At 43.7% G+C, this 144,179-nt stretch overlaps 1 protein-coding gene and 2 long non-coding RNA genes across 10 annotated transcripts; all 3 read right to left on the bottom strand.

The window, feature by feature from the left end:
- Positions 1–27,369: 27,369 nt before the first annotated feature.
- LOC147006281 (uncharacterized) lies at positions 27,370–77,913 on the bottom strand. Its single transcript, XR_015046609.1, has 3 exons — positions 77,739–77,913; positions 32,900–33,477; positions 27,370–28,031 (listed from the first exon to the last, which is right to left on the bottom strand). It is a non-coding gene; the product is annotated as an uncharacterized LOC147006281 (long non-coding RNA).
- A 9,329-nt stretch (positions 77,914–87,242) lies between these two features.
- Positions 87,243–89,733, bottom strand: LOC110304109 (uncharacterized). The gene is made up of 3 exons (XR_002379015.3): positions 89,278–89,733; positions 88,191–88,466; positions 87,243–88,032 (listed from the first exon to the last, which is right to left on the bottom strand). It is a non-coding gene; the product is annotated as an uncharacterized LOC110304109 (long non-coding RNA).
- A 7,954-nt stretch (positions 89,734–97,687) lies between these two features.
- On the bottom strand, positions 97,688–105,976 carry Zbtb18 (zinc finger and BTB domain containing 18). Of its 8 annotated transcripts, none has more exons than XM_085843300.1 (4): positions 105,875–105,939; positions 104,371–104,478; positions 103,641–103,724; positions 97,688–101,358 (listed from the first exon to the last, which is right to left on the bottom strand). In XM_085843300.1, exons 3-4 carry the CDS (start codon positions 103,651–103,653, stop codon positions 99,776–99,778), a joined length of 1,596 nt encoding a protein of 531 aa, XP_085699426.1. In that variant the 5' UTR covers positions 103,654–103,724; positions 104,371–104,478; positions 105,875–105,939; the 3' UTR covers positions 97,688–99,775. The 8 variants fall into 8 exon arrangements, with proteins under 8 accessions (XP_085699426.1, XP_085699429.1, XP_029334861.2 ...); XM_085843303.1 differs by lacking the exon at positions 105,875–105,939 and adding an exon at positions 105,126–105,482; XM_029479001.2 differs by lacking the exon at positions 104,371–104,478 and having other exon boundaries at positions 105,875–105,945.
- Positions 105,977–144,179: the final 38,203 nt, after the last annotated feature.

Here is a 144,179-nt window from a genome sequence, read left to right as displayed (position 1 = left end):
AAACTGCACCTCCCCCCTGGACCTCCACCCATTGCTAGAAGCCATCAACTGTGAAGAGCTTTACTTTAGCATCTTTATCACAGTGTTAAAGGACTCTTCAATAGCTTCCTGTCTGAACTGTTTCTTTTTTTGTGTGTGTGGGGAGGGAATTGAGGGTTTTTCGCAGAAGCCTTCAATGTCCATCATTCCCAGCTATGAATCTGTAATCATGGATACCACTGAAAAGGAAGCTTCCTTGCCCATAGCAGCCATCGGCAGCTTGGATCCTGGGCCTCCACATGGTCTCCACTGTTGATGTCTGTGGTCTGTGCTGCCTCCAGAGGCCATGTTGATGCCCGTAATCTGTGCTGCAGCCAGAAATCATGTCGGTGTCCATGGTCCAAGCTGCCACTGGAGGATCTTCACATTCTTGTCTTCTGAGCTCCTATGGAACAGTTCACTCAGCTCTCAACACTCAATGGTTTTTCTAACCCAAAGTTTCAAAGTCTTTTAACAGTCCTCTCCCAAAACAACATGGTCTGGTCTGTCAGAGTAACACCCCACTCTCTTGGTACCTACTTGTCATAGTTAGGGTTTCTATCACTGCAATAAAGCACCAAGACCAAAGCAACTTTGGTTTGGGAGGAAAGGGTTTGTTTGGCTTACACTTCCATATCACTGTTCATCATAAAAGGAAGTCAGCACAGAAACTCAAACAGCAACCTGGAGGCAAGAGCTGATGCAGAGGCCATGGAGGGTGCCGCTGACTGGCTTGTTTCCCATGACTTGCTCAACCTACTTCCTTATGCCAAACAGGGCTGGCAACACACACACACAATGGGTTGGACTTTTCCACATCAATCACTAATTAAGAAAATTCCTTAAAGGCTTGCCTACAACCTGATCTTATGAAGGCATTTTTTTTTTAAGTTGAGGCTCCCTACTTTCAGATGACTCTAGCTTGTATTGAGTTGACATAATATTATCCAGCACTCTCTCTCTCCCTCCCCCTCTACATATATATATATATATATATATACATATATATGTATGTATATATATATATATATATGCATATAGGCATACATACATACATACATACATACACACACACACATATACTGGGTAGTCACAAACAATTCACTTAAGCTCTGGGGCTACAGTTTTTCTCATTTGTAAAATAGGAATAATTATGGTCTAGGGTACGGGGGTTGGACTGCGTTGGTTTTAGATAGGGGATTACCTATGAAATAATTTTCTGCAAAGCCAATGTCTTAAGTCAGCTACCATGTATTCTTACCTGCTCTCCCTTTATCTTATGTAGAAAGGTGTAGAAGTCTTCTAGAGTGGGCAAGCACTTCCATTTTAGAAGCTATAAGTAGGAAGGGGTGGATCACAGGAGGGTTGGTGGAGAATCTGAGATCCCAGGAAACTCTTGATTCTGTGTGTGCAACTTTCAAAGAATACAAAGGGAAACAATATCTCTGTGAACTGCATTAACCAAAGATTGAAATGAACCATGCATTTGTAACATTTTAAATGCTGTGATAATGTAGTGCCTGCGAGCTATCTGACTAGACAGCTTCGTTAACACTTTTGTCACACATTCAGCATGGTGAGTAGTTTGGAGTTTTGAAAGGTATCTTGAGTCCACTTTAGACTTCATAGGGAGATCCTATATTAGGAAAAATTAATGCAAATTATAGAGTCTTATTACTAGGGATTCTGACTTAAGCCTTATATTAAAAAAGGCTTCTCAAATCCGTTTGCTAGGTTTATGATCCTTTAGTTAAACTAACTAACTAACTAGCCAACCAACCAACCAACCAACCAACCAACCTGTTTGTCAGAAACTTCTGACTCCTAGTCTGAGAGTAAATGTTGTCTCTCAAGCTCATTGCCAGTCTTATGGTGATGTTGTATAACTGCAAAAAGTTACCACAAGACAATCTTGTTTCTTAAACCACAATTACCATAATATTGTGGCCCGGTGTTTTTGTCCTCTGATGAGTTCATGGCCCACAGGGTAAGAATCCACTGAACATCTGACCTGCCGATAACCCCTTCCTTCTAAAAGTAAGCAGTCTCATTAAGGGTTCACTGAAACGTTCCTGTTACTTCACATGAGACAGTATGGATGGGCTCAGGGTTTGTATAAATTAAGTATTCCATGAAGGTGCATTAAGACATTCAAGTAACTATTAAGAGTAGGATGGAATCTGAAATCAAGATGGCTGTGTCTGTTCCGAGACTTGTGTATTTCAGCGCTTCCTTTCAGTAACAGGAAGTAAGTGGGTTTCTAGACCGCTAGGGTGCACGAGTGATTCCTGAATTCTTCATACCTTCAATTTGGTGGTTGAGGGAGCTATGCTGCCTAGTCCAGATCAAACTGTCTACATGAAGGATGAGGGAGCTTGACTACTGGGTAGTATCCACTAAGTGTGAGAGTTCTAGAAAGTTCAGCATACATAGAGGATATACTAACTCAGGGCAAGATGTAAACTACACCCCATGACCGTCCCCAATTGCTTTGTGCAAAAGCAAACAAAAGTTAGAATTTGTGATGTTGCCTGGCTCCCCGCATGCTCGGCTAAAGGAGAAAGGAGGCCTATTTACCATTTTCTCAGAAGTGTGAGCTTTCCAAAGATATGGCAATCACTTTACTTTCACATATATATATCTTGGTTTAGTCATACTGAAGAGGAGTTGGTTTTGAAATGTCAAAGCGCTGGCCTCCGGCAAGTGGGCGCAGTTCCATTCCTACCAGCAGAGTGTGGAAGCAGGCTTAGAGAGGAGGCGGGGGCATGGAGCTGGATCTCTACCTGTGGGCTCGCCCTCTACTGAGTGGCGCTATGCATGCTTTGCAATGTAAGCAAAGCCCAGAACACCCACCCAGTCAGCCTGCTGTGTCTGCCTTGATCTTGGAGTCAGCTTCTGGAGTTTGCTTCCTCCATATGATGGTTTCCACCGTGTTCCATGGGGGCGAGTGCACAGTTCAAAACGCTGTACAATGTGGCCTCAGCATGGTGAGCCAGAAGCACGTGACAGACGTGTCAAAAGAGACAGCTAGCCCTCCCTTCATGCCTACGCAGGAGACTTGAATGGCAGCCTAGGCAATCCTTGAGACATTCCAAGCCTGTGACTTTTAATCCCTGCTGTGCTGCGTGTGACCCTCAAAAACCCCCTTAGTGTTTCATTCTGTGTTGGTCTCCACATCTGCAGGCATGGAGGCCTAGTCGCACAGCTGGTAAAGATTAGCAGCGTGTTACTGTTGAACTGACGGATGAGAGGTACTCTGCTGCCTTCTCCTTAGAGAATGGGGAGGTTTCTACGACATGAATCCGTTTAGTGCTTTGGTTAGACCCTTCACTCTCAATCCCTTGCTCATTCCTAAATCAAATCCCACCTATTCCTCCACTCATAACCATGTCTGCCAGCTTTTCAGCAGTCCCCATTGGACAGCAGGGGTGGGCAGAAACCACAGCAATTGAGAGACTGAAGTGTGAAGAAAATGGAGAGGTTGGCCAAACTGGATGTGGTGGCCCATGCCTCTAATCTCAGCATTTGGGAGTCTGAGGTAGATCATGAGTTTGAGGCCAACCTGGGCTACATATCTAGGCTATATCTTAAAAGAACAAAAGCAAAAATGAGGACGTTGGCACTGGAAAATAAGCATGTACCAAGTAAGAGAGGTTCAGTATATGTCTTAGGGACTCCGTGGGACTCAGACAGAGAGACCTAGGCTCACACGCCCCAAGAAGCTGGAACATAGTTGTTCTCTCCCTCAGCCAATGGAGGGAGCACAGGTTATCTGAGATGAGGCCCATATGGCACCCTGATAGCCATTAAAATTAATGTCATGTCCAGTCTATCACATGGTGTCATGGACACCTGTTTGTTTCCCTCTCTGAGTTTCCAGTGACTCAGGAGCAGGGGTCCTACATCCCAGGGCATTTAAGGAGGAAATGTGTGCAGGTCACTTGGCTCAGTGATCAGCATATAATTCTAACTGGTCAGGGTTTAGGAAACATAGTATTTTTTTTTTAACCTAACACTGGTGAGCCTTTGAAGTTTGTGCCTGGCCTGCCAAGGTGTTTTGACATCCTTAAGCCTACAAAGTAAAGAATGATAAGAAAAAAACAATCATATTTTGTGTAAAACTCCAGGTAATATTGTGGCTAAATATCCAGAGTAGTGATTTCCCATTATTATAGACTGGGAGGTAACTCGCAGGTAGGCTCTCATAACTCTCCTTGTGTCACCATGTGTTTGAAACAGCCCAGAGACTTTGTTCTCAGCCAAGTGAAACTGAAACGCTTTTACTTGCAGATGAATGTTGTTCTTCTCCATCCATCCGCTAATGTTTCACTGAACCACTTAGATCTTCCCCTCTTTGCTGTAGGTCAAAGAGAGTTGGATATTGACGTCATAATAACAGAAGGGACTTGCACAGATATTTATCCCATTGACATAAAGGGAGGGATTGATTGTCTACAACCAACGCTTTTAACGGCCACTTTCTTAGATGAGAACAGGAGTTCAATAGTTCCCATTCTGACTCCTGAAGGTTATGATCAAAATGAACTACACTGCTAGTTCTTCAAAGGCGTGTACGTGTATGTGCGTGTACGTGTATGTATGTGTGTGTTCTTGTGTCATATGAAAGATATCACTCGTTGGACACTGCCCATCATTGTTTGCTGTTTGTCTATTTGCACATACTTCTGCCTTCCCCAGTGCTGCTGGGATCACAAACATGAGCCACCGGTCAGGGCTTTTTAAAATTTGGGTTCTGTGGGTCAAACTCAGCAAGCACGTTTTCAAGTGAGTTACCTCTACAGCTATTTTGTTGTTGTGATTTAAAAAAAAAAAAAAAAAAAAAAAAAGAACCCAGATGAGTTCATTATACGCCAGACATTGTTCTAAGCACTTTTAGAGCCATTGACTTGCATTAGCCGCTTGGTTCTAATTTTAGTATCTGTGTTGCTGAAGTGAGCATTAGCCTCTTAATTCCAACGAGATAGGTACAATTAGTGTTCATGTTTTGCAAACAAGGAAAGTGAGGCATAGGGGTTAAGAAAGCTTCCATGGACTCACACAGCTCTGCCACAGAGGAACACTAAAGAACAGTTGAAAATGGCACAGTTTTTCTCTTGAATTTTTGTATGTATTTATTTATTGTGCATGTGAATGTGTTTGAGCATGTCGGTGCCACAGGGACCATGTGTGTGTGGGGGGGTTGAGGACCACTTTCAGGAGAGGACTCTCTCTTCTAACTCTGCAAACTCTGGCTCCCAGGCTAACTTACCTGTGCTTTTACCCACTAAGCCACCTTGTTGGTTCTTCACAGAACTTCTTGACTTAATAGTCTTTTTTATTGTTGTTGTTGTTAATAGTCTGGAACATTATTATACACAGCTTTTATTACTAGTATCTGAAGCTGCTGCTGCCTTAGGAATATTCATGTATATAAATGTCTTAGTTATGGTTTCTGTTGCCAGGATAAAGGCCATGATCAAAAGCAACTGGGAGAGAAAATGTGCATTTCATCTTACAGTTATTGTCTATGATGAAGGGAAGTCAGGGCAGGAGGAACCTGGAGGCAGGAGCTGATGCAGTGGTCATGGAAGGGTGCTGCTTACTGGCTTGCTCTCCATGGCTTGCTCAGCCTGCTTTCTTATACCATCCAGGACCTCCTGCTAGAAATGGCACTGAGTGGGTCCTTCCACATCAATTCTAAACCCAGAAAGTACCCTACAGACTTGCCTACTGGCCAATCTGACAGAACATTTTCTTAATTGAGTTTCCCTCTTCCCAAATGACCCTAAAGTGTATCTGGTTGACAAACAGCATCAGCAAAAACAAAACAAAACACCAAACAGACCAACCAAACAGAAACTCAAAACACCTAACCAGAACAGTAAGTAAATAAATAATAATCTCAATGCCTTGTGTAACTAAGCCTGAAACACCTCATAGCAGGATTTCACATTTATTCATTCACCTTCTCCATCCTTGGAGAGTGTTTTGAGGGTGATCTAGGGGTTCACCACACATTTACTCAGCTGACTGGACATCGTACAGTCACTGGTTTCTGTTTGCACTTCTCTCTCTCTCTCTCTCTCTCTCTCTCTCTCTCTCTCTCTGTGTGTGTGTGTGTGTGCTACTGAGCATTTAAATGAGTTCTTTTAGATATATTCCCATTTGCATTTAATATAGACAAAAATTAGCGTACAGAAGGTTGCGATTTAGCCTGTGCTGCACTCATAATGAACAGCCATAATAGCACAGAAGAACATTTTTCAACTATCTGTACAGGTAGCAAATGCTGCAGTCATAACTTAAGAGACAAGAAAGCAGTCAGTCATCAGAATGCTTTCTGTGGCTCCAACTAAAACTCTAGTCTATGGCACAATAAAGAGTGTCTTAAGTCCTGGTCAATGAGCTTTCCAAAGAAAAAATTGGCTCCATTTAACAAGACAGTAATTTCTGAACAGTGTAATTGAGGCAACGGGAAGGCTATTCTCTTGGCAGGATGCTGAGTGTGTAGTGGTGAGTGGTGGCTGTTGGTTGCAGAGCAGACAGAGTCAGACACATTGGCCACTGCTGTCAACTTAATTGGTAGTGTAGATCCTGCCTCTCAGACTTCAACCCAGCATTTGGTGTTAAAGCAAGTATCAGTAATCCTCGGTCTCTTTGGTTGAGTGTGTAACTCCTCTGACATGGTGGCTTTCTTGCTCCTGGATATTCATTTCTTCTACCCATAACGAGCACCTGGTAGTGTGTAGACTGGATACGGCACAGTGTGACTCTCAAAAGGGAGAGAGAGGGGCTTGAGGCTGTCTACTGAACAAGATTTCCTTTCTATACCTCCAAACAGCTTTCCTTCATGGATAATTTGAGGTTTTCTTTTGAAGAGACATGAATAACCACTCCCTAATATGCTAATGGTAGAATCTTAGGGTTCGAACCTTGGCTTCAACCTCTGGCTTGTGGCATTTAAAGTTACATTTCCTAAAATGTTGAGAGTTGTGGAATTTTTGTTGTTGTTGGTTTGCTTTCTGGTTTCTTTAATTTTTTTTTCCTTTTATTGAAAATATTTTTCCATATAATGTATCCTGATTACAGTTTCCCCTCCCTCTTCTCCCAGTTCCTCTCTACCTCTCCTCCAATCCATATTCACCCCCTTTCTTGTCTCATTAGAAAACAATATCCCTTCTAAGGGATAATAATAAAATAAAATATAATATAATAAGACAGAACAAAAAACAATGGGATAAAGTACAACAAACAGGAGGAAAAATGCCCAAGAAAAGGCGCCAGAAATGATACAGATGGAGAGACCCACTTGTTCACACACTTGGGAGTCCCATAAAAATACTAAATGGAAAGCCATAATATATATATATAGAGAGAACATATAGAATGAAAAAGAAAAGAGAGGACAGGACTAAATAAGTAAATAAAATGAACATTTTAAAGCCCTGAAAGGACAGGAGGAGACAAGAAACTTCCAAAAAGCCGTTGAATTTGTTTTCTGTCGGCCATTTACTGCTGGGCACGCAGCCAACCCTTAAGGGTAGTTTGTTTCCCCAGTGAAACCCTTGGAGAAAACTAAATTTTCATTTGAAAGTGGTTATCAATTGCAAATTGCTTTGGAGTTATGGACTGGGGCTTGTGTCTACTTCTTTAAGCTCTAGGTTCCCAGCTGTTACCGAAATGTGCAGGCCCTGTGCATGCAGCCTCAGTGTCTGAGTCACATGAGCTTTGATCATGTTGATTTAGAGGGCCTTGTTTCCTTGCCTGACTGAGGAGTGGTGGTCTCTGCATTTGTTCTCATCTGCTGCAGAAGGAAGCTTTCCCAATGATGATTGGGCAAGGAACTGATCTATGTCTAGCAGAATTGTCATTAGGAGTCATTTTATCATGTTCTTTAGGTTTCTGGGCTATCTAATCTTAGGATCGTGGACATCCAATCTGTATCAGATATGGGTTCCATCTCATCAGGCAAATCAGGTATTGGTTGGTTACTCCTGAAACCTTTGTGCTACTATTGAACTTACACATCTTGCAGAAAAAAGACACTATGTAGATCTTAGTTTGTAACTGGGTTAAGTGTTTACATTTACTCTTTGGTAGAATTTATCCTTTGGTAGTGTACCTTCCTGTGCCAAAGATGCTAGCCAGTATGGGTAAGGGTTCTAAGTCAAGCCCTAGCTTGACTTCTCCATGTTCAATGAGTGATTCAGGTGTTATCTTCATCAGCAGGGCTTTGACATCAGTTTATGGAGAGCAACCTATAATCTTGGCACCAGTCTGGGTTGTTTGGGGAAGAGGTCCCAGGGATCCCTTTAGTCTGGTTGCTTTTTAATGCAGTCATTGACAAAATTGGGTGTTTCCACTAGGGTCGTCCCACAGTGGAGGCTGTCCCCATGAGATGCTGAGTAAGTCTGGCCAATTCCAAGAGATTCTGGACTCATTTATCTGATTCTCCCAGTTCCTTGGCTTTTACCTGATGTTCTCCACTAGCATCATAATTATGGATCACAGAGGCTGAGATGACATCTGAAATCCCCTCTTGAATATAGTATCTATAAGCCAGGACTGGAGATCTATAAGCTCAGGGTAGAGACTTACATAGACAGAAAGATTGGAACAGGGCATGGGTGTGAGAATGGGAACTGGGAGAGGGGAGGAACCACAGGAGCTAGTAGAGGTATCTGAGACAGATGTAACATCACCACCACCTTGCCCGCATGGAGTCCTCCCACCCAGAGATAATGAGAGAGTATAAAATAAAGATGTGTGGATGGACCCTTCCTTTTGTTAAAGATTGGAACCTTCTTTTCTGACATTGGAAAGGCATTTGAGGGTCAAAACACTCCCTGGGTGAAGAGCTTCTTTTCTAGTTAGCTTCAGCAGCCAACTTGAGCCAGACCTGAGTTATCTGAGAGGGTCTCAATTTAGGAGATTTCGTGAGTCAGATTGGCTTGTGAACATGACTGTGGTGCATTCTCTTGATCCTAATAGATGTGGGAGGGCCAAGATCACTATAGGTGGTGGCATCTCTGGGCAGGTGGGACAGGGAAGTGTAAGAAACATATCTGAACATGAAGCTGAGAGCAAGTTAGTAGGTAGCATCCCTCCATGGTTTCTGTTTTAAGTTCTTGCTCTGCTGGAGTTCATGCTCCAGCTTCCCTCAGTGAGTGACTGTAAGATGAAATAAAGTCTTTTCTCTCCAAATTTCTTTTGATTGCGGTGCTTATCAGTTATAGAGAAGCTGACTAGGGCATCCTCCGAAGACTTGCTATTTTATAACCATCACCCCATAATCATTAGCTCCAGAAATGGCCCTTCTTCTTAGGCAGAAAACAGAGTTTGTTTATCTCTGAAGTTGGCCCCTGGGATGTCAGCAGACTAGCTTCAAAGAAAACTGACAAGAGCACTGTGGCATAGGCTCATAAACTTAAATGCTTTGTCCCAGCCTGTTGGTACTGTTTGGGGAGGTTATTGAACTATTAGGAGGTGGAGCCTTGCTGGAGGGTATGAATCACTGGGGGTAGGCTTTGAGAATTTATAGCCTCAACCCACTTCCAGTTCAGTCTGTCTGCTTTCTACGTGCTCTGGAAGATGTGATCTCTCAGCTTCCTGCTCTGGACACCTGCTCCCACCATTATGAATTCTCTCCCTCTGACACTGCAAGGTAAAGTAAACTCTTCTTTCTATAAGTTGCTTTGGTCACGGCGACTGAAAAGTGACTGATACAGAGGCTTGTGGACACTCTTTAGTATAGGGAACACACACACACACACACACACACACACACACACACACACACACACACACTGGGTATAGAGCTAGCCTCACCAACCTCTCTGTAAACCAAGGCATGAAACTTTGAAGCCTAAAATTCTTTCAAGGACACGTCAGTATCCTCTAGCCACCTGCAAACACAGTTCCACACTGCCCTCCAGGAAGAAGTACCATCAGGTGCTGCTTCATCATTTTAGTGTTGTCAGCCTCTATGTTCTCAAATTTAATGGCTCCTCACTAAGATGCACGTCTTTATTTACATAGCAACTGATGAGGGTAATTTGCTTCAAATAGAAGTTATGACTTATAGGACCATCTATGTGCTTAAAGCTCTCTAGAAATGTCATAATTAAGCTGTTACAAGAATGTCAGCTGGCAAACTGTCTTATATGCATGACATGAGTCATGTGTATTCAACTTTAAAATGTTTTAAGTATTAGCATATGTAAGTGATTTCTCCAATGGTCACTCCCTTGAACATATAGCACTATGGTTTAGGGTTTGACTGTTCCCCAAGGGCCCATGTGCTGTAATGTGCTTGGTCCTTAACTTGGTGTTTATGGAAGGTGATGGAGTATTTAAGGGTCAGGGCCTGGTGTGGGAGTGAGGAGGCTTTAAATCATTGATATATGGTCTCTAAGAATGTGGAACCCTGCTCTCTCTCTCTCTCTCTCTCTCTCTCTCTCTCTCTCTCTCTCTCTCTCTCTCTCTCTCTCCTCTGCCATGATGTGTTATGTGTACCCAAAACAATGGGTATCAACCAATCACAGACTGAAATCTCTGAAACCATGAGCCAAAATATACATTTCCACTGTGTAAGTTGATTCTCTTAGATGTTTTCTTATTATAGAAAGCTTGGCTTTCACTTGATATATTCCACTAGCATCATAAGGTGTTATCCTTATGATGCTATCTCATTATCCATTACTGTTCAATACCCCACCCACAGTCATTCACCTCTTATTATGATCTGCCCTGGGCTTGGGAGATCAACACATTTAAAGTCCTCAGCTCTTGTTAGTCAGTCCCAAGGCTTCCATCCCCTGGAAGGCTTCCTCAGTAACATACCTGGCAGTTGGCGCTGATTGTCAACATGTTTTATTCTGAAGCTGGTATACTTGAGGCTTCTCTGAGACTGAAGGAACACTCCCGCCTAGAACTGGTAGGTTCCTTCATATAAGGACTCTCAGATGCAAGCCAACCATTTAGAGTCCTTACTGTAAGGTTGTTAGGTTCTCTCAGACTGGACCACTGTCTATCCACCATCATCACCATAGAAGCAGGTACTGGACAACTAAAATAGCCTTTATTTTCTAGAGCTACTTAAATGACACAAATAAGCCAAAGCTAAGATTCTAAGTCCAAGCCTCCAATGATGCATCTAGAAGAAACCATGTTAAATGTCTTTTCTCCATCCCTGTCCCCTTGATTCCTGATCCATGCTGATGCACCCTTGTGTGACCCCCATGGTGTGGCATGCCTTCTGTTTCTGGACATCTGTAAGCAGAAACCTGTCCTTCTTTCCCAAAGTCTTTTCTGTGTTTGAGCATCACACTTCATGTAGTTTAAAGTTAGGACCTCAAGTCTCCAGTCTCTACCTACATGGAACATCTTTGTGCCTGCTGGGCTTTGTCACATCATGGCAGCTGGCTTCCCAGGATATTTATCCCAGAAGAGAGCTAGAGAGATGCTGTATGGCCCTTCTCACTGATCCTTGGAAGCCACAGAGAATGAGTAGTCACTGTGAAGTCCAGGCTGATGAGTGCCAGGAGGCCCCATGCACAGCTGTAGTCTCCTTCTCGTTGGTAGAATTTAGTCAGTAAGGCAAACCCACACTTGAAGGGAAGGCTGTTAGACCATGTCTCGAAGGAAAAGTGATAAAGGAACTGGAGCCATGATCCACTCGTGGGTCTCCAGCAAGCTACTTTATGAACAATTCTGCTCAATGCCAACACCCCATTGCCCATAGCTATTTTTTGCCACTTTCCCTTCACTATTTCATGGTGGCAATCTGCATATTCAAAATTTGTTATTTCTTTCAATATTTTATGGCTCCTGCATAGTAATCTTTAACGCCTCAAATTTCTGGGTTAAATTGTTCAAAATATTTTAAATTCGAATTTGAAAATTAAGTTTGTCTTCTTGTCAAGTCATTTCCTTAACACAAATTTGAGGAATAATATACATCCAAAGAACTGAATTGTGGTCCAAAATTAAAAGTAAAAATAGACATTCAAAAGCCAATCTATTAAAATGTAAAAATTAGGCTCTGTGAATGTGGAAAGTTGTTACTAGGATTTTAGCTACAGCACTACTTAGATGACAGGAATTTATACTTTTTGTGATTTAAATGTTAGTTTGATTTTCATTAATTTAAGAAGAGAATGTATTGAAGAAAATGGTAGATGGGGTGGGTATTCAGTCTCCTAACCGATGTACAGCAATTAGTTCAAAGTTTTTGCTAACCATTTTTAAAATAGAAGAAGAGGGAGGAAGAGAGGGTAGAGGAGGGAAGGAGATGGGGAGGGAGGGGAAAAGGGAGGAAGGAAGAGAGAGAGATTTAGTTTCACTGGCAAATATGAACAGCAAAGTTGAGCCCTCTACATACCAACTTCATAAAGGCATTTTGAATGGGCTAACGTCAGCATCAGGGAAGGGCAAACCTTGGCAATACAGAAAAGAATTAATCAACTCTTTAGACGTAAACAAAATTAAATAAGGGTTCTGTCTTGGAATGGAGGAGGAGTATGTAGGCATAACTGTCAAGTTGAATAATAAAATCAAAGCAATCAGGGAAGAGCAGAGTAAAGCCCAGAGAAACAGGAAATACTCTTGAAGGCAGGATGCTTGAGGAATAATCCCCCAGCCCCTCCCTCTTTTATAGACAGGCTCCATGCATGGAAACCTTGCAAGAGGCAGGGTAGAGAAGCAGTAACTGGGACTCAAAGGGTAATCTTTGGATCTACAGGTTCTGAAGTTTCCATCCATTGGGGGATTTTTCAGTTCCTTGTGGAAGTCATGGCTTTGTACCATGATGAAGTCAAACAGTTACAGAGGGATTCACACCAAGTGTGATAAACAGAAGACTCCTAGATATTCAGTCCTCCTGTCTTTAGAAAGAACTTTGTAGCATCAGCCAAGCACTCACTATCTTAAAAGTTGCAGGACTGCATGAAGAGCAGGTATCAGGGACAAACTTGCCCAAGTCACTCCTGTGGCCTGCATCATTGGCTCTTTGCTGAAACAATCTGTCCCATCTGCCTTTCTTTGTCAGGGACTCTCTCTTTGCTGTCATTTATAAAATGAAACATCTTTATTTTCTCCTATTTTCTGACCGTCATTTACACTGTGCTAATTTCCTTGCTGGGATCACAGCTATTTAAATTTTAGGGCCCCTTGATGCTTATTATATAACTTATGGGGCACTCTGACCCTAGAATCTTGTTCTATTCCATTCACAATAACAATCACCAATTGTAAGGTTTTTCTCCTTGAATTAGACACTGGCATCTGTCCCCAGTTTTAAGATGCTATAAATTACAGTATAATTCAGAGTGTAAATGGCACATTCCTTTTGGTGTGTGTTAGAAATATTCATTGTATGTGTGTCTTATTTCTTGTATTACTTTAAGTTCTTAAAGGAGAGGACTGTTTCTTACTTAAAATTTCATCTTTTGAAGTGTTTAATCAAGAACCCCCAGAAACCGTCATCAACTGTGCACTAATATGTATGTTTTGTGTCCCTCATATCTAGTATAATCTTCTTTTGTACTCTTGCATATTTCTATATGAGACTGTGTTTCACACAGGTTTTTATATTCAGCAACGGACATTTAAGATGCATGCAAAGATGTTTTTTGAATGAGGCGTTGGTTGAGTAAAGACTGGTTGACTAGGTGGTTGGGTAGGTGGATGGACAGATGGAAGGGGAGGTGACTGATTGGTGGATGCATGGTTGGATAAGCAGGTGAGTGGATAGGTCAGTGAATGGATGAGCACCAACTCTTAATATTAACCAAATTCTTTTTCAAAATAAGCTTGGATTTACACAAGTCTACTCTTCCTGCCTTCCTTTTAGGATATCTTTAACTAATTAGATATCTGAAATTAACTTGTAAAAGTTATGAATTGTTCAGAAGTGTTTTCATTTACAAGCAATTCAGGAGGCTGTGCAACAGGGATGTGCTATGAGACCCTGACCCAGAGCTCTCTTGCATCCCACACAGGGCCCTGTCACACACTGCAGGTCTCTCTAAGAGAACCACTGAAGTCTACTTCTCAGTTTGTTGTTTTCCTAACAGCAGCAGAACACTCTCCAAAGAGCTGCTTTAAGGAAAAAAATTAATCTGAGGAGCAGTAGGGAGGGGAAGAAGAAGAAGCCCAGAAAGGAGAACCCAGCTGCCTGCTACCATCTTGGCCATGCTGTGGCAGTGGCCAGAGTCTCAGTTTCCCCATCAGGAAAATAAGGGCCATGGGCTGATTTGTTTCAGGAGTTCCTTCCCTCTCTAAAGTGTCCTGATTCTAGGTGTGCCAAAACAGAGATTCTATCATTTCATGTACAAGTTCTGCACAGGAAGCCAGAAGCCTGTGTCCCCTGCCTCATTGCTTGTGGGATACTAGGCCAAAGTCTCACATTAATCTCAGGAACTCTGTTTGAAATCCTTATGAAAGTGTGGACAAGTTGTGTATGGGCCAGGATGTGGGGAGGGGCAAGCAAGAGAGCAAGTACCTTGTAGTATTTGAAGCTGAAAACCAACAATAGTCATTTTCATAGCAACTGTACTCTGGTTACACAACTTATCATTTCTAACTCTAGGCCATTCGTAAGACATGAAATTGGGTCACTTGGTAATTTTAAAGCCTTTATACTATTTTAAATTCAAATGTTTCTAAAACATACTTTTCCTGATTTCTGGGTTATTTGTTTGGTTTCTCTTGTTTTTGTTTTTAACTGAAGGACTGTGAGGTGGGAGTATAGCTCAGGGGAGATTACATGTGTCTTAGTTAGGGTCTCTAGTGTTGTGATTAAACACCATGACCAGAATTAACTTGGGGAGGCAAGGGTTTGTTTCATCTTACCTTCCAAATCACATTCCATCCTTGAAGAACGTCAAGGCAAGAACTCAAGGCAGAAACCTGTAGACACAAACTGAGCCAGAGGCCATGGAAGAGTGCTCTTACTGGCTTGCTTCTGGTAGCTTGTTAAGTTTGTTTTCTCATGCACCTCAGGATTTCTTGCTTAGGGGGAGAGCCACTCACATGGATCTGGGTCTTCCCATATCAATCATTAATCAAGAAAATACCTCCCACAGGCATGTCTACAGCCCAATCTTAAGGAGGCATTTTCTTCATTGAGGCTCCATTCTCTCTGATAACTGTAGATTATGTCAAGTTGATAAAATCTATATCCAGTTCAACATGATAACCCTTCATGAGGCCTTGGGTTCTCTCCACATCTGTAAAGGAATCCTTGCGCCTGTGTAACACCTACTACTTTTCTCTTCTTCCCTTTCCTTCTCTCCTTCCTCCTCTTCCCCTTCCTTCTCCTCCCCTTCCTCATCATCTTCCCCCTCCACTTCCTCTTCCCCTTCCTTCTCTTCTCCTTCTTCTCTTTCTCTTTTTCTAATCTCAAGCTTTCAAAGAGATGTGTGCATTTTGTTGCAGTTGTCTTCTTTGATTTTGAACCATCATAAAGTATGAGCAAAGGAAAGGTGATCAACAGATTTGGGAAGAGGAAAAACATCATTAAAGTTGCTTTTCGGGGGGAGCTCACATGCACAGAATAGGAATTGTGTCATTCGCCTGGGAAAGAGAGTAGCAGAGAGACAGATGTTTCTCTCATTATTTTTGTTCCCAGTCACCCTTGCTGTTGCACATGTCACCACATAAGAGGGCAACCAGCACAGAGCAGGACAGCAGTGTGTCACCTGTTCTTGTGGCTTCCCCAGCACAGGAAGCAGAGCTTGAGTTGCTTGAGTCTTAGAGACATAGATTTAGTGTACATATATCACACAATCATTTGTTCCCAACCTCATGAAGCAGCACTGGACTATTCCCTGCCCACCTAGCATCTTATTGAGTGGCTCTTGGTGGGTGGACATTTGGTAAGAGACTGAAAACAAAACCACCCCCCAAAGTGGGTGTTTTTCTCCTTCTAGTTTACCTTAATACACATGCAATAAAGTTATGTGTTTTCACTGCATATAAGTACCTTTGGACCTGGTAAGAAGTTTCCAAAGCTTCTCTCTGTCTCTGTCCCTGTCCCTGTCCCTGTCCCTGTCCCTGTCCCTGTCCCTGTCCCTGTCCCTGTCCCTGTCCCTGTCTCTGTCTCTGTCTCTCTCTCTTGCTTTGTCTCTCTCTCTCTTTCTCTCTCTTTCTGTATGTGTGTGTGTTATGCAGGCATTGTATTGTATGACATATATGTCTGCATGTTTGTGATGATGTGCACACGCATACGTATATTCATGAAGGGCAAAGGGCAACACTGAGTGTCTTCCTTCATTATTCTTCACCTTAGTTTTTTAGGGAGGGTCTCTCACTGGCCCTAGAGTTCACTAGTTAAGTTAGGCTGCCTGGCTAATGATCTCTGTGAATCCACCGATCTCCAAGCATTCCAGCTCTGAGGTGATAGACCCTGAGCACTGTGCCCAGCTTCAAGTGGGTGCTAGGGACCTGAACTCAGTCCTTGTGCATTCAACATTTTCCCAATTGAGCCCTCTCTCCAGTCATCTAGCTCTCTTGTTCAGAGAATGTATCTTTCCTGGGTTAACTCAGAGTCGCCCTTGCAAACACGCAGAGCTCCCAGAAGTTCAGGAAATGCTGCATTCTTGTCTGTGTTGGGCAGGATTTCCTGCAAAGGGTCAAGAAAACATACTTTCCCAATGGTCTTTGTTTAAATTACAGAAAGTCCTTGTCTCCAATTGGAGAAGCTGTTAGTCACTGCCATGGCAACAAAGGAAGATGGGCAGACCACTCCTTGGCACTGTTCACAAACCCTTCTCAGCTAAAGCAAGGGAGAGACCTATGTGTTTCTGAATCTGCCCCATGGCTTGCCACACTTCCCCAGTTTACCTCATTGGTAAAACAGGACAACTGGAACCTGAAGACATGAAAAGACATGAACTGACATGCTGGAGGTCTAGTCTGGTCATGAGTGTTCCTGCTCAAAACATCCTCACCATCTGTCTCCTTGTGAATGATGGAAAGGAGTACCTGCATCCAGCAAAAGCATTGGGCAGAGTCAGAAATTGCCCCTTAAATCTCAGAGTGACAGTCTCAATGTCTTGCACATCATAAATTCCTAAATGGGTTAGTAAGGGAAAGCTATTAGGTGGATAACTGGTCTAGAATGTGGGATGCCTGCTTCAGGGTCTAACACTAATCTGGCAACAATGAAAGTAACAATTGGAGCAATGAGCAGAGGATCTTGGATGTGACTCTAAAGATCTGTAGAGCCCAAGTTCTGTCCTCAACAACTAGAAGTGGCTAGGCTCCTGGCTGCAGGTGTCTGTGAGTGTATGATTGTTAGGCCTTCCTGTAGGCCCTTTAAGGAGCTTGTCCTATGGTGACATCATAGGGTTTGTTTGTGGCTATTTGGAGGTGGAAGTCCACAGTAAATACCCAGGGCCATTTTCCCGGTCAATGTTTTCCAGAACGGCCCCATTAGGAAGCTGCTTTTCAAAGCTTTCTTTCCCTGTGTCCTCAGAACAACCCATTTGCTGTGTAGCTGAGTGCAGAGTGAAGGTCAATGCCAACCAAAATACCAGGGATGAAGAAGGCTTCTAACAAGGTTAAAAGCAAAGGTAAGTGATATGGAAAAATATACTCAGAAAAGTGGATTGCCACTGGCCTGACTTTTAGAAAGAGTTAATAGTAGTCATCTCTTGAAAAGAAAAGAAAAAAAGGTGCAGCCAGTCATAGACATAAGAATCTTTGAATTGTGGTATGGTAGCTCAGAATTTTCTAGGCCAGGGAGGAAGGGAAACTTCTTCCCTATGGCCACTGATAGGATCCTTTGATCAAATCAATAGGATCTCCCATCACTCAGTGAAGTCACCAGAAAGAAGCTGTGTGGGTTGGTTACCTTGAAGGGAAACAGTATTTCAACTCCAGTCTGGAGTAACTACGTTAATATAATTAATATGGGGGCTTATGTTTTCATCCGTGCACTGTTTCAGAAATTCTGGTTGCTTTAGATATTAATAAATTGACACAGGAAAATTTCACGTGTGTGCATACACACACACACACATCTTCAGAATAACTTGAGTAGAAAATGGACTCTTCATTTCAGTCAAGTTCATTGTAAGGTCTTAAAGCCACATCCTTCTGGGCTCAGGTCAACTGAATGACCCAGGCACATCAAGTGGGGTGTATTTGATCCCAGACGCTGTTTCAGAGTCCATTCTCTTCTGCCAGGAAGTTAATTAGGGAATTCAGCTTTCAGTTTGGGTTTCTGAAGACACACAAAACGTATAAAAGACGGCTACCCACTTTATAAATGCCTAAAGATAACAGCAATGTGATTTACTTTACATAAATGTGAGACAGTTAAAGCTATGCAGCCAAAAGGCTGGATGGTAGTGACCATTCTTGGAAGGTGAGAGCTAGTGTTCTAAGAGACTTAGCTTATTGATCTGGGCACTGGTTACAACAGAATATTCAGTTGCAATCATGCTATTTTGTGCACACTGTTTGTTTACAAGTTACAGACCAATAACATTTAAGCTGATAAGTAATGCAGAACTAGGGTCAGAGGTACCCCCACATCAGGACATAGCCTGCTTTAGGAAGTGAAGTTTATGCCGGGTTGAGATTGATGGGAGCCCCGTGAATCAGTGGTGCCCACTCATTCCTGAAACCTAGAACAATTCTTGGCACATACCAGGCTCTCAATAAACAGTTGTCAAGAAAGTGAATGGATTGATGAGTTAAATATGCACATTTTCCAAACAAAGGATTCAATAACACAGTTGTGTGGATCAGACAGCCGGGTGACGCTTCCATCTTACCGTGTCCTGAACTTACCTCTCCGGAGCCATGTTATAGTAAGTCAGCCTGTGCTGCGATGAACTTGTCCAGGGCTTTTAAAGCCTCATGATGTGTATATGCAGATATGTCTGTGGGCATGTCTTAGATCTCAAACATCCTCAAAGGCTATGTGTTAGATGTTCAGTCACCAGGCTAGTGGGAGGTAGCAGGCCTTTAAGAGCTGTGACCTAATGAAAAGAAGTTAGTTAGCCCATTGGAGCTAGCTCCCAATGGAATTGTGGGACCACAGATCCATGTGCTCATTGGTTTCCTTTACAGCCATAGTAAACTAAGTAGTTTTGCTTCACTACCCACTCTTGACATGAGGTTCTGTATCACCAGGCACCAAAGTAACAGAGCTAACTGATCATGGACTGAGACCTCCAAAACCAAGATAATATAAATCTTTCCTTCTTTAAATTGATGACCCCAGGTAGTCACAGTGGCAGGGAAGTTAGCTGATGCATCTACACACCTGCCAGTACCCATGGTCTCTCAAATTGGATCTGTTTTTGTTTGGTGGATTCTATAAAGACTATAAAGAAATGAGGCAGAGTCTCAATTATTTCTTCAAATAGTTACAACCTCAGTTTGTTCAAGTGTGAACTGTTCAAGGGCATCTCCCATCTTTACAAGGACCTAACACAGAGGTTGACATGTGGTTGATGATCAGTGAATGTTGGATGAATGAATGAGTTCAAGACAGTCATTGTGTGGCTTATTCTACCAAAGAAATCTTGCTGCATTTACTTGGTGTTTTTGGACACTGCAGTAAAGTTCTAATCTGCTTTTTCAGGGTTAAGGACACAGAGGAAGAACACCGCCTGACAGGTTGAGTCTGCACTTCCAAAGGCTTATGCTTTTGACAAGGTCATCGTAAGTCTAGGCCTGGTCTTTATAGGTCAAGAGAACAGGTTTTGTTATATTAGTTCATGTGGGAATGATGATCTACGGAAAATGTCTTATAAGGATTGAGTGGCACACCCACGTACACACTTTTGATCACTTAGAAGCAGGTGATACTTGCCTACTTCCCAGATCTGTCTTCAGCCTGCTATTTTCACTCCAACCTCCACCATCAGGCTGACCCACATCTTACAAAGTATCTACCTCTGGCCCCAGGGTCTCCAACACTTCCAAGAGCGTGCAGGGTGAGCTCATCAGCTTCTGGAGGAACATGAGCATGGGTCTGGACAGCAGCCAGGTCAAGGGCCAGGCATGAACCAGAGGCTGCTGTGCGCCTTGGAACCAGAGGTGAACTCCAATATCTAGGCCATGCACATTCAGAAGGAGAAGATTGAAACCCTCAACAGGAGGTTCACCTCCTTCACCCTCAAGGTGTGCTTCTTTCAGCAGCAGAACCAGGTACTAGAAAGCAAATTGGGGCCTCCTGCAGCGCATAAAGTGGTGTGAGCTTGAAGTAGTATAAATAACAAATGTAAAAGCTACATCCGTAGTCTGAGGTGGCAGTTGGGCTCCTTGGGCCAGAGGAAGCTGTAGATGGAGATGGAGCTTGGCAACATGCTGGCCTGGTAGAAAACTCCAAGAAGAAGCAGAAAGATGCCATCAACCAGACAGGGATGGAGAATGAATTTGTCTCCCTCGTGAAAGATGAGGATAATGCTTACACAAACAAAATGGAGCTGGAAGCTGACCTGGAAACACAAATGAGGTCAACTTCCTCGGGCAGATCCATGAAGGCGAGATCCGTGTGCGGTGAGATCTGTGTGCTGCAGTCTTAGACCTTGGAGATCCATGTGTTCTTGGACATGGCCGTGGTTCTGCTCACAGGCAACAACTGCTACCTGAACATGGATGGCATTGTGGTCAAAGACCATGCCCGGTGTGAGATCCTAAGTCCCTGGGCTGAGGAGGAGAGCACGTATTGGGTCAAATATGAGCATTGCTGGCTGGGAAGCACAGTGAAGAGTTCTCCAAGATGAAGCATAAGCCACTTATAGACAGAGATCAAGGCCTCCAAAGGCCATGTCTAAAGGTTTCCATTACTGATGCTAAACAGTGTGTAGGGATCTGTTCTTTATGACAAGGCAATCTGACCGAGCTAGAGGCTACCCTGTAACAGGTCAAGCATGTCATTGCCCAGAAGCTATCTGAATACTGCAATCATCAAGCTGGTTACAGACACTGAGACCACTACCCACAGAGAGCTGCTGGAGGCCAAGAGAATTGATAGAGTCTCGGAAGGAGAACTTGGAATTCCACATGGGGCCTCAGGAGCCCTGGCTTCAGTGATGGTGTGAGTTCCTTCCAATCTGGCTTCAGTTCTGCTGAAAGCTCAGTCACACCATGGCCACAGTTATGAAGAAGACCAAGAATAACATCAACTTTCCAATCTCTGATAGCCTCTCCAATCCTTTGATAGCCTGTGATATATAAGGAATTCCATATTAGCTTGGGCTAGTGAGACCCTGTCTCAAACAAACAAACAAACAAACAAACAAACAAACAAAAAACCAAGAGAATCTTTTAAGGATGTTCATTTTATTTTGTCTATTTTTGTTTGTGAATGTGTAATGGGTGTGTATGTGTGTACCTTTGTGTCTCCCACAGCACAGGTGTGAAGGTTGGAGGAGAACTTCACATCTGTCCTGGGTATCTTTGCTGGCTTTTTTTTTTTCCTGAATATGATAGTCCAGATAGCCCCAGAGTGTCTGGGGACTCTCCTCTCTCCATCTCGTACTTCCCCATAGGAGGGCTTGGATTTCAGATTTCTCTCTCCATGCCCACCTTTCTCTATGGATTCTGGGGATCCCGGGTCATGCTCTCAATGCTTGGACAGTACACCTTTTACCTACTGAGCCATCCATCCCAGGACAAATGTGATATTTAAAGACACGTGTTGGCTTAAAATGAGAACAGTACATCAATTCCTTCCTTTTTTTAAATTTCTAATTACATTTTTCTGGAAGAATTAGCATGAGGTTGTTGACTGATGAATATAGTCAGAGTAGAGGGAGCTAGATGATCATGAATATGCATTTAAATTTTATCAGCACCTTCTGTGTATAAAACAATGTGATACAACCTAGATAGCTTCTGACCTCTGGGATTCATGGTTATTTTTGTGAAATTTATATTAAAGTTTTTAATGTTACAGATGAATTAATCAAGGTACAGAAGGGAATCACTGATAATCCTAACTTCACTGATAGGGATGAACACACAAGTAGCTGGTGCTTGATTAGATCAATGTATAAGTATTTTAGTCCTATGGAATTGGAACTCAGGCACTCTGGGTCCAAGTCCCTCAGTCTGCAGGTTCGATGTGATAGCTGTGCTTTATGGGCAACATAAAGATTTACTCAACAGGTTAGTTTTATAAAGTTGTAATAGCTTTATCTAGGAGTCTTCCCTGCACTTTGGTAGAAATACACAGACAAGTTGATTTCCCCATGCATACACTCGTCCATTTTGTCAATAAACTTTAATAACCATATACTATGGAGCTGGTGCTGCTTGTTAAGTACTCTGAGATTTAGATAGATAGCAAGCAAAGCAGAATGAGGAATTTCTACCTTACATGGTTATTATGAGAAGCTACCAATACTGATAGGGACACAGGAGTTCAGTTTAGGGGAGAAAGGATAAGAAAGCAAATGACTGCTGCAGAATTGCATGGGAATTCATGGTGGGCCTTAGAAAAATATCATTTTTTTTTTAAAATCACTTTTTGGTTAACTTTAATAATTATTTTCCTTCTAAAATGGCTTTCAGGGGCTCAGGAAATGTCTCAGTTGGTAAAGTGCTTGTTATTATGCAAGTGTGAGTTTCTGAGTTCCCTACATAAGGAGTCTGGGCATGGAAGTGGCCATCTGTAACTACTGTGTACTGAGGGTAGGAGGTAGGAGGAAGAGGCAGGAGGATCTCTGAGGCTCACTGGCTGGCAAGCCTGTAGAGACCTAAAGAACAAAGTAGAGATTGATGGAAGAACTTGTGTACACGCCCACACAAACACATGCACATGTGCACCCCGTGCGCACACATATAACACCTACAACCAGAGATAAAAAATAACAGTAGTGTCATTTCACTTCAAATGTGTGCAGGTGGCAAGGGATGCAGTTCTGTATGGTCATGGAAGGGAAACACAATCAACACTACCATGACTTGGCAAAAGATTCCTTCCCTGCAGACAGCGGTGAAGGGAAACGCAGCTTGTCATCTCCTTTCTCTGCAGGCCTTTACTCATCTGAGAAACGGTCACAAAAAGAACCTAAGACATCTGTGTCTTTGTCTCTGTGTTCACAAGCACCATCGGCTACAAAGCTCCAGCGTTGCTGTGTGGCCCAGACCCTCCCAGTAGAAACACAAAGCCAGCAAAACCAGTCATCTCAGCATGTCAGGCAAGGTAGATATGTTTGGTTGGAACGTTACCAAAACACAGCTTTGCTTCAACACACACACACAAACTTTGTTTTTGTACATCTCTCAAAGCTGCTTATACTATTCCTCAGGAAAGGAATCCACACACAATGTTGAAACCACATGTCTTGGAAAGGAGTCAAAAGATTTATAGCTCGGAGTGGAGAAGTATTAAAATAGCATCTCTATCAACTGTAGCCATCCACTGTAGGATCACAAGTGCTCTTTCAGTCCATGGGTGAAGGCCATGCAGCGGTTGGCTAACAAGCCATTTTCCTTAAAGATAATTGTGGACACCTTCCAATGAATCCAGGCTTTGTTTTCTATCCACGCACACTGATACTATCAGAAACTCATACTTCATAAATTCCTTTTGGAAACCTCAAAGGCCATGGTCATCTCCAAAACCATAGTAGACTTTGCTAATCAGACATTTGGCATATGTATGAAACCTAAGTACACACTGGTGTATGAAGTCCACGCTACATTTGGCTTTTATGTGTCTGGTTTATTTTCTTGGTAAATAAAGCGGTATAGTATACCACCATACTCTATCACCCTTGACACCAGTGTGCGCTCACCTCTGAGACTTAACCAACAATTTTGAAATCATGTCTATCACTGCCTAACATCTGTTAATTTCATCAGCGTCGGAGCCTTGAATTGTCCATGAACCAGTTAAGAGATATTTTATTAAGGGCACAAAAGAGAGTATGACATTCTTTCTTCACTCACATAAATATAATGACTTTCAACATGGCAAGTTTAAAGTGTTCATTTGCACTTCAGACAGAAAGCTTTTGGGGATGGGGAGATGCCTCAGTTGGTAAAGTGGTTGCCATGGAAGCTTGAGGGCCAGAGTTCAATCTTCAGGACCCAAGTAAAAAGCTGGGCATAGTGGGACCAGCTTGTTATACCAGTGTTGGGGAGGTAGAGACAGCTGGATCCTTGGGACCCATTGGCTAGCCAGTCTAGCCTACTTAGTGAGTTCTAGGTCCTTAAGAAACCCTGTCTCAATAAAATGTGGACACCGTTTGAGGAGTTTCACCTGAAGTTGTTTTTTGAGCTCCACAGGCATGCTCACATACGTGCACATGCACTCATACATGAACATGTATACAAACACAAATACATTCACAGTCACAACAGAAAACACTTTGTTGTCATTTGCAAGAGGCACTGATTTAAAAAAGAACGGCTTTCCCCAGAACTTGGCATTATGCTAAGCACAGCTTCTACTGTGACAAAACACCTGGGACCTTCAGCTTAATAGGAAGAAAGGTCTATTTCAATTCATAGTTTTAGAGGTTTGGGTACTGACGCTAGCAGAAAATGCCTACTTCATAAATTCCTTCTGGCATCCCCCAAATCAGTCTCTACTAGTCAGATATCTGACATGGGCACAATATTTTATGCTATTTTAACAATGTCAGTCTTTCCATTAAAAGTCTAATTGCCATGATCATGGGTGGTGTCACTCTGAGGAAGAGGAAGGTCAACTGAGTAAGTGTTCTTCTTAGTAGGTTGAAGTTAAAAGTGACAAACCTGATTTAAATCTTTGAAGGAAAGCAATCTCTTGCATGGTTGGCAACAGCTGAACTTCTACTATCCCTATATATTCATTTCATAGATATTTAATTTAGCAAATAGTCATATTCATTTATGTTGATCTATATGATTTTCCATTTCTTTCTTTTGAATTTTTTTGCATGTTTGTGGGCATGTTCACATGGCTGTTGGTACACACGTATGTACATTGTATGTACGTACATGTGTGGGTATGCACACATGTGCAAATGTGTGTGGAGAGTAGAGACCAGCCTTAGTAGTGTCATTCCCTAGAAAAATTCCCACTTTTAAATATTTTTTACATTTATCTATTTATTTTGCGTGTGTATGTATGTGCATACATGCATGTGTCATGATGTGAATAAGGAAGGTCAGAGGAAATTTTGTAGGAATCAGTTCTCTTCATCCATTATGTGGATTCTAACAATTGAACTGAAGTCATCAGACTTGGCAGCAAGCACCCTTACCTACTGAGCTAGCTCGCTGACCTAATCCTTACCTTTTGAGACAGGGTATCCTGGTGTGCTTTCTGCTACTGTGGTAAGACACAAACAGAACCACCTGGGGAGGAAAAGGGCCTATTTCAGCTTCCAGTTTAGAGTCCATCATCAGAGGAAGCCAAGGCAGGAACTCAAGGCAGAAACCAAAATAGAAACCGCAGAGAAACATGATCACTGGCTTGCTTCCTCTGCTCATGCTCACCCCGTTCTCTTATAGAATCCAAGATTACCTGCTCAGGGGTAGCATTGCCCACTGTGGGCTGGGCCCACCCACATCATTAATCAAGACAATGTTCCACAGACATACCCACAGGCCGGTCTGATGGAGGCAATTCTTCAATAGTAGCTTCCTCTCCCCAGGTATATGAAGTTGACAACCAAGATTAGATTTCCCAGCTCACAACTCCCAAGTTTTCTATTTTCTTTCCACAAAACAGTCCAAACCATAAAAGCCATATGGTCAGGTTCTTCACAGCAACACCCCACTCCTACCAAAAGCAACTTACACGTGAAAAGTTTATCTGGGCTCATGGTTCTGGAGAGAGAGTTTATAAGTGGCAGGGGGCATGACAGCAGATGGCCACAGCAAGAAGGCTGAGGTCACATTTTCAACTCAAACTAGCAGTAGGGGAAAAATGTATGAACTCTCAAAGGCCACCTCCATCAAGGCCCCTCTTTCTAAAGTTCCCATGACCCCTGCAAACAGTTCTACCAATGGGGGACCAAATGTTGGAATAAATGTGTCCATTAGGGACATTTCTTATTCAAACCATCACACAAAGTCTCTCACTGCCCTAGAAGTAGCCAAATAGGCTAGGGTGGTTATCCACTGAGCTCCAGAGATCCACCTGTCTCAGCCACCTCTGACTGGGATTGCAAGTGTTTGCTGCCACACCCAGCTTTTTATGTGGGTGCTGGTATTCCGATTCATCATCGTATGCTTTAGAGATGCCCATCTCCCCCACCTTCCATTCCAATTGTACTCTATAAAGTCATATCCCCATTGGAGAGGAATACCACTTCTGAGATCCCAACACTGTATTGGAAAATAATCAGAGTTGCATGCCAAGGTGCTGGAGAAAAAAACAACAAGAGATAACTTTCTGGACCAGCCATACTACACAGCATCATGGGAATTTCCTGTTGAGGTTGCCAAATCAGCTTGACCCTCAGCTAGGGGTAGAGCCAGCCTAGAAAGAGTCACTGCAATTAAGTATTCAGTCAGGGTTTCAGAGATACAACTTTTAAAAGTAAAATACAAATTTTGTCTGGATTCGAGGTACTTTTATTCATCTTTATGTTCGACTGGAAGGGTTTTAGCTCTAGGCAGGTCTCACAGTTCACTTTCGTGTATTACTCAGCAGAGAACACCTGCTCTAACTCAGGACCATGAATTTATGATCCAGAACAATGGCTCTCCATCTTCCTGATGTGCAAGTCTTTAACACAGTGCAGTGGTTCTCAACCTTCCTAATGCTTTAATACAGTTCCTTATGTAGTGGTGACCCCACAACCATAAAATTATTTTGTTGCTGCTTCATATTTGTAATTTCACTACTGTTATGAATCTTAATGTAAATATCTGCTATGCAGGATATCTTATATGTAAACCTCCCCCCAAAAGGGGTTTCTACCCACAGGTTGAAATCTGCTGACCTAGGGGGATCTTCCCCACTCTTGCCTTCTTTGATGAAAGAAATAGAAATAAACAGGAAAATTTCCCACATATTTAAAAGAGGGTTTTTGAACAACACTAAAGATATTGATCTTGTTGTCTAGTTTGTTGTGAGATATCAATACACTGACCAAAAAAATGGAGGTACTAAAATCCATATTTTTATATTACCTTTAGCTAAGTTACTAAATGTGAGAGAATATTATCATACTCTTTAACTTCTAAAGAAAGCCAAAAGTTAATAATAAAAACATGAAGTAGAATACTTTTTTTTTAGACAAGGTTATGTTTTGCAGCCTAGAACCTCCTACTTCATCTTTTTATTGCTTGAAAGTAGAACTGAGGGGCACTTGGAGAGCAAAGACAGAAGTGCTAAGCGGTCAGTTTCATTTACTCTTTGATGCTGCACCTTCATTTCTCCACAGCCATTTTCTTCTCTGTGTTGCTTTTAATTTTGGAGAATTTTCCCATCATCTGTGTGTCCTAGAGTCAGTTACTAATTCCAAATAGAATTCTCAGATATGAGAAATAAACAGGAGCCCAAGTAGGCATCTCTTACTGTTTCCATCACAAATGACCATGGACTTAGCCACTTAAAACACATTTCTTATCTTACTGCTGGAGCCTGGGGTGGGTCTCGAAGGGCTAAGTTCTCGGTATCCAGAGGGCTTCAGTTCTTCCCGGAGTCCTTGGGGGAGAGTTGCTCTCCTGGCCCTTATGGTTTCATCCCTTGCTCCTGAGACCCTTCCCTCATTTTCAAAGCCACAAAGTTGAGTCGGGACCTTCTCATGTCACGTGGCTCTCTTGCTCTTCCTCAGTTCTAAAAACTCTCGTGACTATTCTAATGGGCCACCTTGAGAATTCGGGATCATTTGTCCATTACAAGATACTTAGTGACATCTACAGAGTCTCTCTGTCATGTGTTGGCAGGAGTTTAGGATGCAGACAGATGTTGGTTCTGTTCCTTGGGTTCTGAGGCCTGGGATAGTAGAAAACTTAGCCAGCAGATGTGGGTCCTTAGTTTGATCCCCATTGTCCCCAAACAGCAACAATGTTCTTCAGGATATAGTGAATTCTTCCTGCTGAAAAAATGGTGTTTTGTCAGTTACAGGAAGCAAATGAATTTCTCTAAAACTATACCCAGAATATTGAGTAGGCAGACATGGCAAAGAACAGTGGAAGTACCTACCTCCCTGGGTATGACCTTCCTGATGACCTGACTATTAAAAGGACAGGGGGAATCCACAGCCAGTGAGCTAGCTCAGTCAAGCTGGGACCATGTGTTTCCCGGAGTCCCAACCAACTGCTATTTTAAGGCTCCATGAGGTATTCAGCATTGGTCCTCTAAGAGTTACTGTTACATTTGGAAGCTTTACTTTTAAGCTTTATTTTTAAGAATATTTGATCCTTAGGGAAGAAATGTATGTCCTAAATTTGCTACACTTGAAAGGAACCAAAAGGGCAGCCAAGATTTCTTTCCATTTGACATTATTCTAGTTTCTCCTCCCAAGAGGCAGACACTTCATGGGTCCGAATTTTGGATTTTGTTAACCATTTTCTCGACGATGATCGATGGTTTGGGATTTCAGCAAGCCATACGTTTTAAAGTCCTGCTTTAAAAACAAAACAAAATAAAACAAAGGAACAAAAAGCCCCCTAAAACTTGTAATACATTTTCTTACCCAAATCTTTCCTTTCTCCCTCCCACTTTTCTCTCCTTTCTTCCCCTCCTTCCTTCTTTCCTTTTCTTTTGGGGGTGGGGTGCAGTTATGAGGGCTTAACCCTAGGGCATTGTGCTTGTTAGGCGCCCACTCTGTCACTGAGCAGTACCCCCAGCCTGAACGTCCTTTTTTTCCTATTTTTCATAATTTAGGACTGGTATTATGTGTAATTAGAATGGTGGCAATACTCAGACAGAGTAGGTTGGGCTCCATAATTTAATACCTTCGTGAGATCCACCCTGTTTTGATAAGAGGGAAAACTATAAGCAAACAGAAAGGCTACCATTAGAAAGGGTATGCGGTTAATTGATCAGAAGTTTCTGCTAAACGAGGCATTCCATGTGTAGATTTAATACGCCTGGAAATGCTACCTGGCAATCCAAACTTAAAATGAGAGCAAACAGTGTCCTTCTGGGCTCCTTAGATAGGAGTCAAGACTACAGTGAGTGACGGAAGATTGATTTCTCTGCTGGGCAAATGGCACAGAATCCCCTTTGATGGTAGACCTATCGCCAACACCGAAAGAGGCTCCGTGTCCTCCAACTCTGCCCTTGATCATGGATACATTCAAAGTCACCGTAAGGATAAGTGTAGGACATGTGCAGCCCACATTTTCCTTCCTGCTAAAGCATCTTGGACAAACGCACAGGTGGTTTTAGTTACTCAATATGTATGTCTAATTGCTCAGATGTTACCTGCGGGAGAGGGAGAGCGCATAATCTTTTGTAAAGTCTCTCGTCCCCCCTCCTGAAAGCTGCCTGCACCTTCTTCAGCACAAGCCCCCTTTTCTGCATGCAAAGGCTGAAGCCTGCCTCGTTCCTGTCTCACCCTTTGCCATGCAAGTCTCAAGAAGCTAGGGCTGACAAGCACAGCCTCGAAGCGGTTGGGGGAGGGTCTGCCACCAGCTGTTGCTAATAAAACAACTGCAGCCCCTGCCTCAGTAGCTTCCTCTGACTTCACATCCCTGTGGTGTTGGCAGTAATTGGGAGGGGAGTTAAGGGAGCATTCTTTTCTCCAGGGAGACAGTAAGAATATTAATATTAATGTGATTTCTGTTCCCTCAGATGGGAAAGGATAGAATAAAATGTTTTAAGGGAGGCTGATCAATCATTCCAATTCTGGCAAGAAAATGATGCCTTTGCGTTTAAGAAAAAAAAAAAAAACATCTGGGTAGAATCAGGGGTGGTTTAAAAAAGCGGGGGAGGGTGGCAACCCCAAATTCACTTCTATGATAGAGTATGCATTTGCTCCTTCTGAGACCCTTGGCCCCGTGGGGGAGGAAGGTAAAACTTTGAAATGCATCCCTGGAAAATTCAGCACTTGGATTTCAGTACTCCTTCTGTGTCCTAGGGCTTCACTGAATTATTACCAAAGTCCATGAGGGTGTCTGGGGTGGTCGGTCGGTTATTGGATACGAAGGACAGAGTGAATGAGCCATGGCCTTTCTGACCTTGTGAACCCACATCTGCCCAACGAAGCACTATTCTGATTTCTGGGCAGCTTGGAAACAAGTGTCTGAGAGCACAAGCCCTTCAGGGCCACAACGAGGACAGGGAGCCCCGCCTTTCAGAGTCTGGGTGGTTGCCACTGGCCTGCGATCTGGGCAGCAGTGAGGCCACACAAAAGACTTCGGAGGTGGGCAGATAGACATGGGTTTCTCAAGACTTGAAAGGTTTCAAGGTTTTGTTCCTGGAAGTACAAGTGGAGCCTTGTGTGGGAGACAAAGATGTGTGGGCTTGGGGAGGGGGTAGGGACAGTCTGGCCCTTTCAGTGTCCCCTTGCTCAATAGTGACGGGCCCAGCATGGAGACATTTGTGACCTCCGTCCCCCTTGCCAGATGCCAGACGGCCATTAGTTAACCAGAGAAGCGACCTTTCCAGTGACATTCCGCCACCCGTTCACTCCCCCTGAGGAGGCTTTGGGAGTCCGAGCTGGAGAGCAGAGCAAGGTGCAGCTCAGTGGGGCACAATAAGCTCACAGAAAGAGTTTGGGAAAGCACAGGAAGGCAGAGGCACCAACTCTAAGGCAGACGGAGGAGGAGGCTGCATTCAAAGAAGCTTTCTGTCTAGTAGGAGTTTTAAAGAGCATCGTGAGAGCGAGCCCAAGGGGGATGTCTCATTTTCCTGAAGAGCGTTTGCATGCTCGCTGTCCATACCCCAGCCTTTATATTTTTGTGTGAGTCCCGGATTATCCGAACCCATAAGATCCTTTCTGCTACTTTTCTGCTACTTTCTGGGACTCAGCCTAGGCTTCTCCATCTCATTATCTGGCAGAGCAACCTGGGAGTCTCCCTCTCTCGTTCTCCTCAATTCTCTGCCTTCTTTCCTCTGTCTGTTATCCCCGAGTTGGTACTCTTTGATGTTCTATTAAGGAAAATTTAAAGCATCATTAACCACATTGAGAAGGCCTTGCACTGAGCGATCCTGTTGTTTAGAGAGACTTGTTTCCCAGTCAGAATGTCACCTCTGCACTGCCACTGAGGAGTCACCTGAGCTGTCCCTGCACATAAGAAATTTCTGATAAGTTTTCAACCTAGTGGGTGAGTAGAGTCTTACCATCCATTCACTATGATCACAGACCCCAAGAAGATACCATACAGTGCCCCACGACAGGAGACTGACCTCCTTTAAGTGGGCAGATAAGTACCTGCCACCTTTTATACTCTAACAAGATGACTGATTCGGTCACCATTGTTCCATCTCTGAACCACATGCAGGTGAGGCACTTCGAAACTTCTCCTGGGAACACGCATCCTTACACGTGGTTTCTAAAGAAACCCTATTCTACTCTTTAGTACATGATGTTATTGCTATGGAAACGACGATATTTTAAAGAAGAACACTGGAACTTTCCAAATACAGTATTTATTCTTCTGCTGCTAGCAAAATAATGTGTTTCGCCTAAGAACTTGTTAGGTGGCCTGCAGCTAAATATAAAGAGACAGATTCTCGTTGTGTATAAGTCTATGGGAAATTTTGGACCACCAGCTTTTCAGGATACATGTGAAAATAAACTCCCTGGAAAAAAATTCTAGACATAATTGGGGTCTTCAATGAGGCACTTAATATGTTAGATTTTCTTCTTGAGGTAGAGAAGTCATTCAGATGTGGACCCTGGGAACCCCCTCTGCAGGTTCCTTGCTGGTGATTCCACTTTCAGCATTAGCCTGTGATATCCACCAACAGCCCTGCCTTCCTAAATGATGTCGATTTGTTAGTTTGTATATTTGTGGTGCTGGGGACTGAGCCCAGGATCTGGCACACAATTGTTAAGTTCTCTGCCATTGAGCTACACCCCCAACCTCCTGGTCTTTAGAGTACAGCTCGGTATTAAATGATGTAGCTTGGGTCTTAAACACCCTTACCCTCTGTCAAGACCCTTATAGTGGAGCTCGGTCCTCAGCTGGGTACTTCTGGAGATAGTAGACATTTTAAGAGGTGGGGTTTGGCAGGATACAGTTAGATCAGGTGAAAGCATGCCTCCCAAGGGAATTGTAGGACCCTGGTGTTGGCCTCCTCCTTCTCTTGTTGGAGGTGTGTCCCCTCAACACACCAGCTCTACAGAGTTCTCCATTCTTTTTTTTCTTTTTTTCTTTTCTTTCTTTCTTTCTTTCTTTCTTTCTTTCTTTCTTTCTTTCTTTCTTTCTTTCTTTCTTTCTCTCTCTCTCTCTCTCTCTCTCTCTCTCTCTCTTTTTTTTTGTGGTTTTTCAAGACAGGGTTTCTCTGTATAGCTCTGACTGTCCTAGAACTCACTTTGTAGACCAGGCTGGCCTCGAACTCAGAAATCCGCCTGCCTCTGCCTCCCGAGTGCTGGGATTAAAGGCATGTGCCACCACACCCAGCTCTCCATTCTTTTTAAAGTTTGTTTTAATTTATTATGATTATTATGAGTGTGTGTGTGTGTGTATGTGTGTGTGTGTGTGAGAGAGAGAGAGAGAGACAGACAGACAGACAGACAGACAGAAGAGATTAGATGACAACTGTCAGGAGTTAGTTCTCTTTTTCTACCATTTCTTCCTGGGAATCAAACTCGGTTCCTCAGGCTTTGACTGCAAGCCCCTCCACTTGCTGAACCATCTCACCAGCCTGAGTTCCCTGTTTTATAGGACTGCCTTGAAGATTACATGAGAACACATACAGGAGACCTAGAGTAGGCCTTATTAAACACAAATTTCTTCTATTCCTTGTTAGTGTCGAATAAAGTTAAGCACCACACCCTTGTCCTCTTACCTACTTTCTCCAACTTGTTAAGACTCAAGGTTGTTCTTGAATACTCCGTGGCAGGAAGTGTTACGGATCCTGTTTCCATGGACATCATTCACTTTAACAGACATCTCTCTCACTAGTAGTTGAGCTCAGGTGTAAGAGTTCACTTGGCAAAAGCTGCCTGTTGTTCCCGACCTTGGAGTTTTCGATGCCTTTCATGGGAGCACCCCGAGGAGAGTCAGGAGCGGTGATACAAGCAAGTGTGTGACTTTTTACATGTTGGAACATTCTGAATTTTCAGATCAGAGAGGTTCACTCTAATAATAGAATGATTTAGACAATATTACACAGTACCCTGATGACGTAGCTGAGAGAATCACAGATCTTCTAAATTTCTGTAATCTCTCTACACTGCCTGAACAGTTGATTGTGTGGCTTCTGTGACCTTGTCTGTGGACCCACATCCATCACAGGGTGTCTCGCGTTGATCCCCGGAGTTTGCAACACTCAGAAGTCTAGAAGACCTCCATCATGAAAGAGGAGTTGGCTTATTCGTTTAAATTTGTTCATCTCCAGGACAGCCAGGGCTACACAGAGAAACCCTGTCTCGAAAAACAAATAACAAAAGAAACAAAAAAGAAAGAAAGAAAGAAAGAAAGAAAGAAAGAAAGAAAGAAAGAAAGAAAGAAAGAAATTTGTTCATCTTCTCTGAGTTAGATGATTTCCCCAAGTTTTGATTTCACTAAAGATATATTTACACTTACACAAGGGAATGAAAGGTTTACTCATGTACTTCCATGTTTACTAAAAAAAAATAGTTAAAATATTCTTATTTGCCATTTTAATTGGGACAGACATAATTAAATTCCCAGTACAATAAGCCTCAGCATAAATCATGCCTGTGTAATTCTCCAAAGCTTCGTTCAAGCCACCGCGAGGCTCATCAGCCTGCAGCCTGCCTGTGCTTCAGTGGACACATCGTCTTCTTCACTTGCATCACCTGCCTCTTCTTGGTTCTCTGTCCCTCATCTGATTAGGACACCATGCCCTTTCCTGCCCTAACACACTTTCAGGTCCTTTCTTTTAGTTCGCTTAAAGTTACACACGAGATCAAGAGTATGGTCATGCCAGGCATGGTGGTACATGCTTGTAATACCAATACTTGGAAGGATTGGAGTTTAAGGCCAGCCTCAGTTCCATGTAGAGTGTGAGCCCAGCCCAGGCTCCTTGAGAAACAAAGAGCACAGCTCAGGAAGACCAGCTAGCCAGAAAGCAACCTGCAAACAGGCAGGAAGTTGTGTCCCAACCTCCCAAAGACCTTGGAAGTTCACAGAAGCTTCTCCGCTTCAACTCTCTACTGTTTGCCTTCTCTCTTGCTGTGTCTACCTGGGGTACAGTTCTGCCCGTTTCTGTGCCTATAAATCCCACCTCTCTTTAAGACCCGAACTGAATGGATTTTTTTTTTCTTCCTGATAACCCAACCCAAGTAAGTTCTCATACGCAGGTAGCATCTATGCCAGCTTTCCAAAGGCATTTTAAGCACATGTATTTTATGGTGTACACAATAGGAGCTAAATCAGTATTGCATGAATGAGTACATTTTGGATGATGTTATCCAGAAAGCTTGAATTTGGTGGGGGGGGGGGGGTGAAATCTGAAGTTTTTGCCAGGTGTGGAGGCACATAGCCACAATCCCAGTCCTCAGCAGGCCACCCTAGGCTAGGAAAAAAAAATCCTGTTTTACACAGAGAGAGAGAGAAAAGGGAGAGGAAAGGAGGGGGTGTGTCATGGGGGGAGAAGTAAAAGGTAAAGAAGGAGGCAAATGGAAAGAGAAAGGGTGGGGGAGGGGAGGAGGAAGAAGACGGGAAGGGGATGATGTTGAAGCTAGAAGGGACATATTTGTTTTCAATTATGGGAACAGAACTCACAGCCTCACTCATGTCAGGCAAATGCATTTCCACAGAACTACAGCCCCAGTTCAGGTAAGTCAGTTCCTGTCAGCATTGTAGCTCCTGCAAGCCCAGCAAGTACTTTGCAACAGACCCTAGGACTGAAGATCTGTTCTCTCCCCCTCCCTCCCTCCCTCCCTTCCCTTCCCTTCCCTCCCCTCCCTTCCCCTCCCCTTCTTCCTTCCCTCCCTCTCTTCCTTCCTCTCCCCACTCCCCACCTCCCACCTCTACCCCACCCCCGTGTGTTTACATAGAGGAATATATGTGTGTACTCCTCCTCCTCCTCCTCCTCCTTCCCCTTCTTCTTCCCCTTCCTTTTCTTCTTTAGATAAGGTCTCTCACTAGTCTGGAACTCATTAATTCTGCAGGGGGGGGCAGTTCGAGATCTTCAGGGAACCTCCTATCTCTGCCTCCCCAGCACCAAGATTGTCAGCATGCATTCATTTCTGCATTTCTATGTGGGTTCTGTGGTGCTCTCAAGTTGTCACATTGCAAGGCCAGCTCTTCACTGTCACCCTGCCCCATTCTTCTCAGTGTGCTTCATTTCCATGTTTAGGATTTTGGCAAATGAACATATTTTTTTTAGATTCTAGTGTAAACATTGTTTGTTTTCAAATCCTAGCTGCCAAGTTCTGATTCTCAAGGTCAAAGGTAAACCTTTTTCCAGTCATAAGAAGTTAGTAGAGGTTTTCTTTGTGTTCCCAAAGGTCCATTCCAACAAACATCTCCCCAAGCCAGGGGACAAAAGTCTAGGCAATTAAGGAAAACTGGTTAAAGGCCTTCTCTTGTTTCCTTTGTGTAGGTTCACATGGGATGTAAATTCTCATCACATGGAATATAAATTCTCATATGCATCCAGTTGGAAACAGCTCAACTGAAGATGCAGGTACCCCTTTTGCTGTTTATGAGATATGCAGTCACTGATGCTTACCTAGGCTGAGTTTTAACTAGACAATGATAGGATGACATAGAAATCCTCAAACACCACAGTCATCTTCAGGTCAAAGGACAACCCCTTCATAATAAGTGACTTGAACTTGTTGAGGGATGTATGCTTTGTCATTTCATGACACACTGTGGTTCTCAATAGAGCTGGAGAAAAGAGTACCTCAAACCTGAAGACTCTACTATCCAGGAATGTTAGGAACTCTTGTGCACCTTAAAGAGGCTTAGTAGCCTCCCACAGATCACCACACTCAAACAAGGCAAGGGGGCATTAGCCTACAGCAGAATTTCCCAGTAGACCTCATGGGAACTGTAAGCGCGTAAAGGTAGACTCAAAAAATTTACAGAACGACATAGCACATTTCAGTGGCACAAGTTAAAGTTGGATGTCGTTGTGCTTCTGTACTGTCCTAGTTAGGTTTCTGTTACTGTGAGAGACACTGACCAGAACAGCGTGGAGAGGAAAGGGTTTATTTGGCTGACACTTTCCCATTACCAGCTACCACTGAGAGGAATCAGGAAAGGAATTCAAATAGAAACAGAGGAAGGAGTGAGTCCTTGAGGAAAAGCTTGCTCAGCTTGCTTTCTTACACAACCCATGACCTCCTTCCCAAGGGTTGGCACTGTCCACAGTGAACTGTGACTTCTTATGCCAGTCAGTAACTAAGAAAGTACTCTACAGACATGCCCATGAACCATGCTGATGGAGGCCATCCTCAAGTTGAGGTTCCCTCTTCCTGGGTGACCCAGTCTGATGGAGGCATCTCTTTACCTGAGGTTCCCTCTTCCCAGGTGACCTGGTTCGTGCCAAGGTAACAATAACCAGCACACTGCCTGTGTGAAGGAGCCACGGGACTGAATACAAAAGGCCAAAATATATTCCAACTGCTTAGTCAAATGAGCAGACTTTGTATCTAACGGGGACCTGCTTGCATCGCTGCGGGAGGGTTCCACATGGAAATGAGGAGTCAGCGACAGCGCTGGTTTGCAGCTACCTAACACAACTTGTCTCCCCAGAATGGATATTTTAATCTCTAATTTATTAAAAGATGAAATGTTGGAATGTTGGAGAGATTGAAATCATTTGTCAGATCACGAAGTCCTCAAAACATTTCTCAGCCTTAATAACACATCTGCTCTTAGAATGTGGTCTCTTGGTAATAGCTGTCTGAAAGTGTCTGAATTTAGGGATTATTTGAGACAACAGATTTCCTTCTATTTGGAATTGAATGAGGCATCTGCTCCCTCCCTGTTAGCTTTGTGCGATAGTCTCAAGGCATTCATAAAAGGCCAGATCATTTTGAACATCACAAGAAAGAAAGAAAAAAGACCCCTGTAGATGGTGCAGATTCAGGAAGAGGAGCTAAGAACCTGTAAAGGTAATGGTTAATGTTTAGAGATATTGTTTCCTGTAGTTTGTTCTATAATTTTGGAGTAGGGGGCTATGGTAGCTCATATTAAAGGAAGGACACAGTATTCCAAAACCAATAATTGAGGGAAATCTTTTGATAGAAATCTCAGTAGACATTCACGTTTCATCTCATTTGATTCAGCACAACCAACAGAGCTCAGTGGAAATGGGCCGCTTTGATCATTCCAAAGACCATATGCCAAATTAATGCCCAGCAGAAAAATGAGACTAAAGACAATGAAAAACCCCACATACAAATCATGCTCTTGAGCTCACTTCCCAGAGAGCATCTCCTAAAAGATGAACCATCACCAGCTTCCAGCCTATCAAAGAACAAACGCCAGGAGCACGCACAAAGGGGTGCAGGGCGGAGCCTGAGCACATTTAAAGGTGCCTAACCTATGAGCGAGAGTCTGGTGTCAGCCTGTCAACTGCAGGTACTTGTTCAAAATAATCGTTTGATGATCTGGGGGAATCGTTCAGTTGGTAAAGCACTTGCTGCCCACAAACATGGGGCCCTGCGTTGGATTTCCAAGCACGCATGTAAAAAGCTGTGTGCGGTAGCCATACGTCCAAACCCAAGATTGGGAAGATAAAGGCAGGCAAATCCCTGGAGTTCCCTGGCCAGACAGCCCAGTCAAGTCAGAAAGCTAACGTTCCCCCTGAGACACCCTGTTTCAAAGACAACTCTGAAGGAACAACACTCAAGGTTAGATTCAGGGAAAGAGGAGTTGAAGAGCTGCCAAGAAATCACAGTATGTGGCAGAGGATCTGAAGACCCAAGGCAAAAGGGTCCCCAAGGGGAGGGTGATCACTGGTGGCAAATATAAAAGAAGACCAGCAAGTATGGACACCCTGGAAAACAGAAGGCAATTAGGCAGGTGTTCCACCTCTGGTTATTCTAAAGCGACCAGTGCTGTCCTGTACGGGCAGTGATCAGCCAGCTGTACTGTCCTTAGGCAAGGCCTACTGTTACACTTCATTGTCATATTCATGTTTGCAAAGTGTTACCATCTGAGAGTCTATCTCATTACTGTGCATGCATTCATAGTTGTATATATCCGTGGTCTGATTTATAGGAAGAGAGGTTCTAACAAAGTTGCCGTCTGCAACATGACAAGATGGAAAATTTCAAAATCCAAAATGAATTTGCCGATTGATAAATATCCGTGTGTGTGTGTGTGTGTGTGTGTGTACTTATTTTTATGCCAGGGTTTGTGTGCATGCATATTCATGCAAAGGTCAGATGTCAATCTCAAAAGTTATTTCTTAGTGCTGCCTTCTTTGTTTTGTGAGACAGGGTGTCTCACTAGGATCTGAGGCTTGGGCTGGAAGATCCACAAACGCATCCAGCGCTGCTTGGCTCTAAATGTGGCCCTTTCCAGTCCTCCCTACGGCTGGAAAGTACCCCTGGCATTTAATGGGGAGCAGAGGGAGGAGGAGGCGGCGAGAGGTGCAAGAGCCGAAACTGTTCCATGGGAACACAGATGGATGCTCGCTCTGGCAAAACGCAAGCTGCACCACACTCCTGAGAAACAGTCTTGAGCCCCTTGCTTCCACTGGGGGTGAGGCTCCGACATAGTCACAAGGCAGCTCCTCACCCCACCCCAGACATCTGTCTTACCTCCTCCTTTAGTGTTCTGCTGACCCATCATGCCAGTTGCTGCCAAAGGACTCCTGACATCCACCCAGAAGCCTGGCAGCTGTCACCTTCTGCTTCTCTTCCTCTTTTATGTCCCCGAGTGCTTGGGCTCTGCTGTTCTGTGCACCTACAGTGTTCGGGCCTTGCTTCTCTGTCAGGGACAAAGCTGGTCCTCTGCAGACACCTCTGGTACCTTCTCTTTTGTCCTGGTGGGCTTTCCCCACGGAAAGGCTCCCTTTACAATATACCTGTCACCTAGTCCTGGGCATTTGCATGACAAATCCTGCCTACTGGTTGTCATTGTGACCTTCCTTCCATTCGGAATGCTCTCCCTATGGTTCCCCACTCCACAGCTCATTCCATTGATGGTGTTGTCTGTTGTGTTTTCTCCTTCAGTATTTTGGACACAAGGTCTCACCATCCCAAGGCTGGTTCCTAACTACAGTTGTCCTGATTCGACCCCCACCCACCAGCTGGCATCACAGACACCTAATCACCAGCGCAGGCATGCACTGGCTCCATTGCACTTCCTATGCTCTTGTTCCCACACAGACCCTGCTTTGTTGTGATGGAAGCCCAAGTCAGCCATGGTGAACAGGAGATGTGTCCTGGTGGGGCTGTCAGTGCCACGTCCAAGGATGGAGTCTGGTGGAGGGAGCACTATCAGTATAGAAGCTGTACTGGGGAGGGAAGGAGGAGCCAAAAGCAGGGTGATGACGGTTGAGGGGTACTGAGCCCAGGCCTTTGGACTTTTTGATACTGATATTTTGATGCTAAACATCTGACCAATGGTGTCCACACTTCTAGACGCCATCACCTATCATATCTGAAGCCATCACTGGGCATGAAAAGGCTATGCCTTCATGCTGCCAAGATGAACACGGGCCTCAGTTTACAACAATGGCTCCTGATAACTGCATTAGAACCTCGGAGGGGCTTTATAGTGATGGACATCCAGAGTCTATCAGTTGGCCTGTGTGTAGGCTTGTCCTCCTCAGGACTAACACACAATCAAGACTGAGCACCGTTCGACAAGCAGCAGCTGCCTATGCTTGCCTAGTTTCCCCATCTCTCACCCTGTGAAACTACCAAGGCCAAAAAGCACCATCCAAATCCAGAAGGGAAAAGCGTGGTCCTGACAGAGATGCTGCAGTATATAATCCCAGTGCTCAGAGTCTGAGGCAGGAGGATTTGCCAAAAGCTTGAGGTCAGCCTGGGCTACACAGTAAGTTCTGGACTAGCCTGGGCTACAATGTGATATCTTGTTTCAAAAACAACACCCACCGCACACACACACCATACAGAGACAGACATACAGAAGGAGAGAGAGAGACAGGTGAGGAAGGGAAGGAGGAAGGGAGAGAGAGAGAGACAGAAATGGAGAGAGAGACAGAGAGGAAATATAAGACCAAAATATTAACTTTTAAAGGGTAGGAACATTGCTTCTTATTCTTTTTTTATTTTACTTTTACTTATCTGGGTTGGGGAGGGGGTCTCGGTATGCAGCCCAGCCTACCCTGGAACTCTCCACACCCTTGCCTCTGTATTTACACAGCAGGGGTTAGCAGTATGAGCTGCCCCACCCCACCTCTCCACCCCACCCTACCCCTTGTTCCTAGCTACCTTCATCTTTCAGCATCCCCATCTCCCCGTCTCTAGACCTTCTGTCCCAACATAGCCCATCTCCCCAACAGGATTGTCTGAATTTGCATATTTTGTCAACATCTTCCCAGACACCTCTGCCACCAACTCCATAGTCTTTTCCTCCCACTCACAGACTCTAAGGGGAGCCTGGGGGGAAAGGAAAGATCAGAATACTAATTGTGTCTTCCTTAAACATTGTGGTTTTTAAGTCATTATTAATATTTTTTTAGTTGTAATTTGAAAAATACTGCACTCAGACAATCTTTTTCTCGATTCCTGAGTTTTTAGGTGCCCTCTCTCAGCTGTTCCTGCCTCCTCTGCTCCCTTCTCTGATTTCCCCTCCTGCCATTGTCTCCTTCAGACAGGTCCTGCTGGAGAAGCCCTGTGGAGCACACCCTTGAACCCCACTTTCAGCACCGACCTAACACTTGTCTGCTGTCCAGTGTCCTGTGGGGCTTTCCCCAGGATATCTGTTAAGGCATCAAGTTAAGGTATCAGGATGCAACAATAGCCTGCCAATGTTAGAGACTCAGAGAAACAATCCACACGTCTGCATGCCACCCCACCCTTAGCTTCAGTCTGGATGTAGTCAACTGCTTACCTACCTAGCATGGAAACGGTCTGCAAATAAACCTTAGCTACGCAAAGTTCCGGGAAGTACATGGATTGGAAAGTTCAAAAGGCATTAAATGGGTCAACGGTGGCTTGGTGGCTTGGAGGTTAGTCAGTGCAGCACCTGGCTTGTACTGGACATTCACCTTTACCGCCACCATTTGTAGCTGTGGAAGACCCTCTCTATTCACATGATCTGCTCCTTCTCAGTGAAAAAAGTGGGTTCTGTTCCCCCTCCCTTAGTGTGAGACACACAGCTATCAGATCACAAGGTTCAGTATTCCTGAAGCATGTGGCAGGATAAATTCTTTTCCTCTCCATAGAGGATGGATACATACCCCGCAGAAAGAGAAACAGATGTGACCCTGAGGGTGATCCTTCAGGGGCTGAGTGAGACCTGCTGATGCCGTCTGGAAATTGAGTGGGTCAGACATTTGGACCCTTGGACTTCAGGCTTCTGGAAGTTCTGGTCTCTGCTCCTCCCTGGCAGCACTGAACTGAGTTCTGGTGTCCAGAGAGTGGGCAGCTGGGAATCTGGGTCAAACCTGCTTCCTTTCTCCTCTGTGTGCCCTCTCTCCCTCACCTCCCTTCCAGCCACTTCCTTTTCCATTTCCACCCCAAACCCCCTCCTTACCCCTAAGATGAGCAACGGCCTTCATATCCCAAGAGTAAATGTAAAGCAAATTTTGTGGCAATAAATTATTCCTCTGTGTGTATGCCCTGCTACATAGGGTCTGTATGTACATTTTTGGGTGGAACAAGCACATACATTATACATAGGCTGGTCTGACATCTTCTAAATTACAATAATTTCTCTGAGATTTAGTCACTTTGAGCACTAAATGGGTCAATGAGAAACATATTTTTAGGACACCGTGGGTCTTGAATATTCCAGGAGCCCTTTGTTCAGGGCTGATCTCCAGTGAGATGTTCTCCAGAGCTGATGGAACCTCTAGAAGATGGGGCTCAGGAGGAAGTCCTTGGATGATTTAGGGTGGGTCCATGAAGGGAACTGTAGGATCCCAACCCATTCCTGTTTCTTCTAGTTCTCTCTTTATTTTTTGATCATCATGAAAGATGGACCACCTCTAAAATATGCACCCATTAGGATATACTGAGCAGCCACAGGTAGAAAACAACAGAACCAAGAAACCATAGACTAAAACTAAGACCCAAAATAACCTTTTCCTTCTTTTCCTTTGAAGCTGATTTTATCAGGCTGTTGTTGTTGTCACAGGGCAATTTGTTACAGTAGCCACAAGTAACTAATATACCCTCTTTTGTCTTCTACATACTTCTGGAGTTGTTTTGTTGTCTTCTTTGATTGAAACTCCTCCCTCCTTTATTTTTCTTTATGCATATTATTTATGTTTCTATAAAAGACATCCCATATGTGTTCTTGTAACATTTGAGCTCAGCAAACTGATGGTTCTCTAGCTAATGAGTATACATTTTCAACGGGACAAGATATAGTAGTCAGGAAACGCTGAGATCCACTCAACCACCCTGCTCAGACAGGATGATCACAGAGAAAAAGCAAAAGATCTGGAGGGATGGAGCAGCAGTGAAGAGCACGTGCTGTTTCTGCAGAGGACCCACCTTTGGTCCCCAGCACCCACATCAGACAGAACACAGTCACCTGTAACCCCAGCACCAGTGAGATCTCACTCGTCTGCTTCCCCTGGCACCTGCACTTATACACATGTGCATACATACACACACACAAAATTAAAAATACCTCAAATAATTTTTAAAAGAGGAGTTGGGATTCCCTAGGACCATGCTGGATGTTGGGGTGCAGAGGAGGCTCCCCATGGGTCACTGGTCTGCCGTATCTTCTAGCAAGGTCTCTTCTTGCCCATCAGCTCACTGAACGTACTGGCATCAATAGACTGGTTAGTACAAACATTTCATTTACTGAACAAAAGATCTCCTCTGTTAAAAAGTAACAGATGATCATTCTTCCACCATCAGTATCTGAAAAGCTCAGAAAGAAGTTTGAAAACCATTATCTACTTCTCTAAACAACGTCTTACATTTTCTGACCTCCAAATGACAATGTTTAAGAAATCCACAATGAAGCAGGGATACAGTTTGGCGGGCTCAAATGTTATAAGAACACATATGGAATGTATTTTATAGAAACATAAATAATGTACATAAAGAAAAATAAAGGGAGGGATGAAGGTTCAATGAAAAAAGACGACAAAACAGAAATATGAAGAAGACAGAAGAGGATGTATTAGTTACTTGTGGCTGCTGTAACAAATTGCCTGTTGGGTTAATGGCTTAAAGCTGCAGGAATATATAGAATAAGAATTCTTAGGCTGAGATTGGAATGTCAGCAGCTGTGCATATTCTCCAAAGGACTAAAGGACTCTGCCCAGGGTGCGCACTGACTTGTAGTGTCCTCCAGCTTGCCTTGGCAATCCACTGCACCATCCTCTGCCCTCCGTATTAGATCTCCCTCTGGCTCCTTTTATAAGGCTGTGTGTGATTACAGTTGGGGCCTGCCAGGATAATCCCATGTTCTTAATGTAATCATATTTTCAAAGTCTCTTTTCCCACATATGTAATCAACACGAGTTCCAGGGATTAAGACTGATGCTTCCATGAACCTTTGTCAGTCTACTGTAGGGGTGGAGACTCTGTGATAACAGCCACAGAGGACACATTTAGATACAGACATGAGGATCAAAGAAGAGATAGGCCTGTGTCTTAGGGGTAGAAAAATTAATTAATTAATTATTAATTTAAAAACTCAAGTTAGTTCTAAGTGCTTCCAGTTTCTCCAGGAGGGAGAACTGCTTTCACATTTAAAATGGCTGGCCACATTCCATTCACTGATAATTAATGACAAAGCTGAGTGAGTAGTTACTCTGTGTGTGTGTGTGTGTGTGTGTGTGTGTGTGTGTTGCTTAACACAAATCAGTATGTCAGGTTCTCAAAGAAATGGCAAAACAAGTAAAATCACTTATGGCATGTTTCTTTGTTCTTCAGGACATGCCTTCACATCACAGCCTCTAAGAGTGGACACTGTCACCGTGAGCTTCCCCCCCCCCCACACACACACACACACTGCTGCAAATCCACACCTCTTGTCTCTTTCTCTTTAGTCACCAGGTTACCCGGTGCCAACCATGACCCTTGGCACAGAGGAAACACTTAGTTGGTATTTGTTAAATGAATAATCATAGGCAGTGCTTTCCAGGACTTCGTGTGTCTGGCACTTTTGGGGTGCTTTATGTTTACCAAACCTCTTAGGGGAATGGGGAGGAGGGGAAGCAGAAAGAGAAGAGAAAATGAAAATAAGAGAAATATAGGAAGACAGTATGGGATGAACAACTGTCTGCTTTTTTATATAAAGGGGATAACAGAATAAAAGAAAGATGAAAACGTTGAAACCCTGATGCTTATTCAATACAAAGGTTTTGAATGAATTATGAAATGGGCCTAGGGTGTGAATAATGTCAGGTCACTTCAAGCATGGTACAGATTTGAAATTAGGTTTCCCTATACCTGTCATGCTGGTATATGAACAGAACAGGGTACAAAACAAGGACGCTCATGCCACAAGCTGTTGTAGATTTAGTATGGGTTGGTACAGTGCTCTGTAACTTAAATTTTTTTCAAACTCCTATTTTTAATGATGGTTCTTAAATGCTTTAACCTCCATTTTAGCCCACCACCCACCAGAGGGTGGGAAAGAAAGGATATGGGGGGAGTGGACCTGTTTAGAAAGGTTCTTGGGAGCAACTCCCGTCTGTGTTGTCTGGAAATCGGCAGTTCACAGGTCAGCAGCAGTAGCTCGATCCAATCACAGACATTTCACGGACACAACAGCAGTCCAGCAGTGGTGACACTACCTAGCAGAGACAGCCAGGCCTCAGCCTCAGCATGGGCAGGAGGAGAAATCGGAAGGAACTCCGGGAGAAGTTCTGGATTGTGCCTCTCTCAGCGAAGAGAAGGTCAGCGAAGACTTGAGACCCACAAGCATTGCACAGCTAGCTGTACTAGTGAACCAAGCTCTGCCTCCATCACTGTCCATCGAGTCCCATTTATACCCTCCAAACATCAGTTGTCTTCTCAGCACATCTGTCTCAGCTGACATCACTCTGCCAATTAGCCTGAGTCAAGAGAAGCGGCAAGAAACTGCAGCGCACCACCAGAAGTATTTTAGTGTGCTTCTCTATGGAGTCCTGACAAATGCAGCTTAAATACACAATGTAAGGCAGACCAATACATGCCTGTTGTTAGCAAATGTCCTTTCACATGCTTGGTTTAGCAGAATATTCTTTCATCAGCTCTTTGTCCCAGCAAAACACCATCCAACCGACTTTCCAAAGAACCCTTAAGTTTCCACCTCAATGCTCCACAGAGAAATGTGACGATCTCACGCTCCCATTGTAGAAGCAGAACACACCAGTTGAGGGGAAAATAGAAATCGCAGAGAACGTGACAAAGCAGAGAGATCAGGAGTTCTTTGACAATGATGACATGAATCAGCGACTAGAAATGTCAAAATTGGGTTTTTGTTTGTTTTGCTTTGCTTTTTACTTAAGTACCTATTGCACACCTCACCTTGGAGTAGCCATAGTAATAAAGAAAGAATGAAAGGCTTGGCCTATACTGTGCTTAACAGTGAGCATCTGCATCTCCTTTTCCTTTCAAGCATACTTTGCATGAGATCAGCAATGGGTGAGCAGCAAATTTAACACTGGACAATCTGCTTTAGGACAGAACAAACTGTAGATACTTGCATAGGAAGGGTATTAGCCAGATGAATTAGATAGAAACTGTGATAATATGATCTTTTTATAATAATAGTTAATAATAATAAAGTATCTTATATTAACACTACCTTTTTGTTGTCACACATATTTTTAGCAATTCCTTGAGAATTTCATACATTGCATACAACATATTTTGATCATGTCCAATCCTCCCCATAACTTCTCCCAGATTTACTGACCCCACCCCACCCCAGTATTATGGTATAACAACTGAACCCTTAGAGTGTTTGACTCCCCAAACAGGGGAGCAGAAGAGTGTCAGCATGCTGTCTTACACATGAATCTACAAAGGACTGAAGTGATCAATGGATTCACTGAAGGCCACGCCACTGATAAAAATCAGAGGTGAGACACAAATGCATGCTTACTGATAGTTAATCTAGAAGAGTTTTCATTTTTAACAAAGCCTCCCTTACAATAAATGGTAGGAGGTTCTGTGACTTATCATTCTAGAGATGCCTAAAGAAAGACATGGTAACTGTCAGAAAATGTTCATCTCATTGTCCTGAGATAAAGAGAAGAGAGTACTTGTTAGTGACTAGAAGCGCTAGGTGACAGCTATAGGCAGGTGAATTTTGGATGAACTAGGCTCTTGGGGGTGGGGGTGGGGGTGTTGGAGGGAAGAGGCTACTCTAGAGCTGTCACAGACAAAGATTGACTAGAAGATTAGTAAAATATTCAGGAATAAGATGAGATGCTTGTCCTGGCACGTCCATGAAACTCAATTCATTCAGTTATTCCAAGGTTAAACACATAATGATTGACCAAATGCTAAGCCAGGCATTGAGAGCGATGAGTAGATTCTTAAGATGTCTCAGGGATGGAAATCACCTCAGATGCCCTCCGCAACTTTAGAAATCATGAGTGTTTGACATTTTTATTTAAACAGATTTTGAAGACATTTGGGGAAACACAACTGGCATAGAAGCAGAGACCTTCACAACTGACAGATCAATTGTGCCCACCTAAATGCTGCCTTGCTTTCGATACTGAATGGACATACAAAAAGAAGGCATAGCTCTGAGAACCTCACGTTCACCTTCCCAAACTCAAAACAGATGATGTGATGGTGTGGTGGGTGTTTTCTTTCTCCTTCTTTCTGAGCAAAATCATTCCCTTTATTCTCATGCAATCTCGAATGTGAGCTGAAATTCTGAGAGAGGTCGGGTCAGTTCAGTCCCCATGCCTTTGAAAATTTGAAAAGGTAGCCACGTGCTCGTCAGAGGCCTCTCAATATTTGCATTTCTAAGCCCTATAAATTATAAGCATTTGTTTTATGGAACTTGGAAAGATTACTGTTTGTCTCAAATTACACGGGTTCTGCCGGCATCCCACCAGAACACAGAATGGTGGAGCATATGAGATAGAAACCTGACACACAGTTCTCTGCGATGTGTTAAACAGAGAGGAAAAAAAAGAGAGAGAGAATGTACTGCTGTATAAAAAGCTGGATAATCAGTCTCAGGCTGCAAATTAAAAGATTAAATTAGTCAGAGGAACAGAAATTGTGGGAAAGGTTCCCCCAATTCTGAATATCTGAGGGGGTGCAGGAGTAAGAGTCATGGAGACAATGAAGTGCAATCCAATGCTTTTAACCTGACCTTGAGACTACTTATTTGTTTTCATTTTTACTATTTATTTATTTAGTGGTGTGGATTAATTCTAAGGCCTTGTGCAGGCCAGGATAGTTCTTTACCACTGAATTACACCAAGCTATTGAGTTTATAATCTAGATTGACAATGGGTTTTATGCATAATGCATCTCTAATTCCCCTAATGTGTTGACGTATGTTTGGGGCATTGGGTAATTGTTGGATTTTTATTGTTTATTTTTTTTTAAATTATTTATTTATTTTTATTTTGTGTACCTTGGTGCTTTGCCTGCATGTATGTCTGTGTGAGGATATCGGATCCCCTATAACTGGAGGTACAGACAGTTGTGAGCTGCCAAGTGGGTGCTAGGAATTGAACCTCAGTCCTCTAGAGGAGCAGCCAGTGCTCTTAACTGCTGAGTCATCTCTCCAGCCCCTTTTGTTGTTAACTTAAAATATGAAATCATTGCAGTCCTGCCATGTAGCATAGTGTTTTCCATGACTGAAAATAAAGGGGGGAAAAAAGAAAATGCTGGCCTTTCCCGGGTACATTAGTTTCAAAACTAGAGCTTTACCACACAAGCAATCTCCAGCCTGCACTGTTTTCCCAGACCGTGCCACATTTGTAAATGTCAAAATAATGATCTCTCTAATAGCGCTAGGCCATGAGAACTTAAGAAGCCATCAAGTAGAAATGCTACAGGTCAGGCCTCTGAGCCCTATCACAGCTCGAACTTCTATAGACCGTGGACCTTGTTTTAACCTTATCAGAGGAGATAGCTCCAGACTCCCCTGTTTCCCCAAAGAACTCACACACAGCGAAACCACTAGCTAGAGCAGGTCCTGAATTCTTGATGAAATCGATATATATATATATATAAAACAGAGATCCTCTCTGATTAACAGCTAACTGCTTTAAGAAGTAAAGTCTAAAAAGCTTCCTTACTGCACAAACGTGATTCTTTTAGCATTCAAATCAGAAGTGAGTTCCCAATGTAAGTTCACGGGGGATTGAAAATTTCCTGTGGACCAGTGAGACGGCTCAGAGACAAAGGTGCTGGCTGCCAAGACCATGGTAACAACATACATATACAAGAGGATGCACACAAGCACACACATGCATACACACACACACACATTTTAAAGAACCTAAATTCAATATGGCCACGTCACATGTGGTGAGCAGAGGTACTGTTTTAGGTGTCAAAGGCCCCCATAGCTTCCATGCCTTTTCTGTGGATATGTGATCAGGAGACAGTTGCTTCCTATGGGGAAACTCATAACACCTCCCTCAGGACTGTTGTGATTACACCTGTAACCCCAGCAACCAGGAAATAGAGACAGGAGGATTGTGAGGATAATGCCAGCCTGAGTTACATACTAAAGTCCTGTTTGAAAAGAAGAAAAAGTTGAGAAAATTCAGTTTGACAGTGCAGAGAAAGCATTGAGTCCACTGTCTATGCCCAGCCGACCCTTGTAAATGTTACTCGATGCCCCATAGGTTTTAGACGCTGAGCTGTGATGGACTTGAGGAATACCATAGATGGTCCAAGATGGACACTGGTTTATGTGAAGCCTGGTTGACCTCACTGGGTGCCTGAATCACTTCCTGTAGTATAAAAGCTCTGACTGTGCCCTGGTGCCTTGGCAAGGTCACGTGGATAGAGGGCTCTGAGAGAAGAGCCACTTAGGACAGAGACATGCAAACTGCCATCCAAACTGCTGTGGAAAGAGCATGACTTCCAGGAGGAAAGGCTCAAGAAGGGGAGAGTGACGTGTATCAGGCTGCCTGACTTGCAGTTGGTTCTGATGTGATTGTACTCTGAGATGATCAACGGAGGCAAGTGGGCTGGGGCGAGTCCAGAGTCACGGGCAGCCTTTGTGCTGAGGAGCGCTCGCTCGTCCAACGCCCATTTCAGAAGGTTTCATGGTGTGCTCGGTTGGATCGAGCAGGAGCAGGAGTCGGGGAAGACGCTTCCCTGATATTTCTCTGCTTTCTGAACTGCTGCTAAGAAGCAGAGGATATTTTAAAAGGATTTCCTAAGTTATGTCACATAACGGGCTAAATGCTCTCAGCGAGCTAGGAAAGTACCTAGCTTCCCATAGCGCTGAGGTCTCTGCACAGTATCTTTTCAGCAGTTGTGATGGAGATGCCGCAAACACAGTACCGTGGCTACAGTCACGCATGTACACGTGCTAAGGGCTAGCATGCAAGCATCTGTCTGTCCTCCCTTTGTCCTTCCTTCCTTCTCTCCATCTCTGCACCTCGCCTACAGAGGACCTGCATCTTTTCCCTCCTGGATCCTTTATGGTTTCTCAAGCAGATCTGAAATTCACGCCCAGGACAAAAACTTGCCAATGCACAATACTGAATGAGGTATTCATGAAACAATGAGAAGGGAGCTTCCTCATTATATTTCCAAATACTATAATTCATGTGTATGAAAGTGTGCGCACGGCTAAGCAGAAAGCAGGGATCGTCTGTTGTAGCTGTGGAATCACAAAGAAAAGTTTTGCTTTTCAGAACCGCTCTCTGGGGCGGGGAGATGGTGTAGTTGGTGAGGTGCTTACTGCACAGACGTTAGGACCTGAGTTTGGATCCACAGCACCCACGAGATAAAGCCAGACATGGCTGTGTGTGCCCGCAGTCTCAGTGCTGGGAGGCTGGAGACAAAAAGATTCCTGGGGCCTGGGGGCTGGCTAGTGTAGCTGAATCTATGAGCTCCAGGTCCAGTGAGTGACTCTACCTTAAAAAATAAGGTATACAGTGATTGAAGATGATACCAGGGCAGACCTCTGGCCTCAGCGTGAACGTGCACACATGTATTTGTACACCCACACGCACATGTGCGCACACAAACACACATTCACACACACACACATACTCAGTGGTTTCTCAGAGTAAGCCTCACTCACTCCAGCATGTGCCAACCCAGTATACAGGATGCCAGGCACAGAGTGGATCAGAACAGGGGATGCTGGTTCTCTCCCTGTCATCTAGTTTTAAGATGGGGAGCCTGAGACATGGAGATGGTTAAGTGACTTGGGGATGATCCCCAGTTATTAATCAGCTAAAGCAGAAAGGGACATCGAGGGTTGTAGTTCACTGCCATTCCCCCATGCACACTACAATGCCATCTTCTCTCTTGACAGAAATGGAACCTGCATCAAAAATCTCCTGAGAGATGTCATGTGGAATATATATATATATATATATATATATATATATATATATATATATATATGATGCATTTTGATTCCACTTTGAGAAAAATGCTGCCAAGCTGCTCTCTGGGGAATGGAGCCTCGATGAGGAGAGGAAGGCTTCTGTGCTTGGAGATCACAATGAATAATCATTCCGTTCACACCTAGACTGCATCCCAAAGGCCACAGCCACCCAGGGGGGAATGATCACATGGAGGAGGGCATGTGAGCTGGCTAAGGAGGAAAGCCCCCAAGAAGAGCAGAGCAGTAGAGCAGTCAGGGACACTGGGGAGAGATGAGCAACAGGGAAAACTAGACATCGGGAAGCCTCATCAGCTGTAACTTAAATCAATATTATATTATTTTTGTACATGTGAAATGTCATATATAGCCATAGAGTCCCATGAAGAACAAGATAAATGCTGTTTGGCTACGCTGTTGGGGGAGGGGGTGTCTAGCACCTTTCTATGTGGGTGTGCTTTCTAAATTCAAGAAGCCATTGTGAAGTAAAGGCCAGCACAGGAGAAGACTCCTCTAGATGGGTTCAGGCCAAAATAAAAGCAAGAAGGAGGGAATAGACTTGAAATGTACATGGGACAAGCAGCAAGGGGTCTGTGCCCAACTCAGAGAGGAGAGGTGGTCAGTTTCATTAAGGCAGAGACATTCTGATCTCCCCAAGTTTAGTTTTTTCTTTTGTAAAACATTTAAAATAATAATGTACTTGATATTCAATTATTTATTGAGATAAAGCTCATTATGTTGTCCAGGCTGATCTCCATTGCTGGATTTAAGGGATCCCCTGCTTCTGCCTCCCCAGAAACTGTGAGTGCTGGCATGTGCTGCAATGCCCAGCCCTCTTTGTTCTGGACAAAAACCCTTAGTTTCCATCCGCCTCTTCCTCCTCCTCACCATCACTACCAGAGTCTAGATATTCTCTGCATACCAATGTTCCCAATAATATTCCAGGTGTCAGTGGATATTACATTATATTGTGTATTTCTTCAGCTATGGTAGGTGCTGAAGAAATATCCACTGGCTTGGGTGTCACCCAACACTTCCCCGAGGACTTGGTGTGCACAAACCCAGGAAGCTAAAGGTAGAGGGAAAAGAAATAAAAGCTAGCTCTCACTGAGGTGTGAGTCTCACACAGTCATCTCTAAATGCAGACAGCTGTCTGCCGTGGCCAGAAGCTACCCACCACAAATGCCTGCGTGTTCCTCCAGCTTCCAGAGAGTTCCAGACACTGGCCCAGCAGATGACATTTGCCCTGGAGCCCAAATTTCTAACAAATTTTTCATTTACTTTTTTTTTCATGAAAAGTATCTAAAAATATGTATTTACCAAACCATTTCTCTTCCCATAAAAAGATAGATTCAGCAGAAGGAGTATAATGTTCTCGGCCCATGCAAGTATTCAAGTTTCCACATGCCTTTGACAAAGCCAACACCAAAATGTGCCCCAGGTTTACACAAGCAACCCAAGAGCTACAGAGGGACCACACCCTCTTGTGAGGGGTTTTCCTAGGAAAGAGAGGAGAGAGGGGCATCACATTTTATTCACACGTAAGAGGGTTCTGGACATCCATTTCCTCTGCTTTGTTTCTTTTTCTTTTTTAAAGACATTTTTGGATTGAACACTTATCATTTTGAAATATGACATTTTCAACAGTACCACTGTTCTTATCAAATTGTGACAGTTGCTATAATTATTATTATTATCATTGTTATTATCATTATCATTATTATTAAAGCCTAAGGCTCTGTGCTTCCATGTTGTTCTCTCTGCAGCTTAATCATGAACAATCCTTGAAAACACTGCTCCATTTCACTGTTCATCTGAATTAAAGTGTTCAGAATTCAGTATCAATAAGCACCAAATGGCCTTTCTAAATACACCTAATTTACTGCATCCATTAGGTTTATGATAATAAATAAAACCTCTGCAATGCTTCACAATAGCAGTAACGCCTTTCAAACTACTCTGCACTTAATGGCCAATTTCAGAGCATTAAATGTTGTTAACAATCAATTGACTGGGTACCACTGTGCTTCTGTGTATAAATAACAAATTACATAGGTCACAGTGTTACCTTTGCAGGCTAGTTGTGGAATTTGTATCAATGTTCGGAAGAGTAATTGCTAGACGTTGCATTACAGTGTTTTATTAGAAATGAGAAAATTCTGACTCTCTGAAGGTACCAGGATCTCTCTCAGATACTCTTTCTAACTTTCTACCCCTCAGGATCAGGTAATTAAAAGGGTATTGATGCAGAGGGAAGTGGAGCACCACATGACTTGGCAAAGTGTTTCTGTAAAGTTCTGTCCTGTAGCTGTGGATACAAACTCAAGCTGATCATGTGCAGAATTCCAGCATGTCAGCCCACTACCCCTCGGCACAGCCAAATGTTTCGGCAGCTGCCCTTTTGTCCTGTTTCTTAAATAAACAAAGAACAGATACAAATTAATGACCTAAATTTATGGCAAAACACACTGCCTTCCCAGAGCAAACAGCCTTAAAAGAACAGATGCTAAACTAACGTTTCTTACCCACAGACCCCCAGAGATCATTCCGGAGAGCACTTCTAGTCCACAGAAGTGAGACTACTCATGTGTTAAAATGTAACGGTTTTGTGCAATGTCACGTTTACAAGCCAATTTCGCAAGCTCAGGGTGTGGCCAGGAAGGCACTCCTGGTTTGTTTGGTGGTCTGATACCCCTGTCCTATTTTAAGGGTCTCGGCAGCTTTATTTCAAGCTTGCAATTTTTTTTTGGCTTCCCCCCACCCCCAAGAAAGATCAAAAGGCCATTTTCTTCTAGGATAACATCATCAGGATGGTAGAAAACCTTTGTTTTAGCTTTTTCACTGTGGAATGAGAGCTTTAGAAGATGGGGCATTTCTATGGGACTTAGTACAGAATTTGTTTTCTGCATTCTTTTTTTTTTCTTACTGTCTATTTTCCTCAATGCCAGGCACACATCACAACTGCCCTCCCCTCGACAGGAACAATGAAAACCCAAGAGCTTCAAGGCTAACTTTGCATCCAGGGATGGAGCTAGGTCACCTCCAAGCAGACGTTAGAGTGAAAAGGTACAGCGAGCTCGTTGGCCACACGCCGTGCACTCTCTTTATCCCACACTGTACAACATTTCCAATCTTATTCAATAATTTAATATACATTTTCTTGTCAAGCTTCTTGGCAGCCGGCTATGCAGCTTGCAAGATGGACTGAGAATGCCACAGGTGGGCTGATTAGCGGGTGGCATTTCTGAATTCGAACAAGCTGTTAGCATTATGTCTGTTTGCTTTAGGTACAGATGTGAAATGATTTGACAGTAGATTTCAAAAGTGTGTGAGTACATTTTTTGTATGTCAAACTATGGAAATCTGTGTTATTTTTTAAAAATTTCACACATTGATAGTATGTATTGTATTTATTAATTTCAGAAAGTATATGCCGTTGGCATGGCATAAAAATTAAAAAGCACTATCCATAATGTCTAAAATGAACAGATTGGATAAGCATCCGCCCCCAGTTAATCAGAAAGTCTTATCTCGTGCTTCAGAAGAAGTCAGAGGTTGGAATATCATAGCCAGAAATGAGAATCTTTGCAAAGTTTGTTTTAATTGGTTTTACAAGTGTGATGGCGATTTAAAAAAAAAAAAGGAGAAAGAAAAGAAGTAAAAGGAATAACAACGACCACACAGAACAAATGGCGTGTGGAACATTCGCCAGTCACATTAAGTGACATCTGCCCTTGTCTAAAATTTCAAAGGTGATTTCAGGATTTATAAGGGAAAGTCTGTTTGACATATAAAAAAGAAAAAGTTAAAATAAATCTTAGGAATTTAAATTTCCACGTGTGCTCCGGCTACCAGATGAATGTGAAAGCTGAGATGCAGGAGCTGATGGGCAGCCTGGTGGTACCGGCAATCCCAGGTGACTGGCGGAGGGGTCAGTCACAGCAGTGGGGGAGTTCAAAGGGACGATTCATTACCGACACTGGTGGGCACAAGTCCACTTTGAAGCTACAAACGGTTAGGATGGCCCATTGTTGTCTGATGTGTCTGCTCCCTGAGTCCTTGGAGAATCCATTGTCAATACATTCGGCCTCATCTCTACCCACAGAAGAGTTCTGCAGAAGCAGTAAGTGGCAGAACACTGCCATCTTTCCCAGTGCCCGGGTCTCATGACAGTGCCTACAGGGGAGGCTTGAGCCTAGTAGAAATCTTTACTAATCTACTGATATATAGGCTTGTATGCACGGGAACTCAGGAAGCAGGGAGAATCCCAAAGAAACACACGCTTGAAGCCTAGCACATGTAGGGAGAAGAAGTGGAGAGCTCTGGGTAAAAGAGCCACTCACACTGTCACCTGCCATTACAGCTGGTACCAGGCAACAGGAGAGAGAGGTTCCCATTCTTCTCCATCATTACCATGGGTGTAAATAACACTAGGCAACCTTGAGGAATAAGCTAACATGCTCCAGTTTTACAGATGAAGACCCACGGCTTGGAGAGGGAACGTGTCAAGGCATTTTACAAACGGAGTTTGTTCGTCTCAGCAGATTTTGTGGTAGGCTGAAAAAGCCTGTTCCCCCAGGGATGGAAAAATGTGGGGAAAGCCATTTGCTTGTGGCTACACAGGTGGATGTTGAAGCTCCAAGTCTGACTTAAGATACATTTTTTTTGTTCTTGCCTCTCTTGCTTTCTCCCTAGCCCTCTTGCTCCTCCCCCTCTTCTCCTCTCTCTCCACATGGCCATGGTCAGCCTCTACTTCTCTACTCTTCTTTTTCTCTCTGCCTTTCTACAATAAACACCTTGAAACCATGAAAAAATACATATTTTTCAAGATCAGATCCGTTCAACTTTATTTCTCAGACATTCACTCTGTGTCACACAGCATTCTGAGAATGAGCATAGAAGAAACTAGAGCAGTACCTTGGCCTATAGCTTGGCCCATAGGAGCCTACTTTCTGGTAGGAGAGGCCAAATCATACATACATACATACATACATACATACATACATACATACATACATACAGTGCCTAGCATGGTAACAAGAGGAGAAAAAAAGGCTAAGGTGGAAAGGAGGTGACCAAAGGGGACAACAGAGGTGGAGTAGGCTGTGAAAGCAAAAGTCTCTTTGAAGGGAAATAAGCAGCCACCTTGGTCAGCTTGCACCAAAGGCACACAGCTAAACATGAAGTCTTGAGATGGAAATAGCCTGGTGAGATATCGAAACACTGGGTCAGCTTGACTGGTATAACAGGAGCTAGGAAACAATGGTCAAGAGGCCTTGTGAGGTGGAGCATGGGGCTCTGGGGCCAAGCTAGAGAGAAAGAAGGCACGCTCAGGTGTTATCATGGAAGCCCTGATATCATGACCACTCCTCATAAGCATGAGGCAAAACATCCCAAATTCTACACAACAGATCTACAAACAGCTTTGGGAGCCTGGCTCACTGAAAACTGGGTTCCATTATGTAACAAGCCAGAACTCACTGACATATCATGGATTCGAGTCCTGTGAATACAACACTGGAATACTGCTTCAATCCTGCTTTTCCTGGGTACTTGTCTCTATCTACCTCTTACCCGTGTGTGTATCCTTTCCATGCATTTGGAAGTCAGTAATTTGAAAATGTGATCATCTTAGCCCCTAGACCTTCATTAATACCGTTTTTCTGATCTTATAATTGGTTCCCAGTTATTTAAATACTTACAAGTTATACATTATGAAATAGTAATTAAAATAAGAAGTCACAAGGGAAGGGACATGTAATATAGAGTCCATATAGAAATCTTCAAGGACCCAACCCACATGCGGCTTTGTATTGTTACACCTTGACCTTCATACCATACTGTAGGCATCTAACAAAACCTGGTGAAAAGGTATTTTCATCATCAGAGGAAAACAGGCAGCTAAGAAAACTTTTCACATTTTACATTTTTGATATGACTGGAATGTGGGTTGTTTTCTTCATCAAAACCAACTTCTAAAAAATAGCACGTGGCTCCGTCCTGGATGTGTGGAGCTGGAATGTTCTCCTGGAAAAGCATCTTGGGAGGGGGGGATTGTTACACACAGAAACTGCCCCGGGTATTGTTCCCCAGTACAGGGCTTTGATGAAGCCCACACCATTCAGAGACACAGAGGAAGAAGTCAGGAACTGCAAACACTTCTTGACCCCCTCCATTTGTCCAGCTGCTGTGACCATGTCAGCCTCCCCACCGGAGCCCAGCTGTTCCACGCTGCCCTGTGTGTGCGCCTGGCATCCCTCATCGGCACCACTGGTTCTTATAACCTGCAAGTATTCCCTGAACTTGATACTTATCTTCTTTATCAGCCACATTCCAACTGTGTTCATGCATACACACGACCTTCAAAAACCCCAAATCAGGAAGGAAGTAAGTACCAGTCTACATTTATTTTCAGGACAAGAAAAAGAGTCTCCTTCAAAAAACGAAACAAAACACACACATGCAAAACAAAACAAAAACCAAAAACTTTCAAAAATAACAAACTCTGTTGCAATGTGTGCATCTCTGCTAGGAAGTGGATGCTGCTGGCTTGTCACGGCTAGGGCCAGCGCTTGAGTGATGCATGCAGGGAGATGATAGATTTGAGCTGATCCTTCTCCTCTCCCAGGTTGCCTGGTCCCCTCTGTGACCAATGGCAAGTATTTGTGAGACAGCTGGCTGGATGAGGGGTGAGGGAGGCTGTGTTTCTAACTCACCGGCCTCTGCACAGATCAAAGGCTCATTAGCATTTCACTCTCACCAAATCAACTTATTGGCTCAGATGATCTGTATTGCTTTAAACCTTTCGACAGCTGTAGAATTTGTCAACTAGGCAGGGTTAGGATCTGGATTTTGACACTTCAGTACACAACCCCTGCCCTACAAGTACCATTTCCATGGTAATTCTAGGGTTTTGTGTTTGGTTTTGTTTGTTTGGAAGGATAACTTTAAAAAAAATATTTCCCAAAATAATAAAATGTTAAGTTTGGGTTATAAATGTGATGTCTAGTCAGAAGAAAATTGAGGGAAAAAAATCTTCACCTCACACATCAATCAAATTATTCAAAGGGTGAACTCAGAATCTCTGGAAAGAAGCACAAGGCTGGGAATTACAGACAATGTTGCTTGTGCTTCTCGGGCTGTACAGTGTCACTGCTTGTGGGCTCATCTAGCATCATTAAAGTGGACAATATGGGAGCTATTGCCTTCTAATTCCCACTTCATTACTTTCCTCTCCTTTACTTGTGTATTTGTGTATTTATCGATTGATTTATGTTGGTTACAGGGTCTTATTATGGTGCCCAAACTGGTTTCGAACTCCTGTGTTCAAGCGATCCTCCTGCCTCAGCTCCAAGACAGCTGGGATAGATAGATCTGTGTCACCAGTCTGCTGGGAATTCAGTCCTGTCACCTGACTGCTATGGAAACACAATCTCCTTCCTGTGCCTCCCAGATAGAGAACGAATTACCAGAACCAGAGATACGTCCCTTGGATAAACTCTGGCATGATTTTTTTTTTAAACTCAGAGACTCTTTTAAAAATGCAAATGGTCTGGTTAGAAGGCCATGAGACTCACTTTTCCTAGAATGGACACTGAGGCAGAAGTGGGAACTTTCTGTTTTGTCTCTGTTTGACAGAGGCTCTCCAGTTCTCTGTGTCGGGTGCCCAAGTCTTTTGAAACAGGAAGCACATGGGCTGCTTTGCCTTTCTTTCTCCTTTTAAGAACCGACTAGTTCCCTTTTCTGGGGTGGCGTGGAAGGGAAGGAAAGTAGCAGCCTGCTTTCCACATGGGTTCCAGACGTGTATTTTGTGCATCCCAGTTTCCAGCAAGGCCACAGCATAATACTGACCATGAAGCTCACATTCCAGGAAGGGCTGAGAAGGCTGTGCCCTCCTCACTGTCAGGGACCCTTCTCTACCAGTCTGGTTCACTGAGAGTCTATCCTGAGACAGCCAGATGCTTAAGCTGGTGGCATCAAATAAAATAATGGAAACGGCCATTTCCCAAAATGAAATCATGAGAACTACATAAACATCTCTCTCTCTCTCTCAGCTTAAAATAAAAAAAAAAATTGTAAAAAACCCTCACGGTGCACGGCGAGCAAGCAAGAAACAGCTGTTGAGAGGACGGCATAATGGATAACGGCTCTGGTGAGCAGCTCGGAGAGGATGGCTCTGTGGTCCTAGGCAGGGGTGAGGATGCTCCTGGCAGGGAGAAGGGAGGACTCGAGGATAATCAATCAAGTCAGGAATGCCAACCATTGCGTTTGCAGTGAGGACTTGCTTCTCAGTGGGTTGCATTTTCCCACTCATAATTCTCTTCAGTGGAAAACACACACACACGAGAGAGAGAGAGAGAGAGAGAGAGAGAGAGAGAGAGAGAGAGAGAGAGAGAGAGAGAGACAGAGAGAACACGCTTTAAGGAAGGACCTTTTTGCTATTCTTTGCTAAGCATGTCGTCATTCATGCAAAGGCCCAGACACACTACCTTAGGATGCAGGATCTACATTAATGTAACTTAAAAATGACTTGAACCTATGGTCCCAGCTGCAGAGATAGCAGAGGTAGGAGGATTGCTTGAGCCCAAGAGTCAGAAACCTTGACAACATATCAAGAATCCATCTTCTCTGAGAAAAATAAAAGGGCTGGGTGATCAGTGTGGTGGTGCAGCAGGCTCTGGAGTAGAGCTCCGATCCTTAGTACTATGCCCCACCCAAAGGAGATGAAGGAGACACTTGAGTCAAAGATTTCAGTGTTTCCTGAGCCTGTGTGTTTCAGAGTATCCATCCTGAGATCTCTTTTATAATGACCCCTTGCATAGCATTTTTATATGGACTAATATGTCTACTATTTAATGTCTGTTCACTTTTTTAATAGTTTAAAACCTTTCACTGGTGTATCTATCAAGAGTCTAACTGTACTTATTTATACAAGGTTAAATTGTTCACAGATTAATCTGCCAGTACACGACTTAAATGATGTTAACGAAATGTGTCACCAAGCCTAGTTAGCAGCATGCCTTCACATCCAGATTGAGCATATTGTTAGCACTGGGTAGTTTTTTTTTTTTTTAATCCTATGCATTTTACTAAAAATAGTCTACCAAAAGAAAATCTGCTGTAATTTAATTGTGCTTTAAAAAAAAAATTCATCATCTGCCAGGAATTAGTTACATTAACATTAGAATTTGAAACTATGTAGTCAGCAAAAGGAAACTCCCCAGAAAAGAAATGTCACCTGTGTTGAAGAAGTAGCTGGATGGAAGAGGGTATGCTTGGCACCCAGCAGGACCCAGGGGTCTGCTCCCAGCACCAAAAACAGGGTGTGTGTGGGGGGGGCATGCCAAAATGCACTGGGGGGGGGGGCATTTACCTGTCTTTCCACCTTCATTTCAGTGGGAAACAGAGAATATCTAAGGGCAACCTGGAGCTGAGGTAGGTGGAGCAGAAAGCTTTGCTGGGCATATGAGATAGTCGCATCCTCTTGACCCATAGCTGCCCCAGGGCCGGCACAGTATGGCAGCATCCTCCCACCATGGGTACCCCACCATGGGCACATGTTTCTCCATTCAGTGTCTAAGGTGACAGAACTGTGCTTTCAAAAGCCATAAGACTTCCCCTATCTACAACACTCTGCCTCTCAGAGGTCAACCGACAGAAAATGCGGGGAACCTCAGCATACGAGCTTGTTTTAACTTATCAGCAAGTTTTGATGTGTGCTGTTTTCTCTTGCTCCCCGCCATGCTGAATCAGCGGCTCAGCAAGTATAGCCGCTCCGAATTGGGGGGGGGGGGGCTGGGGGACTGGGCCGGGGCTCCCTTTCTAAGGTGTTTGTGAAACATTTAGGAGAAAGGGGTGGGGAGACAAAAGGGATGAAGGCAGAATGGGTACAGAGGGAGAATAAAAAGGTCAAAACAATGAGCAAAAACAAAACAAACAAAAACCAACAACACAAACAAACAAACAAACAAAAGACTATATTACCTACTTGGGATGGATTCCTGGTTCTGTGGATTTTTTTTTAATGGGATCTTTTTTCAAATGTGAAGGAAACAGTTCTCTCTGTGAGGACCCACCAAAATGTCCTAGACAAGTGTGGAAGGAACTACAACAAAAATTTAAGGCTCACAAAAGTCAGAAGAAGAACAAGGATATCCCACAGAAAAGGGTAATCTTTGTACTCAGTTGGACACGTGAGAGTCAAGGGACACAGAACGACGATGAAAGGAGCATGTGTCAAGAAATCTGTATTATTTGGCCACATCATCTTCAGCTCACCTGGAATCTGGGTAAGCCTGAAAACCTCAACAAAAGAATGAGCTTTAATCCTATCGGCCTGGGATCCTCAACTGGTCAAATCCCCTCTCCCTACTGACCTGCCTAACCCATCCCATAATACAGGCTGTATTCAAGGCAGAGACAGTTGAGAGCCTAAGAAAGCAAACATATCATAGCTGTGGCATGAGAAATGTGTCCAGACTGACTAGAGCTTGTCTTCTGTCTCCTCGCACTCCCAGAAACAGTAATAATGACACAATCAAGTCTTGTTGAGCAGTTCTTAGGTGCTACGTTGAGCACCGTGCTAAGTGACTTATACCACTGCCTCCTTTGAGCCTCATGACAATTCTACGACTAAGTCACCATTACTGTTGTCCCCTGGACAAGTGAATTTTAAGCAACTTGTTCGAAGAGGAAGCCCAAGTTTGTTTGCCCCCAGGTTGCATGGTCCCAGAGTCCATACTGTCCCCCAACACTGCTCTGAATCACAGAACGGGAGTTTCTAGTGACGAGAAAGAGCTGAGGTTCTGGAAGACTGGAGGGCTTAAAAAGAAAAGGCATTCAAGGGCTGGAGAGACAACTACGTTGGAACAGTTCAGCCTGGCAAGATGGCTCAGCAGGTAAAAGAGCCAAAGTCCCGAGTTCCATCCATGGATCCCATCTGGTACAAGAAAAGAATTGATTCTCCCAGGTTGTCCAGTGACCAATACATGCATATGATGATGGTATGTGTGCACCTATACACATGAATGAATGAGTGAATGAATGAATGAAATAAAAAGGGGACAGCATCATTATATTCACTTATCTGGGCAGTCTGAGGTTTCCAGGCTGACTTGTGTTATAATGTACTTCACCTCAAAGTCACATTTAGAAATTTCCTGTTGTTGTCTCAATTGTGAGACCCATCGCCAATCTCTATTCCCACCTTTGGTACCGAGGTTTTAATTCTCTCTACAGTAACACCATGTACCATGGAGTCAATTAACCCAGCACATGTATAAAAATCTTCACATCAGTTTTTAAGCTTTACATTTATTCACCCATTTAATTTCCCTCTGTGTGCACATTCATGAGTGTATGTGCCATGGATACATGTGTGTATATAGGTCAGGAAAATTTGTGGAAGACAGTTGTCACCTTCTTCCATGTGAATCCTGGGAGTTGAACTAAGGTCTTCGGGCTTGGCTGCAAGCCCCTTTATCCACAGATCCCCCTCACTGGCTCCTTCAAATCATTATTTAAAAACTGTTGAGCCTTAAATTACTTTCTAAAACTAGAGTAAAACAATAAGCAAAGAAATAGCTTTGGTTCGAGGGCTGCAGCAGCTTCAGACAAATTAGCTTGACAAGACTCTGGAGTTCCTGAGAAGGACACTTGCGTGCTCAAGAAAGATCACAGAACTCCAAGTCTCAGGGCAGACAATTCTGTTGGTGAAAGGGATGAACATGTGTGGGCAAGGAGAATCTTAGGAAAGAGGGAAGATTCTTGGAGATTCTGTTTGGTTTTTCTTTTAGCATATGAAGTTTCTGTCTCAGAATCTGCTCACGCAATTCAAGGAGGTCGCTCTGCGTCCCTCAGGTACAGGTTCCCAAAAACTGACCTTACCCAAGGTTTCTGGGATAACAGAAGGCCCAGCCAGAGATAGGATGACAGCAGGCTGCTTGACTAACCGTGGTTATCACATCAGATGGAAAACTAGACAAAACTTTCCACTGCTGAACGAATCTACCACAAAACTGCTCGACGAGACAGAAGGATGTTAAGAATTACTCCTTATTTAACGGAATAAAATTGCTAATTTTTACCCACCCTTTCGATAATTTTCACAGGTCTATCTCTGGTGACCTATGTTTTAAAATCAAACCCCTCCATCACGTGTGGAACTCACTACAGGGATGTGTGACAATTCCCCGTGCTCAGGATGGCGGATTTCTCTTTAAATGCCTGCTTCTGGTGTCTGCCTGATAGAAGGCCTCTCCTGGGTATCGCTCAGCAGTCATCTGCAGGTCATTCCTGTGGGTACGCACACTTGGACTTGCATTGCCGAGAGAAAGTGTGTTTTACACCCACCGCCAGAATGCTTTTTGATCATTTCGGTTGTTTTGTTTTGTTTCTGCTTTTTGTTTAATTTCGTTTACAGTGCAAATAGCCTCACCAGAAGCCGACCATTAATTCTGGGAAACAGAGCCAGAATCTCCTTCTAGTCCTTCCCTCCCCAATAGACAAGTTCTGTGTGGACTGGGGAGGGCCTTACTCAGTCTCCTTCCACTATTGCTGGAAGGAGAAAGAGCCCCGTTGTCCCCTCACGTCTGCTGCAGGACAGGGGCCCATGAGGGCCTCAGCACACTGGCTGTGAGACAGAGGGAGGTGGTCAGAGCCAAGGCTGCAACTAGCAAGGAAAAGCTCCCTTTTTCGGATCCAAAGAGCCTTCAAGTGCTGGGTAAGGATGCCAGTCAGTGCTGGAGCTTCAAACGCTGTGACCCCCCCTTCCCCACACCAAGGGAGCCCCCTCCAGCAACTTCGCTTAATTAACCTGTTCCGTGATGCTGGGAAATCCCCTTAGCTGAATAGCCCACAAATTGAGCCTAAACGCCCAGCAGAAGCAGATTCTTGTCATGTATGCCATTCAGAGTATTAATTATACTACTGAACCCTCTGTGTCCGCTCTGCCGTTAAAGAACCAGAATTCAGAGGAGCATGCATTTGCTAAGCAAACCCACGCACAGGAGTTGTGATTGTGAGCGGTTTTGAGTGAAGGGCACCATTACATGCCTGTACACTCACATTTCAAAGGACAAAAGTCATGCTAGGGAGATAGTTCAGCAGGTGAGAGAGCAAGCATGAGGACCCAAGCTCCAATGCCCAGCACTAATGCAAACAAGCTGGGTACGGCTGTACATGCCTGTGGCTCCAGTACCGTGGCTGGGGCACAGAGATAGGACTTTCTGGAAGCCCACCTCACTCCAAGTTCAGCGATGAGCCTGTCTCAAGGGAATTAGGTGGAAAATAATAGATCAAGACAAACAATTACCTCTACACAGATGTACACACACATACACACAATCACACATACACGTGGTCTCGGTGTCACAGTGGACCCAGACACTGCAGAAAGCACCCAATCTCAGGTATGATGCACACAATTGTATCTCCAACTTGTGGTAAACATAGGTTATAAGTTGGGGCTGGAAAAAAATATTAATTACTCATAATTGGACTGAGTGTAATAAGTAAAAGTTAGGTCTGTGTGAATGTATTCTTTCTGACTCCCCAAATACCTTAACGAGCCATACCTATCCTTCTTGTGATAGGAGAGGATACAGCCGCTATGTGAAGAGAAGTGAGCTGAATGACATAGCTACAGGGTAGCAAGTTACTATGACAGGGTTACCTGAGGGCCATGTGACTATGACAGTAGCAGGCGGGTAGTGCATACAGTGTGGACAGTTTGAGCCAAAGGAAGACTCATGGCTAGAGATTTCATAATACTACCCCAAGTGGCATGCCACTTAAAGCTCATGAATTGTTTATTTCTAGAACTTCCCATTTTACTTTATTTATTTATTTTTGAGCTGCGGTTGACTGTGGGTAACTAAAACCACAGAAAATGAAACTGTGGGGGGAAAAAAAGGCTACTGGCATTTCCTCCAAATGGTCCTGGTGGAAAGGTCAAGACCAAAGGACACTGGGCTGGGGGTTGAGGTCTAAGTTCCAATTCTCACCCTCACTGGTCACCTGACTGTCTCTTAGGGATCTGTTGCTCATCTCTCCTTGCAACGAGTTTCCAATGATTACAGTTCCAGGGAGGAATTGTTGGGACTGTTACAAAGCAGTGTGCGAACACTAGTGGGCTAGCCAAACACAAGGGACAGAGGCATCTTCATCTCAGGTCACCCCTTCTGTGTCTCATGTGTTATGTGCATCTGCTAACCTGTTTCCATCGAATGTGATGACCCTGGCTATTGACTATTGACCTTGGCTCCACAGCTAAGTTAGGCAGTGTAGAATTCACACAAAATAGGGAAATATGAACTGGCTCTAATTAAATAATCAAATTAAATTAAATTAAGAAGGAGTTTCAGAGATGGAGTTCAGAACCTTTCTTTGTTCCTTGCCATGCAACATTGGATAAATTATTGACCCTCATGGCTGCTGTTTTTTGCCTTGCTTTGCTTTCTCCCGTTGCTGTGATAAAACATCATGACCAAAAGCAACTTGGGAGGAATGGGTTTATTTGGTTTACACTTCCATGTTACAGTCCATCATTGAGGGAAGTCAAAGCCAGAACCTGGAGGCAGGACCTGGGACAGAGACCATGGAGAAAATCTACTTACCGTTTTTTTTTCCCTCATGCCTTGTACATCCTCCTCTGTTATACAACGCAGGACTATATGCCTGGGTAGGTATGGCACCACCCACAGTGGGCTGGACCCTCCCACATCAATCATTAATAAAGAAAAATACATTTACTAACTTGATACAGTCAGTGTGATACAAATCAATCTGATAGAGGCATTGTTTCAACTGGGGTTTCTTGTTCCCAAATGGCCTTAATATGTGTCAAGGTGACCAAAGGCTACAGTATCCTTTACTATAAAGTGTGCTTGGATTGGGGCAGTGACATCCCCTGAAAGGGGCTTCAGTCATGCTTAAATGGGAGAATGCATGTGAAGCCTCTGTCCTAGTGCCTGGTGAGTGGTCAGACCAATAAATATGACACACATCTGTACTCTGATGCCCTTAGCACATGTGTAGATTCCACCATGTACTGTGTGACTAGCATGAGCACCATTTGTTAAAGCTGCTTTTCCAAATCCCACTCAAATGTTATAATTTCCATAAAGCTGTTCTTCATTGAATTTCAACTCAGCCAGGTGACTTAGAGTTCTGTTGGCCATGAGCTTGTTAACAAATCGATAATGTGTATGAATGAATATGCATATACACAGAAATATATTAAGACAAGGATGTGTCTTGATGTCATTTCTGTCGTTGTGATAAAAACACCATGACAACAAGTCTCTTGGTGGAGAAAGGGTCTATTTTAGCTCACAATTTCAGGCTGTAGTCCATCTCTGTGTTGAAGTCATAGCAGCAGGAACTTGAGTTAGCTGGTCATATCACATCCAAAATCAAGAGTGGAGTTAAATGAATGCATACATGCCCATTTGCTTTCTTGCTTGTGTCCACTTCGATTTCTCCATTCTTATACAGTTCAGGATACCTCATCTAGGGAATTGTACCACCCACAGTGGGCTGGGCATTTCCACATCAATCAACTTCATGACAACAGTCCCCTCCCACAGTCATGCCCACGAGACAATGCAAAGCAGACAATCCCTCTTTGGGATTCTCTTCCCAAGTTGACAAAGAAAGCTAATCATCACAAAATATATTGATCAATTGACAAAACTGTGAGCAGATGCTTTAAGAACCATATCCTGGCATTTCTTACCAGGAATAATACCCAGTCCTCACTTAATTCAATGTTCACAGAAAGTTAGCAAGCATAACCATCGCTTGCCACAAGAATAACCAGTAACTTCTTTTGAGTAAGGTTAATAAAACCTGGTTTTATTAAATTTCTTATTTTTCCATTGTTACCATGCCCTGGCTGACTGCTATAAACATACAGGTATTCACAAAAAGTTAACTGACTTGTTAGGTGTGTCTGGAGAAGCTTAAGTAGTTACTTCTAGATTCTGGATCTCGTTACTTATTTTATATATAGATGAAGTCCCCTTATGATACTGTGATTGTACAAGGTGGCTCTTCTCAGCAAAGTTATCAGTTAGGCCATCGCTTTTTCCTCTATAAGATGAAAAAGCCCAGTGGTAAATGGCCATGGGCTAGTGGTACTAAAATTTTTGCAGTCCTCTGGCAAAAATTTTGAAAAGCTAGATTGAATATGTATTGAGAGTAAAGATATCATGAAGTTCCAAAGGGGTTGTTGGGTAACTAAAAACTCTGTATTTTGCAGGAATTTCTGCATAGGGGAGAGATTTGAATAGAAGAACTTGTTAAAGGTTATCTGGGATACAATCCTGGTGAGAAATGGTACCCACTAGTCACCACTGGAGAGAGGCACAACAGACTTCTGAGATAAGCAATTGCTTCTGTGTTTCCAGACTGAGTGTCCCCTAGAGTCTGCACAGTCTAGAAAGGAATGAAGTCTTTTTCTTAGTTACTGCCAGGCCGATGACAATGCCTACTCTACTCTCTCACGGGTAAGTGATAGCTGAGTCTAGTTTTCTTTATATAAATATCATCCATTCTCTATTAGTGGAGCCCAAAATCTAATGAGACTCACCATGACCCTCTTTAGGAGCAATGTCATTGGATTTAACTACCTTTGTTCAGGGTAGCTAAATATGATAAACAGCACATATATTTTAGTTGAGAAAATGACTCAGCAGGTATAACATTTGTCTGGCAAGCATGAGGACCTGGGTTTAGATCACAGAAACCACATAAAGCTAGTTATGGTAGTATGCATCTGTGGTCCTCCTACATCCCTGTAATGAAATGGGGGTTAGGGCAGGAAAATCCCTGAAAGCTTCTAGATCAACCAACCAGGCACATGTGCTGGGGAGGGCAAGAGGTGAGGAAGAGGATTAGCAAGAGACTTTTTCTCAAACAAGATAGAAGAGGATCAACACCCAAGGTTGCCTTCTGACACCCACATTTCCACTGTGGCACAGGCACACCCACATTTATAGACACTACTGCCTGTGTACACACACACATGTCTACACACTTAAAAATAAATCAAATTAAATCTAAAGAGGTCAAAGGAGAGATGTCAGGCACTTGGACACAATGGCACTTTCCTACCACTTCCCGTTACCCCCTTACACACACACACACACACACACACACACACACACACACACACCACTCTTGCCCCTCCTTTCGTAGCCAGACAAGATTCTTCAAGGGGGCCTTCTTCAGGAGTAGCTAGCCCAGGCTGTTAAAGTGTTAAATAAATAAGTACGACTGAGGTAGACCTGTCCCTGAGATGCAAAGCTTAGATCTATCTATTTCACAACCTACTGAAAAGGCAGAAATGAGACTAGATCAAATAATGAAGAAACTATTGGTGCGTCCTGACAACCATTGCAATGTGGTAGATAATATGTCTTTTGAGAAAGAAATTATAAAGGAGCACCTTGGCCCTTGACCACAGTTTTGAGGGGTTGGGGTTACCTAGCAAACAGCAAAAACCATCTATCTGAATGGAAAGACATGGGAGACAAGGGAGTTCCAGGGGAAGGGGATGGAAATCTTCAGGGATCAGGAGGGTGGAAACAGCCAGTGCACAGAGATGTAAAGAACTCTCATGGGTGAGAATGCAGAGTGTGGAGGTCAAATACGGGAGGGGCAAAGAGAATAGAACCCAAATTGTTCAGTGAAATCCAATAACAGCCTCCTGAGCTGAAGGTAAAGGCATATGTAAGCCAAGACACAATGGAGATCCTCTGGACATGTCTCAGTGGGAGATCACAGTGCTTAGAACTGCAGTCAGGAAAATCAAAGCATCAGAAAGGCAGGACTATGCAAAGGCTCAACCATGAGGAGGCTGAGCCACTGTAAGCAACAGGGAGGGAAGGTGGGGATCTTCAGTCACCCACAGGAACACTGAGCAGGGCACTCGAGGAGAAGGAGACTCAAAGACTGGGTCTGGAGCACAGTGGCTGGGAGGTGAAGGTGTGCGCTGAGTGAGGTAGAGGGGAGGGCTTGGCGTGTGGTGCTTAAGATGCTGGGAGCAATTGAAACTTGGCAGAGTCTCCGGATGACTTCATCTGAGTTGCATTTCAGATATTAGCTCACCAACTGTTCCGACGTTGTTTCTTTGTTACCTACCAGTATTTCCCGAAAAGAGTGTGCACAGGCTTGAGTTATCAGACCAGGGCTGTCCAAGTGGAGTTTAGTCTATCACTGACAAAGCACTTGTTAGAGAAAGTGTTCTCAACAAAGCTGCACGAGGATTGTATCCTTAGACTCTGAGCCGCCTTATGCTAGCCGTGAAATCTTGATCTGACTTTTTTTTTTTGCCCAGTCCTTCCTTCACTCTCACTTCCATATAAACATGCACACACACACACTCACACACACACACACACACACACACACACACACACACAATTATTCTAAGCTCAGATGCTATCAACTGTGAAGGACTGATACACAGGTAAATAACCATGTATCTTTAAGAGAGTTTAAAGGTCTGTTGAGGCTGTATTTTTGATTCCTGAGCACCAAGCATGCTTAAACAGTGAGTTAGGCAGTGTTGAGATACATACTCTTAACTGCTGGGCTGTCTTCCTAGCCCCAGATTAGCCTTTCTTCTCTTTGTAACCAGGTATCAGACAGAAACAATTGAAATAGGAAAAACTTAATTTGGATCCATGGTTTTAGAGGATCAGGCCCTGGTTGCTTGGTCCTATTCTCTTGGGTAAAACATCAGGGTATCACAAGTGAGTGGTAGAGGAGATTCTTCACCAGGAAGCAGAGAGGGAGACAGGAAGGGACTAGGCCCTCACTTCAAGGAGTCTGACCAGTGAGCCACTTCCTCTATCTAAGCCGCATCTCCTAAACCTTCCAGAGTATCTCCGAATAGCACCAATGATAACAAGCCAGATGGCAGAATTTGAAAGTTTATTGTACTACTTATTAATATTGAGAACTTTGATTAAATTAGTAAAGGTCCTGGTGCCTTCTTACCTGTAAAACTGTAGTAAAGGCTTTGCTCTGTAGGGCTTTACAAAAATTAAATGATAAATATACTTCAAGCAGTGCTAAGGACTCACTTATGTTCCTAGTCTATGTTAAGCAGCTAAAACATCTTGGCTTTATTTTATTTTCTCTGTCTGTCTATCTATCTATCTATCTATCTATCTATCTATCTATCTATCTATCTATCTATCTATCTATCCATCCATCCATCCATCCATCCATCCATCCATCCATCCATCCATCCATCCATCTATATCATCTATGTATCTATGTATCTATCTATCTATCTATCTATCTATCTATCTATCTATCTATCTATCTATCTATCTAGTTTTCCAGACAGGCTTTCTCTGTGTAGTCCTGGCTGTCCTGAACCTGTCCTGGAACTAACTCACCCTATAGATCTCAAACTCAGAGACCAGTCCGCCTCCACCTCCCCAGTGCTGGGATTAAAGGTGTACACCACTACTGCCCAGGATCTTTGCAGTGCATTCAAATGTTAGAGTTAGTGTTAGGGTTCATTTAATCCCGGTAGCAGTTCCACAAAACCAGCTTTATTTTATCCACTCATATATGAGAACTTCAAGACCCAGAGAAGAGAACCAATCTCCCCCAAGTGTTTGACAGTTCCATATGCCTTATTTCAGGGCAGACTGCATTAAAGAAGTATGCTCTGACTCTAAAGTGACCCATAACCCCAAAACTGGAGACAAATTAAACTAGCAGCATCCCCTGATTTAAGATTATCCCACAGATAGTCAGTTAGCATTATTTGATTGTGATAATAAATTAGATTGGCCAGGTATTTTCCTCTTTTATTTTATGAACTATCCTGGGAGACAAGGCTTATTGAAAAATTAGCTTCTAATTTCCCATGACCAAAACTAGTTTGCTATAATTAATAAGTAAATGGATGGAGTTTTAGACAATGTGAGCATATAGTCAGAAGGCTCTGTGAAAATGTTAACAAGAAGTGTGTCTTACACAGAGATGCAGGGGGCAGCTAGGGGGCTGCAAATAGCAGCTCTGGGCTGCAGAGAGATGGGTGGCCTCCTAGGGGCCTACTACTTCCCACCCATCAATCCCCTCTGGAGATACCTACTCCAGGCTGGCTCTCCTCAGGCGCTTTCTTATTCTTCCTTAAAGAGTCTTTTCCTTTTCTCATCCTTTTTTCTTTCTTTCTTTCTTTCTTTTCTTTTTTTTTTTTTTTTTTTTTTTTTTTTTTTTTTTTTTTTTGGCAGTTCAGTTCTCACTACTACATAGCTCTGGCTGGCCTGGAACTTGAACTCACAGAGGTCCTCCTGCCTCTACCTCCTGAGTGCCGAGATTAAAGGTGTATGCCATCTTGGCCAACTTTGAAGTCTTTATTATTTTGTTTTAAGATTTATTTACTTTTATTTGATGTGTATGAGTGTTTTGCCTGCAGTATCTATAGAAGCTGGAAGAGGGTTCTTGGATCCCTTGGAAATGGAGTTAGAGATGACTGTGAGCTGCCATGTAGCAGCTGGGAACCAAACTTGGGTCTGCTGGAAGCACAGAGAATGTTCTTAACCACTGAGCCTTCACACCAGCCCCCCAAAGAGTCTTTTAAATCTCTAACTTCTTTGCCTTCTAGTTGAGCTTCCAGAATGAATTTGGGGGGTTAGGGTTAGGGTGACTGTAGAGGCCTAGAACACATGGCTGGAGGGGCAGAGATAGACAGGTCCCAATTGTCCAGCAAGCCTAGCTCCACCAGAGAGCTCTAGATTCAGCGAGAAACCCACCTCAAAAATAAGGTAGAGAACAACGAGAAGGACACCCAGTGATCCAGGAGGGACCACTGACCATGAGTCGGGACATTTCTCATGGAGCATACAGGAGCATCCCGGGCCCGTTCCTATAGGAACAGGAGCAGGACAGTCCATCTGTGTGTCTTCTCTACACAGAACCGAAGCCTTTGTTGCCGCTTGTCATTTGTGCTCCCCATAGTCTGACATATGGCAGACACTCAGCAAGTACCTGTCAGTGAGTGAACCAGTAGGGAGAGTTGCTGGAGATGTACCTGCTGGTACCACTCTAGCCTCACCCTATAGCAACCACCTGTCAAGCGTGAGACACTTACTATGTGCCCAAAGTTGTGCCAAGCATAATTCACGCGTATGTCTATTAGTTAGCTGATCCTCACAGAAGTTTTTATAATGGATATCCTCTTAGCCCATTTTTGAAAACAAGTAAATTAAAACTTCAAGAAATTTTCTATTCTAAAGACTGAGTCACTACCATGTATCAGAAATAGCAGTCTATCTGTGTTCCCCTCAGTCCGTGAATTTGATCACTCAATTAATTGTACTATTCTAGAAGCTTGATTTTTTTTTTTGAGTCAGAACTGGACTCCAAAAGTTTCATCAAGAGACTTCTTGTCCCCTCTAGGATCCTCGCAAGTTGAGGTCATTGCACTTTTGGCAAGGGGCAGAGAGAGACTGAGGCAGGGTGTCACGTATCCCACGCTACCCTTGAACTTGTTGTGTAGCTAAGGATGACCTTGGCTTCTTAGTCCTCCTGTCTTCACCTCCTACATCCTATGTGCTAGGATTACAGGTGTGTGTCACCACACCCAGCCTCGTTGCCCTTGCTGTGTACTCTGTGGGCATGTCTCCACCAGCATATTCAATACATTGTCAAATAATTAATTATCTGGTTAGCTGGGCATCCTGACAACAGGGACTCTTGTTCACTTACGTTCCCCCATTGTGACTAGCGCAACGCCTGGAATACTGTAAGCGCTAAATAAATGTTTGCGGAGTTGATTAATTATCAAACTCTGAATAAACAATGGTTATTTAGAAGACATGTTGGCTGGAGTCGATTTTGACTCTGATCCAGGGATTTCTTCATGCAAGACCTGAATGGCCCAGGTGATAAGATAACACAATGGTTTCTGCACTTCTCCATAGCTCATGTGGGGCTGGATTTATCGCCCTCTGGAGCACAAAGCTGGCCCCCAACTTTGCTGCTCGATCAGCCGGTGACTTTAAGTGTGGGGTTGTTGACTGTCACACAAGCTAACCGTGGAAGCCAAAAGCTCTGGCTGGTGCTGGGGTGGGGGATTTATTATGAGGTGTTAACAGGACCTCTGGGTCCCCAAGGACGAGCAGAAGAAGCTAGCAGGAACAGGGGATGTGGTGCTCTACTTTCAAAGTTTTGATGACAAAATAAAGGATGACACACTAAACTAGGAAACCAGAAAGGCTTTAGTAAAACACAAACTATAACTCCCGGGCTTCGGAGTTCAACAGGTTAATTTCAGTTCTGACCTTCACCCTGTCTATCAAGAGGGGGAGTTACCCTCCATTTTATTGATAGTTTCTACTGTAAATAATCTGCTTGCTTTTTATTAGTATAACAAATATCTAAAATGAACCCATTTTGAAAAACAGAAGGTTTATTTTGACTCACAGTGTTTTGGGATTCAGTCTGTAGTTTGGGGGTTAGCTTCCTTGCTTAGGGGCTTGTCATAAGTTATCACACCTCATAACTAGGACACAAAAGACGAAGAGAAAGAAATAATTGTTCCATAACCTCCTTTAGGACACATTCTTAATGACCTGTAACTGCCTAGTAGGCCCCACTTCTCAGAAATCCCACCATCTCCCAATAGTATTATAGTGGGGACCTAGCCTTTATGGCATGGGTATTTGAGGGGTCTTTCTGTTCCAAACCCTAACCCTAACCCTAACCCTAACCCTAACCCTAACCCTAACCCTAACCCTAACCCTAACCCTAACCCTAACCCTATGCATGTATGTGAAATATGCAACACACAACAAGCATTAGATATTGCATGTGAAGTTGTTAAGGTCGGCCAAGTTGTATAGCAAAGGCTCAGCAAAGATACTTACATTCAAGCAATTAGAGATATAGTTTGAGGCTGGAGAGATGATAACACAGCAGTTAAAAGCAGGTCCCCACTTGTTTCCTAGAACCTACACTGGCAGTTTACAACCTCCTGTACTGACTCCAGGGAATCTGATGTCTTTTTCTGGCCTCTGCAAGCACCTGTACTCATATGTACCCCCCCCACACACACACATACATAAATAAAAATAATAAAGTAAATCCTTTTTAAAATATGGGGGCTGGAGAAATGACTAAACCCTTGAAAGATTATTCTTGCAGAGGATCTGGCTTCAGCTCTCAGCACTCACACCGGATAGCTTACAACCTCCTGTAAGTCCAGCTGCAGGGGGATCCAATGCTCCTGGGCCTGGCACCACTCTTCTGCGTTCTCCATACATAGGTTCTACGCTCTCTCTAAACTAGGAAAGTGGGCCACAACTCTTCTCCCTGTATCCACATCCCTGAGTTCCCAGCCAATGCCTTCCCACTTGACCGTGAACTCAGCCACCACTCTGACTCTGGGCAATGCAATGTACACAGACTTGAAGCACGCTGCATGTTGTCCTGTCTGCGTGCTCACCAAGCCATTTGAGAAAGCCAAGCTAGCCCCATGGTCTGATTGCCACTGTTTCATTGACCAATAGCCATCAACTTCAAAAGAATGTGTGCAAGGCTATTTTAATTAAGATCACTGCCAGGCATGGTGACACATGCCTTTGATGCCAGCCCTCTGAAGGCAGAGGCAGTCAGATCTCTGTGATTTTAATGACAGCCTGGACTACACAGGAAGTTCCAGGACAACCAGGGCTACATAGAGAGACCCTGTCTCAAAAAAAAAAAAAAAGTAAAAAAGGAAGAACAAGAAATAAAGGAAAAAGAAAAAGATCACTGCCAGTTATCTACTGGTTGACCACAGACAGATTGGAAACAGAAACTGGCTGAGTAGGCCTAGATCTTAAAATAAATCAAACTTATAGAATGTAAACTCAAAAAAACTTGCATTTACTCTAAACAATTAAGTCCTGGGGTCTGTTTCTTACGTAGCAGAAGCTAACTAGCACAAGCTTCCAGCCAAGACTGGGGCCAATAAGCTTTTTCTGTAAAAGGCCAGATAGTAACTATTTTAGCTCTGTAAGCCTCAAGGCCTTTGTTGAAACTATTCAACTCTGCTGCTCTTGCCAAGGGGCCATAAACAACATGGAGAAAACCAGTCATGGCTGACGTTGGCTAGAAAGTTGTTGTTTGCTGATCCCTGTTCTAACACTGCAAACAGTCAATAATCACACAAGAGTGTGTACCAGCAAATGGCCAATGCACATGAGCAGCTGAATCTTACATTCTATGAGAAAGAGTCATCAGGGAGTCCACCACAGACTGGTCTACTGGAACCTCCAGGAGATGGTTAAGGCCATAGGAAGAGCAAGAAGCTGGATCATATGTCCCCCAACTCCACTGTCAGAACAGAGCTCTCCTTGCTGCATCAACTCTACAGCATTCGGGCCTGACCCCAATCTACTCCTGCCGCCAGAGAATGTTCTGGAACAGAGGACAGCAGCTTACAAAAGAGGCTGACCTAGGAGTGGGGGAGTGGGGCAGAAAGGGAGGGATGGTGGCATCTTCTCATACAGAAGCCTTCCCTAGGGGAAGGTGTGGGTAGGAATAAGATGGGATTTTACAAGTGAGAGGACCTACCACTGAAGAGTAGGTGGAGGCCACCTAGTGAGGAAGCTGTGCAGAACATTAGAGTCTAGAGCTGGGTGCAGCTGATGACTGTGAAATTCCCCTACAGGCTCAAGTGCTAAAGCCTTGGCCCTATTAAATGGCAGTATATCATGAGGTGCTAGGAAATTGGGGAGGGTCAGTTGGAGGAGATAGGTTACTCGGGCATGCCCTAAGGCCCTCCCTTGGCTCCTTTCTCTCTAACTCTTTATCTCTGGTTCCTGAACACCATGAAATGAGCAGGTCTGCTCTGTGATGCGACCTCTTACCACTGTCTAGAAACTGAGCTCTCTGATGCTGTAACTCAAAATAAATCCTTCACAAATCAACAGTAGTATGAAAATCCATATCCAATGCCAGCTGCTCCTGGGAGAATATATCCAAGGCTGCTTTAACAAATTGCTACAAACTTAGGGGCTTACACAATAGACATCTATTGTTCTCCCATAGTCACAGAGGGAAGACATCTGAAATGAACATGTGACCAGGGCTGTGCCTTCCCTAAACACTCCGGACAGGACCTTCCTTTGACTCTGTCTAGTTTCTGGTGGCTTCTGGCCACTGCTGGCATTCCTTGTCCAGTAGGCACCCAACTAGCTTCTGCCTTCATCACCACATCCTCCCAAAGTCCCTCTTCTTAGAGACATTGGACTAAGATCTTCCCTAACATGCTGTGACCCCCATAACTGGGTTATATTTGCAAAGCTCCTATTTCCAAACAAGTTGGTATTGTTAGGTAGCAGGATTTAGGGCTCAAATCTGTCGTTTTAGGAATGCAGCCCAGAGCATAGGGAAAATGAGGAGGCACAGCTACAGGAAGATTGCACATAGGGACTGTGGTGTCACATGTACCCCAAGGGCTCACCCATCAACACATATTGAGAAGAAAAGTGTCATTGTCATAAGAGGAAGATGTAAAATATGCCTGTGGGATTTAGAAGTGCAGATAACATGACTCATTAAGAGATGAAATGATAGATAGATAGATAGATAGATAGATAGATAGATAGATAGATAGACAGATGATATGTAGATAAATAGATGATAGAAAGATAGATAGATGATATATGGATAGATAAATACATAGATGATACAGGGATAAATACAGGGATAGAGATGAAGATGGGCAAGGATAGACCTGAGGACCTGGAGACAGTATGGATCCAGGCCCATCAAGATGCTGAACTGTGAAAAGGAAGAAGTAGACAGAAGCATAGATTGATGGGATTGAGGGTATTTTTTGTTTGTTTGATTTTGTTTGCTTCATTTAAGTAAAACTGACTGCACCAGGAGAAAGGACACCGTTTCGTTTCGAGGGAGGTACTGAATATTGAGGCCATGAGCCTAGAGCTAGGGGCTGTGACACAATGTTCGATGGATTACCAGGATCTGGCATCTCTGGCAGATGAAAGAGGGAGGAGCCTGTGAGCACAGGTCTTGGAATCCTCTCCTTAGTGTTTTATGACCCATTGCTACATGAGTGATCCCATATGCTGTCATTACAACAATCCTCTTTGCAACAACCGTCCACCCATCTCCCCCGCAGAGGGTGGTGTAACTACATCTTCCTAGAACTGTCCTTTTGTGTTTCTTCAGCCAAAACTTATCAGTAAATGCTTTCTGTGGACCCTGTCTCCTCAGGACTGAGAGGAGGAAACATCAGCTCTCAGGGCTGGGTAATTCAGGCTGTATTCTGCTGAAGGTGACTGCACCTCCTTAGGCAGGCTGGACAGGATAATTATCATCATACTACACATAGAAAAGCAACCTAGGCGCCATTGAGGAGAGCATTCACGAGAGCATCACTGAGTAGTGGGAGTTTTAAGAGGTGGGGCCTGGCTGGAGATAGGGTTTGAAGAGACCTCTTTCCTCCTCCTGCGGTGAAGAACAGGCTTACTTCCCCAAAGGTAATGAGCCCAGCTGATAATAGACAAAAGCCTCAAAACCCAAGAGCTCAAGGAAACCACCTCCCCTTTTTAAGGAACCTCTGGTGTGTTGTTATCAGCAGAAAGCTGACCAGTATACCCAGGATCTGAAGAATAGGCAGATACATATGGTACAGATCATTTTGATCACACTGGTGACTAGAGCTAACGATCACGTAGACTTGAGGAGCAATGTCGGGGAAGCTGAGTTGGGGGCGGGGATGCAGAGTCTATAAGAAAAACACAGGGGTGGGGGAATGGAAGGGAATGAAGAGGAATGGATCTAAAATGGTGATAATAGTAACAATAACCTACAATCTCAAAGTGCAACGTATGGTTTACAAAGCATTTTTACACAATTGGTTAGCATTTAGTCCTTATAATAGCCCTTGGAGAAGCAAGCAGAAAGGTACATTGTCCCCCTCCCTCCCTGAAGATTATGACTGTGAAGTGAGTGCTCTCTAAGCAGCAACGTATTCCAAAAGAATATGGTGAGAACTCCACCGCTGTTACCTGACACCGTCGTCAGACATATATATATCCTCCTGGATTGCCGTGGACAGCTCTTCTCTAGTTTGGGTGCCTGGTGACTCATCATAGCTAGCTCAGGCAGAAATCCTCTGGTCACTTGTCTTAAGGTTTCCCACCGCCCCAGCTGATCTCTGCTTCCCCAGCCAGATGTGCATCCTTCCTGCCTTTCTGTTGGCTGCCACCAGTGAAGGACTAAGAATGAACAGCCCCCACTGGAAAACTCAGTTAGGTGGAGTCCCAAGCCGTCTCGCAAGGATGGACTTCCTTCTTTACAAAATGACTCATCCACCCACCCGTTCCTTCAGCAAACCAGGGAATGCTCAGTGTTTACCAGACTCCAGGCTAGTAACCTCCAGAGCCCACGTGATCAGGACACACCTCTGCACTTGAAGGTGGAACAAAGTCACGCACAAGAAAGAGGTCAGGGCTGTGCAGGCCATGAAATGCAGAAAGGGGGACACACACAGAAAGGGGGAGTCTCTTTCCAATTTCTGTCCCTGCAACAAGAACCCTGGGGTAAGCAGCTTCTGCGAGAGAAGGGGGTTTGTTGTTGTTTGTTTGTTTGTTTGAGTTTGTTTGTTGTGGCTCACAGTTTTGGAATCTCCAGTCTATGGTTCCATTGCCCCCAGGGTCTGTGGTGGGGCAGCACACCAAAAAGGGAATGCTGGGTACAGCAAGTAACTATGAAACAATTTGAGAACCAGGAAAGGAGCTAGGGTCTCATGATCCCCTTCAAGGTCACATCCACACCGACCTAACTTCTTCCTACTAAGTCTCTAACTTCTTCCTACTAAGTCTCACTCGTAAAGATCTCACGGAATCCAGTGTAGACATGGGCCGCTAAAGCAAACTTTTCTGTACATGAGCCCTCCCTGTCCCTTCCTGGTGCTATGATAAACTGTCCTGAGGAAGGATGGCCATATTCAGGCTCACAGTACAAGGGAATACATTCCAATATGGTGGACAAAGGATGGCAGCATGAGCAGAAAGCTGCCTGGCTGTCTTTCCTAGGCAGTCAGGAAGCAGAAAGAGGACAGGAAATGGGGCTGGATTATAAAATCAGAAGCAGGAGAAAGCCACAAGTTCTAGGCCAGCCAGAGCTACGTAGCAACATCCCATCTCAGATAGATAGATAGATAGATAGATAGATAGATAGATAGATAGATAGATAGATAGATAAACAAAATAAATGGAGGGAAATGAGAGAGAAAGAGAGGGGAAGGGGAGGGGGAAGGAAAAACAGAGAGGAAGAAAAAGGTTGCACAAGGTATAGATGAGATGACAAATAGCCAGTGCACCGTTAGTGACCACCAACGCTATTTCACTTACACAAATGTAGCAGGATCCTTTGGAGAGTAATTGGAAAGCCCAGAATCTAAGAGTTGCAAAGGGAAAATCACCTGCCTCCCCTAACAATGACCAAGTGTTGGTAACTGTGGCTGGTGACAGCCAGCAGGGGTTTCTAAGCAGGCAGCTGCAGTGCCAGCTTTGGAGATAGGCGGGGCTCAGCCCATCACCCTGTCGTGACCTTGGGCACACTACTTCACCCTTGGACTCTTGATTCTTCTGTATCACAGTTCGTGGGAGACACAGCTTCCTGCAGTTGACGTAAGAATGTGAGAGCCGCTATCAAATGCCCAATTCACAATAGGTCTCAGTGGTCTCAATGGGAACGAGAACAGACACGTGTGTTACTGGCAGTGGATGCCATGGCATTTAGGAATGACCATACAGAGGGAGCACGGGAGGCTGGCAAGGGCAGCAGGATGTCTCTCCAGGCCAAGCCTGGGAAAGCACTGACCTCCACACTCTATGGTTCCTATCTTCCACCTCTCTCCCTTCCCTCCAGGTCGGGATGCTGGCAGGAAGCAGCCTGTGGGTGGTGTGGAAGGTGTGGAAGCTGTGACAGTAATACCAACAGTAGCTGTAGTAATAGCTGGCACCTTCCTGGAGGATCGCTGTGTGCCAGGCATGGAGCCAAGCCCCTTCTCACCTCCCCCTCAATTCCAAGAAAGGGGGATGGAGGGATGGAAGGGTTCTGCTACAAAAGCTAGGCCTGTGAGCGGCCTCCCAGAGATTGGGAGACTACATGGATGATGTTTGAGCCCCACCACCAGACCTTCCTAAACCCACCTCCTTGAGACCTGTGTTAAGTTTGTGCTTCTGAGAACAACCAAGTCAGTGGGAAATACACAGAGTGTGATACACAGACCAGAAAGACTCCAGCGAGGAAGAGGCTGATTCTTTCTCAGATTGGAACCTGCCCCGTGAACCTCAAATCTACATCGCCATAGAAAGCAAGCAACACCCCCCCACACACACACACCAGCTCACAATGTGTTGAACATCAATTAAATGTAAACTGAGTCCTAAACACAAAAAGGAGATGCAGTAAGGCTGAGTTTGCTGGCCAGGATTTGTCTAGATGGGAGTCTAGCTCCTGTTAAAAGACACAGACAAGCTTTGGTTACTCCAGGGCATATGCATAGTCAGAATAATTGATGGTAGTTTTCTCCATCAAACACAGGATAGTCTCAGTGGCCTCAGTGAATCCCTGATCCATGGACGATGTGGGGCACAGCCATCTCCTTTACCACTCTGAGTAGCATCAAGAGGCAGGAAGCACATTAGGAAACAAAACAAAACAACAACAAAACCCAAAACCAAATCTCAAATCCACACTACAACCCAGTTGTGTGACTGTAGGTCAGTCACTTCTCATCCCTTACCTGAGCCAGAGATTTGACTAAGTTTAAATCCCACTTTGTGGCTTTCAAACGTGTGACCCTCTTTGGTCATTCCAATCTGAATTTCTGAGCCATCAAATCGAGGCAAAAGAAACTGGTACCAGGCTTCTTCTAGATTCGGCATCAGTCACCACTCATACTATGGGTTAGGGTATTTGTGAGGCTATGGGGGAAAGTCAGGTAGTTAAGAACTATACGGCAGGGGCATGAACCCAGTGTAGGGGGAGGAGGGATCTGTTGCCAAGGGGGAGTGGGCTGCAAAGCAGAGTGAGCAAGACACACCAAGAGGAAAGGACAGTTCAGCTTGGGTTTTCTCGAGCCAGGTGATGCCAGATTGCTCAGAACATTTGCTGGGTGAGTGATTTAAGAGAGAGAGAGAGAGAGAGAGAGAGAGAGAGAGAGAGCCACCACCACCACAGAGATCAGCTAAGCAAGCACTCGAGGTTCAGGCCCTCGGCCCACCCACCTCATAGATCGTTGTCTTTACAGCAGCCATGCTGGTTCTCAGGCACCAGGAAAAGACATCGACTGAGCGTTCCAGGTCAGTGGAGAGGGTGCCTCTAAGGACAGGTCCCTGGGGACAGAAGCCGCAGGTGGAGTGGCAAAGAGAAGTAAAAGCTGACAGGCACAGCTGAGCCCAGGGGAAGTACCAGCCGGAAAGGGGTGAGGCCAAGCAAGAGGAAGAGCTGGTACATCTGGATGCTCACAAGGTGCCAAACCCTAGACCCATACATACCCTGCTCATATTATCTTTAATTCTTTCAGGAGATCTGTGAAGTCTGTATTGGTAGATCTACTTTAGAACAGAAAACCACAGCTCAGGCACTGGGAAACATCACGAACATCAAGAATCTGGGAAATGGAAGGAATGTCTGGGATTTGAACCCGGATTCTGCCAACATCCTTCCCACCTCCCAGGGCTGTCTCCTGGGGAAGGACAGTATGGAGACTCAGGTCAGAATGGTGTATGATTCTAGTGCTCCCACCCTGCCAGCCACCCGACTGCCCCACTACTCCAAGTACATTGACTGACTAGACCTATAATCCAAACACTTCTGTGCACCCCTTGCTCTGATGAGAACTTAGCCAGTCCCCTACCTTCTGTCCCAGCATTGATCTCCAGCACTGTAGATGCGCCATTGCTACCTATCTGCTTCCACAAGAGAACGAGGATTTCTTCTGGAATGTACATGGAAACAACTCCCCTTGCTCCAGAGACTCTATAAGAGCTGACCCCATCCAGCACCCAGAACACGCTCAGTCTTCAGCCCTCTGTCAGGGGTTAGACGGTGGCTTACTAAAAGATACATCTTCATCCTAGCACCCAAACCCTGTGAGTGCTTCCTTACTTAGAAAAGGGGTCTTTGCAGATATAACAAACTCTAGGATACTGTCACAGCCTTGAGTCCAATGGCCAGTTGTCCTCGGAAGAAGCAAAAGGAAAGACGGCATTGGTTAGGAACAATGAAAGCTAAACTGCAGCCACAGGAACATCGGAAACTGGAAGTGAAGAGTCTGGAAGTTTCCTCAATGGAGCTTCCGGAGGGAGTATGGCTGTACCAAGCTCTCTCTCTCTCTCTCTCTCTCTCTCTCTCTCTCTCTCTCTCTCTCTCTCTCTCTCTCTCTCTCTCTCCTTCCTTCCTTCCTTCCTTCCTTCCTTCCTTCCTTCCTTCCTTCCTTTTTTCTTTCTGTAATTATTTTGCATTCTAGCACAACAAGACAATGTGTTTTAGTCACCAAGTTTGTGGACATTTGTTCTCATGGTTCTGAGATAATTAAACACCCTCTTCACGGTGCTCCAACCATGCTTTTTAGGCTGAATGAGGCCTCAATGTGTCTGGGTCTCCAGGTTCCTTGCACACACACACACACATATACACACCTATCCCTGACTACAGCGTGCTCTTTCACCAGCTCACTGCTGGCTAATCTCTGTCACTGCTGGCTAATCTCTGTCCTCCCATCCCTTCCTTAGAAAAGTCTCTGGAACATCCTCCAGGCAGGCCCTCACTTGCTGTGTGTTCCTATCCACTGCCTTTGCTTCTTATTTTGCAGAACACTCTTGAGGGCTTATGACAGTTTTTTTGCTTGTTTATTTCAATACCCAGTAAATGTCATGATAGGGACTTCTGTGTTCAGAGACAAGTGTACAGTAGCAACTTTTAAAATTTTCTCTAGAGATATCTGTAAGGTGCTGGGGATGAAGCTCGGTCATCGGAGAACCTCTCTGGCTCACTCAAAGCCCTGGGTACCATGCCAGCTGTCTTAGTAAGGGTTCTATTGTTGCAACAAAACACCATGACCAAAAAACAAGTTGGGGAGGAAAGGGTTTATTGGGTTTATACTTCCATATCTCTGTTCACCCTTTAGTCAGGACAGGAACTCAATCAGGGTAGGATCCTGGAGGCAGGAGTTGATAGAGAGGCCATGGAGGGGTGCTGCCTACTGGCTTGCTCTCATGCCTTGCTCAGCCTTTTTTCCTATAGCACCCAGGACTAACAGCCCAGGATGGCATCACACACAATGGGCTGAGCCCTCCACCATTGATCACTAGTTGAGAAAATGCCTTAGTGGATATCATGGAAGTATTTTCTCAATTGAGGCTCCTTCCTCCCTGATAACTCTAATTTGTACCAAGTTGACACACAAACCCAGACAATACTCCAGCCCTTCATTAAATAAACTGGCCTGGTGACACACACCTGTGATTCCAGCACCAGAGAAATCGAGTAGGAGGATCAGAACTTTAAGGTCATCCTCAGCTATATAAAGAGTTTGAGGGCAACCTGCAGTACATGAGAACCTGTCTCAAAGCAAAACAGCCATGTTATCCACTACACCCCTCTGTCCTGTCCTCCCAACTCAGAGTGACTTCCTCATAGAAGCTCCTTCTCTGGTCTGCCCTTCAGACCTTTCTAGCTCTATTTCCATCCTAGAAGACCTGAACAAAGACGTATGCATTATTTCCCAGCTGGCCTAAGCATAGATCCCTTTCCCAGGTCACTGAGGACCACACTGTCCAAGGATAGCCTAGATACTAGCTCCTCCCTTAGGAGTTAAATACAGGCATTCAGAGGGTGTCATTCCCTTCCCATTGAGGTCACTAGCTGAGATAGGATCGTCTTTGTTCATGTCTGATTATCTTATCATATGAAGAAAAGGTTATCTTCAGCTGGAATTATGGGAATAAACCCAAGAAATGTGGGAAAGGGAGATGGAGAAAATGAGAGTTCTGCCATTATCCCAGTCTTCGGGGCCCCTCCCTTTACCTGGTCACTGTGAAGACTACTATTGCCCCCTGGACTCCTCGGTTATATGATTTAATAAATTCTCTTCTTATCTGAACCTGTCTGAGTCCCTTTTCTGTCACCGGTGATTGTGTCTTGGCTGAGACAATGCTTCCACTATCTAGACGGTGTCAACTCAATGACAATGTTGTTTAAACAGAGTTGGTGAAATTCTGTTTTAACACAGAAGTCAGACTTCGAGGTTTGCTGTGCTCAGAGTCAATGCTCTTCCATGTTGACCTTCAGGGTTCACCTTTTGAATCTTTAGCCCCAGGGCCTGTGGTGGTCTGAATGAAAATAGCCCCCACAGTCTCAGGGAGTGGCACTATTAGGAAGTGTGGCCTTTTGGAGTAGGTGTGTCCTTATTGGAGGAAGTGTGTCACTGAGAGGGTGGGCTTTGGGAGTCTCATATGCTCAAGCCAAGCCCAGTGTGACACTTTCTTCCCGCTGTTCACCAATCTGGATGGAGAACTACTACTTACCTTTTCTGTACCATGTCTGCCTGCCTTCTGCCATGTTTCCTGCCATGATGATAGATAGCTGACTAAACCTCTGAACTGTAAGCCAGTCCCAATTAAATGCTTTCCTTTATAAGAGTTGCCATGGTCACGGTGTCTCTTCACAGTAATAGAAATCCTAAGACAGGACCAAGAGCATCTAAGGACCATCTTCCATTAAACCAATTTGTGTGGCTCTTTTTCTTGGGCACTAGACAGCAGGTCTCCCCAAGGCATGGTCTCTCTTTCTAGGAGGCAGGCAGCCATGAGAGGGTTATTCATAAGCTCATAGTCCAGTAGCTAACACCCTGGCTGGTGGAAAGTGAGCAATGGGACTCTGAGGACTTCATGGAACATTAATTCACATCAGTAACTCCTAGTCTCTCCGTGGGTTCCTGCGTTCCCTAGGTGGAAAACATACCTTTCTCACTTGTGCCAGGGAGCAGCCTTTTGTAGACAGAGAACCATTCTTCTAGGCTACAAACAAATAGAGCAAATGTGCTTTCTCTGTTCTCAGCTCCGACTGTCTGACAACCCACTGCTGGGCTCACAAGGCACACCGGTCAGCATACAGTAAAGGGGGATCCATGTTTGCGGTTGGGACCCACGGGCTGTGCAGAGCGAGCCAGGTAAGAATACCAGAAACGTGCACGTGGAGATGCTCCAAGACTATGAAATGATAAGGGAGGGAGTTGACACGAAAATTAATTTTTCACAGTGCTTTAACAAACATACATTATTTCACTTAGCGCTTGACCGTGGGTTAGAAATTAACTGCTGTTACACCACAAGGGAGAACATATTATCCTCACTTGCAAATAAATATCTTTTCATAGTTTTCCTTTAAATTCAGTCCAGAAACATGATGGGCCCCTATTGTTTTGTCAGCCTAGCACCGGCCTCATTTCTGGGAACCGTGTCCCTGGCTCCTGGGAACTATTCCTCTGCCCCCGGCCCCCTGAACATGCAGGCCCCTCAACTTGCATATGGCACCACAGGAGTCTGCCTGTTGGCACAATGGGACGCACTCTTGGCCCCAGCCATTGGTGGAGCGGTGGGCACCTGATTCAAGCTGACCAATCAGAGTCCTCCCCCAAGATTTGGGAACTGCAACTGACAAAAAAGAAGTCAGTCTCCCTCTGAGTGTCTGAAAATGAAGACATGTAAATGCAGAAGCAGTTGGCAGCCCTGATCCACCATGTGGACTGAGGGATGGAAAATGCCAATCAGCAGAAAGAGAAGCAGAGGCAAGAGAGGGAGAGCGGATCCAGACAGCCTCTGAGCCGCACGGTCTAGCTGCTCCCCAGGCCCAGACATATTCCTCTTTTGGATCCCACTGAATCCATGTAGCCTTGTGACAAAAAAAAAAAAAAAATTGGCTTCAACTAACTTAAGTTGGATTTCTATCCTTTGCAACCCCAAGAGTTTTATGAGAGCATAGCCCTACTTTAATCTGTGTCAAGCTTGAATTTCTCAATCATTTATGACTTCAGAATGGAAAAGAGAAAAAAAATCAAAATACTTTAATTAGACTCCCATACAAATTAACTTGCACTCATTCTTTCTCCTAGATTGTTTCTGCACAGAAAATTCTGGGAGAATTTAAGAACACACTAGAGATATGGGTATGTCGTGAGATGCTTCATTAAGTTAGTCTTCTTGTGGTCTGGTTGGAGAGGTGGCACGGTGTGTGAAGTGTGTGCTACAGAGCCACCTGAATTTACTCCCCAGAGGCCACATGAAAAATTCAGCAGGATAGAAAGATCTTCCAGCCCTGGGAAGGTGGAGACAGTCAGGTGGATTCCTGAAGCCAGCCGGGAGGTTAACCAGCAAGCCCTACCTCCTAGTAAGAGATCCTGCCTCAAAAGAAAATGAGAGTCGGCATGGTGGCTACTACCATAACTTGGAAGGTTGAGGTAGGTCAATCACTTTTAGATTTGAGAGCAGCCAGCATGGGCTATAGAGCCTGTCTCACAAAAACAAGGTGGATTGTTTCCCAGAAATAACACCAAAGTTGATCTCTGGCATCCACATGCATGCACATACGTATTTTACACACACACACACACACACACACACACACACACACACACACACACACACAGAGAGAGAGAGAGAGAGAGAGAGAGAGAGAGAGAGAGAGAGAGAACAAACACGAGAATCACTCTTCTCTAATTTTAAAGCCCATCTGCACGAACAGTATGGTACAATTAGATAGATGATAATCTAACTATGTAGCGGCTGACTTCTAGACCTATAGGAATCCCTTTGGCCACTCAAAGCCCCACAAACCATATCTGAGGAGCTGTCGTCTTTTGTGTACCTTCCATTGACAGCTGCCTTTTCATACACAAGAACCTGTGATGCAAGGTGGCTGAGAGCTGTCCAAAAACAGTTCTATGGAGAAACTGAGACCAAAAAAAAAAAAAAAAAATCCTATACAGAACTAATAGGGAGTATGCTTAGCTAGGCAAATTCTCTATGTGATCTTTGATCATTAAAATAGCCAATGATGAAGTATAAAACACATCTGATTCTGTCTCTATCCACTTTCTTAAGAGTGTCAACAAAATAAAACAAACCATGAAATATGTTCTTGCAGTATATTTATTTAAAATCTCTAGGGATTTTTGCCTGTTAAAAAAAAAAAATTAACCCCAAACCCACTGGACTTGACCACAGACATGAAAGCATATGCCTAGCACATGGCTGACATGTGTAAATGTGAGTGCGTTTAGATATTAAAATCCCCCCAGCCCTACCCCTGCCCAGCCTTATCAGAGCAAGCCTGCCTTTGATCAGAGGCACCTCAGAAGCCAACCGGTGTATTAGTCACCATTTCTACACTAATTGGAAAATATTTTCCTGTTCAAGTTCAATCAGTGTTTCAGCTAAATAGGTAAAAGATACCCAAGAACTGAGAGCTGGAAAGAATCTCAGAGGCATCTGGCTCAAAATGTTTATTTTATAGATGAACCGATAAAGTCTCTTGTTCAAGACAGTCCGACTTAGTCAGCAGGAAACAAGAGCACAGATTTCTGATCACCATCCATTCTTCTGGTTTCCGGTTTTTAGACGAAAGACCCTTCCAGAGAGCTCCCAAGCCAGCTCTCTTCAGGTCCTGGTCAGTCCTGCCTGAGGCAAAGCTGTGTCTGTCCAGAGAAAGTTCCAGGGCACTGGAGGCTGGTGTTGCTGGGTTGTGGAAGGACACACCTCAGGAGCTCTGCTTTCAGGGATGAAGTCCGCATGTCCTCATGTCGCCTTTGCACATGCATGCCTCATGCTGCCGCAGTCCCGCCACGAGACAGCAGAACTGCGGGAGGATTCCAGAAGCCCTGGGGGATACATTCAAAGGATACCTCGAAAAGCAGAGCTAAGGATGTCACCCCCACTGGAAAGAAAGGGAGCCCGCTGGGGGTGGGGGTGCGGATGCAGGGACCTTGCCCTCCCGTGACCTGCCAGCCTCCTCCCACAGCCCATCATTAATTGCGGTGGGGCACGAAGGTACAGCCCAGTGGCATGGCGCACAGAAATCACACTGACACAGCCGCACGTAGAAGAGAGAAGGCCCAGTTGCTCGGCAGCTTGAGTGGGAATGTGAGAAAAATCATGGGGATTTCACAGCGCAGGTGGAGTTCTTCGTCACAAACAACCTAGAGTGTCTTGCTAATCATTAGAGATGGCACCTCTGCTCAAAGTCAAGAAGTGGGGTTTCAGGGGCATTTTCTCCTCTTTGGAAAAGACACTGTACAGATAAGACAAATTTCTTTCAGCTCTAGATGTGCAAAGGGGACCATTGTCAGCTTCCCAGGTGAGAGGTCGGGATGGAAATTCGGTTCCACAGCCCCATCCTCCCACCCCACCCGCACTCCTCCAAGATTCACGCACACAAAGGGCTAGTACCCTGCTCTGTGCTCCATCTTCTCTTGAACAGTAGCCATGCCCAGGACGTGTGGTTTTCAGCACTGCTGCTGGAAAAGCTTCCTCTATCCCTGTCATCTCACTGTGAACGGTTTTCACATTCCTTGTTACCTGAACAGAGGTGGCGATTCCACATAGCATGGCCCCCGAGAAGAGAGCCGTTCTCAGGCAGCTCCTATAAATTACCCCCTTCTCACTTTAATATCAAGTATGATATGTATTAGAGTGCAGGCTTTGGGCTAGACTCAAGTTGGAAGGCTGTCAAATAAAACACAAAATAGAAAAATAAATCCGAAGTGAAATTTATGACATGATTTTTAACTCCCATTACATTCCACTTAACAAATGCATATGTTTTACAATATCTTTAATAATAATTATTAAACATAGTAAAATACTTCCAAACTTGGCTCATTGCATAATTGTACTTCGAGTGAAAAAAAAATTATCTGAGGCCTTGTCAATGTGCCACTTCCTCCTCCCCCAGCTTTTAACAGAAGCAGCCTCCAGTGGGATAATCCAAGCTGTGTTCAAGGAGTTGGCAAGTAGGTCCAATTAAATGTGGTTTTACTGTATTCTGGCGTTTGCATATCTAGTTTGCCAAGAAGTAATCTTTCACAAAAAAAAAAAAAAAAAAGGAAAGAAAGAAAGAAAAGAAAAGAAAAGAAAAGAAAAGAAAAAAAAAAGACAGAAAGATAGGGGGGGAAACTCTGTACTGGCCCAGAATCAGACTGAATGATATCACATAACTTTACCCCATGGCTAAGATAATCTCTTCTTTTCTTAAGTAGCTATGGAACATGTATCATCTATCCATCATATTCTTGTGTGAATCATAAACACCAACCTGTGTGGAGCATCTTACATTTATACATGAAAAGACTGGAATTCATCTCAATAGGTCTGTTTATTTTAATTATTAAACTCCAAGGGGTTAGCGCTCAGTCACCTGAGCTTGGTGTATTTATTCAGGTGTACTCCAGTCGGATTATTTGAATGAGGCTGTAAACGATCCTATTGACTATTAAATACCCACTTGTCGAAGCGGGAGTTGTGCACATTCACAAACCTGGGGACCTGGACCTGGGAGGGCTACTTCTCTGCTTTGCAGCTGAAATGCTGGGCAGCTCCTTCGCTGGTGTTTTACTCGGCCTGGGGCCTTCATGGAGAAGCAGACTAGAGCAGAGCAGTTCTTTCCAGCTAACCCAGGCTCTCCATGAACGGCCAGCCGTATCCAAAGTCCAGATGGAAAGCTGTCAACAAAGAGACTCCTTCCGCTCTGCCTACTGCATGATTCATCCCTGGCAAGAAGACAGGCCCGGAGATGGCCCCACCACCTTGACTCCCATAGGTGAGCCAGGCAAGGAGCACAGGTGCCCACTCGGCAGGTCAGCGGGAAGGGATCGGGTCCGAAAAAAAGGCTGCAAACCCCACAACCTGGCCTTTGCTGCGAATCATGAGCTCATTAAAAACACATGCAGAAATGGTTAAACAAAACCCTCTAAAATCTTTTACAAAATCGCCAGTCTATTAGGGAGACAGAGCCCGCAGCAATCTCTCCCTCCAATGTGTGCAACCGAGCAGCTAATGTCCTTTGGACTCTTGTCTATGGCATCAAGCAGAGTGAAGGTTGTGTCTTTTTTTTTTTTCCAGGGGGAGGGAGTGCTTGTTTGGTTTTGGTTGTTTTTGTTGTTGTTTTGTTTTTTGTTTTTTTAAAAATCCAAATGATTCAATATAGCAACAAAGAACTGTTTTTACCAAACATGTATTGTTATGCTCATTGCCTTTTACAAAAACTGATGAAAATGGTGAGATCAAAAAGGAAGATTGGATCATAATAACAAGAAGGAAAAGAAAAGAGAAGAGAGATGACTGTGGCCTGACTGCTTTTGTGAAGTGGCATGGTATCAAAGAGGGAAGAGGACAGCCTGATTAGGAACTCTAAAGCCATCCAGTACTTGGCCCTGACACACACACACACACACACACACACGTAATGTTGGATCATATCTTAGTGTTTAAAAGTGTCTGACTAAGCAGAATGCATGGTCGTATTCTGCTGGTTTTCGGGCAGATGCACTGTCCTCCCAGTGAATGGACTTACACCCATTTGCATGGCACCATGATATGGCTGTGACAACACACAGGGTGCATCGGTGACACAAGGCCTGACACCGAGATTCTCTAAGCTCTGACCTAGCATGAGCCACCTTCTCCTGGCTACATGGGACCTGGGCACTTGTCTGTTGACATTCTGTATGACATTTGCCATAGTAGTTTTTATATTTAATGATACTCCAGAGAACATCAGTCACAGGGCTTTTTTTTTTTTTTTAATTTTTGATTTCTTCAGCATTAGTGGAGGGGTTGGGGCACTTGACATAGCAGCTTTTCTTTGATGTCAATGAAGTTTTCCTTTTATCCCCTCCCCCCAAAAAAGAAGTGATATGGGTGTGGTACCCTAGATCAATCAGAACAGGCACAGAGAAAGCTGTCAGAAGGGAACAGCAGTGAGACTCCAGTGAGGAAACTTGCACATGTGTTTTTGCACCATGAGCCCACCGGAGAGTGTGTAAGCTTTTCACAATTATGACCCTTTGATTTTCACACAACATGGAGAAATTGCTTTCTATGAGGGCATGCTGAAAACAAAATAAAGTTGAAACTATTAGCATTTGCTGAGTTTAATGTTTTTAAAAGAAAAATCCACATTGAATAAAAATAAAATAAAAATTGTAAAAAAAAAAAAAAAAGAAAAGAAAAAAAAAAAGTCCACATTGCTGGGGAGGCTTTGTGACAGGAAAACCTTTCACCATGGTGTAAAACAGATTTTTTTGTTTTATAGTAGTATTGTCCCCTAAAATATTCATAGCATCTTTCCTCTGAGAGCTTAGTAGTCTGTACATACATTCACAGCCGCATTGTGTCAAGGAAGAAGTTACAGGGTATAGTCCTTCTGCTCTTAGAAATGAAGAAACGAATGTGGCAGAGTGGGAGCCCACATTTGTGGTATGGACATGTCTCCCTGAGTTTCCTTTGAGGGTTCTTTCCAGTAGCTGACAGTGAGAGGAGGTGAGAAATATTCTAAGAAAATGGGGCCAGTAAGGGGAAACCCAGAGACTCCCTCCCACTTGGGCAGCAAAGGAGTTTTGAGGTTCCTGGAGGCTGGCACCTCAGCACCCCACCACACTTCTCTGCCTCCCCAGTCCAGCAGCACTGACAACTGTCTGCTCCCTGCCTGTCCCTGCTTGGACTGAGCACTGCCTCGTTGTGGCTGAACAAATAACACGCTTTATGGAAACCCAAGCAGTCCCTTCCTAGCTGGGAGTGTGTGAAGAGAGAGTGAGTGGGGAGGATGCTGTCAGGTTTCAGTTCTTGAGGTGAAGGAGATGAGGCCAGCAGGGCTCAGACGGCAACAGAGAATGACCTGCTGTACAGAGCTGATGACTGGGTCAGACTGGAAGGAAAACCCACAATAGCGGCGGCAGCAGCACTCCAATCTAGATTCCAACAGTAACTGTTTGTAGCAGACAATGGGCATGGTAACCCGTGACAAATATTACAGTGAGAATTTGACTTCAGAGGTATAACCAGGATAGAGATTGCAGACTTGATCTTGATCAAAGATGACCCTAAAGCAAGGGATTTGGCCATTGTCAAATTTGGGATCTAAAAGGAGAAGCTAGGTCCATCCATCTTTCAAATGCTACCTACCCAAGGTCTGGGGGAGGTGTGAGATGTTTGCAAAGAGCTTGAACCCTCTTCTCCCCAGCACCTTGCTCTCAGCCTGTTTCTCACTGACCCAGAGTGAAAGACTTGGAAGTCACCTCTGTGCCAGGGAGCTTCAAGTGCATATTATTCTAGGTTACCACCTACCTGGAAGAACATTCACAGCAGCTACCTGTGGGAAGAGGCTATCAGACAGACACCGCAGGTCTTGACAACGCGGAGAATTTCTGAGCCATTCTAGCTAGACCTCAAGATTTTTCATAATTTGAACAAAAGAATTCATTTATTATTTTAAAGACTATCAGCCCAGAATCCAAATATTCAGATTTGAGATACAGTTTTATTTTTTGTTTTGGGTTTCTTTCTCTCTTCCTTCCTTTCTTTCTTCCTTCTTTCCTTCCTTCCTTCCTTCCTTTCTCTCTGTCTTTCTTTCTCTCTTTCTTTCTTCCTTCCTTTCTCTCTCTCTCTGTCTCTCTATCTATCTATCTATCTATCTATCTATCTATCTATCTCCTGCTTATAAGGCTTAACTATTATTTTTGGAGAGATTAAAAAATATACATACTAGTAAATAAAAGCAACATGAAGATTGAGAGCCTCATTCTTCGAGGGTGTTATTTGACTGACTTTTAAACAGCAACACATCAATCATCTAAACCCTTCCATACTGGTCAAGCCTACAGACCGCCTGTCATATTCTCACTAAAGTATTATTTTTACTGCAAGATAAGCACCTTTACATAGCACGCCGAGTAAATGATGACAAGCCTCCCCTCCCTCCCCCTCTGCACAGAAGTGGTTCTAGCATCGCTTTGAGGCATCCCTCAAGTAAAATAACATATAAATAGAACGTGAGAAACCACCACATTTTTCTAGACTTCACACTTACTATGAAAAGCAAAAGTTCTTTGTGCCCCAACATCTACTCTAATTTCTTTGCCTTTCGCTGAAGGTTTTCATCCAGTTTGATGTCATTTATTGTAAGGAGCCCAGAAATGTCTCAGTTCTTTACCTACAGGCTCAGCCCCCCACCTCACCCGCCCAGGTCTGGGTATATGAACACATAGATAGCTGGTACTCAGGGCAGTAAATAGGCCAATCTAAATTGGAGTTTTCAAATTTACTTCTCTCCCCCACCACACACACCCCCCCAAATGGTAGAAAGACATGGAGATAGCTTGGCTAGAAAACTCAGTTGTGCCATGGTGTCAAAAATCACTGGACACACAACCTTTACCCTCTTGTGGTGAATAAATGGACATGGAGAAGGCTAGAAAGCAGAACGTGAGGTGAGAATTTCATTTTGTGCCTCAGCAATAATCAGACCCAAGGAAACACCCAGCAGACTCAGAGAAACCGAGATCATTCACTTGCAAGATCTTGAGGATTTGGTAGAGATCTTAAATCTACATAAGAGATCTTAAATTTACATAAGAGTCGCCTGTCCTATGACAGTGTGCAGGTTGTAAACCTGTGTCACTTCTCCCTCCTGCCTCATCCTGGGGCACCTTCGTCCTCATAGCCAGGTAGCTACAGAAATAACTTTATAAATCTAATTTTCTTGAGATATGTTTTTTTCTTTTGCTCCAAATTATTCTAATTGAGGAGGATTTTAAGTGATGGAGAACTGTTAAGTTAGAAATTGGGATTTTTCCCCCACTAAGTACACACTGATGTCACTACCTTCTCTGGTAGTTCCAGCTCACCGAGCATAGCTATTTCTCTTCAGTATTTTAATTGTGGTACTGCTGTGCTTTCTGAGAAATTGTCCACAGCGACCTGCTTAGGAGGCATTGCTGTCTAGTAAACATGCAAATGATGTTTCAGTATTACCAAGCCAAGGCTAGCGTTTCAAAGAACAGGTAGGTGTGTATTTTCAATCTCAAAAAAAAAAAAAAAAAAAAACCTTTAAGAGATTTGAAAGAAAATTTTAAATACTTCTACTTTGATCAAAGCTCATCTCAGATAATACCATACACAAAATGTTAGAGTCATTAATAATCCTCCCAGAGGTAAGGTGACCTGCATTAAGTATGTTTTTTTTTAAATAAAATGTACATATTTCTTTCTATAGGTTTGAGTAAATCTATTCATACATGATTGATAAATTTCTTCTAAATTCTGTCACATACCAAAAGTTTTATTCTGGTATGGCACATGAATAAAATCCTGCTAGTCTTTCCGCTTTGGTGACAGCTACACATCTTCTGTATTAGAACAGGTATAAGGTATTTGCACATGCTTACCAATATTAAAACATTCGTTCATGCTCCAGCTTAAATGGACTACAAGTGCACCTTTGACAAACTTGAATATTTGGGACAACTACGTTTAAAAATTCCTATAGCATCACGATAGGCATGCATACTGACACGTAACAAAAGCCACATGATTTAATGATTAACTGCTAAGATCACAAGAGGCTGTGTGCGGGCAGTTTCAGTGACTGGAGTCAGTCTGTGTGTCACCGGAGCGCTGAAAGCTGTCCTGCACACACTCAGTGAAGCTGTTCCTAAGTGTGCTACCGTTTAAACCCAAATGGGCTTTTCTTTTGTTTTTCCTCTCATTCCCCAAAGAGATGCAGCTTCCTATAGCCTAATGGCAAATCCATTCCCAAAGCTTAGGAAAAGGACATACTTTATTGGGGGGAATAAGTGACCACAAATTCAAGACAGCCTTTGGTTTTAAAGGATATTGTTAGAGCTACCCTTTCAACTAAAGAAGCAGCATCCCACAGAAAGCTCGAAATTGATGAGGTTAGTAAATATCAGAATAGAATTAGAAAAGGTAACTGGATACTTCATCCCTCCCTCCCTTCAACCCCCTCCTAGATACCCCCCAAAAAACCTGATCTTTCTTTCAAAGGCTTGAATATACCAGAGGGAGGTAAAACTGTCCTGTCTGCATTGGAGGATTAATTGCAATGTATTTAGCATAAGCAGAGGCATGATAAGGTATTTGGATTTTTAAAGAAAAAAAAGACTGTTCAAACTACTGGTGCTCGCTGGTCCATTTCTACACAGACACCCGGTCTCTTCATAGCGTTTCACATGTGGGGTTCAGTTTCTTCCATAAGAAATCACGATAGTAGGTGAGGATTCTTAAAGGCATTGGTTTGCAAAAAATACTAAAAGCTTAATTTCTGAATGATCTATCAGGATGAATTTCTGAAAGCTCTCAATGGCACCCTAAGATGTAGCTGACCCCTCTGCTGCTATTCCCTAAGACAGGAGTGAAGCTGAGCAGAGTGGAGAGGGCTGGAGACAGAGTCTGTCGGAGCCAAGTTGACTTGAAGTCAGATAAGTGACTGCATGTCTAGACCAAAGAATCACGGATATTTTGCCAGGATTCCGCAGGCAAAAGGTAAAAATAAATAAATAAATCGAAATATTCTAACATAAGGGACAAAATCCTGTCAGTGTAATAAAGTTGGACTCTGGCCAAAATTAAATTCCTAAAAGCCATTTATTTGCATTTAAAAACTAAAGCCACTGCTTTATTTTTAAGATGACATTATCTCCAGTATTTTAGAGGTAGAGGGCTTTAATCAAAGTGACACAGCTTTTCTGTCCTGAACTTCAAAATTCATACTTACTTCACCCACTCTACTTTATCAGCAGTTTCAAACATTGCAATAAATAAATATAATAAAAATTTAGGTCGGTCGGTATCTACAATTAAAATTTTCCTACCCAGAGTTATGTGAGATTTCGTTAGGCTAGAACTCAAAGATTTTTAAACGTTATAAGAATGAAAACATATAGGCAAACAGTGCAGGAAATTTTGAGATTAAAAAAAAATTGTATCTGATTTTTAAAAATGGGGTTTCTCAAGTTTTTTTAAAAATGCATTTTATGTGTATTTGATCTGTAAAACTAGGAAATCCAAGGTTAAAGAAAATAGTTATTTCTCTTATAGTAGTTCAATAAAAAATTACTTGGGGAAACAAGCATTTTTTAAAAAAAATACTTAATGTGAGTAAATATATCATTTTAAATAGTGTTCATCTTTTTCTAACCTTCCAAAAACCTGTTTTTAGAGGCCCACGTGAAGTCCGTTAAGGGTAAACTCTACTTGGTTCACCTATTAATCTGATAGCATAATTAACTAGGCAGGGAATCCCCAACCGGCCTCCTTAGTGTCTTCTACTCCTTGGCTATTCCCCAGGGTACAGCTAGCACACAATGCTGGGCCCACAGCAATCTAGGGCCTAATTGATTATCTGAAAGAAACAGATGTTTTCAAAAGTAAGTGAAACCATATTTTTAGCATGTATTTAGGAATCAGCCAGATGTCAAAGGAGGGCCTGATTTTACAGGTTTCCAACCGGATTGCATGACAACTTTCTTCAGTGCAGTGGAGAACAATGGATTCTTGTGCATCACATGCCAAATGTGACCCTTTGTGTAATAACACTCTATGCCTGTTGTGCGGTATTGTAATAAGTTATTTCTAAATCATACTCAGAATGCTGTTGAGTCTATCCTGTGAAGCCTGCTAGGGTAGTGCTCTCTTAAAATGAAGACAGTCATGAGACTGAATGATACACAAGCCCTCAGTCTCTTCAGAAAGCTTTAACTCACAGAAAAATGAGAAGAGTCTCTCACTAGCTAGCTGCTCAGGGAATAGCTATGTAGAGACCAAATGAAAATTGCCCCTTCATGTGCAATGTTCAGTTGTTTAAAGCCAATTTTGAGGTGTGTTAGCTGTATTATTTCCTCTGTTAAAAACTGAATGTATCATTCCAAACTGGAAATTTTTATTGTACTCTATGATAAAAATCTTTGTGGGTTTCTAGCCAAAGTCATCGAAGAGCTTCTAAATGGCATGTTTTACTCACTGGATCCCACCCCCCACCCCACCCTCTCGCCAAAAAGTTAACCTTACTGTGGGCTTTTTGGTGTAATTATCTTTGACAGTAGTAATGGAAAATTATTATTTCCTTATTTGTCTGTAGGATTAGGAGTTATGGATACTTGAAGATTTTAGTATTTATACAACCTCAGACCTGGGCCCCACTGCAATCTAGGGCCAGGTCCTTGCGTGCCGAAGTCCTTCTATATCCATGTGTTCTGTGAATTCCAAGAGTCAGCCAGCCCTTACCAGACACAAACCCAACAAGACAGGCAAGAAATTGAGGCAGGGGCAATGACAAAGGGGAAGGACAGCTCTGATGGTGCATTACTTAAGTAGGTTTTAAAATTTGAGCTCAAACACTAAGATCTTTTGAGTGCTGGTAAGAAGAACAGACATACACAGCTCATCTTGAACAACTGAATGCCTGCTAATTCAATTGCCTAGACTTCCACTCATTAGCCAAGCAGTCTTCCAAATTAAGACATCCGGTCTCCTTCAATTTTCCACTTAAAGCCAGAACATGGGAGAATGGATTTGACCAATCAACTTAGGATAAAATCACGCATGGAAAGTGACTTGTATTGTGTATGGGTTAGTAGTTGTGCGGCTCATTATGAAAACCTACCTTTGCCACTTCAAGCTCTTTGCATTTATAATTTCTAGGGAATTATCTCCACAGTCTTGATCTACACTAGAGAGATGGGTTATATTCTTCAATGTGCACTTAGTGTCTCCTTAAATAGTGAGAATGTGCACACATTTCCATTTGGGTGACCCTAAAGCAGCCTAATACTTCATAAACTGAATAAAACTTGACATTAAAATGAAGACATCATGCACTATACTAACTTCAAATCTGTTGTGCGACTACAATACAAAAAGCACACAAGGAATTCTCAGTTCATATAATTTATTGCAGTTAGCACACAGTTTAAAAATTCACCAACACACCAATAGTACAAAACTAAACAGCATTATAAGTTATTCCCCCTCAGGAAATAAAACATACTATGATTGTCAAAGCTAGATGTCAGTCTAAGATTTAGAACAAAGGAAGAATGTGAAACTAAGTAAAAGAAAAAGCAATCACTCACGATGACCATTAAAAAAAAAGAAAATCCAAAAAAGTCCGTTCTTCCACAGACATTGATTGTCTCCTCTAAATTAATAAAGATTATTTTAACATAAACTGTATTAAAAAAAACCTAGAAACTCTTCAAGTAACTAAAGATAATGCTCCAAGGCCATTTTCACAGCTTTGTTTGTTTGTTTGTTTGTTTGCTTTAAATGCCATTACAGCCAAATTAACATACATTTGACCAAATATTTCCAAAACAGTCCAGCAACACACAATGGAGTTTTCCATTCAGTATCTTAAGCACAAAAATAGGCTATGTTTACAGTAGTTAAGGCGATCAAATTTTAAACAAAAGCAATTAAAAAAGAAAAAGGGAAAAACAACCACCGTTTCCCATGCTACTCCCATAGACCTTATTTGTAAGTGCAAGACAGGAAAACAAACAGTGTGCAAAACGCTTCTGCCCCGCGCTGGCCATCAGAACCACACGTCGGGCTGCAGCCTCTGCTGCCGATACACAGTCTACTAACCCCCCTCCCCATGTCAATCAAGGCGGTTCAGTCCTTTCAGCCTGGGGCTTTTTCAGTCCATAGAATCTTTTCATGAGTTAGGGGGTAGGGGGAAGGAAAGGAAATAGGGGAGAAAAAGAAAAGGGAAGCAAAAAGGAGGGAGAGAGAGAGAATGACCTATGACCTATTGTCAATTTGTGCAGTAGTTATTCTAAAAACACTCGGCTGGGTACGTGTGTACACCTAAACTCTGAGCTGGCATGGGTTCTGTGCAATTACAAGTGTGGTATGAATGCACACTGCACATGCAATTCTCTAAGCCGTTTGTAAACATTTATATGTTCCTTGTAATGTAGCGAAGTTATCAATTTGCAGCTTAAGTTTTTATTCAGCTTAACAGTTTCAAACTTAAAGACGTGGGAAAAGTCAATTTAAATTATATAAAATAAAAATAAAAATAAAAACAGTGCATTTATGTTCTTCGTAACACCAGTTTTTTCCCAAATGGTGCTATTTTTCTAAGGAAATTAAATAATTTTAAACTCACTCGTTAAAGTTATACAATGCAAACAAAGACAAAAAATATATTGAAACTCATGCATTTCTGTAGCGTTAATATTTACTTTTCAAGACTCAACTAAGAGCATCAACACAACCTGTCAAGTTCTTTGACACCCCCCCAGCCCGTGTAATCAATTACAGTATACAAGAACAGTAATTCACATTTTAAACACACAGTTCAACACTGCTGAAGCTGCAATATCCTTTTTCATCTCAAGCAAACCTTCACAGAGACAGTCCCAGTGACCCAGTGTACTGTCAGATTTCTCTCACTGGGGACCATCAGAAAACCAGAAGTTGCCACACAAAGTTTTAAGTCAACTGCTTGTTTAAAAATAGATAATCCAGCATTTCAGAAATTTTCCATTTGGGTCTAAAAGCATTCAGGTTTCCAACAGCCAGAAAATATTCATGCAATTTGAGACATATAAAGAGGCTAATAAACTGGAGGGGATTTCTACTCTGAAAACAAAACAAAACAAAACAGTGTGGAGCACAGGGAAAGCGCTCAAGACAATGCAGTGTGTACAAAAGTAAGCCATGTGAAAGCGTTTGTGACAGAACCATTTGTTGAGAAGGTTTTATTGGCTAACTTGGCCTAACCCTCAAAAGAAAGACAGCTCTCTACTTGTGACTTGCTCTAGTTTCTTTTATCAGAATGCTAAATTAGTGAGATTCTCATGCTATTATTCTAAAGTGCAAAAACAAGTTAAGATCCCAACTTTTCAGTTCCAGGAAACAAGACTGCTTTTAGACCGTACCACAACTATATAGAGATCTATGTATATATATGTATATATATATATATATATTATTTATATATATATATAGAATTATTTCCAAAGTTCTTGAGAGCTATCTTCTAAGGTCCAGTCTCTGACAGTGGGCAAGCTCAGCGCTTCACTTTTGACCGACAAGGAGTTCACCAACTCACAGTGGAACTTGCGGATGTGTCTGTACAGGTCTCCGGACTGCGTGAACCTGCGCTCGCACCACTTGCAGGCATGGGGCTTCTCGCGGGTGTGCACCACGGCATGACGGCTCAGGTTGTGCGAGTACTGGAAACTCTTGCCGCACTGGGTGCACGTGTAGGGCTTCTCCCCCGAGTGAGTCCTCTCGTGGCGCTTGAGGGTGTACATGCAGGAGAAAGTCTTCCCACACAGGGAGCACGTGGGCACATTGACATCGGCGGCAGGCTTGCTACGGATGCCATCCTGCTCGCGGAAGTGCGTGCTCAGGTGGATCTGCAGGATGTGGGGGCTGGGGAAGACTTTGTTGCACAGGGGGCACATGAAGATCTGGCCCGCGGGGCTCAGGATATTGGAGACATAGGGAAGCAGACTGTTCTCCATGCCCCCTTCCACCTGGACCCGCTCGCTCTCTGGGGTCATCATCTCATCATCGCTGGCTTTGTCCTCCCGATCCAGCTCCCTTAAGACCGAGTCCTCCCTCAGAGGAGCCAGGTGGGCTGGCTCATACTGTACCCTGTTGTTAGTGCTCACACTCTCTTTCACAGTGCTATGTTCCATGTCATAGTCATTAGTGCCAACATCACTCTCATCACAGGACGCCTCTTTCTCCACCTTCACCTGCACCAGGTTGCTTCTCAGCACGTCCTGTGAAGAGAAATAAGAGCTGTTCAGATTTTCAACTCCTGAAAGGCTGGACTTGACAGACAGGTCCAGCACACAGTCAACATCTGCCGAATCCCTCACGGAGGTGACAGACCTCTGGGACAAAGACTCTGTTGAGCTGCAGGGGCTGGCTACTGTTTTTCCAGCTGCTGTGGCGTGTGGCTCGGCCTCTCCTCCAGCCTGGGGGATGCCTGCTGAGTCTGAGGGCAATCGCATCCACATGTTCCCAGGCTCAGCTGCCAAGTCCCTTTTGCTGGGTAGAATGTTCAATTTGTCATCTTCGCCTTCATCTTCATCACTGGGCAGGTCACCTGCCATGTGGCTGCTGCCGTCTGAGAGGCTCTCGACTTTATCCGAACAACTTGAAGCATCTTCTTCTTTTTTGGTGCTGTCCGCCTCTGTGGTAGCTTTCTCTTTCAGCTTCTTTTTGCAGACTTTGACAATGTCATACATGTGGAGATAACTGGCAGCTGCTAGCACGTCCTCAATGGGCAAGTCTTTGAACTGGAGTTTCCCTTCGTACATGAATTCAAGCAGGAGAGCGAAAGCGGGGGCTGTCACAATGTCGCTGTTCAGATGAACAATGTCTCTTTTGTCCAGCTGGTCCTTGTAAAAGAGGTGGAAATACATGCTGCATGAAGCCAGAACAGCTCGGTGTGCCCGGAACTGGGCATCTCCCACCAGAACAGTGCAGTCACAAAGAAAGCCCTGGTGCCTCTGCTCGCTCAGACACTGCAGCAAATGTCTGCTGTGGTCTGGAAACTCCATACTGTCTTCATAACCTGGGGAAAGAGGAGTTTCTCGTTAGAGCCTAGTCAGGAATTTAGACTCTAGTCACCACTTTAAAAAATATCCGCCTTAGTGGTAGAGAGTTACATGTCTGAATTTTAAATCAGGCTTACACCCCAAGGACTCCCAAGTCACACATTCGACCTAAATGCAATCACCAAGGCTTTGCTCACCCCACTCAGAACTCCTGGTCAAGTTTAAAGCTTCCTTTAGCTTAAGACTGAGAACAAGAACTCAGACCTCTTCCAGAAATTTAACCAACAACTCATCAAATGACATTCAACAAAACCTAAAAGAGAGCTTTAACTTCAAAGGGAAAGACCTCATAATATCAGGCAAAGTCCCTCACAAATTCTGGAAGAGTCAAGAAGACATGTCCAGCCATTCTTTGTAACACGTCTGATACCCGACTACTTAGAAAGCACAGACTGAACACACACATTTGGCTGAATTGAGGGGGAAAAAAAAAACGAAACTGCATAATTAGTCCAGAAATCAGCAAACAACTTACTTTTAAAGTCAGAGTGTTACAACAACAAAAGCCCTGTGTATAAGAACAGATGTTGGTGCGGTAAGATTTGCAGGTACTGCACACACAGAAGAGCAGACAGAACTGTACCGACAGATGGGAAAGATCATCTTTACTATGAACAAATCCAAACATTTTAAAAATGAATGGGGGGGGTCTGTTTCTTTGTAGATCCTCTACTTCAACAACATTAGCAACCAGAGAGGCTGTTAACTCTGAAATTTTTCATCTGAACTTTGATCTGCTATAGGGCAAAAGAAACTTCATATTAAAATTAATCAAACTTTTACCACTGTAAAATGAGGTGCAAGAACTTTGTAAGTTAAATAGTTTTTAAAGCCTTCCTAGAAAAAATAAAATAAATAAACTTTTTTTTCTGGCTCTGCCTCAGGTATCCAACAGAAAATACTTTGTTTCAATAATAACCTGATATATTCTGTTTTCCCAGTACCTTCTATTCTTCCAATTATGCATCTTTCTCATGTTTTCTGGCAAGGGAGAGAGTGAAAGAAGGGAAGGCAAAGATCGGTCAAAATTCATCTGTAGTGGCTAAAACTCTCTTAAGATCAGCGGAGCCCACTTCCCCATCCTGGGACCAAAGGCAGGGCTCTCCACCATCTACCTCTGCAAGTGCATCTGAGGATGGATATGAAGCTAATATTCAGAAACTACTTCTCCCCTCCACACTATGCTGAGACACAGTGAAACTTTCATCCTAACCCCAATACCTCTGAAAGAAAGACACCACCAATAGAATAAACCAAGATTTACAATACAATCACTTTAAGTGCCCCACAGCTAACATCAATCCTAATCCTTGAGAGGGCTAAAAATAAAGATTGGAGGGCAGCTCACAAGGTAGCCGTGATCAAATTAGGAGGCTGAGAGGACAGAGGGACGAAGAAGGAAGCTTATAAACATCTGATCCAGCTGACTGTGGCCATATGGCAGCTGCTGCCCAGATAAAGAGATTAAGAATAGAGGAGTGCGATTACAGCTGTCTGGCCAATTCAGGCAGCTCACATCTACAAGTTCTAAATTAGTCGCTAACACAAAAACTCCTGCAAATAATTATTGTTATGTTGAAATAAAAGATCTCTTAAATATATATTTAAAAGAGAAATGAGGAAACTGGTCAAACTATTCTCCTAGGAACAAAAGTTCTCTTTTTTTCTTCCTTCCTTCTTAAAAAACAAAAAACAAAACAAAACCAAAAAAAAAAAAAAAAAAAAAAAAACCCAACAACAAAAACCCTCCGGTTTCAAAAGCACTACAGCTGTATGCTGCTTTCAGTAATGCTTGCCGAATGTTTTGAAGAATAAAGTTTCACAGTGGAATTAATTACACAACCTAGCTTCTTACCCAGAATAATCTTCTCGTGTAAGTTTGAAAGCTGGATTCCAGACAGTTTACTATTTCTGCCCCCCTCAAGCAAAAGGAATCTAAACAGCAGTGAACAAAAGACATCTTAATCCACAGTGACCTCCAAAAGCCATATTCCATAGTGTTTCTTACCATTTGAAAACTTGAAATATTTGTGTATTAAAGTTATTTACTTGCTCAAATAGAAGAAATAAAATTGTAAACCAAGCAAGCCCAAGACTTTCAATCCAGTAAGACCATCACTTCATGCTCAATTTCACATATTATTCATAAAGTGGATTAGAAAAGTAATGTGATTTAAAAAAAAATTAAATAAAACACCCAAACACAAAGATGCTCAGCCTAATCTCCTGCTACTCCTACCTTTAGGACACATAAACTTGATTAAGTCCTTCCCTCGGAGTCTTGCTGGCTGCAGGTCTGTTACATCGGTGGAAAAAAAGCAGACTAAGAGAGACAGATGCAGAGTGGAGATGATGTTGGAGCGGAATGAGATACCTTCTCCACCACAGATCCGCACACACTAACTCCCTGTCTGTGTGTTAGAATAAAAGGCTGAGGGATGGCAGGCTGTCAGCTGCTCTGACATCATGTTCAGATGGAAATGCTACCTCCAGCTGTGCTCCTTTAATGCCATATGCTACTCCTCTACACTCCTGCCACCAGCTTTTTCTTAGGAGAACTTTTCTCTTCTGTTAGTATAAACAAAATACTTCAAAGTCTTCCTTTTTCCCCCCAAACTTTCTAACAGAAGAAATTGAAAAGCTCAGCATATGGAGTCCTACTGTATTTATGGAATCGCAACACTTCTGCCTCAAGTTGGTGGACTGGCTTACATATGACAGCACACTCGAGCTCGGTGCTATTCAGGAAACCCACATTCACTTTTATTCAACTCCAACGTCTAGTTTCAAAGGCAGCTTAGGGATATTTTTAAACCAACCCATTTGACATCTCTAGTCCCATTTCAACATTATTACAGCATGTTTTTCCCCCTTCCCCTGCGGAGATAATGGCAGACATCTCCGAAATGTTGGCAGACTTATTAAGAACTATTACTTCAGCGTGGTTCACCTTATTGTTTTACTCTTACCTAAGCAATTTATCTGGATCTACCTCTCAGGAAAATAGTTCACACTGCCACCGTTAGTGCAAATTTCCACTTTCAGCATCAACAAACTCAAACTGCACTTCTGAAATACTGGAAAGTATTTTAGTTCAATGAGGCAAATTAATAAACTGACAAAACCTGCTACAGTCACTTAGAATGGTTGTTTGACCACACAGCTCGTCTTCCTGCTCAGAAAAGTCGTCACTTTTGTCTTGCCCTTGGTCTCTATAACTTTGGGGAAAGGGGTTGTGATCACCAGGAGGGTTGGGAGGCCAAGTGCAGACTTTGGGAACTTTTTTTGGCTACAGTTTGTGGATCTTTTCTAATGGCTGATGTAATGTTAATGTAACCGGGGCTGGGTCGCTGGGTGCCCTGCAAGGTGCTGCGACATCTATGAATATCAGGCACATCTCCACCGATCCTTGGGAGGTTGGAGAGTAGAAAAAAGAAGTTGGGGCCTGAGGCACAAGCGTCCCAACCCAGGCGACAACCACTTAGGCTCGCCTTAGAAAACAGAGGCAGGGAGCTAGAGAACAAAACCCCGACTGTGTTCTGCTCTCGCTCACGAGTCACAAACCTAACTTTCTCTAACTTCGCGGTGAATGACACAATTCTGAACTCGTTCGGGAGGCACTCTGTGCAGATAGATACATTACTTCCCTGCCACACACACACCCTCTTTTCCACAGATACCCTCGCTCCATTCCACTATATCCGACATTAATCACCCAGTTTACCCAGTGGGGTGGTGGTGGGGGTGAGTGACAGTTTAATGAGTCCCAAGCACCGCAATGGCCCGAAGACATCCACTCCACGGATCGACCCGTCCACCGCTACCGCGGACCCTCGGAGGTTCTGTGAGGTTAGGGGGTTTGTTTTTCAGAGGTGGGGGCAGGGTGCCCCGGGTGTGTGTGTGAGGTTCAGGGGTGGGAGAGGAGATGCAAATCTTCGCGCAGTTCGCGGTGCATAAAGCACTTCAGGGAAAGAGGAAGGGTGAAACCACGGGGAAGAAGGTGCAGGGCAGAGAGCCGGTGCAGCAGGAAAGCACCTTCCACAACGGCCGAGAAAACAGACCCGGGTCGCGGCAACAACAAAAGAAAAGTCGCAAGAAGCGGCGCGGCGACCGCTCCCCCGCCGCCGCCGCCGCCGCGCGCCAGCCCCCGGGGCCTCCCGGCAACCGCAACCCGGGCGCCGCGCCCTCCCCCTCCCCCGGCCCTGCAGCTGCACCGGCCCCGGAGCCGCGGCCGTCCCGGGCGCTGCAGCTGCGGCGGCCCGGCCCCCTCCCCCGCCCGCCCGCCCGCCCTCCGCACCGGGAGGCGCCGCCGCAGCTGCACCGAGTCCGCCCCGCGCCGCAGCTGCACCGGCCGGGGAGCGCGGCCAGGCGAGGCGAGGCGAGCCCGCACCGCCTGCCCTCCGCCGCACTAACTAACTCCGCCCGGCAGGAGCCCACGGTCGGCAGCGGGGCAGGGCGGGCGCGGGGACTCACACGGAGCGGCCCGAGTCGCCGCGTCCCCGCCGCGTCCTCCTCCTCCTCCTCCTCCTCTGCCGCCGCCGCCGCCGCTGGACTTGTGGGCGTCCTCCGCCGGCCCCCGCCCGCCCGCCGGCCCCGGCCCGGGCCCCGCGCGCCCCCGCCGCCCCCCGCCCGCGCTGGCAGCCTGAGGCGCGCGGCCGAGCCACAGGGCCCCACTCTTTCAACGGCTCCCCATGGCAGCAGCCCAGCGGCGGCCGCAGCCTGCCAGACGCACGGGCGGGAGCGGGCGGGCGGGCGGGCGAGCGCGGCGCCGGGCCGGGGGGCGGGGCGGGCGGGGCGCGGGCGGGGGGCGGACGACGCACACGCACGCACGCGGCGGCGCGGCCCAAATGTGGCCCCGCCCGGCCGGGCCGCCCCTTGCCGGCCGCTCAGCGATTGAGCGAAAGCGGCGGGCCCCGTTCTCTGGCCCGCCCCCGGCCTCGTTGGCGCCCAGTAGGAGCGCGGTGTTCCGGGAGGGCGGAGAAGCGGCGGGACTGACGGGGCAGCTCGACCAATAGGAGTGGCGGTCAGGAGCTGCCGCCTGCGCGCGCCAATCGCAGGCGGCGACTGTTGGGTGGGCGTGGTCTTCTCGGGGAGGGGCGGAGCTCGCGGACCGCGGCGGCGGCGGCGGCGGCGGCGGCAGTAGCGGCGGCAGTGGCTCCCCTCTGGGTGACTTGGCCGTGAGAAAGTGAAAGGAGCCCGCAGGCGGCGGCGACAGCTGCGCGGGGAGGGGCCTGCTTCCAGGCTGGAGACAAGCGCGCTCTGGGGGTGTGGAGCGAGCGAGTCCGCGTGCACCGCGACGGCCATAAGTATACTTTTTCTCGGGGCAGGTGTCCCGAGGAGGCCGAGCGCGTGGGGCCGCAGCTGGCCAGGGCCAGCCTGGGGCCGCTGGGTCTGGCCCTCCTGCGGTGCTCGCCCAGGCCCCGTCCTCCTCCGGGACGCGCCGCCTCCGGCCTGCCGAGTCGGTCGCCAGGTGCATGCGAGCTGCAAGCTCCTAGCGGCTGTGAGAGGCGCCTTTCCCCGGCGTCCTCAGTTCAAGTTGCAGCTGCGTTTCTTTTCTTTTCACGATCCCCGCGTCCCGTCTGTACTCTCCGTGACAAGCAAAGACATTGCCCCGAGACCAGTCTTAGACCTTTCCAGGGAGATGGATACTTGTAGACGCTTTAGTCTGTCCCTTAATTGGTGCGTAAGGAGCCACGGCTTTGTAAGGAAGGGAGAGACCTTATTTTGTGTTGCACCTCTCTCCCTTCAGATAAACTTCCTCCTTACCTGTTCTTTGTGCAAAGAGGAAATGTAGAAAATTTCTGCCCTCAAGATAATGGGAGGCAAGAATAACACACAAGTAAAAAGTTGAGTAACAAGCAGGGGAGAGAATGATTCAAGACAATAAGAAAAGTGCATAGCGAGGAAGTCAACACACTAGTAATTGTCTAAATGAAATGTGTTTACTCTTTGCTATGTGAACGCTGACTGGCAAGCCTTGTTGCTAACCAACTCACCAGGAAACCTTGCAGCTGAGCAAAATCTGCTTTCTCTTTCTTCCAGGACAAACTAGTAAAGAAGTTGAAAGTAATTGTGTGGGCAAATCAGACATTGAATTGCTAATGAACACACACACTATGCCAAGTTCCCAAAACTTTGATATTCTGTTGGAAACAGTAATGGTTTCTACTCTTTCCTTAAATCTCTTAAATCCTCATGATGGATGGGGGGCGAGGGAAGGGCGGGCGTCAGGGGCATCCTCAGATTCAACCCGAATTTCTTACCCCGTGCTTCCCAGAAGAAAGACCCACTCTCAATTTGTTAGACATTTTGGGAGTTTACAGGTGGTTTTTGTTGTAGTTTGATTTGGCTGTTTGAGGCAGGGTCTCTGCATAGATGGTCCTTGCTGTTCTGGAACTCACATGTAGACTAAGCTGGCCTTGAACTCACAAAGATCTGCCTGCCTCTGCCTCCCAGGGGCTAGGATTAAAGGCTTGAGCCACCTCATGCGCCTACCAGTATCCTAGATGAATGAAACACTTAAAAAAAGAAAAAAGAAAAGAAACATAAAAAGGAATCTATATGTTTCATGGAGAATTCAAGAGGATAAAAGGAAAAAGATGTTTGTATTTATAAAGCCATGTTTCACCAATTAAAAGCTAACAATAAGGGATTAACAAACCTCTTGATAAACAGATGTAAAGTACCTGCTAATGTCAGGATATCAAATCATAAATTTGTAAGAAAACTTGGATTCAGATTATCCACCAAAACTTAGACTCAGTTTTATGGTATCCAGAACGAAATCACAGCTCTGACAACGGTTTTACACAGTGTACCTGCTAGCGGAGCTAACAGTCCCAGAGACAGACAAGACACTGGTGGGTCGAAAGTCATAAATATGGCTTGCTCTATTTTGGGGCTGTTTTCCCTGTGAGCCATAACTAGTATCCATTTTGAGAACAGAAAAGTGTGTCCAGGATATACAGATTAAATGAATATTTAAAGAAGCCAGTCTGTCACCCCTCACTGCTATGACAGTTATATCCAAGGTCCCTGGTACAATTGTATTTTCTCTCCTCCCTCCCCCACCCCAACTTCATTTAAACTCTACCTTTAGTTCCGGTTGGAAAATCAACATACAAAGACAAACAATACAGTATGATTGGTATCAGAGGTGCTGTATACCGCAGGCTACTATTTCTATTCTCCATCCACTGGATCCCAGGAAGATAGAAGTCAGAGTGCAAATAACTCCCCTTGAGTACGTCTCTGGCCAGAGGTCTGCCCACTCCTATACAACAGTTTAAACAAAGAGACATGACAGAGTTCAGTGTTGCTTTAAAGCTAATGAACTACTCTCAATGCCCACCTCACACAGTGAAAACAAATTCAGGGAAAACAAAAACCCCACCAACACTAACCTATTGGAGAAACTACTCCGTTGCTTTCTCTCTGAAAGAGTGCCATTGCTGCACGGTTCTAATCCACACAAGCTTTCCTGGGAGCCCTGGAGTCTAAAAATAAAGAGATACAAGAGAGTTCCTGCTAGAGAAAACGTCTTCTTCCATTTTCATTACATAAAGAGTCAAAAGTGACAGTTTTAACAGAGTCAATGTTGATTTGATGAGTAGCTCCATAAACCCAGTGACTGGTGAATCGCAAGGCAGAGCACTGAAAAACCATTGCTGATTCTATTACAGGTAACGGAATCATGATGAAAGTGCATTTTAAACATTGTGTTCATAAAGGTAACAATGCCATGTATAGTTGGCACATTTACTAAAAAAAAGTAGAATTAGAAGCAAACAATAAAATATTAGCTAACCCAAAGTGTGAGATTTGTAACAACTATTATAGGTATCAAGGTGTGACTAGAATTTAATCTGATTAATGACTTTAAGGTAAGAGCTTCCTACATCGCCTAGGCTGCATTGGAAGCTGTAGAGTCAAGTAACCATCCCTGCTTCTGCAACCCAAGCAGCTACCACGCTTGATTCTGTTTTTTAATCTATAGATTTGTAGGAAAAAGGCACACTAAAATAAAAACGTTTGTTCAAGCTTCTATTGGACTCACTACCTTCCATACATCGTGTGAATGTATTCTATTCACTTTCTGTTTCTATTTGAGACAGATACACTATGGACTGCTTGAACTTTGTAATCTTCCTGCCTCAGCTTCCCATCGTCCCCCAACCCCTTCCATGGCTCCAAGAAAAGAGCAGGTTGAAGTGGTCCAAAGGAAGAAATAGGCATAGAAACATAGCTGCAAGCGAGTTTTAAAAAGTAAACGAACTGGAACTCATACCATGATGGTGGACAAGGAGTGTATTTCCTAAAGGCCTATCTGCGTGTGTGTGTGTGTGTGTGTGTGTGTGTGTGTGTGTGTGTGTGTGTGTCTGTGTGTGTGCGAGAGGGGGGGGGAGAGAGAGGGAGAGAGAGAGAGAGAGAGAGAGAGAGAGAGAGAGAATACATACATTCGGAGCCAGTGAAATAATTCAACAGATAAAAGTATTGGCTGCACAAGCTTGAGAACCCCCAATTTTAAAAAGCCTGATGAGTGCATAGGATTAAGGTCACTTATAACTCTAGACCTCCTGAAGGCTGTCTAGTCTGGACTAAACTGTACGGCAGCAATGGCAAGATTTTTTCCCAACAATGGGCCAGGTAAGAGCACACTCCTGAAAGTTGTCCTCTAAGTCCCACACATACTCACCTGCATTCATACACATACAAAGTAATAAAAAGATTTCTTTTCTAAGACAGGGTCTCACTATGTAGCCCTTAGTAGTGTGGAACTTCCTGTCTAGACTAGAGTGGCCTTGAACTCACAAAGAATACCTGCCTCTGCCTCCCAACTGCTCGAATTAAAGACTGTATGACCACATTCAGCCAATACATTTTTTTAATTAAATAAATTTGCACACATTTATAATCTTGCAGAGCACATTATATATCAAGTCATCTCCCAGGCTATAGATTGTGTGGTATAGGAGCCTACACTATACATTAACTCTCTGAACTATGATTGTCCAGCATTGGAGGTAATTCCATTAGATTGTCGGCCCCAAAGCCAGAACCGGTGGCAGCAGCATTTGAAACTCTTGAGGAATGGCTCTTGCATGGGGTGCAGGGGCAGTGGGGTCACCCCTGTGAGGAGAGCAGAGTGAGCTACACCAGTAATTCAAAGCATCTGAGGGTTAAGGGCAAGGGGAGCAAGTAATGCCACGTTCCCAGAATGGTTTTCCTGTGTAGCAAGTTCTCAGCTGCCCGCTGTAAATTGGAGCTCTGATAGTGTCGTGGCTGAAGGAGGCCAATAGTTCAGGCTTGCTTGGAACCAGGGCTGTTTACTTCCAAGACTTTAGGAGGAAAGGAAAGCAAATGTATTCAGTAGCTTTTCAACCCCTAGCCCGTTTCTCAGTTTCTTTTCTCTCTTATAAAATACATTATGCCGTAAGGCATTTTGGATGTTTAAGAACACACAGCGGTGCTTTTATAGTCACTCCTGTGCTTGCTTTGTGTGTACCCATCATTTAATACGAGGCCTCTCCACTGTCCTCCTCCCCCCTCCCCAGTTATGCTTGTAATGGAACTCAAGGCCTTGTGTATGCTAGACAACCGCTGTACCCTCCACCCCTGCCATCCACAGCCCCAGTCCCACCCCAAGCTGGCTAAACAAAAGGCCTGGCTACCATCTCTTAATGGGAGTTTAAACAGCTAGCATTTGTTGAAATGCCAACCTAATAAATAGGTACAGGAAATGCTACGATCCTTGAAGATCACACATAGCCCCCTGAAACCAAATGCTGAAATGTATGTGTTGTGTTAGAAGGCACATTAATATAGATCACTGGAAAATGCCTTCATTTCGTCTGTGGGTTTTTCTACAATAATCTTGCATACATGGCTTTTCTAAATGAGTAAGTTCTAGCAAGAGAGATTATGACATTATTATCCCTCCATTCTCATTCTCTCTCTCTCCTTTTCTCCCTCCCTCACTCCCTCTCTCCCTCCTCCCCTCCCTCTCTCCCTCCTTACTAATATGAATTTTTCTAGAATCCCATAAAATACATAATAAATAAAAGTGATTTGTTTTGCTTTGAAAAAAGAACAAAAGTTCTAAAGATGTAAATACTAGGGTTCATGATTGCAATTGGCCACTTCCGTTGGGTTGTGTTGAAATACAGGGTGCAAATAAACATAGAAGAAGCCAATGAGGTATTTTCTTCACTTTAGAAAGAAAGCAGCTTAGGGGAGTTGGGGGTGTGGTGGAGGTTAGACCACACACTTGATCTACTTCAGGTACTGAGCAAAAGACAGAAACAACAGCATCCTCTCATCTGCTTTCCAAACAGGGAAGGAAGGCTCTCTGTGGTCTGCTTTATTTCCATTGTTCATGGACTTGAACAGGCAGAGGAAAAAAGATAAAGATATGTTCCAAAGTTATCAGTTGAGCACCTGCATTGCGTCAGAAAAACCAATATGGACCGATATTCTCAGGGGTCCTGCAGAATTTCTGCCATGTGCTAGGTGCCAATGATACACAGATTAATATCATCCCCCTTTATTTATTCTATTATGTATCGATGCCATTGTGAGTCTTATTTCAGTGGCTTATATATTGATGTCTGATAAATGTGTAGCAACCCCAGCCATTATTTAAAAAAGAAAGATTTTTAATTAACATCCTTGATGATAGAGTCTAAACATCTACCACAGAAGTCTTGATACTAGTCTCTGTAATAAGAGCAGACAGAAGGTTAAATCTCACTCCAGAATTTACTTTGCCCTTAGCGATCACATGCAATTCAGGAAGTTACTTCCTTTACAAAGAACTAGCATTTATGCTTAAGACTAAAATGATTATTTTTAAAGTACCCATTTTACAATGCAAATGTGTATCTAAATTAAACTCGGTAAAAAAAAAATAAGCATCTTAAATTGAATCTACAGTAATGACTTTATAGGAGACAATAGGGAAAGTGGTTCTTCAGTATGAACTCAGAGCAAACAGATTTTAAATCCCTCTTTGGGAACTTTTTTTCTGTCTCTGCAAGCTAATGTCTGGCACAGCTCGTACTGAGAACCCATTGCTCAGAGAGTTACTTTGTAGTGCTAAGGCTATTCATCCAGATCCAATCCAAAAGGAAACATTGGGTAAAAAAAAAAAATAACAAGCAATCTGTTTTGGTAGTGCATGCCTGTACTCCCAACACTCAGGAAACAAAGGCAAGAGACCCAAAGAAAGTTCAGGGCTAGCAAAGTCTACATCTTGAGTTTCAGGCCAACCAGGACTAAATAGATAGAGCCTTTCTCAAACAAACAACAAAACAAATCATTCTAACCAACAGTCAGTCAGTCTACAATGTCAAACCATACCTTAGCACTTGGGATATGGGACAGTTGCAGAGACACCAGCTCCCTAAGACAGACCAGCAAGCCACAAGATACCAGGAAACAACATATTCACAATAGACAGAGACAAATGCAAGCTGAGAAGAGCAGTGTAAGAGGGAATAGCCTTAATGGGAGTCGTGGGGGGGGGGGCTTTAAAGAACAAGAAAGTGGCAACTATAGAGCAACTGAAGAGATGGAGAGAAGGCAAGACCGCAAGGAGAAATGAATGGTGGTCCTTGAATGGTGAAGGAGTGTGGAGAAGCAATGACCATCTCAGTATAAACAGAGCAGCAGTCAACACTCCCTACAGGGCTCTCTGCTCATCACTGCCACTGTTTTTTTCTGAACCTTTGTCTTGCTAACTGCCTTCGTGTATGTGTTCATTTGTTCACACTTGTATGACTTGCTCATTTGTTAGGCTGATTTTTCTGATGAGACCTGCTTAGTGCAGTCTAGATTTTCTTAAGATAGCCTCCGAGTTGTCATAGCTCACTGAAGTCACTTTACATTGTCTCTTCAGTGAGGAATGTGAACTTTTGTTAACATAACTAATCATATTTTAGAATAAATGTATTAATTCAACAGTCACTGAAACCCTACGATCTAGGGCCTGGAACTAGGGACATGGGTGCAATTGTTCAATAGCAGTTGCTGAGAAAAGACAGAAACAGTGTCTACCCATCTGCTTTCTAAACAGGGAAAGAAGTCTCTCTTCTCTGGTCTGCTTTATTTCCATCCTTCATGGACTTGAATGGACAGAGAAGAAAAAAAGATAAAGATATGTTCCAAAGTTATCGATTGAGCACTTGCAATGAATGCGTCCGAGAAACAAATATGGACCAATATTCTCAGGGGTCCTGTAGAATTTCTGCCCTGTGCTAGGCAGAACATTTGACCCAGGGGCTCCTATCAGGTGCATAAATTAGCATTGGAAAGAAATAAGGTTGCGGAGGCTAGAGAGCCGCATTAGCAGTTAAGACCTTTTACTGTTCTTCCAGAAGATTGCTAACTCTAGCTCCATAGCATCTGATGTTCTCTTCTTAACCTGTGAGGTCCCCTGTACTCACCCGCACACAACCCCTGCCACATACACATATACATATAGTTAAAAGATCAAATAAATCTTTGAAAAAATTAAAACAAAGAACGAATGTTGAGCTACTTTGAAAATATAATCCAGGAAAATTTGCACAATCTAGGATACTTTACTGCTTTTTATTTTCATTTTGTTTTGTTTCAGTGCTGGGGCTTGTTCAAGCTAAGCTGGGCTTCACCACAGAACCCCACTCCACACCCAGCTACTCATTTTCTTCCCTTCCTTCTCTGTAGGATTCTTCTATGATGTGAAGATTTGTGTCTTTAGCATGTAGGATGCTGCGTGACACAAAATAAGCACTCAAGAAATATTTTCAAAAGGAAGAGATAAGAACAACACATGGAAAAATAAAACTTTTTCATTTTTCTGTGGGCTTCGGAGAAAAGCAATGTTTTATATGGCCAAAACTTCCTTCAAACTGCAGAACTTGATATAGAACTTACTTTGTAGAATATATATTCAACTTCTTTCCCTTTCTTCTTTTTCATTCCTTCTTTTCTTCTTTCTCTTTTCCTTTCTTTCTTTCTTTCTTTCTTTCTTTCTTTCTTTCTTTCTTTCTTTCTTTCTTTCTTTCTCTGTATCCAAGTCGCCCCCCCCACCTTCAAAGAGCTAAAATTACAAGCATTTATGACCTCACCCAGGCAATTTGCATTCTTAAAAAAAAAAAAAAACACCTGAATTCTAGAGGGGGTGGTTGGGGTCAGGAGGAGTTGGAGGGGGAGGGAGGAGAGTGTACTTATTCATGTATAAAATTCTAAATTAAAAAAAAAAACACCTTTATGTGTTATTGTCTGTGTGATATATATGCACAATATGTGGGAGCGTGCATGCCATAGAGCACATGCAGAGGTCAGACAACAACTTCATGAAGTGGGTTCTCTTCTTCCAGTTTTATAAATGTTCAAGTTGTTGGGCTACATAGCAAGCACCTTTACCTATGGAGCCACCTTGATGACCCTCCAGTGTACTTTCATGGGTGTACTGTGCTCCAACAGAGAAACCTCCCTATATGTATGGTAGAGATGTGTGGGATCATAGCCTCTCTGTCCTATGTGCTATGGTGCTGACTCAGGAGACCCAGGCAGGAAGACCACTTAAACTCATGTGTCTGAGGTCAGCCTAGGCAGACTAGTAAAATTCCCAAGGGGGAAGAAACCCTTCATCTTTATGGATGAGTTAGCTCTCAGAACTTAGGGGTGGACAGGGTGTTATTTTCATCACCTGGAGGATGAAATGGTTAAGTGACTTTGCAAGAGCCTAAATCAAGACGAGTGGGTCCAAGAGCTAGCTCATCACGGTCATCGAGTCATTGTGTATAGGACCACATGGTGGCCCACACCTGTAGTGCTAGCCATCACAGGGGAGGTCAATGCATGAGCGTCTCCCTGGCCAATAGAGTGAGACTCTGCTTCTTATAAAACAACAGAACAAACAAGAAAATACAAACCTTTATCTAAAACAAACAGACCCCCAAACCAAAACCAAAAAACCCCAAACCAGAATTTGTTGTACTTTATAAGGAAATTATCTATTGGTTTCCTACATTTAAGGGAAAAGTCCATAATCTCTATTGAACCAGACAGACAAGCTAAAAATATAATAGAATAAATGATCTCCAACATCTCCAGTGAAAACATACACTGTCGATGGATATAAATGAAGATGCTTTCCTCTCCATAGATGCCGATGAGAAGAGAGGCTTCTGAGAGCAGAGAAAACCACACTGAGGAGTAGTGGATAAAAAATGCTATCTGGGTGCATCCTGCGACTGTGAAAGATAAAAGATTATATTTTCATTTGCATGGTTTGCTGGCTTTTATTTGGCAGATATAATAACACGGGCTACGCGGAGGCCCATAAAACAAAGTGAGAACAGCAGCTCATTCGGTGGCAGAATGGAACGGTTATGGCTAAAGGGCTTACATAATTCATTTCAAACCCTTATGCCTGTATTTATTGTTGTTTAAATGAAAATTAAACTCTCACAGCCATAAGGAGGGATCCGGTCAGAAATGTGATTGTGACTCTTTCTTCTTGCATGGCTTCTGAGATTATCCGTCTGCGGTACTTAAAGACAGCCGTGGAGCTAGAAGGAATACACTTGGAGCAAGGGCTCTACTTACCCATTGCCCCCTTTCTGCCTTGCTAACCAACTCTACAATTACAGCAGCATTGAAGTGAGGCATGAGAGAGGCACAACTAGCTGTTGTGGAATTTCTAGTTATTGGAGCGACCAGAAGTTGTGGCTAAGAGGCAATGTTTAACATCCACACGGAGTTTCACATAGGGTAATACTTTGGAGAATGGAGAAGTAATGTGAAAGAAAGGATGAAGCAAAAACATACCGGCCCAAACATTTCAAAAAGTGGAGTGTCTCTAACTATTATTAAAAGCATCGCCATTATATCATATCTCCAAAATACTTTTAAATCTATGACTTTGAATCCCTGAATTCTCATAAAAAACTAAAAGACTAAATATTTTGGCCTTGATTATGAGTGCTTAAGCCCATGAATTTGCTGTTAAGGAAGAATTGGGAGCTTTGAAGAAACAAACGTGTAACATTAAATGTTAAATGAAGATCTAGCCTTTCCCATTCCTCAGCTGTAGGCACTGATCCCAGGGCCTCACACATACTACACAGGAGCCAGATCTGGATAAGACTGGGAACTATCAATCATTTCAATACCGATTTAATGGAAATTCAACTGCAAGCTTTACAACAAGCATCTAAAATATAGTTTTACTTTCTTCATATCCCATGGAGGTAATCTATACTACTACCATACAAGGGTATAATTTACAATGCCATTTAAAAACTGCATGTCAGTAAGTATGCTAAAATGTTTATCTTTCTTTTTGAGAAAAGGTCTCACTATGTAGCCCTCCCTTGTCTGACACTTGCTCTGTAGACCAGGCTGGCCTTGAACATACAGAGATCCAACTGCCTCTGCCTCCCAAGCACTGGGGTTAAAGTTATATGCCATCACATCCAGCTGAACTCTTTTTTTTTTTAAGTTTTTTTTTAATTATTATTATTTTTTATTTATATGAGTACATTGTCACTATCTTCAGACACACCAGAAGAGGGCATCAGATCTCATTACAGATGGTTGTGAGCCACCATGTGGTTGCTGGGAATTGAACTCAGCAGTCAGTGGTCTTAACCGCTGAACTCACCAGCCCCAGATGAACTCTTAATTATTTTTAATGACAGTATTCTTTATCCATGCAAGTTGCGTTAAACCCATAGTAGCTTATTTACTTATGAAGCTCAATGAAATAATGCAGCCTAAGTTTTACTTAACATGAGCCAGTGCACAATGGCTGTTTGTGAAGCTGTGTTGTCTTTCTTGATTTGAGAGCTGCTGCATTATTTTTAGGTAAATCAGTATGGATTGAAATTCATTAGCTTGAACTTTCCAAATCTGAAGATTTTATGCCGTGTAGGTTGTTACTATCTACCTACACAGACCAATTTAGAAAGAAATATAAATACAAAAGAGAACGTTATTTAAGTTACTTATTAAGCATAAGTAAATAATTCATTTTCTAAATAATGAGATAATTGACAGATTTTGTCTTTCTTTCGTAGTAAGCCCAAGCAGTGTGTGTATGTGTGTGTGTGTGTGTGTGTGTGTGTGTGTGTGTGTGTGTGTAGCTTTAATTGTATATTCCTCTAAAAGGGCTCAACAAGAGGGAAAAAAACTAGAAGAAATATTAAAAGCAAGTAGAATATTTTGCCTTTGCATCTGAGACTAAACTGTTACTGTCATACATATAGTGTGCCCCTATACATTTAACTCTTCCTAGGAATATGTGTCTTTGGTAATTCAATTTCTTTTCTTTTTTCAAATTCATTTTTCAATCAGCTGACTTTGATAGGCTCCCAGTGGCTGCAAGAAAATCTGAGAAGTAGACAGAAAAGGTAATCTAACCCTAATAAGAGGAGAATTTCAGAAAGCAAAGGTCAAAAGGAGGCAAAGCAGATGGAGAGAACCATAAGATTAGGCAACATTTAGAAGCAGTGGTTTTGCCAGTTTTCAGTCCTTTCATCTTTCACCAATACACATACATATATACAGGTATCCACATAACCAGATACATACATACATACATGCATACATACATACATACATACATACAGGTATACACACACACACACATGCATGTATGCATATCTGTTTTAGGGGATAAAACCCAAATCACACGCGAGGCAAGTGATTTACCTAAAACTAAGTTATAGTTACAGTCCCCACATTTTTTTCCATAAAAAAATACTATGTCTTATCTTCTATTTTTAGAAAATCTCCATTCACTGAACTAAAAACAAGGGAGCCGGTATGGGTAAACCTGAGCATTCAAAAAGCAACATCATGATCATCAGTTTAAGGGCAAGGCACTAGAATTTGGGGCCACCACTGCATTATGAGGTCTACAAACTTTCGAAACAGGAGGATCTTCTGAAACAAGAGGATCTTGTGAGAAAACAGAGGATTTTATTTTCTTTGAATGACACTGGAGCCTGAAGAAGCATTCCATTCAGCAGGGCCTCTCAGCAATGGGAGTAATGTCGCTTTGCTCAGCGTGAACGTCCAGATCCCATTCTCCAAAAACGGTTTACATGTTTCCGACCTCCTTGCCATGTGCCTCTAAACCTCACCTCCATCCTGAGTCTTTTCCTTCATGGTTTTTCCCTTCTTTCTTTCTTTCTTTTTTTTTTTTAAAATTTGAGTTCTCACTGCTAGTATTATTATTTTTAGGGCTGCAATCTCCCATAGCCCTTATTTTCACTCAAAATTACAATACAGGGGACTATGGCCAATGCTATGCAGATGGCCAAATAGATAATAAAGACCCGGTTCATGAATAATACCCACTCAGAAAGAGGACAAAAGCAACAGGAAAAAAGACCCAAATTGGACAAAATGTGCATGCTATATTTAAAAAAAACCACACACGCGATCATTGTCAGAGATCATTAAGGGTGCCCTGTAGTTTTAATTATATGCCAGTGGCACCAATTTGATGTGACTGTTTGCTCCTATAGTCAATAAAAAAAGTCATAACTGCCATCAAATTTAAATTTAATTTATTTTCTACACAGCCCTTTCTGTTTTCCTTGTTTTTTTCTTTTATAACATTAACACTTTTTTTGTTGAAAAATGTGTGAAAGATTAATTTGTAGAATGAGGGAGCCGTGGGTGCACAGCAAAGGACAGATGGAGTGGGTGGGACATGACAGTTTTTGTCTGTGGCATCATTTTGTTGTTGCTATTGCAAGGGAAAGAGAGCTACTGCTACCACGATCCTTTCTTGGGGTTGGGGACACTCTGAGAAGGTATGCTTCTCTCACCTCAAGCTGGCCTCTGCCATCTCAGGGCACAGACCCCTACCAAGACAAGTCATGAGCTCTTCTGTTTCCACAAGGGAGATTTTCATAGAATTCCACCCTACTTTTGTAAAAAAAAAGAAAAAAAAGAAGAAAAAAAGCAGAATGAGGCAGACTTGTAAGATGAATATGCTGAAATAAAGTCACCATTTATCCCCTTTGAACGCTATACTGTAAAATCAAGTGCGCACAGGTCTGGTGAAGGCTATCATTTAAATGTAAATGTTTGGGGGCAGCAGTCAAAATTCTACTCATGTTGAAGGGAGTCTTTCTTTCTTCTTCTTTTTTTAATGTCAAAACTCACAATGTATAATTTTCAACTTGATTTTTTGCCTCGAAGCAGCCCTGATTTATACGAAAGTGTTGTGGGGGTTCACTGTTGTAAAGTTTCTTATTGAAGAAGGCAATTACCAAGGGAAAATCACTGCCATGCGGCACACACAGACACTCTGAGAAAAAAAGTAAGACTTGGAGGAGGAAGAGGGGAATTCGGGACAGCCTGTGGGAGGGGAGATGGGAGTTCTTTTTATGCACAAAGGGATCCATTAACAAAATCTTTATCTGTTTCCTTCCCCTTGTGAACTGAACCAATGTGCAGTGCCCAGAATATGCGAACGTGATTGCAAATAAACGACTCGTGTGGCGCGGAGGAAATGAGCGAGCGCGTACCGAAACAGACTGGTGTTTGATTCCTTGGCAAGATAAAATTTGCATGGAGGAAAATCTCCCCAACACCTTTGCCTCGAAGGTTCCCATCTGTCTTCCTGAGTCAAAGCAAGGCAAAGTGTCCCACCTACGGAAGTCAGCAGTTCCAAGTGAAGCGCCCAGTACTGATTCTACACCTCCCAGGCCACTTCAGCTGATGCTCAGTGCTCCTACGGAGAGGGGATTTGAGAGTCAGGTCATTGTATATCCTTATGCTATTTTTCTAACTAGACAGTAGGCTGTCCTGGGGAGGGAAGTGTCTTGAGCGTTCTGTGGTTGTGCCTGGTTGGCATGATCCCTCTGCTGGGTTATGGGATGATGTGCGGCCACAGGAAAGCAGTCTGTCTCTGGGTCAGACCACCTGCATCTGACATGCGGCACCCCAGGGACCAGTACACCCACGTAGTTTCTGTTTCTGTTAAAAATAGTCATGACACTCACAGCATGCACCTTCAGTGGGAATTTAGATCCTATCTGGTAGGGATATAGCTTGTTAAGAGTCCAGGTTTTGGATGTCCCCACCATCAGATCGCTGAGGACACTCAAGTCCCCAGATATTTAGTAGGATCTGTGTCATTAGGGAATATATGGTGTTAAGAAAAGATACAATTTAAAAACATACTGCAGTGGGATACAAATTATAAGTAACATTGTAGGAAGTGGGAGGGGGTGAGTCTAGTGTGTATGCTACCAACCAGGAAATTATAGTCCACAGAAAGAAAACATAAAGGTGTCTATCGTTTTAACTAATTTAAAGAGAGTTGTCTATGATTTGTCTGTTCTCCCATACTTTCTCCATGGTTCCGTTTGGTAGTCGGCATCCCAGAGACGGAAAATCCAGCAAGTTTTTGTTCATATGAACACATTCACAGACATAAATGGGCTCAGAAGAGATTATCTATCCACAGATCATCAGTATAACAATCTCAACACTGCTACAGTCATTGAGACAATTGCAGCCTGTTGTTATATGCCTGTATATGCGCGTAATTTTCTCTCTGCACAGCGAGGACCGCAATGCAGAGTGGACTCCTTCTTCCCTTCCTGTAGGATTCATGTAAGTGATACCACACATCGGAGGATGCCTAATTCCCTGACTACAGAGGAATTCTGGTGGGCTAAGAATGGGATGGATATGGTAACCATCTGCATCCCATCTTATTTCCTTTATGGTCCTGAGGATGGAATCTCAAGATCCTCGTTCACACTAAACCAAGAGCTCTGCCCCTGAGCTACACCCTCATCCTGCTTATTTATTTTTAATTATAAACAAGAAAATGTCCATATGTATATGTATACAGATGCATATCTAAAATTGCACTTTGGACAAGCCGACTTTCCCGAGCAGGAGTACGTTCTCAGTGATTAACTTGAGTGATTTCTTTTTTTCCTGGTCATTACTCTCCCAGCAGTTCTCTTTCTTCCTTAGTGATAAAACTCAAGTACATGATGCCTTCAAATAAACTGTTTCCCAGCTTCCTTTGCAGCTAGATATCCATATGGTGAGCTCTGGGCGTGTGAGTGGAAGCATTTTGGTCCTCATTAAAAGACAGTCCACATGCCTGTGGGGTCTTTCGTTTCGTTGCTAGCTAGTGTCTGAAATGTACGTGTAATGAGTTGAGCTTGGGCTGATATAATGGACCCCAAGGATGGGATGTACACACCTGTGATGCTTTATATTGATTGTAACGAGATGGGATATAGACTCTCCTAGGAGGAAGTTTCTAAGCATGCCTGTGAGGGATTTTCCAGACTAGAGAAACTGAGGCAGAAAGAGCCTCTCACCGTGGATAGCAGCATTTCCCTGGCTGAGGTCCTGGACTGGGTGAAAAGAAGAAAGTAAGCTAACTCTAAGGATTTGTTGCTCTCTGCTTCTGCTACAGATGCAGTGCAAGCAGCTGTCTCAAGTTCCCACTGTCCTGCATTCTCTACAGTGACGGGCAGTGCCCTCCAACCCAGAGCCTGAATGGACCCTTCTTTCCTTACCTACCTTCAGGAACGCTGTCCATCTCACTGACCTAGGGCTCACCATTTGGCTAGACTAGCTGGGCAGCAAGCCCCAAGGAGCCTTCTCTGTCACCTCTCAGTGCTCAGTTTACAGGTACGTGCCACCGTGGCCAGATGGTTGTATGGGTCCTGGAAATCGAGCGTAAGTCCTCACGATTGTGCACAAGCACTGCATCACCCAAACTATCTCCCCAGACCCCAGTCCTGTTACATACGTAGAGTTTGCTTAAAGAGTAGATCTTCAGTGCTCTTCACACACACACACACACGCACATTGAAGCACACGCACACACGTACACAATACATATACTCACATACACACATGCATACACGTATACACACTCACTTATATACAAAAACATACACAATACTCATATACACACATACATACACACACTTATATACACACATAAATATATACATATATACATACATACTCATACACACATACATATATACACATATACACACCTAATCACATACATAATACACATACACACTTATACATATATATCTACATATACATGCACATACATAAATACACACATACATGTAATATACATGTAGCTATAAGAAGAGATCAAAATGCTAATTAGCTTGACTACAGTAATCATATCACTATAGATCATATATAGGCTTCACATTGTGCTCGTTAGATATACACAAATTTTACTTTAAAATTAAATAACAAACAGTAAAAAAAAAATCAAAAACAAAAAGCAAATGTGCCAACTTAGCTCTAGGTGGGCAGAGTATGGCCGTGTTTAGTTTTGTTTGTACTTTTATGTCTTTTAAAGTAAAAATAAGACTTGTTTATTTGAGAAAAGAGTTCATGTGTATCTTGTTGAAGGTCTTGTTATTTGGCATTCTTTACTTGCAGCCCCAAGTATTGCATCTTTGTATATATCATCTAAAGTGCAAGGGAGGTAGGGTAGTTATAATCAGGTTACATCTTTAAATGTCATGTATGTAAATATGTCAGCATAACAAAAGGAACATTTAAATAGAAAAATCTAGTATTCTTTTGAAAATATGTATGTGCAATATGTAAAAACAAAAACAAACAAACAAACAAAAAACCCACCAGCTACTCGGGTAAGCATGTTAGTGAACTCACCATTGCAGTGACAAAATACCTGATGTAACCAACTTAAAAGGAGCAAAGGTTTACTCTACTTTCAGTCTAACTTGACCTTTTACCTTTTGAACTAACCAATACATCACCACAGGGATTGAGAGCATAGTGGGAAGGCTGTTCAACTCCTGGCAGCCAGGAGGAAAGCAGAGAAGGTGGGAAGCTAGAACCCAGATATCCCTTCAAGACACATCCCCCAAGGACATACCTCCTCCCACCAGGACCTGCTTCTCAAAGACTCTATCTCCCTCCTCCCAGTAGTGGCTTCAGCTGGGTGACCTTGTCTTCTACACATGGACCTCTGGAGGACAGTTAAGACCCAAACTCTAACTGTTTGTGTGTGTGTGTGTGTGTGTGTGTGCATAGTGATTGACATTGGGTTGTCTTCCTCAAGCCCCTCTCTCCCTTAGTTTTGAGGTGGGTTCTCTCACTGAACTTGAAGCTTGCTCTTTCTGCTATGGCCGGGTGAGCCTACAGGATCCACCTGTTGCTGTTCCCAGCATCCAGTCCCAGGGGTGCAGGTTCATGCCAACACACTTGGAGATCTGAACTCAGGTTCCCATACCGGTACAGAAAGCACTGTACCCAGTGAGCCATCTCCCCAGCCTATCTGACTTCAGTTCTAAAGGGCCAACTATGAAAGACAGTGTACTCGAAGACATGGAACTTAATATTCTTTCAGGTTATCTTGATAAGGAAACATTTCAGACTCAAACACTTCTCTCTTTGGAAGTAAAAACTTACTATTTCTCAAAGTGAACTTCACAGATGAGTGAGGTAGATGGGTGTGGCAGATGGGTGTGGCTTCAAGCCTGTGAGTGGCCACTGCTGTTCTCTCAGCCTCTGCTGCTGCTTCATCTCCTCTTTCATGTGCTTCTCTCATGAAGAGGGCAAATCTTTAAAAACTCTATAGAAGACTTTAAGAAAGCTTTTGTGGGGCTTTAGGTTGTGAAAGCCAAGGTAGATAGGATGTTTAAATTTTCTCTCATTATCAGTGTTATATGCTTTATAGGCTATTTTGACTGGGAGATTTCTGAGGGTTTTACAAAATAAAATCAATTAGGATATTTTGGTAGAAGGGTCAGTGAGTCCAAAAATGGAAGGAAGGAAGAGAAAGGGGAGAGAGGAAAGATGGAGGAAGGAAGGGAGGAGAGAGGGAGGGAAAGAAGGAGGGAGGGAAGGAGGACTAGAGACAGGTGGATGGGTAAATGGATGGTTGGACAGATAGACGGATGGATCACTTTCTATAGTCCTTGAAAAATCAATCATGTTTTATTGAATCATTGTTTCCATCTGATATAGGACAGTTATCAGCCTGTTTGAGAAAATATAACACAGGAAAAAAAATCAGGAGTGAAATCCAGGCTTCTGTTTCAGCTTACTATGTCTGTGGCCTGCTGTGGCCTGCTGTGGCCTGCTGTGGCCTGCTGTGGCCATCAGAACAGCTGTGCTCCATCATCTTTAATCATGAGGTGAACATTTCCCCCACAGATTAAGTGTTGCCACCTTGGTCCCTAGTTGGTGGTGCTATCTCGGGTGGTGAAGTCTGCAGGAGCAGGGCCTAGCTGGAGGAAGCAGGCCTTCAGCAGGGTACAGGGATCCCAGCCGGCTCCTCCCTCTGCTTCTGGTTGCTATAGATGAGCAATGTTCTTCGTTGACCTCCCTGCTGTGATACGTTGTCTCAGCTAAAGCACTGAGATAGTACATGACTCAGACTGAAGCCACGAACCAGGATCAATCCCTCCTTTTAAAGTTGATTGCCTCTGGTATTCTGTCATAGCAACAAGACAAGACTCCTGAACTTTAATAAAAATTTATTTCTATGTTCAGAACTATCTAGAAGATATTATTTCCCTTAGCAGTGTGGCTTTTCTGAAGTTTAGCACGTCTCTAGAGGGCTGGGGTTCATGAGATAAAGGCAGGTGATTGGTTCTTTGACTGCCTAAACAAAATTTAAAGCAATTTTTAATGCTTTGGTCCCCCTGCCCTTGGAAGTACAAAAATAGACTTAAATTATTTGTATTAACTATAGAAATCTTAGGTATCAGTGTTTATATAAGGTACAAGATGCATGGTACAAAAATACTTTCATAAAACCAGAAAGAGTTCCAGGCTAAAAAAAAAAAAAAAAAAAAAAAAAAAAAACACTTTCTATATATTTGCTTATATTTCAAGGGAACCCATTTTTGGATTATAGGGGCTACCTATGTAACAAGACTGGCATACAATGACGACTTGATCCCTTTTGAATGATAAGTGTGACTGACCGGGACCCAGGGGACTGCAGGAAGAGCAGGGAAGAGTCTCGGTGGTGTTTGATCTCAGTCAACAGTGGGAGGATGTTTGCTCTTGCCTGGTCCTGCAAGCCCAGCAAGAAGGCCACCTGGCTTAACGGAACTCCTGCATCTCCAAGAGAAGGGAGAAAACGCTTTCAATATGATGTGGTGTGATGACTCCACGCCTCATCCTACAAGGAAACTACCTAGTATCTTCCCTGCTTTGTGTCAGGGAAGAGGAAGAGGAGGGAGAGGAGGAGGAGGAAGACTTTTTTGACTTCCTGACCATATAGCTCATGAGCTATAGGAAAACCATAATTGGTTCTTCAGCCTCTCATGTGCTACAGTATGGAACTAGCCCAGACACTTCTTCAACAACATGTTCAGGCTTGGAGATATGACAATGGATCTATTCCCCTCAGGTCACTCGTTCACAGCCTAGAAGGTTTACCAGAACGCCCTGGGTGCTGTCTACCTCACCCCAGACTTAGCTGAATCCAAATTAACTGAACCCAAGGATAGCATCTGGAATTCTAAGGGTGTGTGCCATTGAATGCCTCTTGGTTGAGTCTATTACTCACTAACAATCAAGAAATCCTGCCCTGGAATGGTTTGCCCTGGTAGTTGAACAAAATGCATTGTTCTCGAGGCACTGAATGCTGCTTCAGTACACTATGATTTTGATCTTAAATGTCCCATAAAGACCACTGTTGGCAGATGGTAGAACCCTTAGGAGATGGATCCCAGTGGGAGGTTTAGTCCCTGGGGGAGATGGACTTGGAAGGCATTCTGGGGTCCTAGTAGCTTTCCTTCTTGTCTTCCTATCTTTCTACCCAATGCCCTTGTCTTTATGTACTGTGCAGCCAATGGGGCCAAGTGGCCACAGGCTGAAACCTTTGAAATAATTCTAAGCTGATGACCTCAGGTATTTTGTTACAGCATCGAAAACTGGATAATAGACTATGAAAGGACTCAGCCTACATTTTCCCTTGCTGGTGGCCAAGCAATCTCAAGTAGAACAATACCTTACTGAAGTGGGTGCCCACCTCGAACTTTGAGGGACAGTCCTGGCACCTTTAAAATGTTTCATCAACATTCAACAACACACCTAACTCCTAAGCATTTGGCTCAGAGTTCTTGTGAATATCTGAACACTCAGAAAAAGAAAGATTGAATAGTTGCCAGTAGACAATTAACAATCAAGAAATGGTATCCAACCTCTGGGATTCTTACTTAACACAATTAGAAGGATTAATGCAATTCTTGATCAACAAAAACCCAAAACGTAGATCATATTTAGTTAGGGACAATCTGGTCTATAGACAAAAAAAAAAAAAAAAAGTTTTCAAAGAAGAGACTTTCAAACCAAAGGTTGGATAGCAGTTAGGAGGCTACCAGATGCAAACCAGAATCATCATGTCTTAAGCCTCTTTCTTACAGCTAGTGCTCTGCAATCGGCAGGTGGGAGTGCTACTTGAGATTAGTGCTCTATGGTGGCTTTTTTTATTTGGCCTTCTGTCTTTCTACAATACAGGCTTCCATCTACTGAGTCTTTGGATACAAATCGGTTAAGCCAGAATGAATAGAGCCTTTTGGTCTAGTTTGCTTTATCTTAATAGCAAGAATGGAGCATGCTTTTTTCCCCTTCAGGAGTTTATAAATAGTCCATATAAAACCACCCACTACCTTTTCATACACACTCGGCTCGTTATTGAAAAATTATACTCCCTCGCACCTCCAGGTCTTGCTGCGGCTAAAAGTAAGTTTTTTTGCACTTCAATATTCATGGCAGGAAAAAAAAATCAGCAAGTACTAATGTTCATACCCCAAGGGGGCAGCCTGCACACAGATGAAAATATGACCAAGCAAGCACCAAGTTTTTGCTGCATGGCATCAGGCCCAGAGGAGAAAGTCAAAGCCGAAAGATCCATCCTAAGAAGTTAAAAAAAAAAAAAAAAAAAAAAAAAAAAGAGTCCTCCCCATATCCCAATCAGCAGTAGCTAACAGCTAAAGAGTCCACAGAAACCCCAACATTGTCTCAGGCCTCAGGAGACAGTGCAGCAACCACATGCGCTTCTTGCTTGATCCCCAGTTACTTAATAATATGTATCATCGACTCTGCTGTCAGATGTCCTGGGAGCAAGCAAAACAAGTTATTTTGGGTTGTCTGGTCAAACAGTATTGACTCTTTCATGACAGTGTAATCTAAGGAGCCCCAAACACCAAGACACCAGGGCTTGCCGGACCAAGACACCTTGTAAGGGAAGCTCTGTTACCAGGGATTTGGAAGAGGGCTGATGTGCAGCTACCTCGGGTCTATCAGGAGTACAGAAGAAAGAAGCAGAGGCATGCATCCAGAGGGTGGGGTCAGAGGATGTTACACTCAGAGGATCATTCATCCAGTGGTTCTGGTTGAAGGTTTGATAAGGGAACAGAACAGGTAGGATTCATCTGAAGACGAATTTTCTTTCTTTCTTTTTTAATTAGGTATTTTCTTCATCTACATTTCCAATGCTATCCCAAAAGTCCCCCATACCCTCCCCCCAACTCCCCTATTCACCCACTTCTGGTGTTCCCTGTACGGAAGCATATAAAGTTTGCAAGACCAATGGGCCTCTCTTTCCAGTGATGGCCGACTAGGCCATCTTCTGATTCATATGCAGCTAGAAACATGAGCTCCGGGGGGTACTGGTTAGTTCATATTGTTGTTCCACCTATAGGGTTGCAGACCCCTTTAGCTCCTTGGGTACTTTCTCTAGCTCCTCCACTGGGGGCCCTGTGATCCATCCAATACCTGACTGTGAGCATCCACTTCTGTGTTTGCTAGGCCCCGGCATAGCCTCACAAGAGACAGCTATATCTGGGTCCTTTCAGACTTTGCCCATTCTTCTAAGAACAAAAAAAATTGGGAACAAAACACCCATGGAAGGAGTTACAGAGATAAAGTTTGGAGCTGAGATGAAAGGATGGACCATCTAGAGACTGCCATACCCGGGGATCTATCCCATAATCAGCCTCCAAACGCTGACACCATTGAAGACGAATTTTCTTAAGGAAAAAGATTGAGGTTGGGAGACAGTAGCAATTCTGTTTTCAGACAGAAGGGCTCGGCTCCCAACTTGATCCCTGGTGTTTCCTAACTGCTTTCAGAGAACCGTGAGATTGCAGCTCCCTGTTCTCATCAAAATGAACTGCAGCAAGTCAGCAGTGACTCTCGGGGGTGGGGTGGGGGTGCGTGTTGCAGAACGCCTTTCTGGTGTGGTATGCTGGAGGAAGCCTGGCACAAGAACCGCCTGGTGAACCTGCAGGCATGGGACGACTCCTCTGCTCATTCCACTGCTCAGCGAGGCTCTGTTGAGCTCCTTCTCCAGTGTTCTATGCCTTGCCAGGTACCAGGGACACCAGGACACACACCACACTGCCCCAAGGAGGTTACATTCCTGTCATTTGTAAGTAATAAAAATGCCAGACGATCCCTCAGTTGGAGTATAATTCTTTGAGCTTAGTAGAATAGAAAGGGTAAGAACTGAGTCACTGGATCAGTGACTCTCACTACAGTGTGGCAGTATTGCTCACTGAACTTTGTCCTTGGAGGAGTTCTGTGAGCCTCATGGGTAGAAAGGGAGGTGAGGTACCTCTACCCCTTCAGCTGTCTCCTCCCTCATCAAGGTAGCTAAAGACAAGATCAGCTTTGCTGGTGGAGTAAAGTAGGAAGACAGACAAGACACCTGGTAGGGGAACTCAGCTCACCCCAGACCTCACAAATGAGATATAGTCTACTGTGGTGTGAAATCAACAATACTTGCCACCCCCTTTTAAACCACAGTGTAGCATAGCTTGTGCTGGCTGAAACCTATAGTGAATGTCTGTTTCACTTAGGACTTTTAGAGGAGACAAGAAATCACAGACTATAGAGAGGAAAGACACTTTGCCGGTCACCCAGGTGGGTGAAGCTCTGGACGGGAAAGGATCAACTTCTCCCCATTGTGTCTCTTCCTTTCAGTCAGTGTAGCTGTCACACTGCCTCTCCCAAGATGTCACCTACCATAGGTGCTGTTGCCTTCACACCTGGTTCATGCAACACCCATGGCCTTGGAGGATACTAAACGTTTCCCAAGTCAGTGCAGACAGCGGTGGGATTTTCCAAGCCAATTTTTATTACTAAGAAGGGAAGATAAAAAGATCTGTATACGGGGGCTGGAGAGATGGCACAGAAGTTAAAAGCAAGTACTGCTTTCTCAGAGGATCTGAGCTTTGTCTCAGCACCCTGGGCAAGAGGCTCCTACTCCCTGTAATTCAACTGCAGGGTGGTGGTCTGTCTCCTCTGGCCTCCATGGTTCTGACTCTTGTTTCCTTGAATGCATTCCCTTAAAGTCCACCTGGAACCAGCGGGGTGAGATTAGAAGCAGCTTATCACGTGTACAATTGCCAGTTTTGCTTGCCCATCCAAAATGGTGCCATATAAACTTGTTCTTTTCTGTGGAGCGATCATTTTCCCCATGAACAATATAACTCTTCAAGAGCAATATTCTCATTAGCAATTAATTTGTGGTTTTAGAGTGTGTTGTGTGTTCCTTGTGCACTGCAGTAGCGCGAACAATGCCGCTCATCACGGTATTTTAAGTCTATTCACGCCCAGGAAGAGAGTGAGGAAGTGCATTATAATGTAAATTATTCCTAAATTCTAGACATTCAGTTTACCCTGATAAACATCACTTAATTTCAAATTCTCCTATTAAAATATGGAACTGTTGGAGCAACAAGCCCCCTACGTAATTGTCAATTCTTAAGAGCAAAAACTCCACTGAATCTTGCTTTGAGAGGAAAGTGATCATAGACAGGAAGTTTGTGCTTCCAGGGCTTGGATTGGCTCTCTGTTTCATCCACTCTGTTTTATTTCATTTCTTGTTTCTAAAAATTGAAGTGGTTTTCTTTTCCCTCCCTCCCCCCCTCCCTCCCTCCCCCCTCCCCCTCCTCCCTCTCCTTCCTTCCTTCCTTCCTTCCTTCCTTCCTTCCTTCCTTTCTTTCTTTCTTTCTTTTTCTTTCTTTTTTTTCTTTCTTTCTCACCTGTGCATACATGTCTGGAGGAAGGGTAGAGTGTGTTCCTCTGTACTTCTCCATCTTGTGTTTTGAGACAGGGTCTCTCATTGAACCCAGAGCCCATGGGTTGGCTAGGCTGTCCAGCCAGCAAACTCCGGGAACCTTCCTGTCTCTTCCCCTCCGCATCAGAGAATCATTACAGACCTTGCGGCTACACCCAGCTTTTCCATGAATACTGGGGATCCAAACTCAGGTCCTCATGCCTGAGCCGTCTCTCCAGCTCTAAAGTGCTCTTCTTGTGTGCACTGTGGTTTAAAATGCCACAAATCCACAGTTTAATCGGGAAGTGTGGTGCAAAAGTTAGACCACAGACTCAGAAGTTAGACTCCCGGGTTTTAATTCCCCCTCTGCTAGTGAACTAGCTTGTGAATCTGAACAAGTTCCTTAACTCTCCAGGGAGCCTCATCTTGCCTGTAAAATAAAAGATTCCGTTCCTATCCACACTCAGTATCTGGCATGGTACATGCAGCAGTCACAGTGATTACTGAGTTCATGTCTAATACTAACCTAGTTCTGAAGCAGAAGTCTGACCACACCAATCTGCAATACCCCACGTAGAATGAAGAAAAGGCAAGCTTCCTCTGCTGACAATGCACAGAGACTGGCTATGTGGAGGCTAAAGCTGAGCACAGCATCCCCTGCCCTCCAACCTCTCAGATGATGCTGCTACACCCACAGCTACCACAGCTCTTCAGGAGAAACTTAGGAGTCCCTGATAGCACACAGCACACAATCCTGAGGCAGGCCTTCCTTCAGGGTCTCTTACACCTCTGTGGGTGAATGTGACCATTGTCTTTCTCAGAGAACTTCATTTTAATGTCACTGCACTGTTCCCAGCAGGAGCCTGGGGGTGGGGCAAATTCCCAAGGTCCAGCAGTGAATGAGTATGTCCAGTCTAGCCTCTCAACTGCTCTGAGGAAGAGCCAGCCTCTCTCAATGAAACTGACTAGGTAGATACCATCTCTACCATTATAAATTCACTCAGAGCCTGTCTTCCTTGGAGGTGATTCAGGGCCACCATCCTCATTGATAAAACTGCTTCTGGTGATCAAAAGAGAGAGGCTCAGCTCAGAGAGAAGGCTAGCTCACAATGTGATTGGGTTAAAGTAAAGGAAGGGAAGCCCTTAGCCCATTCACGTTTTTGTTTGTTTCAAACCAATCACAATTAGGAAGCAAAATAGAAGATTAATCTATCAGCTTTGTTTTGAGCTGTCATCTTAGTCATCAAAACACACGCCCATCACACCACTAAGATAGCAGCCAGACTCAAGAACCGGGACAAGAATGGATTGCTGGATTACTGGGGAAAAATGGCTTTTCCTCTCTATAAATCAAACATTGTTCACTTACTTGATTGATAAAAACATCAGCATTGGGGGTAAGGATTTTATTTAGTGAACAAAATATGGGATATACATTTAAAATTGAATTTCTGATAAATTATATATATACACACACATATATATCTTGCCCAAGATACTTTAAATGCAGGGAAATGCTTATATAAAATAATTATTAAACAGTTTTTCATTATGTTAAATTCAGATTTTAAATGGATGTCTGATTTTTTTTTAGTCTGGCAGCTTAAATTGCACAGTACTCCAAGGAGCTGAAGGGGTCTGCAACTCTATAGGTGGAACAACAATATGAACTAACCAGTACCCCCTGAGCTTGTGTCTCTAGCTGCATCTGTATCAGAAGATGGCCTAGTCAGCCATCCATCTTCCATTGGGAAGAGAGGCCCCTTGGTCTTGCAAATTTTATATGCCCCAGTACGGAGGAATGCCAGGGCCAAGAAGTGGGAGTGGGTGGGTAGGGGAGTGGGTAGTGGAGGGTATGGGGGACTTTTGGGATAGCATTTGAAATGTAAATGAAGAAAATACCTAATAAAAAATTAGATATTAAAAAAATTGCACAGTACTAGTACTTATAGATGCTAATCTATGTTGTTTTTTTTTTTCCCTAAAATAGCGTAATAGAAGAGAATAAGCATGTAACATAGGTACAGTCTTCTTTCCTTATTATCTCAGGGTTGTAGTTTGGGTCTTAGAGAACAATGCCCAGGAGAACCTGGCCTGGGTATGGTACCACATATGCAGCAAGGGAACCTTCAGCTCAGGTCCCTGGGAGCCCAAAGGCAGCTTGTCCCCCACCCTGTTGACAGGCTCATACACATACAAGCAGCCATTGCTTCTCTTTTAAAAAGTGTGATAAAATGTATATAATTTTAAATTTATCATGTTAACTTCACTCCCCTGTGTCTGCTCAGCCCCTGGCAAGGCTCATTCTATTTACTGCCTGTAAATATGGCCACCTTAGATATTTCATAAAGGTGGCATCATAATGCAGTTTTTGACTTTCCGTGTCTGGCTTGTTTCACTCAGCTTGGTCTCTCGAGGCTCAGGTCTCATCTATGCTGTGGCATGAACCTAATCTCCGTTCTTTTCAAGGCCGAATTCTATAATATATAGTAATTATTCCCATTCTTGCTTTTCCACTGACCCATCAATGGATACTTGAATCACATTCAACCTTTGTCTGTTATGAGTGATGCTGCTTGAACAAATATCTGCTCAAGATCTTGTTTTCAATTCCTTTGGGTTTATACCTACAAGAATAATTGCTGGATCATACAGTAATTATAGTTTTCAAAAAGTTTGTGATTTTTAGGGCTTCACAGCAGAATCTTGCACATGCTAGACAAATGCCTAGGCTGCTCCCCTAGCTATAGACAGGGTTTTTCATTTTTTTGAGAGACCACCACACTGGTTTTTCAGCATGAATGTGACCCTTTATCTTTCCACCAATATTATGCATCCTTGACAACATTTGTACTTTCTGTTTTTCTATAGTGCCCGTCCTCACAGGTACAAAGGAAGATTGCTTATTATTCCCATGACAAAATCCAATGAAACCGTTCAGCTAATTACTAAAAAACAATTTGGCTGTTTTGTTGGAGTCTGAAAAGCTAATTTTATGGATATCTTTACACCTTTAAAAATATTTATTTTTGTTTATATGTGTGTGTCACACATGTATATGTCTAGAGAGGCCAGGAGTATCAAATCACCTGGAGCTGGCGTGCAGGGGGTTGTCCTGGAGCTGGCATGCAGGGGGTTGTGAGCTATCAGCAATGGGTCCTGAGAACAGAACCAGAGTCCTCTAGAAGACTAGCAAGCACTCTTAACTGCTGAGCTAGCTCTCCAACCTCTGGACCTATATATTTAAAATCACTTCCAGATGGCTAACTATATAGTTGTTTTAGTATTTTAGAAAATAAAATGACAAAAAAAAAATATACAGAACCAAGTTTTTAAATACTTTCTATTTTTTGTTGGTTTAATCTTGAATGTGGGAAACACAGAGAGTCAACCGAACTTCATTTTTTTTAATGGCTAAATAAAATTCCTTTATATTGGTATACTATAGTTTATCTATGGCTGAATTGTATACATCTTTGGCTGTTATATATGTTCATGTACAACTTTTTATGTGGTTATGTGTTTCCATGTCTCTTGGAATACTTTCTTAGTCTCCTGGGCTGCTGTAACAGCTGGGTGGCTGTGGACAATTGAAATTTATTTCCCCAAGTCCTAGAGGCTGGAAAGCCCAAGATCAAGATGCTATCTTACTGGATGTCCAATGGGGACTCATTCTTCACAGAGGGGAAGGAAAAGGGAGATCTCTGAGGCATCTTTCAAGAGTGTACTAACCCCACCTACAATGGTGGTGCTTTCGTGACCTAATAACATCCTGAAGACACCACCTCCAAGTCACATTGAGCTTTTGGATTTAACACACCAGTTTTAATATAAAAGTGGCCAGTCTGAGGTACATATCTGGGAATGGAATAAGTGGATCACAGGCTGACTCTGGGTTAAATGAGTCAGGAGCAAACAGGCTGATTTTCAATGACCCTGGACTACTCGCTGTACGTTCTAACCAGAAACATATGATGAGTAAAATCCAAGGACCTTAATAGGTCTAATAAGACACAGCTCTTGGGGCTGGAGAGATGGCTCAGCAGTTAAGAGCACTGATTGCTCTTCTAGAGATCTTGAGTTCAAATCCCAGCAACCACACAGTGTCTCACAACCATCTGTAATGGAATCCGATGCCCTCTTCTGGTGTGTCTGAAGAGAATAACAGTGTACTCATATACATAAAATAAATAAATATATATATTTTAAAAAGGACATAATTCTGATTTGTGCCTACCATTTGAGTTTTCTGTCTATCTAGGAGAGCATCCTGCTTTATCAATACCTCACCATTGTCATAATATCATGGAGAATTAAGCAAGTACTGGACTGGAAGGTTCATCCCAACTGGCTAGTTTTTTGTTGTTTTTTCTTTCTTTCTTTCTTGGAACATGACATACATACTCTCTACTGGAGGAGAACAGTGATAATCAAACCTTGAGCTACAATAATGACTATCCCAGCAAGATATGACCACAAGTGTTCTAGTGGCACAAATGTTATGGGAATCACCAACTACTTTCTGATTAACTCACAAGGTCCACACTGCAGGAGAAATGCATACCCAGTACTGTGAATCTGGTAAAAAAAAAAAAAAAAAAAAAAATCCATGGTTGAAAAATCTCCTATGTCCCAAGGAGAAACCTTTTACTATTAGTTTGCTAAATGGATGTGGTATGCCACTGCTCTCAAAATTCATGTCTCTGATCTCACCAGAGAAGTTTCTTTGTGCAATGGACACCAGTTAATGTAGAAACTCACAATTGACCAACGTGCAAAGAGTAAGCTTCTGTGGTTTGCTCAACCAGCCACAAATGGGGCATCTAGATTATACTCCCTCCCCAAGTTGCAGGGACCAACACAGAAGAGGGTGTAGATGTGTAAAAGTCAGAGCTCAGGAAGGACTGGTATGAAACAGATTCTGGGCACAACAGGACCACATATGCGCTCACAGCAGTTGTCTGCACAGTCCTGTACAAGATCAAGCCAGTCAACATTCCAGCACGGAGCAGGGAGGGTTTCATGAGCCCTCCCCCTTAGCTGAAGAGCTATTGATAGCTGATAGATTTTTGGTTAGGTATGATGGCATACACCCATAATCTCAATACTCCTGAGGCAGAGGCAGCATGTTGAAAGTCCACTTGGTGTATAAGTAAGACTACACACACACACACACACACACACAGAGAGAGAGAGAGAGAGAGAGAGAGAGAGAGAGAGAGAGAGAGAGAGAGAGAACAATAATCAACAAACACTGCTTTCCTCCGCAGGGGCAATGTAATATACTTTACCTTTAAACTGTGAAACCCCAGTGCTAAATTATTTTCTCCTTCAAGGAAGATGTAATCTCAGATTTAACCAGCACAGCGTTTGCAGGCTTACAATTAAGTCTGTAGAAGCGATTATTATCACCCTTATGGTTACAATCTCCCCCACCAAGCAAAAACCGGAGAAAGGAACACAAAGCCCCACCCAAGGAGGAAGGGAAGCGGGCAGCTAGAGTGAGCCAGGCTGGATTCTAACTTCAGAGAGCCCCATGTGTGCTTGCTATGCTCCCGTTACTAACCAGGCGTCTCTCTCACACAGGGACATTTCCACGTGTCTCGGAGTTGGGCTTTTGCATTTGATTATGCTCAGAGTTCAGTTCTGCCTCATGATCTCTGTTGGCGTTCACACTGAACTTGGCTTTTTCTGGCTGGCTCCATCAAACAATAGAAGTAACCATTTGAAAAGTCCAGCCATGGGAGTGGGGTTTAGAACCACAGCAGCCAAGCTGATGCCCAGCCTTGGCTTCCTTCCCGGGGACGGGGATGCTGCTGGTTGGAGCAGAAGCAGTTCTGGGTGTGAGCAGAATGGAGAGTCTGGTACGGGAATGTCTACTAGAGTGGTGACTTCTGGGCTGGAGTGAGCCTTGAATTAAGTTCTTAATTCAAAGTTGCCATAGAAACCCTGTAGGAATGCCCTAACTTTTTACAGAGTGGATTTCATGCTTAAATGTTAGTCTTTTACGTTTAATGGTATACGGAATAGAAGATAAAAATTAGAGAAAGGAAACACACCCCGGTCTGAATCTCCTAAGATACTGAGGTCTTCTGACATTGTCACTGTCCAGCGGTTGCAGGAAGAGGTGGGTTGCTACCCCTGGGAGCTGTCCAGGAGACTCCGCATGCCTTTGCGTGAATGCTGCATTCTGAAAGGCCCCGCTGTAATTCAGCAAACCCAGCTTGCACTTGAAGCCAAATGAAATGCAAAGATCTTTTCAGCAGCAAACCTCAACCTCAGGGAGGAAAATGCCGGTTAGCTAGCAATTGTGAGAAGTCCCAGCTACTACAACCACCCCTCCCCCACCTCCCATTGGATTTTACTACTCGACACCCGTGAGAAAAACATCGGGAGGCTCTTTTTAAAAAATGGTTACATTATCAATTAATCTATAGTATGTTTCAAATAAATATTTCCAGTAAATGGAACAAAACCCAACATTTATATGGCTTGCACCTAAATTATCATCATCTCGAAGCAGATGCAGAATGCAAGACAAGGCGGACAATCCACACTGTAATTTGCCCAGTAACATTGTCTTAGATCTAATTAGTGCTTATGCAGATCCTTTACAAAAATGTGAAAACGGCACCAGGATGTAATTGTTTAATGAATTTAGTGCAAAGCACATCTGCATAAATTCCATTTTAGCTGAAAAAACTAAGTTCAACCGCTATTTGCTCCAGAGCCAAAACATTGAGAATTGTGCTCACTGTACTGCTCTGCTGGCTTGGAGATTTCAAATAAATACTACAGAGTTAAAGCCTCCAGCTGCAGAGCAGCCCATCTGTAGATGCTCATTATATTTGGCAGTATTCTAGAATGATTGTGCCTTACTCCTCGGGAGGGGGGGTGGGGGGGAGAACCAAAAGTTTTGTCAAGAAAAAAAATGGGGATATTTGCAATATTTATTACCCAGAAAAAGTTTTGAATCTGACCTTTATCCACTTAGTAAATTTTAAACACCTATTTGTATGGAGTCTTGTATGCAAATTGGAATGATGTTCTTCTCCAACAGTTAGCTGTGGCGGAAAATCATAGAATGCTGAATTTGGACATAAGTTTACTGAAATTAGAATTTGAACCTGCCCTTTTGCTTTTCTGAGATTTTACTTGACCCATGATCAGGGTTTAATACAAAATGCAGTAACAGAGAGAGAGAGAGAGAGAGAGGGGGGGGGGATAGGAGGAATCAGGTAAGCTCATTATGTTGTGGTTAGTTGGGGCTGCTCTGAGTTGGTTCTGTTTCTTTCTTCTTTTTGTTGTTGTTGTATTTGTTTTTTCATCAGAAATGAACTGTTAAATCACAACTGCCTTTTCTCTTTGCTGGATCTGATTCAGATGGAGTGGGTGGGGGGGCAGGGCTTGTGTATGTGTGCTAGGGAGATGTTGGGGCCTGAGTCAGCAGAATTCTGTAAAATGGTAAACTGAATTTGTCCTTATTCATGGCAGTGATCCAGTTTAGGTATAATCAGCCTGAAAGCAGCGTGCCCTGGTGTCCTCGCTGAACCAAACAGTATTGCTCTGTCTTTATTTAGTTTCTATGGTAGATCAAGTTTCAGGCAAAGGTTCCTGGGAGACACTCCCGAGGAAAGGATGTCTGCAGCACACTCACAGTGAAGTACCTTGGAGGGGTGGGGCCTAGGACTGTGTAGAAGAAGATGCCTCTCAGAGCAGCAACAGATGCCTCTGACCATGGGTACCTAAGGGCTGGGGGTATCACTTGATGCTAGGGCTGTGTACTGGCTAGTTTTGTGTCAACTTGACACAGGCTGGAATTATCACAGAGAAAGGAGTTTCAGGTGAGGAAATGCCTCCATGAGATCCAGCTGTAAAACATTTTCTCAATTAGTGATCAAGAGGGAAGGGCCTCTTGTGGGCAGTGCCATACCTGTGCTGGTAGTCTTGGGTTCTAAAGAGAGCAAGCTGAGCAATCCAGCAGAAGCAAGCCAGTAGGTAACATCCCTCCATGGCCTCTGTATCAGCTCCATCTTCCTGACCTGTTTGAGTTCCAGTCCTGACTTCCTTTGGTGATGAACAGCAGTGTGGAAGTGTAAGCTGAATAAACCCTTTCCTCCCCAACTTGTTTCTTGGTCATGATGTTTGTGCAGGAATAGAAACCCTGACTAAGACAGACTGAACTGAGACAAAAGGGCTGGACCCTATCTCCCCCAACTCCTCCTCTCCCCCATCAATCAGGTGTTGGGTGTGCTAGAGAGAATGTAGGTGTGTCTGGGCTCTGTTGAGGGTGGGATACAGTTCCCTGTGGGGCTGAGGGACACCTGTGAGCTGACTACAACCTATATCCTAGAGGTTGGGTCCAGAGCAAGGACCTTGGCAGTGAATTACCACTCCTACTGCAGTTGCAAAATCCAACCCACTTACTTTGCCTAATAATATTGCCCCAGTTGGGAACAGTACCTGCAAGAGTCTTGCCATCTCTTTTTCAGGAGAACTTGGAGAGGAAGGTCAGAGGGATGTGTTGAGACCACAGCTACACATCCCTCCATCTCACCCCATCCATCCCACATGACCCTCTCCCTCAGCTGGCACCTGCTCTGCTGGCATAGCTTATGTGCTCTGCTAAACAAACATTGTTCCTCAACCCCTGTAATCCTGTGCTGTGTAAGCTGCACTTGTTTGCCAGGGGAACATCAACAGAACCTACATGGGTCACCAGGACAGTAGGCACGTAATCCTTTGCCCCATTACATATCAATAGTTCTACCTCCTGATGATCAGAATACATTTCTCCTGTCAAGATGACATCTCTTGCCCTTCCTCTATTTTAAGTGAAAACACTTAACTCTGGAGGTATAAGGTAGCCCTTGCTCTGCCCCCTGGTGGAAACATTCTCCTTAGAGCCAAACTTCTAATCTTGTAAAAGCTGTTAGTAAGTGAATGGGAAGTGAAATTGCCCAGGTAGGGCCTCAGGAATAGGGGTGGGACCATGCCTCCCTCCTATGTTTTGGTTATCATGCCCTTGTATTTCACATGTTAAGGACACAGTGTCATGAAATGGTCATTGACTTAAGGTCCTAGAGATAGGTGTCCCACACTGGCAGCCTATCATCTTCAAGAGGTGTCAAAAACTCCTCCTTGACAAGCTGGTCTCATCTCCCCATCTGATGCTGTAGTCTAGGAAAGATCTGATACTTGCTAATTGTGGTCAAATGCTTCCCCCCATGTCTCTACTGTTGTGAAGTAGATTGTCTAGTGCAATATAGTGTTCTACAAAGTCTCATGTCAATGACATGAATACCCAGTGGGCCTCCAAACATTGTAGCTGAGGGTCTACATGCAGGAAAACAAAACCTCTATCTGGAATATGCATCAATAATAATGAATGTAAATCGTTTCTCGTTCCGAGCTAGAACTGTGCAATGCGACCAACTCCTGTCAAATGGCTGCTTGTTCTCTCTGAAGGATGGTGCTCCATCCAGTGTTTGCCTCTGGCTTGCAGGTCAAGACACTTATCAGTGGGAATGACCAAGTCAGTCTTGATGAGCACATGAGTCCACAAGGTCGAGCGCCTACAGAGTCTCTGGACGTATGGAAGTAACCACCATGTTTGAGCGCCACCAACTGTTCCAGTACTTAGGTGATCAATGACAAAAGTTGGCTGATACTGCCTGCTGAGTCATCTTGTCTATTTGCTAAGTTTTCTGTTCTGCACCAGATGTTCTAATATCCTAGAAAAGGACTCATGCTTGCCTAGAATGAGTGAAGCCCCGAGTTGAGGTCCCGAGTTTTGTCCCCAGAACTGGTTTCAAACTCATGACATTCTTCCTGCCTTGGCCCCTTAAATTCTGAAATTACAGGCAAAAGATGCCTGGTTAGTGTCCCTGGTGTTTAAAGTCTTACTCCTTCTGGGCCCTTGGCCTAGGCTTTTGCCACTGTGCACGGATCCCCACATAAGGCACTTTCCTTTTCTCAAAAGTGGATAATGAAGTCTAAAGCTCTTCATGTTGGGAGGACTTCCCCTTGCCTATTTTTTAAAGTCACTCCTAGGAGGGACTACTATGCAGTCAGTGTGTGTCTCAGGCTTGCACTCACAAACACATATGACTCCTCCATAAATTAAGCCCAGTCTTGTTTTCTTTCCCCCATTGTCCCATAAGGGATGGTGTAACCCTCATTACTCTACAGACGATCAACCATCATCTCTATGAACTGAGGAAGAGAAGCTAGTATGAAGCCAATGGTTAACATGGAGACCTGAAACTTTTTTTGTGCCTGCTTGCCCTGTCCAATTGGGATGTACCATTGTTGTCTAAAGATGGCTGTTCCCGGGTCCACCTCACCTTATGACTTGATGGCTTGGAAAGAACTCAAATGATCATGGACCATTTGGCCACGTGGTCATTTGATATCCCTTGTTAAGCACTTCATCTCAACCAGGGCCCACTGACATGCCAAGATCTATTCTTTCAAATGGTATATAATTCTCTGCTGCAGATGGCATGGCCTTACTCCAGAACCCCAGAGGTTTTCATTGTGAGTCTCTTATTGCCATAAACTCCACGTGGAATCTTTTCCCACCACAGATACTTTGAATCACAGAGTCTCTTGTCATGGGGTCCAACTGTGGTCTCTAATTCTCCACTTTATTCATCTGAACTTGTTAACATGATGCCGGTACTTTAGTGAACCACTGTTTTCCTTAAACAGACTAGTCCTACTACAGACCGCAGAAGAATTGGCACAGATCTTGGGCAATATGTAAATATATGGTAGTATCCACTTCATGTCAGTGTAGAGTACTTCTGAACTCTCTCCTGGAAGGAATGGAAAAGACTACTTTCTCTGGGCACGAGCTAACATTTCCTGTGCTCTGCAAAACTACAAGCTGTATCTGTAGTGACAGCAGGTATTAGGATTATTACTTGCCTGAGTTTGGCTTGCAGTACATAACATCCTACAAGTCTGTCCAGCTTGTGTGGGTCCAAGACTACAATTGGCAAGAATCCCCCCTCTGCATACCTTATGTCTTTGTCACTTTCATTGTCATTCAGTCTTTGGGCTGGGGAAAGAGCCCTTTCAAAGTCTTCTCATTCAACTCCATTTACTTTGATTTGTGATTCTACAGAGTCACACACCAAAAATCTTCATTGGGTTCTGCCAGCAACCAACCATGTCCATTCTAGTGATATATTCAAGACTAAGGAAGTACTCATTTGGTAGGTTCCAAGGTCCAATGAGCCTGCTATGAATCATTCAGGCCTGGATTTCTACTTAATATCTGGTTCCTGTATTCCCTGTTCCAATAAAGCAAAGCATGAAGAATCTCCTGATCCCGGGTTACGTTTAGAAAACCCAAAACCCTGTGTCCAACCATCTTGGAGCCTTGTGGATATTGTCTCATGGCTCTGTGTGATGATTTGAGTGCAGGAACATAAGTCTCTTCCAGGAAATACTATTGAGATCATTGTCATCTGTGGTTGCTATGGTAATTCAGGGTGTTTCCTCCTAAGGGCTCAAGTTCTTTTTCAATTAGTGGGTTGCAAAGTCTGAAAACTAGCTCAGGTATAGACATTGGATAAAGGATTATCCAATGTGCAGACACACACACACACACACACACACACACACACACACACACATATCCACACATCCACTGCCTATAGCCTACTATCCATCTATGATTTTTAATAAGATTTAGTGTGTGTGTGTGTGTGTGTGTGTGTGTGTGCACGCACACACGTACATGTGTGCCTATGTCTGTCTGTGTCTCTGTGAAGGTATGTATATATGAGTACAGGTTCCTGCAGAAGCCAGAGGGGTTAGATCCCCTGGAACTAGAGTTACGGTTAAGTTAGTCACCTGATTATGGTGCTGAAAACTAAGCTTGGGTCCTCTGCTAAAGCAATTGTCTATCTTAACCACTAAGCAATCTCTTCAGTCTAACTTCTTTTGATGTATATGTATAGAGCAACACCCTTGTCGGCTGCCAGCTGTTCTGCTCCTAGGAGCATCAAGCACTGTTAACCATTTGTGCCCAACATTGGAGTCACCCTCAGCAGGTCCCATAGAGGACAGCCAATTCCAGGTCACTCAGTATTGAGTCCACTTCCATCAATGTGCCACATTGAGGACAATGTCCTCACGTGCCTGGAGTACTGGGTCCCTTTCATTCAGTGATGTGAATGGCCACAGGATCCTTTTTCACTCTTTGGCTCATCTTCCAAGGCTTTCCACGTCAGTAGGTGGACTTTCCTAAGGCAGCCAATCAACCCACTCACTCCTCCAAGCCTTCTGAGCTGTTGCTGCACCAGTTCTCACAGGAATCACTTAGTGCCTCTGTTGCACTTGATATAGAGCATACTCTCCCCGTGCTTCTGCGAGTGAATCTGATAATATGTTCCCAGGGCATAATCTCCCAAGGTCCTGGCAGGAGATACAGTTCTGTAGCAAAGGAGAAGGGACCCATATGGACAAGCCTTCTTCTTAGACTTTATCACTCTATTCTGCTTAATCACATGCTCTCAGGATCCTGCTCTATACATAGTTTCCCAGCATCTGGGTACACATTAGCTAGTTCTATACAGTTTGTCAGTATGTAATCGCTGTTCTTACTTGCCAAACCAGACAGGTCTTTAACCATGTAATGCTATGACTGGATTCTTGGGATAGATTCTGAAGTGGGTGGGGAAAGGGCCACCAAAAGCCCCATGGATTTAGGGACACTTTTGATAGCCCAGGAATCTAAGTGAATTTAAACGTTCAGCAGTGTCTGGAACAGGTGTTCTTTCCCTCTCCAGGTCTGAGGTCCTTTATACTATAGTTTAGACAGTGGCTCAGCCTCTTCAAAGGGAGCAGAAGAGCCCAGTTGGTGCAGAGGTTGCCATATGAGACTCAGGGAAAAACCCTGGTTCTTGTGGGCTCTTGAGATGGTCTTGTCCGCAGTGGAGCTTCAGGGCAGGTGGATCACAAATTCTGGCCAGTAGTCTCTGGGAGAGCTCCTTGGAAGCTTAGTGGCTATCCTCTACAGGAAAATGTCTTATCTTCATGTGTCACACTTACTGTGGTCACCTGCTTACAACAGAGATGCCCAACAGATGGGAGCTGAGACACTGATATTGCTGGTCTCCTCAAACAGCTGTCTCCTGTCCTATCTGCTTTCTCTTTTGAGGAGCTTTCAAAAAAGACTTTTTAAAAGGAAAGTTATACCTACGTAGAAGAATTGAGACTACTGAGTCCCCACATACCTTGTTCTGTTTCCTCATTAGGAGCACCTTCTATTAGTGTGCTACCTTTGTTGCGATTCATAAGCCTATAATATCGTATTCTTATCAGCTCAATGGCTTATTCAGATGTCTTTTAGCCTTATGTAGTGTCCTTTTATGTCCCAGGATACCAACCTGCACACTATATTACATTTAATACTCAAGTCCCCTGGAACTCCTCTGAGTTATGACAAGTTCTCTGATTTCTATTATTTTAAATTGTTTTGAAAATTTTGATAGTTACTAGAAAGAATTTGTAAGACATCTTTTTTCCCTGGGGCTAGACTGATGTTTTTCTTATTGATATACTAGAACTATAAAGCTTGGGAAAGAGAGCACAGGAAAAAGTGTCATTGTTATCATGTTATACTAAGGGCACTGTGTCAGTCAGCTTTCCACTACTGTAACAAAGACTGGAAATAAATCATTGTGTAAAGAATAC

Source organism: Mus caroli, unplaced genomic scaffold (assembly GCF_978045245.1).
Source record: "Mus caroli unplaced genomic scaffold, Mus_caroli_1 scaffold_1, whole genome shotgun sequence".
Taxonomy (NCBI): domain Eukaryota; kingdom Metazoa; phylum Chordata; class Mammalia; order Rodentia; family Muridae; genus Mus; species Mus caroli.
This window is presented reverse-complemented; position numbering and strand designations above follow the sequence as displayed.